This window comes from Lygodium microphyllum, chromosome 27 (genome assembly GCF_053477565.2).
Source record: "Lygodium microphyllum isolate KBCC chromosome 27, Lygodium_microphyllum_v1.1.10, whole genome shotgun sequence".
Classification (NCBI taxonomy): domain Eukaryota; kingdom Viridiplantae; phylum Streptophyta; class Polypodiopsida; order Schizaeales; family Lygodiaceae; genus Lygodium; species Lygodium microphyllum.
In genome coordinates, this window is record NC_141161.1 from 126,928,242 (window position 1) to 127,072,420 (window position 144,179).

The 144,179-nt window shown below is 42.2% G+C and overlaps 1 protein-coding gene and 2 pseudogenes across 5 annotated transcripts; 1 reads left to right on the forward strand and 2 right to left on the reverse strand.

Annotated features, from left to right (window-relative positions):
• Positions 1–4,975: 4,975 nt before the first annotated feature.
• Positions 4,976–104,220, forward strand: LOC148012812 (Peptidyl-tRNA hydrolase II (PTH2) family protein). 5 transcript variants are annotated; one of them, XM_087668964.1, is made up of 9 exons: positions 4,976–5,126; positions 5,248–5,499; positions 28,532–28,592; positions 29,231–29,267; positions 76,725–76,802; positions 76,895–76,967; positions 77,106–77,145; positions 102,061–102,260; positions 102,685–104,213. In XM_087668964.1, exons 1-8 carry the CDS (start codon positions 5,103–5,105, stop codon positions 102,108–102,110), a joined length of 615 nt encoding a protein of 204 aa, XP_087525090.1. In that variant the 5' UTR covers positions 4,976–5,102; the 3' UTR covers positions 102,111–102,260; positions 102,685–104,213. The 5 variants fall into 5 exon arrangements, with proteins under 5 accessions (XP_087525090.1, XP_087525091.1, XP_087525089.1 ...); XM_087668965.1 differs by lacking the exon at positions 4,976–5,126 and adding an exon at positions 101,559–101,720 and having other exon boundaries at positions 5,133–5,499; positions 102,685–104,220; XM_087668963.1 differs by lacking the exon at positions 4,976–5,126 and adding an exon at positions 102,410–102,541 and having other exon boundaries at positions 5,133–5,499; positions 102,685–104,217.
• LOC148012813 (uncharacterized) lies at positions 65,135–65,784 on the reverse strand (annotated as a pseudogene).
• Positions 87,581–88,440, reverse strand: LOC148012814 (25S ribosomal RNA; annotated as a pseudogene; the record flags this gene model as incomplete).
• Positions 104,221–144,179: the final 39,959 nt, after the last annotated feature.

Below are 144,179 nucleotides of genomic sequence, written 5' to 3' on the forward strand. Positions count from 1 at the left end.
CATAATAATGACAACAGTTTTAATTAGTCCCAATTTAAAATTCACCACTTTAAGGCAGCTCCTAGGTAGAAACTTAAAAAAACTAGGTCCCTTATAGCCAAGGTTTGGAAAATGCCACTTATTAGCAACTCCCGGCAAACGAACAACCTGTTGGGACCTAAAACGGGGCCGACACTAGCTCTGATGGCTCTAGTTGGGGCTCCTAAACATGCCAAATGATCCCACATGACCTCATACTATAAATGATTCTTCTAACTAATTACCCCTCCCAACTCCAAGCAAAAGAGTTTCCCACACATGGGTGGCTATCTCACCTTGAATCACATACATAAAGGGCATGCCCTGCCGATTGCTAATGTGGCCCCTATGGCTCTCCTACACCCCAGGGATTGGCCTCGGGATGCGTCATTTGAAACACATAAAACATTGTAACATACTCTCCTCTTGATATTTATCATTCTAGGAGACTTTTCATAACCTTGCATAATCTTTCTCCCAAGAATAAATGCACTAACAGCTAGGGATCCTCTTCCACTCCACATGGGTCAACGGGTTTTTTCAAGCAATTGCTACACATTTACTAGGAAATTTGTTCCGATGCCATGCTTTTATGCTCTTTTCATGCAAGGTAGAATGCTCCAAAGTGCATAAACAAAAGAAAAACAATATCGTGTTCCATGTGCACAATCATATCTTTTCATGCTTTTCACCATACATATTACGACAATGTTAAAGATAGCACGAAGAAAACTCCTGCTACTATCTTCCTTATACTAAAAATTTGACCTATATACATATGAGAAGATAAAAATATCAGCACATTTAATCTCATTTTTCCCTTCTCACGACCCTTTGTCAAGAAATTTTGCAAGTGTTGTCATATTCTTAGGTATGTGCAGTGAAATGAGAAAAACCACATAAAAACACACCTTAACACATAATATGAGGCCATGCTAAAGCAATCTCCATGCCGTGGAACCCATATAAACATTTCATAAATATATAATTTTAATTCCACAATATCAAGATCCATCTAATCATTCATTTTTTCTCAAAACTCCATTTTTCTCATATTTACTCATATAAACGCCTTTCAAAACCATTCATTATTATAAAAACATGTTGATCAAGCATAGAGATTTTTTTTTTTTGAATTTTACTTAGCAAAAATCCTTCATATGCACATATACCATTTATTTATTCCATTTTCAAATAAAATAAGACTTATTGTAAAATATTTGATAAAACTGCCTTATTTTTTATTATTTCAAGATCGCTTAGGTAGCCCACTAACTCTCCACACAGTCGCTAACGGCCACCTTCATGCTCATTCTCTCCATTGCTTGCATCATACCATGTTTCGACACCCCTTTCCCCTCTCCCTCTCAACCCGTATGAAGAACCACTATGGTAAGAGAGAAAGAGGAGAGACAGAGAGATTGATTTTTGATCTTTTGAAAGAATGCATTGTTTTCAGCGCTTCCTACGACAATGGAGAGCGAAGAAATTCAAAAACACACGGCAGAGAACATTCCTGATGATTCCAATAGTTGCAGATTCATGATTTCATGCAAATCAAGAGGCATTGAAAAAAATGTGCCACACCCCCTGCACACCCTTACATGTAAAGTATTTTGGGCTTTAGGGCTATTTAATCACATAATTACCAAGTTACTAGTTCACTCCCTTTGCATTTGCATTGCCACCAAGTGGCTTCGTTAAAATCGGAGGGGCAAATGAGCTTGTATTTGAGATATGAAAACACAATCATATTCCTAACGTTGTTCTCTACTGACTTGGACTCTTGGATGCTATTTCCAGCCTCTAGATCAAAGCTTTGTAAAGTTAAAGTTATCCCTTTTTAAATGGGCCGTCTATAACGAACTCCAATTGACAAAGAGATGCTTCCAACACATTTTGGGCCACCCGTTTTGCAGCGTTTTAACCACCAATGCTTCATTTTTTGCTTCAATTTTGGTGCCTAATCGCACCTCTCAACATCAAATTAATATTGTGTTAAGGAAATACTCTCTATATGAGAAATCAACTTTGCTTTTATGCTAAATAGTACAACCTTGTAGATCTTTCCATAAAGGCTTTGCCTCATGAGAAGTTTGAAGCTTTTGGTATAGCTTTGGGCTTACTTCCCTTTGTGGTTTGGTCATAACCCAACGTGCTCTCGGTGCTTTCCTATGCGTGAGTAGCACTAGTTCTTGCTCACTGCATCACTCTCAATGACGATTTGTTATAATATTTTTATAGTGATGTATTTGAATAGGCTTAAGATTGTATAGTGTTTGAGATTTTTTTTCCCTCATTATTATGTATATGCATTCACTCTAGGGATAATAATGTTTATATAAATATTCTATATTAATACTTTTCAATAGATTTTGTCGTGTGCTCTCAAGCTTCTTCTTCTCCGAGCTATGTGTGGGTGGATTATTGTGACCTAAATGCAACAAATATTTTATGATCTATGAAAATGCTTACTTTTATTAGAGCAAGTTTGAGGGTCTTGACCATTAGTTATGAAAATAATTTACAAACTAGTATCCTAAAAGTTCAACTTGTAATACTGTATAAAAATGTTTTCTATTTGTAGTAATCATAATAGGCCACATTGCAATTTGATGGTTGACTCTTCATTGGGTAGCTTGATGAGGATAGTTCTATATATGTGCCTAAGAGGGCCCATAAATGTTGGCCATTGTGATCAAGAATAGGTCAAATCCTTAATTTTAAAAAACCTTGTAAACACATTTGAAAAAGGAATGCGTGTGCACTAGCATGCATTGGAGCATTGTCCTTTTGTTTCCCAATAACTCCCAACACTACTTAACTCATAAAGGCAAGGGCTATTTCCTCTCTCTCTCTCTCTCTCTCTCTCTCTCTCTGTGGAAGCAAGGGCTACCTTTTCTTGATCCAAGAATTATGTTTTGATAATAATTCACCATATCATTGTACCACTATAAAAGCATATGCCCTAATTGGGAATGCTAACAAAATCATCATGAATCTTGCATGTTAATGGGTCTAAGCAAGTTGCTTTTGACAAGATCCACCCATATAATAGCCATTTGCTGTGTTGTTGGTGAAAATGTAGAAGAGATATAAAGTACGATCATATGTTCCTATATACATAGAAGAAGCAACAATATATTCTTTTGTAGTTGTGGTCACAATTGGAGAAACCCCCATCGGTGGAGTCCCAAACATAAATGAATATAGTGTTTTGAACCTTTTAATTCCTAACACCTTTAAAGGATTGAATTGTAACATGATTGGAATTCAAAATAATGTAGAAACTTTATCCTCACAAAATGTGTCTCTCTTATTGAGTCCTTTTTTTGTGCCTAGGTATTTTTCCCATCATGGAGTTCTTGCTTTACTCAAGATTTCCAATAGGTTCTACATGGTCTTAATATGTGTCTCAACAACTTTGCAAGCTTTGTTAATCTTGTCTTGCACAAACCACAAGTAGAAATTGATGTAGATGCCTCATGTGGGCAAAATGCCCTTATTATCCATTCACTTAGCACGAAAGATCACCGCTATACCTAAGCTAGTTATAAGATATGTAACAAAACAACTTATCGAAGATGAACCACTAGCATGTCTCTACCATGATCCCAACAACTATGTTAATTGCCATAAGTATATGGAGAACTATCATCCAACTAGATCATGAGTATTTGCATTTATTGGAGTTGAATTCTTGACATTATACTATGGTTTGACTCATCAATATTCTAGTTTCATGTGTCAAGATGGTAACAAACAAAGCACATGGGGCACAAAAGAATTGCGAACACAAGTTGAATATAGCATGTAAATGTGTAAGAAGACAAAATCTTGGTGAAATAATGTGGTATAGATTGAGCTAGCACTCACAAAATGACAAACTAAGTTTGTAGAGGTAAAAATGGAATGCCATATAAGAAGTTCCCAAAAAGATTATGCCACCAAATATGACCAATTTGCATAAAGAACAAAATTAGATGGATGTGCCATCAAAGCCCACCAAAAGGTCTAAATAATAAAACAAAATGAATGAAAAGAGAAAAGCTCACCATTCACTCAATGATAGGGATGATAAGCAAAATATGTCCACAATGCTAAAACCCCCTCTATAATCCTAAATGGGCATGAATTCCCAAAGACAAAGTAGAACAATGGTTTACTCCTTACTCCACCAAGTAGCCCTAAAACTATGAATTGTTGCACTTCCATACATTGATGCTAGCAAGAATGACCTTGGATCTAGTTACCTACCATGTTGTTAACATTCTGCATGGCACATTGTCTAATCCATTCATAGGCAATGCTATGTTGTTTGTTATTTCAAAATCTCGTGCAATTGCATTTGATGTGCAACCAATCACATGCATGTGCACAACATGCTGAAATCCAAAATCTTCCTACCCAACTTAATAGCTTTAGGCTAAACAATCACTAGCACTATCACTCCTTAGCACATGTGAAGAACACCCACCAAGCTGCCAATTCATATAACACTTTTGTGCAACAACCTATTAATTGGTTGGGTGCATGGCTTTTGGATGAAAGATGGATGTTATTCCCATCAATAATTGCACTATAAAAGCAACATTTCTATCACAGATAACTAAACATCAAATACCAAAGACAATAACTTTGACTTATACTTCACTAAATATAAACAAGTAGGTTCAATAGTTACTGGATAATAAACATACACACTGATTTTGCAATGCTCACAAACTCTCCACTTTCAGAACTCCTCTAAGAAAAGGAACAAAATGCACGCAATGCTGACCACACGAGATTAGTGATAATGAATCCTTCATCTCTCCCCCAGTTTCCATGCCTTAGAAAATATGTCTATTATGTCAAAGTAGCTATTTGCATGCAAGTGAATGGTGTGATGACCATGTTTGCATTACAAAATACTTCAATCATGTTAAATTGGCATAGACTTTATTTATCTGCATGTTATTGCTCTCATGACCGTGTGTGCATTACAAAAATACTTCTATTAAGATGGCAAAGTAGCTACTGATTGGCATATCTATACCATCTATTTTTACTCTATTTACCTGCAGGTGCATGTCGTCGTGACCATGTTTGCAATCTCATTGTCGAAGGTTGGTACCTGGTTTGCCAGGCTGATATGTTAAATCGATAGCTCAGCGTCCCTTTGATTGCCGGCTATGGTATCCTTGCTATTTACTCATGGTTGTGACTGTTGCTGCTGCTGCTGCGAAGGGGAGAGACTTAGAAGGAAGGGAGAAGAAGAAGCAAGTGTCCTCAGGCTGGCTGCAGTCGGGGCTAAGTGCGAGCCACTTCCTGCCTGGACTGGTGGCTGGCTTCCTTCTGGGCTTGCTGGTGGAGCTGCCTAAGCGCAGGTACGCAGCAGGAGGCGCCTCTCAAAGCAACAGTAGAAGAAACATCAAGAGGCATGGGGCACCATCCTCCTCTCAGCTTGCTCCACCTGCAACAGGCGAAGAGCTCAAAACGGTGCACCCCTTTGTTTTGCCTGATTTTTGAAGGGATTACAGTGTTAGTGGTCGTACAAAATGGTGAAGTTGTTTTGTTTGCCCGATTTTTCAAGGGGTTGTAGTACAAACGGTCGTACAAAACGGTGAAGCTCCTTTGTTTGCCTGGTTTTTGAAGGGTTTACCTTATTAATGGTCGTACTTCTGTCGAAGCAGTTTCATCAAATCCAACACTAACCAGCTTGTTTCAGTCCATTAGCCATTTCTGCTCAGTTTCAAGTGATTGGCATTTCAATCCAGGGGTTAAAACAAATTTTATCATTTGATGCTAATATGCTAGCATCCTTTGATATTTCCCTGGACCAGTGGGAAAGACTAGTTTCTGACATTGTAGAAGTTACCCGGAACTGCTTTCCATTTCAGAGACCAGAATAAGAACTGATTAGATTAACATGGTTGTGCTCTTGGAATCTCCTCCAAGGTTCCTTGCAGCCTTGACGTTGAGAATATCAGTAAAACTCACCTTAATCCTTTCACAATGGGTTTGCTTCTTGCGTCTAACCAAACATTGGAAGATTTGATGTGACTCACTGGGTGTGAGCTGTCCAGTCATTATAGCTCTGTGGAGTTGTGCTTGCATGGTACAACGTCCTCACTGAACGAGCTATTCCATGGCACAATCTGTCATGTTGGTTTCGATAGTACTAGCTGACTCCATAAGCCAAAATGGCAGCTTGATATTATGAGAAAATATGAACATAACAATTTGATTGCTATGGATGCCAATTTTTGGCACAAATCAATATAAAGTTTGTTTATAAGTTATGTTCTCCATACCTGCAACCAATTTATTTGGCACAAATCAATATAAAGTTTGTTTATAAATTATGTTCTCCATACCTGCAACCAATTTATAGTTACAATTCACTGCATTTCTTTATTAGATTCTCCTTTCCGGTGCTTATCTTTGATGCTTTCAAAATGGAATACTAATAGCACAGGTCATACCTCCTTCTAGCACAAGAATCAGCATAATGACATGGCAAAACACAATAAGAGATGGAGTCTTTAACTAACAAGCCATGGAACTAGGGGGATCAACCATACGTCTGGGAAGGGCGGGGCATCTTGCAAGGTGGGAAAGTACATTTTATGAGGTATGGTCTCTATGTAGTATGTATGCGAGTGATGTTCTCATTTTCCCCTACATACCTCATGGTTGGGGTGTGGAGATGTGCTAGGATTTGCAAAAGAAAACATGAGTATACTACTGTAGCTGAAACACAGTGAATACAAACACTAATGCAAAACACAAAACTGAAGAATGAAGAGAACCTGAATTGATGAAAAATGCCGAATAATGAATGAATGCATACACAATGGTCTAGGTCAAAGTTTGTGAGAGTGCACAATGGAAGAAGGAACACAAACATGAAGAGAGAAAGAGACCGTAGGAAATAGAAGAAAGGAAGAAATCTGCATTGACTGAATGATGATTGCTGAATACAAAGGGAGGATTGATTAGTCTCTGCATGGCAGCCCGAGGTGTTAGTGAGGGCACCAGATCAGGCTGGAAATGATGATGGCAGCAGCAGCACCGGAGATGGAGGAGTATACCAGAAACGGAGGAGCCAAACAACAACCTGCAGAAGATGACTAAATCTGCCCGGCCAGCCAGCTATAAATAGCTGAATAATGCCAAAACTGGCCGACTTGATACTGGTCGACCGGCTGCCACATGGCCAGCTGCATTTAATACAGTCGATAGCATATAAAATGCTGAAAAATGCAGCTGACATGGTAGAAAAATCTTGGGAGGCAAGACAATGTTTGACATGGTGGCACATGCTTAGAAATGCAGAAAATGCTCATGAAACTTGGGAAATGCACACTAAAATGCCAGAACTCCCATGTCTCTGTCACATTTTGACAATAGCTCACAACTGGGAGATGATTGATTGACAACCTTAAAAAAGGCAAGCTAACATTCCCTCTAAGATCATGGGAGCGTTCGAAGACCCAACAATCTCATGTGATGAAGCATAGAAGCCTTGGGAAAAGGCTTTGTGAAGAGATTTGTTGCTTTCTTCTCTCATGTCTTCAATTTCTTGATGTGGTCCCTCATGGAAGGAGAATCATTGACATTGAGTGTTCGAAGTTTCTTCTCAAGGGATTTGTGGTGAGCAAATGTCTTTTGATGGTAGAAAGACACGCCTCTTCCAAACCTTCACAGTAGTCTTCAATCTGCAAACATGCACTAGGACAAAATCTTGTAAGCTCATTAAAAGAAAGGATCTAGCTCGAGAGTTGAGTCGATCCCATAAGGTAGCACAATTCATTGTTGATCCGATGGCGGGATCCTCCACAGAATGGGGTAAGGGATGAGAAACAAACTCCCAAAGGTTGAAGGTGTCGAGAATACACTTCATCTTACATGACCACTAAGAATAATTGGAACTATCTAAGCAGTCCTCCTTGGGCAAAGAAGGAAGTATGGGCACCTATACAAAGGGTGCCATCGGGGGCATATTAAGGCCATGGTGTCGAGTCTTGTGGGAAAGATCAAGGGAGGGAAGAGGAGAAGGCTGCTCTACAAATGGACTTGGTGACATCCGTTCTTCTCAATCTTTGCAAAGATTGGTGCGATAATCTCTCCGCCTCTTAGAGGAACGATGAGAGAGCTCATCTTATGAGTCATCAAAGCCTTCAAATTGGTGATAAGACATCTTTAATTACCTGCAAAAGAATTGGAAAATGTGTATTTGCACTAGAAAGCTCCTCAAGAGGTGGAAACAACTATAGATTTGCAGAAGAAATGATGTAGATGGTCCGCTGGGAGCAATACACTTCTCATCTGCACCAAATTGCCATGTGGACAGCAAAAACGCTGAAAGGAACAGGTCGTAAGCACCAGAAGGCTCCTTTTGCAGCAAAACACAAGGTGTGGGCTGTTGCTTGGCCTTAAAAGGGCTGCATTTCAATAGGGCGGGCATGGGAAAGGCTGCAGCAAGAGTCCATCAGTTCCATGTTCTCTCATTTGGTGATGATCCTATGTGAGAGTGCGCAATGGAAGAAGGAACATGAACACAGAGAGAGAAAGAGATAGTAGGAAGAAGAAGAAATGAAGAAATTTGCATTGACTGAATAATGAATGCTGAATACAAGGGGAGGGCTGATTAGTCCCTACATGCAGCCCGAGGCATTAGTGAAGGTACCGGATCAGGCTGGAAATGATGATGGCAGCAGCAACACCGGAGAGGGAGGAGCCAAACAGAAACCTGTAGAAGATGACTGAATCTGCCCAGCCAGCCAGCTATAAATAGCTGAATAATGCCAAAACTGGCCGACCAGATGTTGGTTGACTAGTTGCCACTTGCCTTTGGCAATATTTAATGCAATCGGTAGTATTTAAAATGCCGAAAAGTGGAGCTAATGTGGTAGAGAAATCCTGGGAGGTAGGACAATATCCAATAGGGTGGCATATGCTGGGAAATGCAGAAAATGCTCACAAAACTCAAGAAATGCACACTAAAATGCTAGAGCTCCCATGTCTGTTAGATTTTGACAAGAGCTCACAACTGGGAGATTACAGATTGACAGCACTAAAAAAAGGTAGGCTATTAGAGTTGTGTTGAGCTAAAACACGCTTTACAACGAATTAGCATTTTTTAATAGCCCTAAAACACATTTAATTAATGAAAAGCACAAATTTGGTGCGTTGTTTGAAAGAGTTTTAGTGGTTCCCCAAAAGCCTAATTTTTTGGGGCACCCTTCAACATCTATAAATAGATAGATTGCCCACCATTCAGCCTTATTCTTTTGTGTAGGTTTCTCACTCTACCGTGCAGATTTTAGCCATCAGCCACCTACCATCTGCTGCCCAGCCATTATCGATTACAGCCAATCACTATCCAGCCCTAGGTGGCCTATTTTGAACCATCACTCTGTTGTTTGGAGGTCTCCATCTATTGCGTCATCGTAGCAGTTGATCAGCTTGCGTTTTCAGCATTTGGTACTAGGTGACAGGTTGCTGCCATCTCTTCCATCGGGTGACTGTTGCAATACTTGCGTTTTTGCTGTCCAGCAAGCCGTCTACATCAATAAACACCTCTTCTATTGTTACCTGATTGTTCTCTGACTCGGTACTCTCTCATCTTCGACTGGTTGTTACTACACTTGAATACAATGGGATTCCTTCAATCCCCTTTGCAATCCAAAAGTCCCTTGCTCTCAATAATGACCAACAAGTCTTCAAATTGATTTGCTCGTTGATTCGATTGGGCAATCGGTCTTTACCGAATCCTTGGGAAATGAAAATTGCCCCAAATTGAAATGTTGGCTGGTCCCTCCCATGAATCTTGCTGAGAATTAATTCTCAGCTCCAAAAATTCAAGTCTTGAGGCTTCAACCTCTTGGCACACTTCTCGAGGTTGCTGTCAAATCCTAATTTTTGTTGCAAATTAGGGTTTACAGCAAAGAAAAAGACAATTTCTTAGTCTCAAGGGATTAGAATGTTGAGATCTTTGAAGCAAGGCTGGAAAATGGCTGGAGAATGAGAGAGAATCCCGAATAGAGAGAAAATTCAGACTTCCATTGTGAGAAAATGGAAGAAATCAGCTGTTGCCTTGTCTAGACATCCATGAAAGTTGTCTTCCATTGATGGAGCACATTGAATATGATGTTTGTTTGGCTGAAACAACCCTCAAATTGTTGTCACCGATTGTTGTAGTGTGTTGGTGACTTGCTTTACTGCTACGTTTGTGATATGTGGCTGTTGTATGGACTGCCACATCGTCATACTTGCATTTTTACTGCCATCAGCCTACCACGTCATCATACTTGCGTTTTTGCTGCCATCAGCATGTTGCGTTTGTAGTTTTCTCTCTCCTTTGCTTGTCCGTGACATTGATTAGGCATCACCCTTGCTATGTTTGTTGCTGTCAGACATCTTTGAGGTTGCCTTGCTGCATTTTGGGATGTGTCAAGAGGCAGCTTATAAATAGGCAAGAGACTATCTAGGGTGGCGCCTGGAGGGAGGGCACCGGCTGTCTAGGGTGGCGCCCCCTGTGGGCGCCCAACCCCTTTTTGTGGTTGTTCACTGTGAAACCCTAAACACAAAACACAAAACCCTAAATGCAAAATGTAGAATGCAAAATTATGGGTGAAGGGTCTCTCAACTCCCCCTTGTAGGACCAAAAAGAGGAACAAGAGAAGAGTGAGGTGGAGATGGAATGCTGCATGTTGAAGAATACTCATGCAGTAGGTGCCACTTGGATAGTGTTCCTTGTTGGGAAATTGTTCACTTGCCCAAGCGCCCTAGTACAAAGATGATGAAAACATGCAATGCATATGAGGAATGTCGGGCTTTATGTGGTGCCGAGAACCATAAGGATATGCCCATACTCGATCATGGGAGTTGGCTTCATGCTGACCAAGTGACCAAGGCAAGAAGAAGAGGAGGAAGAAGATGTAGAGGATCCTTAAGATCCAAGATTTCTACATGAAAGCTAACATGTAGTAAAGAACAGTAGATAGAGTGAACTGGAGAACCCGAATCTCAACCTTGGGAGAGAAGCCACTAGCTTCATGCATCCATGCAAGAAGGAATACAAAGGCCTCGTCACCAAGTCGCCAGCTGAACCTCCAAGGCCCTGATCTAGGTAAATCCTCGAGATCCTGGGTATCAATAGGTGAGATGACTACTGGAAGGAAGCCACCCCATCCAAGGGTAGAAGAAGAAGGTAAAAGGCCTCCGCAAGGGTGTGCAAAGGATTGAGCGGTGGGTGGGGAGTCCCTTTGAAAGTGGAGGAATGGAAGCCCCCTCTGAAGTCGCAGTAGATGTAGATGCCTCTTCGGAGGGCAAAGAAAGATCATCCCCCTCTGAATCCCCCTTTGAGGTAGATAGGAAATTCAAAAACTCATGAATTATGGACGGCAAGCCGTGGTAGCCACTGTACCTGAAAATAGGTGGAAGAAGACTGCTGCTGGCATGTCGATGATCTCCAGGAGGTTGTAGTGCCAATCGATCCTCCATGTGCTCGAAAGGACTTAGTGCGCATCAAACACGTCTTATTGCCTTGAGCATAGTACTCAGATAGCCGATGCAGAACGATCTCTGTGGCCTAGAAAGGAGAGGTAGCAAAGGTAGTGCCGGTGGGACACGCATATACTCTAGGGAGGTGAGGAGAAAAGGTCAAAGTCGGCAAGCTTGGTGATGCCACAGTAGGTGCACCCAATAGTTTGGTTGTGTGTTGGTAAAGAAGCCATGGGTATCAGTGTGCCTTGCTGAAGAAGGAAGAGGTCAGCTCCGAACTATAAACTGCAATGTCCACCTCAAGGGGTGGGAGGGTAGTGGAAGGGCTAGAAGTGAACTACTAGTGGGAGGAGGATACTTCCAGCAGTAAGAGGTTGCAACAAGTAGAAAAACACAGGGTACAACAGTATGGTGGAGCTATCGGGTTGTAGAGAATAGCCGCCAGCAAACTAGCTGAGTCGCCAGGTTGGAGAGAACAGCCGCTAGCAATCTGGCTGAGCCACCGGGCTGCAAAGAACAGCCATTGGTAGCAGGGAGGAGCCGCCAACAGCAGCAAAGAATAGCTGCTAGCAAGAGGGAGGAGCCGTGAGCAGTCTAGCTGAGCCGCCAACAACAAAGAATAGGTGCTGGAATACAATGAGATGCAGGAGAAGAGTTGCCAATAGTAAACGCAACAAAGGGGAAGTGGAGGCGACAACAACCACCCTAAATGCAAGCTGAAAAACAACAAACGCAAGAGGGAGCAGCCACTAGTTAGGGTGTTGATGCAGCGGAAGAAGAAGAGAAGTGGATACCAAACCTGCCATTGATCTTTGCCTTTACTGGAGTTGAGGATCTTTGCCTTTGTTTGAGCAGATTCACCTCTGATACCATGTCAAAAGATGATGTACCAGCAAGATAGTAGGGTTTGCGGGGGAGGAACACAGAGTGAACTTGAAAAACACTGAGAAGAGAGAAGAAACTATGATGAATGGAATGATGAAGATCTGAATCATGGAGTGAATGTGATACAAGGGTGCCGTAGCACAAGGGAAGATGATGAAGACAGCTACGAACCATAAACTGCAATGTCCTCCTGAAGGGGTGTGAGGGTAGTGGAGAGGCTGGAGAGAAGAGGTGACAGACTAAATGAATCAGCCGTAAAGAATGAGTGACAGAGGCAGCCTATAAATAGGCAAGAGACTGTGGCTGTCTAGGGTGGCGCCCCACTGTGGATGCCCAGCCCCTGTTTTGGGGGTTGTCCATTGTGAAACCCTAAATGCAAAACGCGAAACCCTTAATGCAAAACGCAGAACGCAAAACTGTGGGTGAAGGGTTTCTCAACACGACATACTCTCCTGCTCATTACCTCTACCTCGATCCTTGAGACACCAGAGTTTGGAGTATAGTTTTCATTCCCTGCACAGTTTGTTTGCTGCATGAGCACTGTATATTTAGTATTCATTCATTCATTCAGATCTTCATTGTGTTCATTGTCTCTGAGTTACCCTGACTCTAATTCTATTTTGTCGAGTTTATACTTTATTGTACGCTTTCATTTATGTTTTTGCAATAGGGTATTTCTTCACAATTGGGTGAAGAGGGTGGCCCAGAAAGCTACATCAATTGTCATGTTCTTCACGGTAATGGTAAAGGTGCTTGCGATGTATCGTGAGCTTAGTACACTTGGCTTTCAACTTGTTTTGCTTACATGTGGGTGTACTTTCTCAAGCATATGGTTGATGCCTTCACATATCTTTTTGCGTGGATATTGTTGGTGCATAACCAGATCGATCGTCGTGTAGGATGCATGAGGAGTGATAGTGGGGGCGAGTTCACCTCCCAGGAGTTTTTGAGTTTCTACAGGAGCATGGCATCTCACACCAACTACCACTACCAACTTTCCTTCATAGAATGGAGTTGTAGAGTGTAGGAACCGAAGCATCATGAATATGGCACGCTCTATATGCTATTTGCAATAGAGCTCCCTGAGCGCCTTTGGGTAGAGGCTATTAACACTTTGGTATATATCCTCAACCGGTGCCTCTAACTGCGGCTATCGCTTAGAGGACTTTGCATGAGGCATTTTTTGGCTCTCAGCTTGTAGTTTTCCACTTTAGAGTCTTTGGAAGTTGTGCGTATACGCATAACCTTGATGATAAGATAGACAAGCTCACTCTTCGAGTTGATCTCTTGATTTTTGTAGAATACTCCTCTAAAGCAAAAGCCTATCATCTGCTCGATCCTTGGACACACAAGATGATTGTTAGGAGAGATGTATTGTTTCATGAGAGGGATATTGTACAATTCTCTGCAGCTGACTATGAGCCCTTTCCTCACAATATCTTTATGGACTAAAGCAAGTACCTGTTAGAGGTAGAGTCATCCCTTGGATAGGCTGTGTTAGGGTTTCTGTACAGCGCAATAGTATACAACATACGGCAGAGGACATGTTAGCAACATGATGCTACGTCAGCACAGTACGGACGCCACGTCAGCAGCTGGAGTCAGACAGTTTTTTATTGTTTTTTACTGCAGCATGCCGACCTAGTACTGATATTTCCTATTTTCCGGCTATAAATAGCCAGTTGGTGGCACACTCAGTCATTCATTCATTTCAAATTCTGGTCTTGAGATTTGTTGGCTGAGATCGGGCTGACGGAGATTGAGGTCATCAAGTCGGAGACACACACAGATATTTCCTCTGCCCTCGTGTATATTTTTGCACTCTTATACAACATATTACACTGCAGATTTTCTGCATTTACACTCTCCTTTTCTCTCTCTCTCTTTTCTCTGTGTTCACTCTCTCTAAAAGTCTATGTCCTACGCTTTCGCATTGCTGCACTCTGACATGGTATTAGAGTGGTGAAGATGGATTGACTGAGGGCTGAACCTATCTGAAGAGGAGATTTCAGCGTGACACAAGGCTGCGTTTCCAGGATTGAAAGGTGACCGGGAGGACTGCGCATCGGATCAGGGCTGAAGCCATCGTGGGCGTGCGGGAAAGGAGTCTAATCGGTGAATTTGCTGCAGGTTATTGCTGTTTGAAGGGAAGGAAGGCTGCCTTTGAGGCCTTCCATTGCAGATTTTACTTTTTCATTGCCTCCTGCGAGTGAAGAAGGTTTGGGCAGTGGAGGAACCACCCCTAGAAGGCTGCGTTTACACAGTTAGAGGGGGGCTGATTTTGTGTTTGTGCAGGTATTGTAGGTTAACATATCTACAGAGACTAATTTGGAGTTCTAGGCGATCATGGACAGGAAGGTGCCTGCCCTACCGGCTCTTGCATCAGATCAAAAGCTTGATGGTAACAATTACCGCATCTGGCGGGTGATGATGTTGGCCATTTTGGAGTCTTATGATTTGGCGGAACTGGTGATGGAGGAGATTAACAGGCCCTTGGTGAGGGATGAGTCCAAACTCTCTTCCAATGCTCGTGCGGAGTTGACCAAGGCCTAGTCTCATTGGGACAAAGTGAATGCCAGGATTTAATCTTTTCTGTTTTTGTCTTGCATTACAGTCGTGATAGCTCACATCGAGCACTTGATGGTGGCTTGAGAGATATGACTAGAGCTTGATCAGACGTATAACCAGATGACCCTGATGAAGAGGGTTTCTTTGGAGGTGCAAATGTGGACCTTGTCCGTGAATAAGTCTTCTTCGCTTTGGGAACACATCAACAAGCTTCAGCAGCTTCAGATGCAGGTTCAAAATGCGGGGAAGCCTATTTTCTGCGAAGACATGGCGATCACTTTACTGTCTTAGTTACCGCCACAATTCAGTACCTTTTATTCCCCTCTTATTGCTTCAGGGCGGGAGTCGACTCTTTGGTGGGAAGAGTTGGTTCCTATGGTCTTGGACAAGGAGGAACAATTGAAGGGACATAATGCTTCCAAATTAGAGGCTTTGGTTGGTCAAGCCTCTCAGAAGAAGGGGAAGGACCAAAAGAAGAAGGAGGAGGATAACAAATCCAAGAAGGACAAGGAGGAGGAATCGACTTGCCATATTTGTGGAAAGACCGGTCATTGGAAGAAGGATTGCCCCGACAAAGACAAGAAGGACACCAAGAAGAAGGACACGAAGGATTCTAGAGCGGTGGTTGCACTCTCATTAGCTACTTTTCTACACTTAACAGCCATTGAGGACTCTACACCGAAGACTTCTGATGCTGCGATGGCAGCTCCCCAGGCTCGTGAGTGGACTGTGGACAGTGGTGCCTCCTGATACATGATTCCTTCTCCCGTTCATGTTGCCCATTTGCGACCTTTGCGTGGGCAGATTCTCATTAGAGACAGCTCTTTTGTGTCTATTGTTGCGCGGGGTGAGATGCAGCTTATTCCAGATGGACGTGGTGGTACCCACACTTCTGAGGTGTTGCATGTGCCAGGTTTGGGGTATCATTTACTTTCGGTCCATCAGATTTGTGCTCTTGGCCTCTTGGTGGAGTTTGACGGTGATACTGTTCGAGTCCTTGATTGTGGATCGAGGAAGGTTCTCTCTGCAGGATATGAGGAGAATGGCGTCTACAAATTGAAGTCTTCTTCAACTCTTACTTCTCTTCTTCTTACTTCTCAGACACAGTCCGAGCTATGGCATGCTCGGTTTGGACACCTGAACTACGAGTACCTTTGGAAGGCGTTGTGAGGGTCGTTTGTCCGAGGATTGCCGGACATAGTGGTGAGCCATCAGCCATGTGTCTCTTGCATTCGTGGAAAACTGCATCGGGATGCGATTCCCAACAAAGCTTCTAGGCAGTCTACTTCCCCTATGGAGCTTGTATCTACAGATCTTTGTGGCCCGATGAGGACCAAGTCCCTAAAGGGGAGCTTGTACTTCATGTTGATCGTAGATGACTACAGTAGGATGACTTGGGCCTATTTCTTGACTTTGAAGTCGGAGGCTTTCTCTCACTTCAAGGATTGGCTTCTCTTTGAAGAGAACCATTTTGGCCGGCGATTGAAGACCTTGCATTCAAACAAGGGAGGTGAATTTATGTCTAATGAGTTTGCTCGTTTTTGTGCAGATAGGGGCATTCACCAGGAGTTTGCTAACACCAACACTCCCCAAGAGAATGACATTTTGGAGCGGAAGAAGCGAAGTGTGATCGAGATGGCGCGCACCATGATGGAGCATCGACAGACACCTCTGTTTCTGTGGGCCAACGCAGTGGCTACCGCAGTTCACATTCTCAATCGATCTCCCACTTCGGCCGTTGATGACAGGATGACACCTTTTGAGGCTTACTTCGGGACTAAGCCTGATGTCTCTTATTTCAGGATCTTTGGGGGTGGCGCTTATGTGCACATTCCGAAGACGCAGCATGATAAGTTCGAGGTGGCTTCTTGACGACATGTTTTTGTTGGCTATAGCTCCCAGTCCCAAGGTTATCGTCTGTTTGATCTTGTCAAGCGGGATGTCTACACGAGCCGAGATGTGCGGTTCGTGGAAGTTTCAGCTACAGAGGGGGGTGAGGAGCACCCCGTCCTTAGAGATCCAGGGGAGAGTTGGGCTCCTGAGACAGTTCCTTTGGAGCCAGAGCCTCTTGATGGAGATTCTTCTTCTGATTCCAAGTCTTCACTTTCACCAGCCATCCCTGAGGAGATTTTGCTGGTGGATGTTCCCGAGTCTTCAGTAGATGGAGAGCGATGGGGAGAGGTTCGTCCTCCTACTCGTTGGGCCCATGACACACTTCAAGATTCAGGGATCGAGGGGGTCCCTGAGGAGTGGGAACCGCATGATGGACCACGGAGGTCATAGAGGAACCATGCACATTCTTCGGAGCTTGTTTGCTCCAACTATGGTTTGCTGACCCATGTTATGCAGGATCGAGAGTCCACTTTAGTGAAGGAGGCTTTGCAGTCTGATCATTGGCGGAAGGCCATGGAAGCCGAGTTGGAGGCTATGGAGAGGAATGGCACTTGGTCTCTTGTGCCTCGTCCCTCTCACAAGAAGGTGATTGGTGTCAAGTGGGTCTTCAAGACCAAGAACCTTAGCGATGGTTCTTTGGATAAGCACAAGGCTCGCCTTGTTGCTAAAGGTTTTACTTAGCGCCGAGGCATTGATTTCCATGATACTTTTGCCTCCACTGCTCGTATGGCGACTATTCAAGCTGTTCTTGCCTTGGCTGGTCATAGGAGATGGCCTGTCTATCAGTTGGATGTGAAGTTGGCCTTTTTGAATGGTGACTTGCAGGAGGAGATCTATGCTGAGCAGCCTCCCGGCTTTGGATCCTCGGATGGGAAAGTTTACAGGTTGAAGAAGGCCTTGTATGGCCTCAAGCAGGCTCCGCATGCATGGAACGAGAATATTGACTCATTTTTTTAGTCGAAGTTGGGATATCGGTGCTCCAAGGCTGATCCGTAGCTTTATGTGCACACTTTTGAGGTTGGTTGTGTGTTGTTTGTGTTGTATCTATTGAGGTGGAGTATCGGGCCGCGTCTTCCACCACATGTGAGGTTGTGTGGCTTCGGAGATTGTTGGAGAAGCTTGGCTGCCCCCAGAGTCGTCCTACTCTTCTGCGGTGCGATAATGAGAGTTGCATTGCCTTGGTGCGGAATCCTGTATTCCATGTCGAACGAAGCACATTGAGATCCAGTATCACTTCATTCGGGAGAAGCTTCTGGATGGGACCATTGATGTGGAGTATTGCAAGACGGAGGATAATCTTGCAGATTTGTTCACGAAGGTGCTTCCCCAGGCTTTACTTCGTCAGCATACCAAATCCCTTAGTCTGATGCCTCGTCCAGGATTTGAGAGGGGGTGTTAGAGGTAGAGTCATCCCCTGGACAGGCTGTGTTAGGGTTTCTGTACAGTATAACAGCATACAACATACGACAGAGGACACGTCAGCAGTAGGATGCCACGTCAACATAGTACGGACGCCATGTCAGCAGCTGCAGTTAGACTGTCTGCAGTCGGACAGTTCTTTATTGTTTTTTACTGCAGTCGGCTGCATTTAATGTAGCCGACCTGGTGCTGATATTCTATTTTCTGGCTATAAATAGCCAGTTGGTGGCACACTTAGTCATCCATTCATTTCAGATTCTGGTCTTGAGATCTGTTGGCTGAGACAGATTGTGCTCAGCTGACGGAAATCGAGGTCATCAAGTCGGAGACACACACAGATATTTCCTCTGCCCCTGTGTATATTTTTGCACTCTTATACAACATATTACACTGCAGATTTTCTGCGTTTACACTGTCTCCTTTTCTCTCTCTCTCTTTTCTTTGTGTTCACTCTCTCTTAGTCTATGTCCTATGCTTCCGCATCGCTGCACTCTAACAGTACCATGGTCTTGGTTTGAGAGGATGGATCAATTCCTTGGAATTTACAGATATCATTCTATCCCTTATGACCCAAATTTATATATCCATATCACTTTAGAGTGGGTTAGCTATATCTTGCTATACGTAGATGGTTTACTTATCATTGACTCATATTTTGCTACCATAGCAGAAATTTTTGGCTCAACTTTGTTCTATTTTTAAGATGACAGACCTTGGTTTATTGTCTTATTTTATGGGGATTGAGATAGTTCGATCTAGGGGAAGTATTTTTGTATCACAATAGAAGTATGCTCCGCAGTTAGTGGATCAGTATTGCACAGATCAGACATCACCTATAGCCATGCCTCTTAATCCACTGTCAATCTTTCTAAGGATATTCTAGGTCAGCCCTTCAACAACCACACCTATAGATATGTGGTAGGAAAACTCGTTTAGTTGATTCATACTAGGCTAGATTTAGCTAGCTTAGTTTGTTTACTTAGTTAGTATTTCACTGCACCCAAGATGGGACATTCGATTACATGTTTTCGTGTTTTGAGATATCTGTGGTGTATCTATTCTTATGGCTTGACTTATGGTTTTGATTTATATCCGCAAGGATACATTGACTCCAAGTGGATAGAAGATCTTGACATCCGATGTTCCCATGGTGGCTATTTCTTTACCTTGGGTATGACACCTATCACTTGGGCCAGCCGTAAGCAGGAGATAGTGGTGGCTTCCACACCAAGGCTGAATATAGGCCTCTTTTTTATGGTACCATTGAGGCTATCTACTTGAGGAGCTTACTGACAGTACTTCGGTTTCCATGCAACTCTCCCACCATTGTACTCTGTGACAACTAGAGTGCCATTGCCCTTGTGGATAATTGATCAATACATCACAGACACGGCATGTGACAATCCACTTCCACTTTTACAAAGAGCTAGTTGAGCTAGGCACCATTCACCTAGAGTTTGTGCCTTCATTAGACAATTTTATAGATATATTGACCAAGGTGGTCAATTGGCTGTGCTTCAGTCTTTGCTACCTAGGATTGGCTTGGGTACATACTCCCCTACTCGTTCAGATTGATGGGAAAAAGGTGATTCCCTTGAGATTTTTCTTTTACTTTGAGAGGAGGTGGCCTTTTTCTCTTGGTGGTAACATGATGTTTTTGTGAGAGTGCGCAAGGGAAGAAGAACACGAACACAGAGGAGGAGAGAGAGACAGCAGAAAATGAAGGAAGAAAATCTGCACTGATTGTAATGAATGCTGAATACAAAACTGTGGACTGATCAGTCCCTGCACGCAGCCCCAAGCGTCAGTGAGGGCACCAGATTAGGCTGATGATGACGGCAGCACCGAAGACGGAGGAAGATGACGGAGTTGGAGTATGCACCTGCCAAAGAAGGAGGGAAGATGATAATACAACTGACTGCCAAGTGGGAAATGGCTATAAATAGCCAAAAAACCCAAAAACTGGCCGACCTGAAATTTGAGGCCATAAATATGTCCGACCAGCATTTAATGCTGGTAAAAATGCCAGGAATGCTCAGAAAAATCCCCGAAAGGGTGGACAATGTCCGGTAGGTGAGGCAGGCTGAAGAATGCAGAAACTGCCCCGGGAAATGCACATAAAATCCCGACTGGAGGAGAAAATGCATTGAAATGCAATAAACTGAGTGCTCTAGAATGAGCTATCTCCTCCGTCAAAACAAGTGATAGACAAGTCAGAGCTCCTAAAGTCCTCATCTGACTCAGACTGAGGCTCACAGGCAGGAGATGACAAGGCATGACAAACATACTGCTAACACCCCCTCTCAGATCCTGGATGTGGCAGAAGGCCAAGGGAGAAACGGATCCTGGGGTGGCAAGAGGAATGCCAAGGTCGATGAAGTCCGTCGATGTAGACTGCTGCCGAAGGAGCTCCTCACAATCTTGGGAATCCCCCTCTAAAACACTAGGGGCCAGGGAATCCACAGCCACATCACCGAGATCGTCCCCCTCTGAAAGGGATGGGAGGTACGAGGGAACCACCGGAGGAGAGGGTGGGGGATGGGAAGGAACCTGTGGAATAGAAGGTGCACAAGTGGGAACGGGTGTAGCAATAGACTGCCTCGGAGGACCCTGCATCAAAGAAGGGGAATGGAGCCTATAAAGCCCGCTCTCCTGCCAACTTGTAGATAAGACAGCTCCTGTAAAAGAATCCTCAATAACAACGCATGCTCGGTGAAGATCACTCGTGTGCCAAGCCTCGTAAGGCCATAAACTGAGAGGAGGGGAAGGCCCAAATCCGGAACATGTAGGGCCTTGGAAAAGGAGCTCGAAGGTCGGTCGGTAAACAAAGGCAATGTGCCAACACCACTAATAGGCACTGATAAAATGTCACCAACAGTGACTGAATCCTCGGATGAACGGAGATCCTGTAACAAATCACCTCGGGGAGTTATATGACTCGTAGCACCACTGTCCACTAACCAAGGCTGCGCAGAAGACACTATAGCCACGGAAGAAGGATCCTCCTCCAAAGCATGGATATGAAGGAACACTGACTCATGGGTAACAGCTGGTGTAGAGGTAGAAGAAGGTTCCGATGTAGATCCATCCTTCGCTCCTGGACGAAGGTGAGGGTACTTCTTTCAGCATTTCTCCTCGAGATGTGTCCCTTTCCCACAGTGTGGGCACTTCCGTCTCTCTAAATCTGAGTCAGAGCCTGAAGAACTGTCCTTCTGCTTAGCCTTTGACTTCGTCTTCTTCTTCTTCTGTCCTCCCGAACCTGCAACAAAGGCTCTAGTGGAGTCGGATCCACTAGCACTGACCTCTCTGAGTCGCTCGTCATGCTCCAAGACAAGCGGGGATAGCTCCTCCCATAGAAGCTTCTCACGGGTCCTCGATGTAAGAAGGCTGGTGTAGAAGACATCAAACCGAGGCGATGGCAGCTGAGTCAAAAGAATCATAACCATGTCTTCAGAAGATATCGTCCGACCGAGGGATGCAAGCTCATCCCTCATATCTTGTAATCTGTTGATGTGGTCCTTCATGGAAGGACTATCATCAATAGCGAGCATCCGCAACTTCTTTTCAAGAGATATCCGGTGGGCAAACGTCTTCTGTTGATAGAGAGACGCGAGCTTTCTCTACACATCTGCTGCAGTCTTCAACCTGTGAACATGAACAAGGACAGAATCCTGCAAACTCAGAAAGAGGAAAGATCTGGCTCTAGAATTAAGCCGATCCCATAAGGCTGCACGATCCATAGATGTCCCATCTGCGGGATCCACCTTAGGCCGGGGAATAGGAACAGAAACAAGCTCCCAAAGATCGAAGGAGTCCAAGATACACTCCACCTTGCAGGACCATAGAGAAAAGTTGGAGCCATCCAACCGGTCCTCTTTGGGCAGCTGAGGAAGTATGGGTACCTGTACAGGGGGTACCAAAGGCTGCATCGTCGGCCCACTGGAAGGGGATCGCCGAGATACATGAATAGAAGGGGGACGGGAAAGAGGAATAGACTCCGGACGACGGTCCTCGTGATAGAAATCACGCCTCCATTCAGAGGAATGATGAGAAAGAAGTTCATCCTCTGAGTCATCAAAGCCCGAAAACTGGTAAGACATCTTCCAATCTGCAAAATACCAAAGAAAGTTGTGCCGATGTCGAAATATGACCAGCAGTGTGGTCACCAACCACCATGACGCAGGCTGAGAATGCCTACAGACACCTGGATGTGCAAAACGCAAAGATAACTGATGACGATCACCAGAAAAGAGACCACCAGCACCAGGAAACAGCTAGGAAATGAGTCGCCAGCAGGAAATGTGCCGCCTGGAGTGGAAGCGACCAGCAGAACAGCAAAACGCAGGCTGTAGATGAGTCGTCCAGCAGAAGGAGGGACAACCTGGTGGAAAACGCAGGGTTGTGGTGTCGCTGGATGACGTGACAGCCTCTGTAGTCAGCGTGTACAGAAAACGCAGGCTGAAAAGCCTCCAGAAGATGTCGCCTGGGCAGTTGCTGATCATATGACAGCAGCAGTGAGGTATCTCTCTCCAGAGGGTATGTCCTCCGTGCTCTCAATCAGGCTCTGATACCATGTGAGAGTGCGCAACGGAAGAAGAACACGAACACAGAGGAGGAGAGAGAGACAGCAGAAAATGAAGGAAGAAAATCTGCACTGACTGTAATGAATGCTGAATACAAAACTGTGGACTGATCAGTCCTTGCACGCAGCCCGAAGCGTCAGTGAGGGCACCAGATCAGGCTGATGATGACGGCAGCACCGAAGACGGAGGAAGATGACGGAGTCGGAGTATGCACCTGCCAAAGAAGGAGGGAAGATGATAATACAACTGACTGCCAAGTGGGAAATGGCTATAAATAGCCAAAAAACCCAAAAACTGGCCGACCTGAAATTTGAGGCCATAAATATGTCCGACCAGCATTTAATGCTGGTAAAAATGCCAGGAATGCTCAGAAAAATCCCGGAAAGGGTGGACAATGTCCGGCAGGTGAGGCAGGTTGAAGAATGCAGAAACTGCCCCGGGAAATGCACATAAAATCCCTACTGGAGGAGAAAATGCATTGAAATGCAATAAACTGAGTGCTCTAGAATGAGCTACCTCCTCCGTCAAAACAAGTGATAGACAAGTCAGAGCTCCTAAAGTCCTCATCTGACTCAGACTGAGGCTCACAGGCAGGAGATGACAAGGCATGACAAACATGACTGCTAACAGTTTTTTATAGTTTATTTTCAAACACTATGTATACTGTACTTTGTATCTTCATCTGCATTATTAGGATGCCATGATTGTAAAAGGGTGCTTGGTATGTGAACAATTCCCCTGTGAGGGCATTGTCCAAGTGGCACCCTTGCATAGTATTTTGCATGAGCATGATTACACTTGCACGACCTCTTGCATAACTCCTATGCATTAGCATTTTGTTTTATAAACATGCATTTGTGTGCATTTATTCCTTATTTGGTCTTTTGGAGTGGTCAACTCTGGATCCACCATATTCATGGCATTGCACATGGCAGTCTCCCTTGCTTGCTTAGCTTCACTAGCTTGCTTTTTGCCCACTTATTTGCCTCTCCACATACCCACCATATTTGCTTCATACACCTTTGGTTTATTCTTTTAACATTGATACCTAGTAGTGGTAGGGATAGCTTGCTTATTTTGTGGAAGGCTTTGGGTTTGACTACTAGTCTCCTGTCCGCTATTGAATCGATCACTATGAGAGTGCACAACGGAATGGAAGAAGGAACTCAAACACAGAGAAAGAGAGAGAGAGAATTTGTACGAGAAGAAGAAAAGAAACCTACACTGAACAAGGAACAAATGCTGAACACAGGACTGATCAGTCCCTGTACGCAACCCACAACGTCGGTGAGGGCATTGGAGCAGGCTGATGATGACGGCAATAGTGAAGTTGGAGGAAGATGATGGAGTCAGAGAGTGCATCTGTCAAGAAAGGAGAGAATTTGATAATATATATGATTGCCAAGTGGAAAATGACTATAAATAATATTCCAAAAACTGGCCGACTTGAAATTTGGGGCAAAAATATGGCCGATCAACACTTAAATGTTGGTTTGACCGGCACTTAAATGCTCGTCGGACCAGCATTTAATGCTGGTAAAAAGGCTAGAAATGCTAAGAAAAATCCCGGAAAAGATGAATAATGTATGTCCGGTAGGTGAGGTAGGTTGAAGAATGCAAAAACTGCGTGCCTCGAGAAATGCATATAAAATCTCGATTGGAGGAGAAAATGCACTGAAATGCAATAAATTGAGTACTCTAGAATGAGTTGCCTCCTTCGTCAAAACAAGTAATAGACAAATTAGAGCTCCTAAAGTACTCATCTGACTCAGATTGAGGATCACATGCAAGAGATGACAAGGCATGATAAACATGACTGCTAACACCTCCTCTCCGGTCGTGGATGTGGCAAAAGGTCAAGGGAGAAATGGATCCTGGGGTGGCAAGAGAAATGCCAATGTCGATGAAGAAGCTTCTCACGATCGTGGAAAATCCCCTCTGAAACACTAGGGGCCAGGGAATCCATAGCAGCATCACCAAGATTGTCCCCCTCTGAAAGGGATGGGGGGTACGAGGCAACCATCGGAGGAGAGGGTGGGGGATGGAAAGGAACCTATGGAAAAGATGGTGCACTAGTGAGAACAGATGTAGCAATAGACAACTGCCTTGGAGGACGTTGCATAAGAGAAGGGGAATGGAGCCTATAAAGCCTGCTCTCTTGCCAACCTATCGCGATAACAATCCTTGTAGTAGAATCCTCAATACAAACAATTTGCTCAATGAAGACAACCTAGGTACCAAGCTTAGTAAGGCCATAAACTTAGAGGAGTGGAAAGCCCAAGTCCAGAACATAAAGGGCTTGTGAAAGGGAGCTCGATGCACAGTCGGGAAATAAAGCCAAAGTGCCAACACCACAAATAGGCATTGAAACAATGTTAGCTCCATCCTTCACTCCCGGATGAAGGTGAGGGTATTTCTTCCAACATTTCTCCTCTGGATGTGTCCCCTTCCCACAAGTAGGAGCATTTAGGCTCCTCCAAGTCGGAGTCAGAGCTTGAAGAACTCTCCTGTCTTTTAGTCGTTGACTTTCCTTTCTTCTTCTGCCCCTCTTCTGAACCTACAACAAAAGCTTTGGTGGAGGTGGATCCACTGGCTACCTCTTTGGCACACTCGTCATGCTCCAAAACAAGCGGGGCAAGCTCCTCCCATAGAAGCTTCTTATGGGTCCTCGATGTTAGAAGGTTGGTATAGAAGACATCAAATCGGGGAGATGGCAACTGAGTCAAAAGAACCATAGCCATATCCTTTGAAGAGATCATCCTGCCAAGGGATGCAAGCTCATCCCTTATATCCTTCAACCTGTTGATATGATCCTTCGCGGAAGGAGAGTTATCAACAACGAGCATCCGTAACTTCTTCTTGAGAGTAATCTGGTGGGCAAATGTCTTCTTATGGTACAAAGAAGCAAGCTTTGTCCACATTTGTGCTGCTTTGTGTAACTTGTGCGCATACACTAGGACAAAATCTTATAAGCTCATAAAGAGGAAAGATTAGGCTCTAGAGTTGAGCCGATCCTGTAAGGCTGCACTATCCATCGATGATCCAATGGTGGGATCCTCCACTGGATGGGGAATAGGGTGGGTAACAAACTCCCAAAGATTGAAGGTATCAAGGATACACTCCACCTGACACCACCAAAGCGAGTACTTGGAACCATCAAGCTGGTCTTCTTTGGGTAAAGAAGAGAGTATGGACACTTGTATAGAGGGTGCCATGAATAGCATATGAAGGCCAGTAGAACAGGCCTTCTATGAAACATGGAGAGAACGGGGAGTAGAGGGATCCCGTTCAAACAGGCTAGGTGATCTTTAGTCGTTGCGTGAACTAGCACGAAAATCTCTCCATCTCTCAAAGGAAGGAACAGAGACCTCATCCTCTGAGTCAACAAAGCATTGCTGATAAGACATCTTCGATATCTCGCAAGACACCCACAATAAATCTGCATTTTGGTGGTAGATAGCCCTGAAATAGGAGGAAACGGCTATAGGATCACAAGAAAGTCGATGTATAGGGTCTGCATGGGGGAAATAGATTGTCGCTTGTACAAGGACTATGTGCGTTTGCTGAGGAGAGGTGTCGCTTGACCAAGGAACATTGCGTTTGCAGAGCAGAAGACTATTACCTGATTGAGGAAACCTATCGCCTCTAGTAGGAGAGGAAGTGGGCAGCAAAATGGATACTTGGCACAAGAAAAGTGGACACCTCTAATCAGAAAGCTGTGTTTTCAGCAAAACGCTGATGTGACAAGGCCTCTTGGTAGTCTGGGGTGGTCTTCTCCGTGAGAAGTGAGCTCTGTGTCTCTCTTAGAATGATACCATGCTTTGATACTATGTGAGAGTGCGCAATGGAAGAAGGAACTCGAATAGAGAGGAAGAAAGAGAGACAATCTACAAGAGAAGAAGAAAAGAAAACTGCACTGAACAAGGAACAAATGTTGAATATAAAATGAGGACTAATCAATCCTTGCATGCAGCCCACAATGTCAGTGAGGGCACTAGATCAGGCTGATGATGACGGTAGCACTAAAGATGGAGGAGTCAGAGAGTGCACTTGCCAAGGAAGTAGGGAAGATGATAATATATATGATTGCCAAGTGGGAAATAGCTATAAATAGCCAAATATCCCAAAAATTGGCCGACATAAAATCCAAGGCAAAAAATATGACCGATTAGCACTTAAATGCTGGTTCGACCAGTATTTAACACTGATAAAAATGCCAGAAATGCTTAGACAATCTCGGAAAGGATGGACAATGTCTTGCAGATGAGGCATGCTGAAGAATGTAGAAACTGCCTTGGGAAACGCACATAAAATCCCGACTGGAGGAGAAAATACACTAAAATGCAATAAATTGAGTGCTCTAGAATGAGCTACCTCCTGTGTCAAAACAAGTGATAGATTAAAGCTCCTAAAGTCCTCGTCTAACTCAGACTAAGGCTCATAGGCAGGGGATGACAAGTCATGACAAACACGATTGCTAACAACCGAAACCCACAATTTTTGAAATAAATACTCATTTATTAAAAAATAAAACCAGTTCACTGTGGTTCCATCCGCCTTTTGTAGGACTTGGTAGGCTACTAGGCAGCCGATGTGCACCCTTTTTCCGATGCCTTGGCCTTTTTGGGGTGACCACTTGGACTCCTTTGGTAAGATAACCATTGCCTTTGTAGTTTTTGTAGGCCATTGGGCAGCCATCGTGTACCCTTTGTCCAATGCCTTGGTTGCTTTGGGGTGGGACGCCTTGGGGTAAAAACAAAAACCCTATAGAGAGCTTATAGTAGTAGACACTTGTGATACTTGCAGTCAATGTGCTTGTGGGTAAGGAGTTTCAGTAGGTGGTAGTAGGGGAGTGGTCATTTGGTGCCCTTCGACATTGAGGGGTGGTTTGAGTGGCTTGCATACATATATGAGGTGGGACTCTAGTAGCTCTCATCCCTTGCCTCATGATGACATCCTTCCCTTGCCTACAAAGCCATTGCCTAGAGAGCCATTGTTTGATGATAATGGTAACCTCATCAGTGAGGGTGAGTATGAGAGTGTCTCACCATCCAATGTTGAGGAGTCATCTTCGGACTCTCTTGATGAGCACTTAGATGATGATGATGATGATGATGATAGTGATGCCTCATCATAGGCCTCTAGGCTCTCTCTTTTTGTATCATTGCATCCATTATAATCCATATATGTACTATGATGTATGCTGTATGGCGATTCACATGTGCATGCGATCGTTGTGAGGGCCTAATATATGCCAAATTTGGCTTTTAACCTCATGTATTCATCTAAATTTGTAATGGCATTGCTATTTTCACTTAAACATGTGTTCTATCATTTGTAGCTTAAAAAAAAATCAAGTTAAATTTTTTTTCAAGTTATATATTTTTTCATATTAATATCATACTGTACTTCATAAAATCTTAAGGTACCATTTAGTACCGTATTTTATTGTACCATACCATATCATACCTTTCGTACTTGACAACTATGGTTTCGACTTTTGAAGTTTATGGTAAGCGAGTTAGTATTATTTTGAGCTTTGTGACATCAGCAACTTAGGTTACAGCTGACTCTCGGGTTTCGGTTTCATTAATGTTGCACCAATCTGACTTTTTTGTTCGAGTAAAACACAAATTGGTTTCTGCTGAGATGTGTGTGCATACACTCTGCAGGTTTTTGTTGTGCGCCAAGACCTCAAGATGGGTGGTGGAAAAATAGCATCACAATGTGCACGTAAGTGAGTTTTTTTGATGTGATGATTAGTGTGTTATAGGAAAAAAGAGTCAGCAGAGTTGGGCCTTTTTCTGTACCTTGTCAACTAGCTGCCCTCTTTGCCTTTAGTTTCCCTTAACATATAACAGAACTGCATGTTTAAGGCCTTATTGTGGCAAAGACTATAGAGAATTTGATGCCTATCCTCAAGCGTGCTTGCCATTGACTAGGTACTTTTGCATCTGTCTATTCTGCATGTGAGTTTGGTCCTTGACTAGTTTCGTCACAGTAGCAGCCTTATCAATGTGCTTCTTCAAAAACGTACTTTTCTGTATGCTTAATAAAGACAATGAGAGTGAAAGGGAGTTGTTGAGACTGAAGGATTGGGAATTCTCCTGCATTATCACTTGGAAACCTTGTGTTCAGTTTGCAGTTTGTCTTTTAACCTTGGCTGAGGTTACAGTGAGAGCCCAATTAGAGGTATTGCAAGGATGGAAAGGAAGTTTATAGTTGAAACTGAATGAGTACAGCCAGTCTGATATTTCAATGCCACTAAGTAGTGTTCTGTTGCCAGTTTTTACTGAAAACATGGCTGAGGGGATGTGATCATTTATTTTTTAATGACGTTGAAGAAAGAGGGACACGTTTTTGTTTTGCAGATGCAGCTGTTGGCTTGTATAGTGAACTTCTGAGAAGGTGCTGCTTTTTTTCCTTCTCCCATTTTATGGATTTAACATCGAAAAAAGCATTGAACTGAAAGCATCGCGTCTACATTGGTTGAATAAGTAAATTTATCTTTTCCATAGAGACCCTCTGCGTATGTTCAATCACATTCTTATAGTAGAGTTTCCATCAGTGGACCCCATTATCTTCCCCTCCAGAGATGGAAGCTTATGGCCAGAGTCAACTGCCTAGCATATATGGACAGCTTGATATCCGGCTGATCATCGCCCATACTACCAGCAACATAGTGAAACATATCTGGCTTGATCTATCCATATTTTCAAGGGAGCTGGGAAGAGATTACAGGGACCTTCTGATGTAGTAATGAGCCACAGATATGCTTTCATGAATACTAGTCATCTGGTCCTTTTTCTCATAGGACCATAGTAAGATAGATGGCACTAGAGTTTCTAAAGCCCCTTTGATATCAAGCGGTGAGTGTTGAGAAACCACTTCTTCAGTTTCCCCACTTCAGTCAGGGATTCACACTGACAACCCCAAAGAGGGCTGGTGTCCACATTCTTGTCATTTTGTCAGTGGGCACCCACATAGTGGTGCACCACACCAGACAACTGGCCGTCACTTCATTCATTCTTCACCCCTCTTCTTTTGTCACTCCAACTTTCTTCCCTTCTCTCTCCAGCCCTTCCATTGCCCTCACACCCCTTCCGGTGGACATTGCGGTTCGTGGTTCATGGCTGCCTACTCCGTCTTCACCCTCCTCTATTAGGCGCTAGTCTTCACCATCTCTTGGGCTGCATTTTGGTGGCAGTCACCTTGCTCTTTAGTTGGTGTATCTTCCCTACAGTGGCAACATCACTCCTACCTTTGCGTTAGTCCTTCATAGCTAGTGAGCTCATCCACTCCCTTTAGGCTTCATTAGATTTGCATTTGGTTGCTTGGAGACCTCCTCCACATCTGGCGTCACCTTCCCTAGCTAGGCGTTAGCATCTTCGTGCTTGGCGTCACTCCACATCCGGCATCGGTTTTTGTATCCCTAGGTACTTGCGTTTTTGGGTTGGTAGGCCTTTACAGGTTGCATTTACCCTCTTGGCAGCTTCCCCTTCACCTGGTGACCTCTTTTCATTAGGTGTCAGCTCACACATGCCTTGGGGGATCAATGTTTACAATCTGGGCCATCTTCTTGGCATCCAAGGATTGCGCTTTACTTCCTCGATAGCTGGTGATCATCCTCCTCATCTCCAATGGCATTAGAGGACTACAGTTCGCTTCCTCGATAGCTGTCCTTGACCTTCCAGTGCTTACTTCGATAGCCCATTGCTCAGAGGATTGCATCTCTCTTCCTTCATTGTGCAGATTCCCATAGGTGCTGCCACTTGAGTCAGACAAGACAGTGCAATTATCTTTTGAGATTCTGCTCTGCCGTATCGGCTTTTCTTCTCATAGCTTGTTTCAATGCATCATCACCATGTTCTTCTTGTGTTTTTGAGCTTCTCTTCTCTTTCAGTGTTTGCTGTACATACTCTGTGTTTCTCCCTACAAACCTTGCTGTCTCTTTGCATCGTCACATATCTTGACATGGTATTAGAGCATATCTGTTATCTTGACAATGAGTTCAACGATGTTATGTAGAGAAGGTAGGTGTGCATCTCATAGCACCGTGATGGATTTGGATGTGGAATATCATAATGGAGCATCCATGGTAGTGTTGATGTCAATCTTGAAGACTAGGTAGCACTAGAGATTCAAGGAAGCCTTTGTGAATATCACGTGGTGGATGTGAATCTCATAGCAGCATGCGGATTTTGGTGCATACCATCATAGTGGAGCATCCATGGTAGTGTTGATGTTGATCGTCTAGTTAGAGAAGAGAAAACTAGATGCACGAGATGGAGTAGAAAATCCAATCAATGAAAATATTGTTTAAAAACATTCTCCAAATGCTAGATATATCATATGTGCCTCTATGTAAGTCATAAGAACTTGGATCTGAGGTGCATTCCCAAATAGATGTACCAAATGAAGAAGAAATGGATGAGTGAATGCTGGAAACTCAATGAATAAACTGATGCTGGATGTGATACATGTGAGAGTGCGCTGTGGAAGAGGGAATACGAACACGGAGGGAGAGAGAGAGAGAAAGCAGAAAATAAGGAAGAGAAATCTGCACTGACTGAAATGAATGCTGAATACACATAAAATAATTAGGGCGGCCAGCCAAACTAGCCAGCAGCTGACTGGCTGCAATAAATGCCTAATGATGGCAATCTGCTAGCGTACTGCCATGTGGCACTACCCCTACCCGGTAAAAGGTGTTTGCTCCTGGTGATCATTCAAAAATGCCCAAAAATTGACAGGAAATGCGTAACTGCGCTGAGAGAAGTGACTGAACCAAATGTAGCTTGAGAATGCTAGTCCAGGGGATGGCTAAATGATAGATCTCTAACACCCCCTCTCAGATCCTGGACACGGCATAATACTCAAGGATCTAGAGTGCTATTGTAGAACAACCCGAGGAAGCGCTTACCTTTGTAAACAAATTTGCTAAATTGTCCTCTCTCATTTAGTATACCACATCAATGGTCTCATCGAATATCTTCTCTTGAATGAAATGATACTATATCTCAATGTGCTTCGACCTAGCATGAAACATGAGGTTTTGAGCCAAAGCAATGGAACTCTCATTGTTGCAATGAAGGGTTGTAGGACTTGTTTGCGGGCAATCAAGCTCTCCTAGTAACCTTTGAAGCCACATTGTCTCACATGTGGTAGAAGATGCCACTCTATACTCCACCTCTGTAGAAGAAAGGGCAACTGTGAGTTGCTTCTTGCCACTCCATGAGCTAACACATGCACCTAAAGTAAAGCGATATCTTGTCATTGACCTTTGTTGGTCAACATCTCCAGCCCAATTTGAATCCATCCAACTTCTAAGAATCAAAGCCGAATCTCTAGTACTTGCTAGATAATGAATACCAAGATTGGGGCTCCCCCTCAAGAACATCAAAATTCCCATAGTAGCCTTTCAAATAACGAGCTTGGGTTCACTCATGAATGTTGTAAACAAACCTATAGGAAAGCAATAATCCGAGTGTTAAGGAGCCATATCAATGACCCAATCAATTGTTGGTAGTGGGTAGCATCCGCTATCAGTAAATCTGCATAGGCTGTAGCAATCCTTTTTAGATCCATAGGAGTAGAAGTGGCCTTGCATCCTTCCATTTCAAATGTAGTCAAAAGCTCTTGCACATACCGTTGTTAAGAGATGAAAATCCCCCCCAAAGTCTACCAAATCTGATGATCTAAAAAGAAATGAAGAAGGCCCATATCCATCATCTCGAATACCTCATGTAGTGCCTCCTTTGTTTGCTTGATCTTTTGGGCATGGTCACTTGTCAAGATGAGATCATCCACATAAAGCATGAACAATGTGTTCCCCTAGTTGAGGTGTGGACATACAACTGGGGATCGGAAGAGGAACGCTGATACCCTAACTTCCTGTGGAGGAATGAGTCTATCTTCTCGTTCCAAGCACGTGGAGCCTGTTTGAGGCCATAAAGGGCCTTCTTCAACCTGTACACAGATTCGTTGGATGTGGAAAAACCTGGAGGCTGCTCAACATACATCTCCTCCTTCAAATCACCATTAAGGAAGGTAGATTTTGTAGGCCATCTCATGGCTATGCGTCGATGCCCTTTGATCCATGATCCGGGCCCTCTAGACATTTAAACTGTCATTAAATGCAGTCGTTGCTCCTAGTGTCCTAAGCATTAGTGACACTAGGGTTAGGGTTTCTTTTAGGGTTTCCTATGATGGTTAAGCCGTTAGGGTTTTATTTTATTATAAAAAGACACTTTGTGCCTCATTAGCACATAAGTGTGGCATTATTCATTTTGTTCACTTTGGCGTTGTATTCTCTATCACTCATTAATACATCGCCTCTCATTTTGTGATTGAGTTATTGTGCATCAGTTAATTCATTCTTTATCTTTCATTCTCTATCAATTAATCGTGCAATTACTTCATGCTTGGGCTAATAGTGGTATTAGAGCAACTTTCCTTCATTGCCATCGCCATTGCTCGCGATCATTTCCTCACAGCCATTACCATTGAGCCCCACACCTTAGGCGTTTGCCACCCGAAGCCATTGCCATTGTGCCGGCTTCGATAAACACTGATGAGTGGTGATTGACAGTCACACATCACTGTTTCGGCCATTGTCACCACCATTCGGTCTTTTGGTTATTGCCCTCAAAGCAGCAGCGCTGCCTCATCCTGTTTGCAGTAGACTAAACTTGCTGCTTGTGGTTAGCTGTCTTCATCAAGCACCTTCATGTGGTTCCAGTCTAAACTGCTGAATCGTCATGCGACTGCAGTCTAAACTTCTGTTGACCAATTGCTACAGTGGGATCGTCTTGCCATGGTGGTCTTGCCAATCTGTCATAATGCTGCCCGTCTCCTGGCAGGACTACCAGTCGCTGTGTCGTCATCGACTCACCAACAATGTGACACCCCTACTCCAGGTCATCTGTTGTTGTGCCACCCCATCGTGATCAGTTTGTGATGCTGGTTCAATTGCATGTTCCTTGACTAGTCTCTAGCGTCGGTGCTATTGACCAACGTGTCTCATTAATGTATCCAATTTCTTCAATCTCTTCAATCTCTTCAATTTTTAGGTCAAGTTTGGGGCTTTTGCCCAATTCCACCTCCAAGCCGCTCGAAATTTGGGGCTTTTGCCTCAATTCATTTTCTTTGGCCTTGACGTGCTTTAAAAATCATAGTATTTGGCTGATGGCCTTGTTTTTCCCGACATTGAAGATAAATTTTATTATTTTGGTGCATTTATTGGGAAAATTTTCATCAAAATCTGCTGCTGTTCACATTATTGGAGCACTTTCTGCCACTAGTTTCTGATTTCAGCGTATTGCTGATTGCCGCCTTGATCGGGTAATATTTTATTTCTGAAAATAATTATTTTCTGCATATTTTTCTCTCTCCTCAGTAGGAAAACAGCAATAAAAAATTATTATTCTTCATATTGTCCAAATTCATTCAGGTGGGAAGCATCTCTTCTATCAGTGATTTATTATTATTAGGGCATTTATTTTCTCTTTTCACTTGGAAATTATTATTTTATTGCTGATCATCACTCATGATTGGCAATAATAATAATTTCTTGGGCATGCATGGCGTTGACATGCTCGATGGCACAAATTATCCAATGTGGGCTTACATGATGCGACACATACTTGTTGCAAAGAATTTATGGCATGTTGTGAATGGCATCGAGCAAAGGTTGGCTTCTCCAACACTGGCACCACCTCCCGCCTCCACATCGCCAGGTGGCTCTCATGATGCGAAATTATCTTCCTCTTCCACATCACTTCCCACTCAAGACCAGATTTGATGGGATGGTTGTGACACTATTTCTGTTTATGCCTTTCTTATCCCTTTAGTTATTGGAAACTCCCCATAACTCCAAAATTTTGCCGTTTCCATTTCCATTTCCATTTCTCTTTCCGTTTCTTCATTTCCCATAACTATGCCATGAAGAGAGCCATCATTCCACACATCGGATCATGCAAAACAGCCAAGCAAGCATGGGATAAGCTTGCATTATTTTATCAAGTGCGCAATGAAGCGCATGTTGCTTTTACCTATGTGAGCAACTAGAAGAAGTTCACATGGAAGAAGGAGGTAATACGGATGCCTATCTCACCGGCATCAAAGATCTTATTGAACAATTATTAAATATTGATGAAGGGATCTTTGATATTCAACTTCTTTCCATCACTTTTAATGGCCTACCAGAGTCATATCAAGGTTTTGCTACCACCTTGTGGTTGGTAATTATGAGCAACAAAGTTACCTACAGTTTTGATCAGCTTGTGTCTGTTTTAATGTAGGAAGAACACAACCATCTCGACTACAATGCTACCATGGTGACTGAACAAGCCTTTTCTACCCACCATTATGGAAAAGGTCAAAATCAAGTGAAGTACAAGTATGCTGGTCAAAAACCAGCAAATATCCATGCTGGTCATTCATCTCCTTCATCAAATAATTCCTCAAGGTCATCTTCCAATGTCGGTCCATTCTCTTTCCATCCCTCCAAAGGTACATCCAACAAACCAAAGAGGTGCAATCACTATTGAAAGATGGGGCACAACATCACTGAATATCATAAGCACATTGCATCGGAGAAGAAGAAGAAAGAGATTGGTCTTGCTCTTACACACAAGACTGCGAACTATTCTTAGTTTTAAGGATTATACTTTTTTCATTTAGTGTTAGTATAATCCCTCTATTATTAGGCTTGTTTTTCTATAATTGATGCGGCTTCTACTTGGTATTTCGATAGTGGTGCATCTAAGTACATCACCTCTTGCCAAGCATTATTTTTCTCTCTCTTTGATGTACCTTGGGGAGTTATAGTCATGTGTGCTAACAATGCCTTTTATCCAGTTAAAGGCATTGGTCATGTGCAGGTTGTGTCTATTTTGGGCACTCCTTTGACATTACATGATGTTCTCTATGTACCCGGCATCAAGAAGAATCTTATTTCCATTTCAGTCATTGCAACTTCAGGGATTTGCATCATTTTTGATGGCCCTTGATGTGCGGTATATGGAGATCAAGTTTCTTATTCCATTATCTTGACATGCACCCTCACTAAAGTCCTCCATCATCTTGATACTTATGATCAGCAACTTGCTGAATATCCTACTGACAGTGCCTTATTAACGAAGGAATCTTTTCATGATACACATTTATGGCATTAGCTGCTTGGCCACATTAGCTATTGAGCATAGATGAAGCTCCAGGCAGAGGATATGGTTAGAGATCTTCCAAAAATTCACTTGCTATCGAATGACATTTGTGAAGGTTATTTACTTGGTAAGATGCATTGATTCTACTTTCCTAAGGATTCTCTTGTTCATTCACTATCTATTTTGCATCTTCTTCACAGTGATGCTTGTGGTTCTATGTGGACCAAATCTATTGGTGGATTCCTATATTTTGTTCCATTTATAGATGACAATTCTCAATTTACTTGGGTTTATGGGCTGAAGTTTAAGTTTGAAGTTTTCTCTTGCATCAAGTCTTTTATTGCCGTGGTGGAAAACCAAAGCGGCTTTTGCATTTGGACCCTTTGCACCGACCCGAGGGGGGGGGGGGTGAATATCTTTCCAAACAATTTTCAAACTATCTTGCATCTCGAGGCATTGATCATCATTGTACCATCCCTTACTCCCCACAACAGAACGAAGTAGCGGAATAGAAGAATAAGTCACTCATGGAGATGGCAAGATGCATGCTGAAGAGTAAGAATTTACCTAAATCTTTTTGGTTCGATGCTATTTTATGTCCTGAAACCAGCCTTCCTTTTGGAGAGGGTGGTAATTCCTTGATCAAGCACTTAATCACAACAATCAACAATCAACAAATAAACATAATTGAAATGCACAATTTACCTTAATAATCTTGGACATTAGACACCCTATTGCCCCCAAAATCGCTGCCCCTTTCGGTATTTCTTTAACTTCAATTGCCAATGGATTGATTACAAGCCGAGATTCCACAATCTCCTTGGCTAATCCAAAAGTCTTTTGCTGTTCCAACAATCAACAAACAAATTGGGCAATTTGCCCCTTGATTTTCACCTAGGACTTGCTCTAATTGGACCCCAACTGGCCAAGTGTTGCCCCACATTTACAATGGATGGTTGGACACGTGAGATCCCTGATAATACAACGATTTGTTGGTGCTGATTTTAGTGTACGATACTGAGATGGTTGCGAAACCCTAATTTCTGCAAGAATTTAGGGTTTACAGCAGAATTCCCTCTATTGGCCACCAAGTATATCTTAGATCTGCTCCAAATGACTGAGAAATTCTAAGATCTCTTTAGAATTGACTGGAGAAGGTGAGAGAATGCCATAGAAGAGAGAAATTCCTAATTTCCACTCGAGAAACGGTTGAAATTGACTACTACATGCTTTGATCAGCCCAGATTACTATTGCCTAATGTAAGGGGAAGTGCCGAGTTGCTGTCACCTACATCTATAGACATCATAAATGTTAAACATTTTCTCAATTTGCACGGGCATTTTTGCCAAGTGGCAGGCTTCTAAACCCATTCTTCAACATTATTCAGTCATTAATTAATTTTTAAGATTAAATAATTCTAAAAGTTAATTTTAGTCCTCCTAACCCATTAAATGTGTCCATCCATAATTAAATTGACTAGGCCATTTGCAACATGGACTGGTCCCCAACGTCTCTTGACCCTTAGATTGCTAGTCCCTAGTGTCACCACTGACACTTATTAGCCAAACAACTGTGCTAGGTTCAAAACTGATACCAATTGACCACTGAAACCATGTTGGCATAACTTATCACAACTTTTGCCTTTGATACCCATTGCATTCTCGCGTTTCTTGTCCTGTTACTATGAAATAACTGCCATGTGCAACACGTGCTTAACAACCTTGCACATTTGATTAATAACTTAATCAAATGTTATTGGCAAGATTAAAGCATCTCAAAATTTCATGTTCTCGTGACATGTGCCGTTTATGTTTTGACAGGTGTCCCACAAGAGCTTTACGTAGCATCACTCCTTATAAGGCATGGATTGCCTCCAAGCCTTCTCTCTCCTATATGAGGATTTTCGGATCATTGGCATATGCCCATGTGCCTTCTTAGAAAAGGCATAAGCTGGATGATAAGGCTGTTCGCTGCACATTTATTGGATATAGTGCTGAAAGTAAAGGGTATTGCCTTTATCAACCCTCTACAAGCAAGGTTATTGTCAGCCAAGTTGTTATCTTTGCTGAAAATGCTTCTCGCTCCTGTCAAAAACAACCTATTGTTGATGCTTCAGATATCCTCGATAGCCTATTGCCACTTTTCCATAATGGTTCCATAGTTGATTCTTCTTCTTAGCCTTCATTTCCACCACTTATAGATACATTACAATAGGCTGCAGCCTATTCAACTCAATTTATAGCCACAACAACATCATGATACCTTGTTGGAAGAGCCGCCCCCTATTCATGATCACTTGGAGCACACAAGGGCTGGAATTCACTAGCCTGAAATAGTCCCTCAGTGGCTGCCAGGCTCTCTTCCAGATAGCAAGCAGCCTCTTCCTTTGGCTGTCCGCACACAAGCCTCTGCTCGTAAGGAACAAGGTAATCTTCTTGCATGTGCATTGGTGGCTACAACATGCAATGAAGAATCTCTATGTTATAAAGATGCTTTTTCAGATGATTGTTGGATGGAAGCAATGAAGGCAAAAATCGATTTCATTGATCATAATGACACTTGGGAGTATGTGACTTGCCTCATGTCAAGAATAGGTACCAAATGGGTTTATAAAATTAACAGAAAGTCAAATGGTTCTATTGATAGGTACACCTTGTTGCCAAGGGCTATGCCCAACAACAAGGAATTGAATTTAAGGAGACTTTTTCCCTTGCCTCTCGCATTACTACCATTAGGAGTATTATTGCCTTTATTGCCACTTCATTGGGAGGTGCGTCAACTGGACATCAAGATGGCATTTCTCCATGGATATCTCATCGAAGAGGTATATGTTTCTTAGTCTCTAGGATTTGCAGTCAAAGGCTTTAAGCACAAAGTTTGTCCTCTCAAGAAGGCTTTGTATGGTTTAAAGCAAGCTCCACGGCTTGGTACGCCCGCATATGTTCTCATCTATTGCATCTTGAATTTTAGAATAGCCCTACCAAGGCTATTCTTTACATTCGACATTAGGGATGTCATTTAATTATTCTTGTGCTTATTGTTGATGACATGCTTGTCACTAGGACCTATGCTGGTCAAATTGCATCATTTAAGGCTGATTTATAGCAAACCATTGCCATGACAGATCTTGGTCTACTTCACTATTATTTGGTTATCCAATTTGCCACCATGAAGAGGGGTATCATTTGAAATAGTCCAAGTATATTGGATAGCTTCTTCAACGCTTTCAATTTGAGACCATGTCGAAAGTAGGAGGAGCAAGATGTGAGGACCACTTTGTCTCGTGTCTCGATGTGCTAGGCTCGGGAGCATTATGTAATGTGCCCGCCTATCGGTTGTCTAGGCACATTTTTAGTGGTCTATCAAGAGACAAATCTAAGCGACACCGCCCAGCACTCCCATGGAATGTGACGGGGTTTTGTTGTCTAGGGTTTCTCGAGTCTCCCTTGCAACGGAACGTTCGCGGCCGAACCCACTAGGATCGACCTGAAATCTGGGTTCCTAGTGGTCAAGGTCTCCCTACAGCATTTTAGCGTCGGGTCGTAGACATCCTACTTTACACAGAGATACCCAAGCTGAAGCAGATCCATGTCGCACTTGGTTCAAAGAGAATGGGAAACGAGAGGGATGCGTCACTCAACCTCTCTACCCGTACGGCATAGTCCCATTCCGGTCCCCTAAAACGACACGAATTGGGTTCTAACTTAACAATACCTAAAGGTCGAACGACGGTAGAATCTTGTGAGAAGCCTCCTAGTTCTCTAGGACCACCCTGCTGTAGCACAGACCTATCGGGGGTTCTGCCCACCTGCTTCCCTTGATAGCTTTAGTTTTCTAATTAGGCCCTATAACAATTATGTGTGACATTCAAAATCGGCTTCCTTAATTAAGCCTTTTAGGGAATAGGGTTCGTTCGCATAACTTATAGCATTGACACGAAAACAGAGCAAACAATCCTTTTGACAAACAAGTTCCTTAACTTATCTTCAAGTTAATCTTTGTCTCCTGCCCATACAAGAGAAATTATATATCCCTTTTGCCCTGCAGAAGTAATTGGTCCAGATCACATGGCACCACAATTTCCATTCTTTATCTAGAATAGGATCTTCCAATGCCATAGATGTTGGGCTCACGGTAGTCTTCAACTCCGTTTCGGACTAGGCAAGGGGTATCTAGAGCTCCACCTGACCCCAAGCGGCCTAGGAGTGAGACACAATTTCCGTGGTTGGCCTTTTCGCCACTCGACCTTCGGCTCGTGAATCGAGCAGTGTCTTCTCAGGTTGAAGCATGGTGTGACCTTGGAGATGAGTGTGACCTTGGAGATGATCCACCCGCGCAAAATATTATTTTCTTAATTAATCTAGTTAAGAAATAAGCATAATCAAGGCAATTAGCCTAATATCATATTTCAAGAAAACATTCCTTTATCCCCATGGCAACTTGTTATCACAGACCCCTGCCATGAATTTACCATCAATCACAAGCACTTGGAATAATCATCCAAACCACAAATCAACAATCAGTTGAATGTAAAAGGTTCGATCAACCAACAAAAACAATAGTATTCTTTTCAACATTGCAATAGTAGACGCGATAACATTTCCATCCGCATATTCACTCTTTCCCTTGGGATCAAGAGCGATACCATGCAGAGTTTTAACTTGACTTTATCCTCCTTTCAATGAGTGCGAGACAAATTTGTAATGGTGCAAGACTATCTTCCAATGTAAAATAATCCCCAAATTATTGTGCGAGTTGTAATCAACTCATGGTTTGATAGCATAAGTTAAACTCCTTGACTGTTATTTTATGCGAAACCTTCATATAGGATGGATGTAAGACTTTAATGCAAGATCAATCTGTGTACCATCGATGTATATTTCGTATGATCCTTTCCATGCATGTACCATCTATGTGCATAACCCTCAAGGTAACCTTATATGCTCTTCATGCTACGTATGATCTTGTCGCGTAGCACTGGGATGCACTGATTGTATTTGGGTACAAGGGTTTGTGCCAATCTCAATGTGCCATATGCATAAATCTATGCAAGGTCATCTTTGGTTGCGGAAAGAATCACCTTATAATCCCCTATGAGTTCATTAACTATTGAAAAATAAATTTAGGTTACTTATTAAAATAAACTCATGCGTATACCGAAGTGATATAACCTATGTCTCAATGAATAGCGGAGATGGCAATTAGTACCTAGATATTCGGATATGAATTATCCATATTCGATGTTGTATTTGTATTAGCAGAAACACCCTTGCTGGTGGCCTTATTGTTGGATGCGGGATTACCGTGGGTGTGTGTCTCCCTCCGTTTGGGGGCCATACTTTCGGCTTATAAATCTCTCTCTCTCTCTCTCTCTCTCTCTCTCTCTCTCTTGTTGGAGAGAGCGCGTGATGAGGTGACTTTCCTCGATTGCGATGGGGGTTAAATTTGTGGGAAAAGAGGAGAAGAACAACGTGTGTGGTCACCCTCTAAGGAGGGGAAAAGGAGGAAGAACCTTGGAATATTCCTCCCCTCTCTCTCACCCTCCCTCTCTCTCTCTTCCTCCCCCTCTCTCTCTTCCTTTAGTGTGCGTGGGCATCGAGGCCTCTCCCCTTTGCTTACGATAGGGGGGGGGGGGAATTATATAGGGCGAGTGGTGGGAATTATTGGGGGGGGGGGAAAGCGATTAGGGGGGGGGGGGGGGGGAAAGAGGTGGCACACGTGTGCCCCTCCCCCCCATCGACTTCATCGACATCATTCTGATCTTCCTCATCATCGTCTTCGTCAGTTCCGCCGTCGTCACCTGCTTCCTCGTTGTCGTCGTTACTACGCCGTCTTCCTCTTCTTCCCCCCGCCACCTGTTCAGCGACGGCGGGGGGAAATTAAAAAAATTTTGATTATTATTTTTTATAAAAGGGGGGGGGGGAAATTCCTATGCGGGACGAGACAGGATATTACACCTTTTTGTTGTTCTTGCTTCTTGCGAAGGGCTTTCAAATCAAAGGCTAAGGTTTCATGAAAAAGAATCTTGCTTTGATACCATATGAAGAAATACCCTAATGCAAAATAAATAAAGGTGTACGACAAAGCATAAACTCAATAGAATACAGTTAGGGTTAGGATAACTGAGAAACAATGAACACAGTGAAATATATAAATAAATGAATGAATATTGAATATACAATGCTCATCCAGTAAACGAACCTTGCAGGGAATTAAAATTGCACCCCAAACTCTTGTGTCTTGAGAACCGAGGTAGAGGTAATGAGCTAGAAAGTGTGTCACACTCCTGATAGATCCTAAATCGTAGCGAAGCAGCCTCCAAGATGTTTGACAACAACAAACATAACAAGGATGATGCTAGATTAGTGTCCAACATGCAGAGGAGAGAGAAAACTGCAAACACAGTAAGGTGATGATGATGTGGCTGGTTAATAGCAGCAAAGACATAGGTATGATGAAGTGGCAAGCAAACATCAATAAAAACGTAGGTATAATGACATGGCAGTATGTATAGCAGCCATAGATTACAAATCAATTAGTAGAACAGGTCGCCAGCTATAGATGATGTAGCAGATTTAGTAAAGGCAACAAAAACAATGTAGACACTAGAGGCTGAAAATAGGTGTCGGATGAATGTAGACAATGTTGGGTAGCTTCGGCTGAGATGTCCTCCACGAATGGGGTGTGGGCAGTAAAGCTAGATCACTTGAAACTTGCAAAAACGAGATTGGATTGAATGGAGAGCAGCCTACCTATTTATAGAAAGTTTCAAGACCTTGTACCATGCACCATTTTAGGGTTTTCATTAATTAAGTATTTTTGGGGCTGTTCAAGAGGCTTATTCAGCATGTAATGCTTATTTTAGCTCAACATCCCTTCCAAGGCCCAAAAATTGAGTTGGAAAGAAAGGCCAACTCAAAGTTTTATGTGTTTTTGTTTTATCCCAAGGTGTCCCACCCGAAAGTAGTTGGGGTATAGGACAAAGGATGCATGGTGGCTGCCTAGTGGCCTACCAAGACTACAAAGGCGATGGTTATCTTACGAAGGGAGTCCAAGTGGCTACCCTAGAGAGGCTAGGTGAAACCAGCCTTCCTTCCGTGGATGGGTGGTAAATCCTTGATTACAACTTAATTACAGCAGCAAACAATAAATTGAAATCTGAAAATACAAATTTACCTATTGATCTTGGACAATGCACACTCGATTGGCTCCAATATTGGCTTCCGTTTCGGTATTTCTTTAGCTTTATTGAAGAAGAAGTTGATTTACAATGGGATTCTTCCGATTTCCTTCGCAATCCAAACTCCCCTTGCTGTCCAAAGTGACTAGCAAGTTTTCAATTTGTTTTGCCCCTTGATTTGCACATTTAATTGGTCTTCACCCACTTCATAGACGATGGAAATGTCCCAAATTTAATGGCTGGCTAGTCCTCCACCTGAATTTAGCTGAAATTCACCTTCAGTCTTGAAAAATCCAAGTCTTGGAGTTTCCAATTTTTGACATGCTTCTCGAGGCTGCCGCTAAACCCTAATTTCTACTGTAAATTAGGGTTTATAGCAGAGAAATTTGCAATTTCTTAGCCTTCGAGGGTCCAAATGCTGAGATCTTCGGAGCAAGGCTGTGAAATGGTTGGGAGATGATACAAAAAAGCTGTAGAGAGAGAAAATTCAGAGTTTTGTGGTGAAGAATGACTGAAAATCGATCAAATGCAGCTACTGCCCTACCACAACAACATTAAATATTGTCGCCTATAGCTGAGACATCCAAATCAGCTATCACCTTGTACCTGGATGCAATTGCAGAGGGTCCGAATCTGGAATCGCCTCCTCAAAACTCACTCGTAATTGGCTGCAATGGTTGAAAATATGTTGGCCATGGCTGCTCACAGCTCTCCCACCTTTGCTATAGCAAGAATGATCTCGTTTTTCCTCTTCTTCAGCCCTTTACTAGCCTATATGGGCAAGTTTGCCTAGTGGCATCCTTCCCAAATGGTTTTTCCAACATTATCCATCATTAAATATTAATTTTCAGCCTTTAATTATTGAAAATTAATCTAATGATTATTTTGGTGCCCAAAAAAAAAACTGACTGGCCAATAATTAAATTGGCTTGGCATCTTCCACTCTCAAGTCTCTCTGTGCCATCTTTGATTATTAGATTGGCGTTAGGTACCATTAAACACATCTCTAGTGTCACGGATTGACACTTTTGACCAAATGAATGAGCTAGGCCAACAATTGACATCAGATACCACCAAGTACCTGCGCAACATAACTTATAGTAACTTTTGCCTTTGACATCCTGTGATTTTCTTGGGTCTCAGGCTCATAAATTTACTCTAACCCCAGTTGCACTTCACATGTGCAATATTTACTTAATCATATGGTTAAAAATTAATCCACATGTTAAGTCAGGTTTCAAAAATACATGTCCTCATGACACTAGGATATTGGACAAAGGGTGCACGTTGGTTGTCCAATGGCCTACGAAGTCTTGTAAAGGTAGATGGAACCATAGTGAACTTTTATTTTTGGGGGTGTGTTTGAGTGTTTATTTCAAAAAATGTGGATTGTAGTGAATTATGTAAAGAATGGGAGACTAAGGGGAAGACCCAAAGGCTTTCATAAAATAAGCAAGCTATCCCTACCACCAGTAGGTGTCAATGACAAAGGAAGAGGCTAATAGTGTGTGAAGTAAATATGAAAGATATGTGGAGAGGCAAAAGGGTGTGTGGAAAGCAAGCTAGCGAAGCTAAGCAAGCAAAGAAGACTGCATTGGAGACTTCCATATGCAATGCTACAAATATGGTGGATCTAGAGTTGATCACTCCAAAAGATCGAAAAGGGATGAATGTACATTGGTGCATGTTTACAAGAAAAGAATGCCAATGCATTGGAGTTATGCAAGAGGCAATGTAGTTGTGATCATGCTCATGCAAAATGCTATACAATGGTGCCACTTGCACAGTGCCCTCGCAAGGGAATTGTTCACTTGCCCAAGCGCCCTTTGACCTGATGATGCGGGTGAGGATACAAAGTACAATATACATAATGTTTAAAAAGGGAATTGTAAACAACATCTTGTCACCACTAAGAGAAGAAATCCGCTCCTCTCAAATTGGAAGAAAAAGGTGGAGGAATCACATTTTTCCTGTCAATTTGAAGTAGACGAGGGTGTATCCAAGCTGATCATGGATAGAATGTATTGCAACATAAGTCGATTGACTGTCTTGGTCAGTGTGTTTGCAAAATTGTCTAATGAAGGCACAAAGTCAAGGCAAATAGTGTCTAGCTCAACCTGTTGTTTAATGAAGTGAGAGTAAACTTCCACATGCCGCGCGTGTGATGTAATGATCGGATTGCTGGCAAGGGCAACGACACTTTGGTTGTCGTAGTAGACAATGGTGGGAGTCACATGTAAACGGAAGTACCGCCAATAAGCTCCTTAAGTAGATAGCCTTTGTGGTACTATAAAAAATAGCTCTATACTTGGCCTCGGCCGTGGAAGCCACCATCGTCTCTTTTACTTATGGCTGGCCCAAGAGATTGGTGCCTTGCCCAAGGTAAAGAGATAGCTACCATGGGAACACCGAGTGCTAGGATCTTCTGCCTATGAAGAAATGCTCTAAATGTAAAAAGCATGAAACCAATCATACGACAAAGCACATACTGATAAACTCAGAATAAAGTTAGGATAACACAGAGATAGTGAACACAATGAATAATAAAGTGAATGAATAATGAATATAAAATACTTATGTAGCAAACACTATGCAGTGAATACTGAACCTCGAACACCTGTATCTCTGGGATTGGAGCAGAGGTTATGAGCTCTAGAGTGTGTCGTACTCCGAATGGATCCTGAATTGCAGCAAAGGCGGCCTTGGAGTGTCGAACACTAGCAAATGTAGCCAAGGAAGACTGGATCTGATGCAGACGACAATGCAGGAGAGAGAAAGACTAAAAACACAGGTACTTGAGGAGAGAGAAAATTTGCACAACATCAATTAGGTGCAAATGCAGCAGATAGAGGTGAGAGAATGTCAGAGCGGCAACCTGAAAACCAAAACGCACCATTCAGAGGAGAAAGAAGATGATGGAGACAACTTTTAGTTGATGGCGACAGTTGCCGACTATAGGCGACAGCACCCAACTACATGCAACAGCTCTTGGAACCTAGTGACAACTACAAACATGTGAGGAAGATTGGAATCAGGCACCAGATGGTAGCAGATGGCTAGTGGAAGCTTTGACTACGATGTCCTCAGTGTATGGGGTGTGGATAGCAGAGTTACGGCTCCTGAAATTTGCAAAAATGAGATTGAAGGAGAGTGGTGGGCTGCATGCCTATTTATAGAAAGTTTGGGGTATCCAAATTAGGGTTTTGCATGTGGGACACAGTAACTCTCTAGGATCTCATTTCTTTTTTTAAAATAAGAGGTTTTTTCATTAACTAAGCATGTTTTGGGGCTGTTTAAGTCAGGCTAATGCAATTTTAGCTCAACACCCCCTCTTAGGCCCAAAACTGAGCCATGAGAAATAAGCCCTTGATAAGGGTGGATGGAATTAGCAATGGACTTTGTGATATATATATATATATATATATATATATATATATATATATATATTTTTTTTTTTGGGGTTTTTTTTGAAAGGGCTTTTGGTGTGATTTGTTTAAAAATATCTAGCATTAATTGATGGTTTCAAATCAGTTTTTGTCCCATTCAGTCACTGTGCCCTGAAGTACGAGAATAATAAGGATGGATTGCTCCATGACCTTTATACAACAAGCAACATAATCCCATATACTACTAGGATAATTGCCTAGGGATTCTTAAGTGTGTATGTATATGCCAATAATATGGAGAATATGTGGAGAGAAAGGCAAAACGGGGAAGCAAGCATGACAAGCAAAGCTAGCATGCAAGCAGAAGAAAAGAAGTGCCTTCGGAGACTGCCATGTGCAATGCCACGATTATGGTGGATCTAGAGTGAACTACTCTAAGGGTGACCGAAAAGGGATAAATGTGCACAAATGTATGCTTAGATGAACAAAATGCCAATGCATGGGATAATGCAAAGGAGGATGCAAATATTCATGCCCTTGTAGGGGAATTGTTCACTTGTCCAAGTGCCCTTTTACAATCATGTCATCCTGATAGTCTGGATGAAGTTACAAATGCCCAGAATATACAATATATAATAAATAAATGTTTGAAAGTAAAAACTTGTAAACATCATCACTGTCACTATCAAGAGAAGAAAACTGCCCCTCTCAAACTAGAAGGAGAAGTAAGAGGAAAGTGTTAGCAGATTAGTCAGTTCATGGTTGAGTCTGTACTTGTGATACAGCAGGCTGGGCATAGAGACATTTTAGGCATTTTATTTTCCATTGTTTATTATGGTTTAGGCATTATTTACAGCCAGTCGGCTAGCATTTAATGCTGGCCGACTAGTCATATTTTGGGCATTTATTTATCCTATATATTGTCTGGCTCCCTCCTCCACTTATTCATTCATCATTGGATAGTTCTTGGAGAGAGGGAGTAGGTGCCAGTGCCTCCACAGCCGGTGACTCACATTGTATGTGTACTGTCTCATGTCTTGGTATATGGATTCCATTTCCCGAGCATACATCTAAGCTCTCATCTGTATTGTGTTATCTCTTTCTTTTCTGTTGTCTTGTGTTTAGAAGTTTATTTCAGCACATGCTTATGCTTCCATTGCTGCACCACTTCTGACATGGTATCAGAGCTCAGGATTTGTGTTTCTGCTGTGTTTTATTGCTGATTTCAGGACTGTTTTCCCTCTTGCTGATCAGGCAGCAAGTGCTCCCATCAGGCGACCAGTTTTGCCTGCGTTTTTTGCTGATGTTAGCATCCATACAGCCTGTGCATTTGTTTCAGGCTGTGTTTTCATCATTAGGCTGCTGGCGACAGTTTCCTACACCTGTTTATGCAGTGTGCAGCCTGCGTTTTGCTGTTTTCAGCACTCTTTTGGGCTGGGCGATTGGCAGAATAGGCTGCTTTTGCTGTTTCTGGCAGTTTTGAACCAATTTTTTGACTTCTAACAACAGCTTTTGTCTTATTTTGATCAGATTTTGGGTTATACTGTATGTAAACTCTTGTTTTTTTGTAGTCTGCTTTGGCTGTGTTCCCTCTCCCAATCCCTTCTTTTCTCTACTTCTTTTCTTAATCCTCTCCAGATGGCTGCTCCATGCACATCCACTGATACTACGCTATATGGAGGATTAGGTGAGGCTCTTGCAACTTCAGAGAGAGGTTCGAAGATGAAGAAGTTGAAGGACCAATGTTACCACTGTGGCAAGCAAGGTCATTTAAGGAAGGACTGCAAAGAGTTAGCAGCTTCCAGGAAGAATCAGGCGCAGAAGACAAAGCAGGATGCGGACTCCTCCGACGAGTCATCATCCACCTCAGATTTTGATCCCGATCATCTTGCCAAGGCAAAGTCCAAGGCGCGGCAAGGATCCTCTTCTTTGGATTGTGGGAAGGGCTTAGTGGCCCTTTCCTCAGGTGCTTTCTAGTGGTGGTGATGCGGTCATCCCTCACGACTCTCCAATGCCAGAGAGGGAGTGTGAGAGGGTGGTGAGATGGGGCAGCTGTGCCTCATCTATATTTTTATACAAATGCACAGGAGCCAGAGAGGGACTTCCCTAATGCATCGCCCGAAGTTTGGTAGGTACAAATTCTGGAGCTAGGATTGACATCGAGGTTCATGATGGGTTGGTTATTTGATAGAGAGTAGGTGGCTTTCGTTTGGAGCTCACATGTGGGGACACTTTGGCGATCTGGCCAAAGACGTAGAATCCATGGTCATTTATACACTGCGGCATTGGTGACAGGATGGGCATGTAGGCTACATCAGAGGCATTGTTGACAGACATTGAGAGCTACTATGATTTTCTCTATCTTCAGGAGTTGGTACGATCGACATCAACATCAGATTCTCTCCGAGGTACCTTGGTGGTGGCTTGGGAGAGAGGGTGCTAGTAGATTAGTTAGTTCATGGTTGAGTCTGTACTTGTGGTACAACAGGCTGGGCACAGAGACATTTTAGGCATTTTATTTTCCATTGTTTATTATGGTTTAGGCATTATTTGCAGCCAGTCGGCCAGCATTTAATGCTGGCTGACCAGTCATATTTTGGGCATGTATTTGTCCTGTATATTGTCTGGCTCCCTTCTCAACTTATTCATTCATCACTGGACAGTTCTTGGAGAGAGGGAGCAGGTGCCAATGCCTCCACAGCCGCTGACTCACATTGTATGTGTACTGTTTCATGTCTTGGTATATGGATTTCATTTCCTGAGCATACATCTGAGTTCTCATTTGTATTGTATTATCTCTTTCTTTTCTTTTGTCTTGTGTTCAGTAGTTTATTTCAATACATGTTTATGCTTTCATTGCTACACCACTTCTGACAGAAAGTACTCTCTCGTCATCAATTGGAAGCAGTAGAGAAGGGTGTACCTAAGCCGATTTGTGGTAGAAGATACGGGAGAACTGGTTGCCACCTTGGTCAAAATATGTGTAAAATTGTCGCTTTACAGCACAAACTCTAGGCAAATGGTGCTTAGCTCAACCTGCTCTCTCGTGAAATGGTAGTGAATTGCTGCATGCCATATCCGAAGGGAGATGATAGGATTGTTCGCAAAGGCAATGACACTTTGGTTGTCGCAGTAGACAGCTGTAGGCGACTCGCAAGGGAATTGAAGTGTAGCAAGCAAGTTTCTTAGATAGATGGACTTTGTAGTGCCATCGAAAAGGGCCCGATACTCTACCTTGGTTGTGGAAGCCGTTATTGTCTCTTGCTTACGATTGGCCCAAGAGATGGGTGTCGTGCCTAAGGTGTAGAGATATCCTCCATGAGAACACTGGGTATCAGGATCAAATCAGTGTACTTCTACAAGCATAAACCATGACTATAAGTTAGTTCAAAATTATAGGCACACCTTAAATATCTTAACACACAAAGCTAAGCAATGCAATGAGACATTCTAGGCACATTAAATACTGACCAAGCAAACTAGCTGAGAACGCATGTTTTGGCCTAGTATGAATGAACCAAAGTAATTTCCCTACAACAGAATGATAGTTGTGAGTATCAAAAAGGTGACTTGAGGTATCCTTGTGTAGATGGACATTGGGATCTAGAGAATAGACCACAAAAATCAAGAGATCTGCTGGAGAGGTAAGCTTTCCTATCTTGTCATCAGGAGTGTGTGACTATCGAAAACTCTAATGTGAGAAATAACAGGTTGAGAGCCAAAGAATGCCTTGTATGGAGTCTTTTTAGGGACTACCATAGTCAGGCATCAGTTGAGGATGTACATTGAAGTGTTAATAGCCTCGACCCAAAGGCGCTCAAGGAACTTTGTTGCGAATAGCATAGAGTGTGCCATATTTGGAACAACCCGGTTCTTATTTTCTACGACTCCATTCTGTGCAGGGGAGTTGGTAGAGGTGAGTTGGTGTGCTATTTCCTACTCATGTAGAAACTTTGAAAACTCGTGGGAGGTAAACTTGCCACCAGAATCAGTCCTCATAGTACCCACACGACGACCAATTTGGTTATGAATCAGCAACACCCAAGCACTGAATTAAGTTAAAGCATTAGACTTGTGCTCGAGGAAGTATATCCACATGTATCTGGAGAAATCATCCACTATCAAAAAGAAGTATAGTGCGCCATTTAAGGCGGCAGTGGATGTGGGACCACAAAGATCTACATGAATGAGCCTAAGATGTTCAACAATACGAGTGAGAGACTGTTGAGGAAAGGGTATACGATGTTGCTTACCTAGCTGATATGCTTACAACCCTCTCGAAATAGTTTTAGACGTGGAAGGCCCTTAACCATCCCCTGATGCGAGAGCTCATAAAGAGAGTTGTAGCCAAGATGTCCTAAGCAAAAATGCCAAAGTTGCTCAGAGTTCGTGGGCTCTTGTTTAGGTGCCAAAGCCTGAAAGCGATGAAACTCCGAATCATCGGCAATTGGCTCGGTAAAAAAGTGGGTCATGTGGTAAAGGCCATTAGGTTGTGCCTTGCCGCGAGTAATGAGTAAATCAATTTGAGAGTCTAGGACCTCGACTATGGTCGTTGTGACGAAAACTGCTCGCCCCAACTGGCAAAGTTAGTGAATGGACAAGAAGTTCACCCCAAGCTGGGGGACATGATAGACATCATCCAGCGAAGCGAGATTTGGACCTAGGTCAGTGGAAAAACTGATGCGACCCTGGGCCTGAATCGTGACCGAGGAGTTATTTTCTACGGGGACACTCTTGGTTGTAGGGCCTTGGGAAATAAAAATGTTGTCTCTAGGAGTCATGTGATAGGTAGCTCCATTGTCCACAAGCCAAACATGTATTGACGTGCTCCGTTGTGATGAGTGGGCCTCTGTAGGCACCTCGTCAGGAGACAACTCGCAGATGTGAATGAGACTCGCATTCGATGTCTCTAAGAAAACAATGTAGGTCCCTGCAGACCAATCAGACAAACCCTTTGGAGTTGAGTAGTTTGGATGGCAGTGTGGGTCTAGCCTCATCACCGCTGCCCCCGCTGAGGGTTGCCACTAGGGTGCGGGGGTTGATTCTTGGATTTTGGCTTTGTGCCTCTCGCCTTAGATCGACACTCCTCATCATAATGGCCAGCCTTTTGACAATGTCGACAATACCTATTCTTTTTAGGTACATTTTGCCATCTAGGTTTAAGAGAAGATTGATTGGTTCCCTCGGATTCACTTGCCCTATTTTGATAACTAGAGCCCCCTCTATCGAGGACGTGTTATGAAATTGATTGAATAACCGTGCGTAACGTAACAGTTGTTACCCAAACTCATAAAATGTGAGCATCTAAGGTTGTAAAATCACCTGTTGCACAAAATGGAAATATTTTTGTGGCAGCTTGTTAAGGAATAAGGTAACCTGATTGTCAAAGGACTTAGGAGCCCCAGTGGTTGAGAACTCAGCGAGGCGATGTCGATACTCTGCCAACTTGACTTTCAAGTTATCCTTGTCTATGATTTTGAAATTTTGGAGCTTATGATTCAAATTGATGCGACGGGTCCTATCCCAAGCCGCATAATGGTCAGTCAAGTGTGCCCAACACTTGGATGGTAAGTCGAAATGTTGAAGCTGAGAGCGAAACTCAGGTAACAAGCCTTGCATAAGCTCGACAATATCGGAGGTGTTACAAGCCTTCCATGAGCGGACAATCTCGTATGGGACAAGGGCACAATCAAGTTGGGGTTCTAACCCTTGGACTAAATCCCATAGGTTATGAGAATCTAAGACGTGCCTCATCAAATTTGACCAAGTGGTATAGTTTGACCCGTTGAAACGAGTCTTGTCATTAAATGCATGCTTGGTGGATGAGGGACTAGAACCATGAGGTGTTTGGGAGATGGATAGATGGGATAAGATGGTGGTGGATAAGCAGAAGGGGTCAAAGATGGATAGGCAGAAATAGACCATTGATGTTCATTGAGTGTTGATTGCTGCGGAGGTACCAAAACGGACATAGGTCCATATGATACCGTAGGTGTAGGTGGAGGCACTAGGACATGATAGCCTTGTCCAAATGTCGAATGGGGCACTACTGAATGATCGGATTGTTCACCAGGTAATGCGTTGAGCCTTCGTTATATGTACACTACGTGGAAATGGGTATGTAGAGGTCCTAAAGGTTGTGCCTAAATGTGTAGAACCCCCCAGTGTGGTGTGTGGTGGTGGATAATGTGGTGCACTCAATGGAGGCAAAAAGGAAGGTACAGTGGAAGATGACAGAGGGATGGGTGAGAGCCCAAATGGATTTGTGATGGATGTTTTTGTGGGAAACATCGTAGGTTCCTTTTGTCCATTAAATGCACTGGATGGAGATGCACCTACTCCATATTGACCATGAGAAATAAAATCATTTGAAGGAAAAGGAAGGGTAGGAATACTTACAAGTTCTTCTTCTAGCTTCTTACCTAGTTTTGAGTTCATGAAGAAATGCCTGTCTTCCTCATTACTCACAAACCAAAGCTTTTTTTGAAGAGTCTCTTCTTGACAAGCATCTCCTTGAGCATCTCCCAATCCAACAAAAAATACAGAATCAGTTGGCATAGAATCTGAAATTTTAGGGTTTGTATCTAGCATTGGAGAAAAGAAGTACTGTGGAAGTGCTATGTAATTGGAGTCAGGTTCCACTTGCGGATGGCTGGTCGGTCCATAGTGGAGATTCCAAAGGACTTGCTAGATCATTAGTTCTGTGCACTGAATCTCAAGGAGAAAACTCAAGCTTACCTTCAATCTCCTACTGAGCCCTATGCATAAGGATGAGATCATACTCAATGGCAGAAATCTGATATGGTCTGTGGACTCCATGGTAGTCCAATGGCTATGGAGATTGGAGTGGTGTTGTGAATGTATTCGAAATCATCTAACTCTTTTGTTGTTCTTGCTTTCGCGAATGAGATTTCTGATCAAAGGCCAAGGTTTCTCAGAGGGTACCTAGCTCTGATACCATGTGAAGAAATATTCTAAACGGAAAAAGCATTAAACCAATGATACAACAAAGCATAGACTGATAAACTCAGAACACAGTTAGGGTTAGGGTTAGGGTAACAAAGAGACAGTGAACACAATGAATAATAAATATACAATGCTCATGTAGCAAACACCCTATGCAGTGAATATTGAACCTCAAACTCTTGTATCTCTAGGATGAAGGTAGATGTTATGAGCTGTAGAGTGTGTCGAACACTAGCAAATGCAGCCAAGGAAGGTTGGATTTGATGCAGATAGTAGTATAGGAGAGAGAAATACTAAAAACGTAGGTACCTGAGGAGAGAGAAAATTTCCACATCAGCTGTTAAGTGCAAATGAAGCAGATAGAGGTGAGAGAATGTTGGAGTGGCAAGCAGAAAACCAAAGCGCAGTATTCAGAGGAGAGAGAAGATGATGGCGACAACCAGAGAACCATTTATGTAACAACTCATAAGAAGAGTTGTATCTTGGATGTTCTAAGTGAAAATGCCAAAGATGCTCAGTGCTCATAGGCTCATGTGCAATGGCTAAAGCTTAAAGTGGTGGAACTCAGAGCCCTCGGTTGTTGGCTCGGATAGAAACTTTGTCATGTGGTACATGTCACTAGGTTGTGCCTCACTGCAAGTAGTCACTAAGCCAATCCAAGAGTCAAGAACCTCAATTGTGGTCACTATGAAGAAGACTGCTTGATACAATTGGCAAAGCTATTGAACGGATAATAAGTTCACCCCAAGCTAGGGGACATAGTGTACATAAACTAGCATAGCTCGAGCGATCCAGGCCCAATCAATGGCAAAACTGACGTGACCGTGAGCCTGAATCTTGACTGTTCCCAACTTAGACTTGCTTGGCCATAGAGGTTTGGGAAATGAAAATGTCCTTGATGGGAATCATATGATGAGTAGCTCCATTGTTCACAATCCAAGGAGTAGTTGAAGTACTTGGCTATGACAAGTGGACCTTTGGAGTCACCTCGTTAGGAGGCAACTTGTAGATGTGGACGAGACTCATATTCTCAAATGTCCAGTGCTTAGCCGAGCATTGCCACCACCTTGCCTCCCCTGCTAGGGATTGCCCGATTGAGGGGCTGGGGTCCAAGTCTTAGCTTTTGGTGCTGTGCCTCTTGCCTTTGATTGACACTCGTCGTCAAAGTGGCTAGCCTTTTGACAATGTTGACAACACCAATTTTTCTTTGGCACATTTTTCCACCTTGGTTTTAGAGATGACCAAGAGTTTCCTTGAGTCTCATTAGATTGTTTTTGATTTTGATTCTGAGCTTATTTTGATTTTGATTGGAGTTTTGATTTTGTTTACCCTTCTCTTGTTGCCCCTTTTGAGAAGCAGCGACGAGAGTCTCCTCCGTAGAGGTCAAATTATGAAATTGATTGATCAACGGAGCGTAATGCAATAGCTGATACTCAAATTCATAGAATGTGGACATAGTGGACTGTGAGATCATGTGTTGCACGAAATGGAGTATTTCCTTGGCAGCTTGTTAAGAAACAATGTGACTTGATTGTTCGAGGACTTAGGATTCCTTGTGGTAGAGAACTCAGCAAGAAGGCACCGATACTCAATCAACTTGACTTTCAAGTCATCTCAGTTAGGGATTTTAAAGTTTTGGAGCTCATGATCCAAATTGATGCGATCAGGAGCTGCATAGTGGTTAATCAAGTGTGTCCAATGCTCGAATGCTAAGTCAAATGCGAAAGCTCTGAATGAAATTAAGATAATAGACCTTGTATCAGCTCGACAATAGCGGAGTTACTCCTAGCCTTCCATGAGTAGACAACCTTATATGGAACAAGTGTGGGATTAGGTTGGGATCCCAACCCTTGTATAAGATCCCATAGGTTCTGTGAGTCAAGGACATGTCTCATTAGGTTTGACCAAATAGTGAAGTTCTACCTGTTAAAAATGAGTCTTGCCATAAAAGGCATGTTTGGCTAATGAGGAGGAAGAATGGGTAAGTGGAATAAGATGGATAACAGAGAGGTGGTGGAGTGGGATTAGTAGGAGGTGGTGTTGGCAGGATTGTCAACTCATGTGTGGGTTTGTGCAGGCTTGATGGGCTGAACACTTTTCTATGTATTTTTGGCACTTTATTGGCTTGGCATTTCATGCTAGATTGGCATTTTATGCTAGATGGCAAGCATTTAATGCTGACCAAGTAGCTACTAGTTATGACCTGTTTTGTGCTTATTTAATGGGCTCCTCCTCCTCCACATACATAGTCATTAGCATTCTTCAAGTGAACTTTCGTTGGAGAGAGGAGCTGGTGCTAGTGCTCACGTAGCTAGTGACTCACTATTGTACGCGAATGTCTTCTGTTTGGTATATGGATTTTATTTCCCGAGCACATCTTTGAGTTCTCTTTCTTCGTAGTGTTCTTTTGTTTTCTCTCTCTTCTGTCTTGTTTTCAGCAGTTTATTTCAGCACTTGTCTATGCTTCCATTGTTGCACCACTTCTGACATGGTATCAGATTGCAGGATCTAGGTTCCTGCTGTGATTTTTTTGCTGATCACGGGTCTTTCTTCCCCCTGTTGATCAGGCGACCTGCTGGTGGTTTTCAGCCTGCGTATAGTTTGCTGCTGCCTGCGTTTTCAGACCAACAACCTACATTTTCAACCTGTGCATGGATTCTAGTGTGCAATTGTCAGTTTGCTGCATTAAATGCTCAATCAGCTTGTGTTTTTCATTTTCTGCCCCTAACCATGGTTGGGCAAATGTTTTACAGGCCATCTTTGCTGGTTTTGGCAGTTTTGGACCGGTTTTTCTTCATTTTACAGTAGTTGTCCTTTGTTTCTCATCAGATTTTTGGTTACAGTACATGTGAACTCTCAGATTTTTGATTGGTTTTCTTCATTTTACTGTAGTTGTCCTTCGTTTCTCACCAGATTTTTGGTTACACTACATGTGAACTCTCATTTTGTGACGTCTTTACTGTTGGTCTGGCTGTATTCTCTCTCTATATACCTTCTATTCTCTATCTTCTCCTCATCCTCTCTAGATGGCTCCTCTGTGCACTTCTATATATGATAAGTTACATGGACTTGACTATCTTACATGGAGTGCTCTGATGAAAGCTTGGTTTTTGTAGAAGTGGATTTGGTACATTGTTTATGGAGCTATTTCCTGTCCTCAACGTCCTTTTCCACTTTCCGAAGATTTTGATGAGGACAACCATGAGAAAGTCGTGCTTACATGGGATTCGGATGATGTGCGTACCTATTTTGCTATTCTTTGATGTATTTCTAAAGAAGTTTTACGTGTAGCTATCTCCTGTATGACATCCCTAGAAACATGGTCAAAGCTTTAGATGTTATAGGAGGCACCTTCCACCATGTGTGCAATGACTCTCTATGGATAGCTTCAGTAGATGAAGTTTGAGTCTAAGGACACGCCAATGCTTTGCGGGTGCAGATATCCTCTACATTGGTGAGCTTTACACATATGTCCTTGATACTGCTTGAGCATGAGGCTTCTTTGCGTCTACAAGGGAGGCTTTTGTCTCATTATGGAGGTTCCAATGAGACCTTTAGACATTTAGAGAGGGGTGACAGGAAGAAGAAGTCGAAGGCCTAGTGTTATCATTGTGGTAAGAAGAGACATCCGTCTTGCAGTACTCCCCACAGCTCGTACTGGATCTCTATGTGCTTCGTGCGGGCATGAAAAACAGGGTTCCGTGCCAAGGCAATGCAACTCTCATTGTCACATTGCAACAAAGTAGGACGAGTCTGGGGGCACCCAAGCTCCTCTAATAATCTCCGAAGCCACACAGCCTCACATGTGGTGGAAGACGCGGCCCGATACTCCGCCTGAGTAGACGAAAGGGCTACCGTGGGCTGCTTCTTGCTACTCCATGAGATAACACCTGCACCCAAGGTAAAACAGTAACCTGTAGTAGACCGCTTGTGGTCCACATCACCGGCCCAATCCGAGTCGCTCCAACCTGCAAGTACAAGATCTGAACCATCTGTCCCTGCGGGGTAATGAATCCCTAAATCAGACGTCCCTCTCAAATACCGAAGTATCCTCTAAGCAGCCTGCCAATGCACCGTCTTAGGTTCACTCATGAACCCTGCCAAGAGCCCAACAACAAAACAAAGATCAACCCTAGTGTTGAGAAGCCAAATCAAGGATCCAATCAACTGACGATAGCGGGAAGCATCCGCCATAGGAGAAGCTGAATGGGAAGTGGACTTCCAGTTCGGATCCATAGGAGTAGAAAGGGCCCGACAATCCTCCATCTCAAAAGACACCAAGAGCTCCTGTACATATCTCTGTTGAGAGATGAAGATCCCCCTCTGAGACTGATAAATCTCATGGCCCAAAAAGAAATGGAGTAGACCCAAGTCCGTCATCTCGAACGTCTGATGTAAAGCTGACTTCGTCTCTTGGACCTGTTGTGCATCATCACTTGTGACAATCAAATCATCAACATATAAGACAAAAAGCACACAACCATCCTCGGAAGTGTGAACATAAAGCTGCGGATCGGCCTTGGAACGCCGATATCCCAACTGAGACTGGAGGAACGAATCAATCTTCTCGTTCCATGCACGCGGAGCCTGCTTGAGGCCATACAAGGCCTTCTTCAACCTGTAGACTTTCCCATCTGAAGATCCAAAGCCAGGAGGCTACTCAACATAGATCTCCTCCTTCAAATCACCATTGAGGAAGGCCGACTTCACATCCAACTGGTAAACAGGCCATCTCCTATGGCCAGCCAAGGCAAGAACAACTCTAATGGTCGCCATACGAGCTGTGGAGGCAAAAGTATCATGACAATCAATCCCTGGGCGCTGTGCAAAACCTTTAGCAACAAGGCGAGCCTTGTGCTTATCCAAAGAACCATTGCTAAGGTATTTGGTCTTAAAGACCCACTTGACGCCAATCACCTTCTTATGCGGGGGGCGGGACATGAGTGACCAAGTGCCATTCCTCTCAATAGCCTCTAACTTGGCTTTCATAGCTTTCTTCCATGGTGCGGACTGTAAAGCCTCCTTCACGGAGGTGGGCTCTCGATCCTGCATAACATGGGTCATCAAACAATAGTTAGAGCATACAAGCTCCGTTGAATGTGCCTGGTGCCGTCGTGACCGTCGCGGACCATCCTGCGGTCCCCACTCCTCAGGAACCCCCTCGATCCCTGAATCACGGAGTGTGCCACGGGCCCATCGAGGAGGAGGCCGAACCTCCCCTCGTCTCTCTCCATCAGCAGAAGACTCTGGAATATCCACCGGTGGTAACTCCACAGGGGTGTCCGGTGGAACAGTAGACTCTGTGTCAGAAACAGAATCATAATCAAAAGGTACGGGCTCCAGTGGAAGTGTAGAAGGAGCCCAACTCTCCCCTGGATCTCCAAGAACGGGATGCTCCTCACCCGTTGATATAGCCGGAACCTCCACAAACCGCACATCTCGACTAGTGTACACATCCCGCTTGACGGGATCATACAATCGATAGCCTTGGGACTGGGAGCTGTAGCCAACAAATACCTGTCTTTGGGAAGCTGCGTCAAATTTATCACGGTGAGCCTTGGGAATGTGAACATAGGAAACACACCCAAAGACCCTAAAGTAAGAAACATCTGGCTTCGTCCCAAAGTAAGCCTCAAACGGGGTCATCCCTTCCACGGCCGAAGTAGGGGATCGATTAAGGATGTGGACTGCAGTAGCCACAGCCTCGGCCCACAGAACCTGAGGGGTCTGTCGGTGCTTCATCATGGTGCGCGCCATCTCGATCACACTGCGGTTCTTCCGTTCAAGAATGCCATTTTCTTGAGGAGTGTTGGTATTGGCAAACTCTTGGTGAATTCCTTTATCTGCACAAAACTGAGCAAACTTATTAGAAACAAATTCACCGCCCTTGTCGGATCACAAGGTCTTCAACTTCCGGCCCGATCGGTTCTCCTCAAAGAGAAGCCAATCCTTGAAGCGTGAGAAAGCTTCTGACTTTAATGCCAAAAAATAGGCCCATGTCATCCTGCTGTAGTCATCTACGATCAGCATGAAGTACGAGCTCCCGCGCAAGAACTCATTCCTCATAGGGCCACATAGATCCGTAGATACAAGCTCCATCGGTGAAGTAGACCGCCGCGAAGCTGTGTGGGGAATGGCATCCCTATGCTGCTTCCCACGAATGCAGGAGACACATGGCTGCTGGCTCACCACTATATCCGGCAACCCTCGAACAAGCTGTCCACGTGACGCTCTCCGAAGATAATCATAGTTGAGGTGACCAAACCGAGCATGCCATAACTCTGACTGTGACTGAGAGGTAAGAAGAAGAGTAGAGAGGGCGGTGGAAGACTTTAATTTATAAATGCCGTTCTCCTCATATCCGGATGATAGAACCTTCCTCGATCCACGATCAAGGACTCGCACCGTAGTACTGTCAAACTCCACCAAAAGGCCAAGGGAACAAATCTTTTGAACTGACAGGAGATGGTACCCTAAGCCTGGTACATGCAAAACCTCTGAGGTATGGGTACCACCTCGTCTATCTGGAATGAGGTGCATCTTACCCCGACCTGCAATAGATACTGAAGAGCTATCTCCAATGAGAATCTGCCCACGCGAGGGTCGCAACTGGGTAACACCATCTGATGAAGGAGTCGTGTGCCGGGAGGCACCACTATCAACGATCCACTCTCGAGCATGGGGAGCCGTCATCGCAGCATCAGAAGCATTCGGTGAAGCGTCCTCAATGACAGCTAGATGAAGAAATGCAGCTGATGAGGGTGCAACCACTGCTCCAGAATCCTTGGTGTCCTTCTTGTTGGTGTCCTTCTTGTCATTGTCAGGGCAATCCTTCTTCCAATGGCCAGTCTTTTCACACATGTGACATGTGGAGTCTTTGTCCTTGTCCTTCTCCTTGTCTTTCTTGGACTTGTTATCCCCCTTCTTCTTCTTTTGGTCCTTCCCCTTCTTCTGAGAGGCTTGACCTGTCAACGCCTCTGACTTGGAAGCATTCTGTCCCTTTAACTGTTCCTCTTGGTCCAAGACCATAGGAACCAACTCTTCCCACCGAAGAGTAGACTCTCGCCCCGAAGCAATAAGGGCAGAGTAGAATGTACTGAATCGTGGCGGCAACTGGGACAAAAGTGTGATCGCCATGTCTTCGGAGGAAATCGGCTTCCCCGCATTCTGAACCTGCATCTGAAGCTGCCTGAGCTTGTTAATCTGCTCCCGCAGCGAAGAAGACTTGTTTACGGACAAGGTCCGCATCTGTACCTCCAAAGAAACCCGCTTCATAAGGGTCTTCCGATTGTACATCTGATGAAGCACCAGCCATATCTCCCGAGCCACCGTCAAGTGCTTGATGTGAGTGATTACGGCTGTAGTACATGATAGAAAGAGAAAGGAACGAATCTTGGCATTCAGTTTGTCCCAATGAGACTGAGCCTTGGCTAACTCCGCACGAGCATCGGAAGAGAGTTTGGACTCATCTCTTACCGAGGGCCGGTCGATCTCCTCCTGTACAAGCTCCGCCAAATCATAGGACTCAAGGATGGCCAACATCATGACACGCCAAATGCGGTAGTTGTCGCCGTCGAGCTTCTGATCTGCAGGAAGAGCCGGTAAGACAGGCACCTTCCGGTCCATAATCGACTGGAACTCCAAGTCAATCTCTGTAGACATCTTCACCTGTAATGCCTTCACAAACGCAAAAGCAGCCCCCTCTGACTGTGAAAACTCAGCCTGCTAAGGCTTTTCCGCGTCCTGAAACTTCTTCACCTGTTGGAGGCGATGAAAAAGCAAAACCTGCACTTGTAGGCTGAAAACTCAAACTTCCTCCGCGTCAAACAGCAGTAAACAGCAGCAAATCCACCACCTGGACTCCTTTCCCGTGCGCCCACACTCGCTTCAGCCTTGTTCCAAGGCGCAGCCCTCCTGTCTGCCCTTAAACGCAAAAAACGCAAATTTGTGTCGCGATAGAAACTCCTCTTCAGGTTGATTCTGCGCTCAGTCAGCCCTCTAACAATGCTCTGATACCATGTCAGAGTGCAGTGGTGCGGAAGCGTAGGACTGAGAGAGAGAGAACGCAGAGAGAGAAGAGAGAGAAAGAGACAGTGGAAGATGAAGATCTGCTGTATAAAGTGTGCTAAATACAAAGATATGCAGATATATACACGGGCGCAGTGCGCTGGACTGCGTGTCTCCACCTCGACGATGCAACCTGCTGTTCACCTCGAAGTCCGCTGCAGTCTGCACTGTCTCCTATCTGAAATCTGCGAACAGAGACGGAATCTGCGCGTGTCACCGGTCTGTAATCTGCGAGCAGAGAAGTGTAGGAGACTGCTGGAGATGTCGGCTATTTATAGCCAGAATCTGGACAAAAACAGGGCACAGAAAATATCCTGTCGGCTGCATTAAATGCAGCCGACTGCCTGCATAGGTCGGACTGCCACGTGGCAGTCCGAGTGTGCAGTCCGCTGCCTGTCCGACTGCATTGCTGCCAGTGTACTGGCTGTGATCTCTAACAAGGAGTTGGTGCCAGGGCCCACGCAGCGAGTGACTCACTGTTGTACACGATTGTCTTGTCTTGTGCTCGGGAACTCAGAGATGTACACATCTGTCTCGTGTTCAATAGTTTATTTCAGCACTTGTCTATGCTTCCTTTGCTGCACCACTTTTGACAGGTGGAGGAGCTGGGTAGGCAGAAATAGGCTGAAAATGTTCAATGGGTACGGATTGATGTGGTCACTAGTGGCATTGGAATATAAATGTTTCCATCAAGTGCCGGTGGAGGTGGAGGCACCGGGACATGCGAATCCTGTCCAATGGTTGGCTAGGGCACATCATAATGACCAGAAGGTCCACTACGTAATGCCATGGAGGTAAACTGTGGTACCAATTGATCCACACTCCGTGATGGACGGGTGGCATTTCCAAGTTGTCAAAAACCTGAAAGTGCATGGATGGGAGGATGAACCACGATCATGGAGGCACCACTCGGTTGAGGAAAATACGAGGTCCTAATGGGCATGCCTAAGGTTGAAGGACCCCCCGGTGTGATCTGTGAAGACATGAAAGGTGCACCTCTAATGGAGGTTGAAAGGAAGGTGCAGTAGAACTAGTGGGTGGGAGATTAAATGGATTTGGCATTTGTCTAGCAGTGGAAAATGAGTTAGGTTCCTTTTGTTTATTAAATGCAAATGAAGAAAAAGATGATTAATGCAAATGAAAAAAAAAGACGATTCACCAAAATCAATTTGACCACGAGATGTAAAAGTTGAAGGAAAAGATAAAGGAGCACTCACCAATGAATCTTGCAACTTTTGGCTTTTTTTTGAGTTCAAATGAAAAAATCTATCCTCTTTAGGGCTTATGAACCAATACTTCATATGAAGAGTTCCTTCATTGTGAGTATTACCAATATCTTGTGAAAAAGAGGAAGTAAATTTAAAAGTTTACGCATACTTGACATAGGAGTGAATGAAGGTGGAGAAGTGTATGAAAAAGATGAAAGAGGTAGACATGGAGATGATTGTGGTAGAGAGGAAAATGGTTTGTGCTCCATGCTAATTTCCATGTCAAGGTGATCACGCCTTTGTGGAGTTTCCATCCTTCTTGCAAAATCATTAGACCACTGCACTGAATCTAAAAGGGAAAAATTTACCTTCAATTTGCTATTGAGCTCGATATGTGAGGATGAGATTGTATTTGGCTCATAAGATCTCGCATGGTCTTTGGACTCCATGGTAGTCCAAAGACTCTCCAGCCATGTTTGAAGTAGGAGGAGTAAGCTGTGAGGCCCACTCCGTCTCGTGTCTCGATGTGCTAGGCTCGGGAGCATCATGATGATGCAGTGAAGATGTGTTCGAAGTCATCTTTCCCTCCTGTAGTTTCCACTTCTTTTGAAGGGCTTTCAGATCAAAGAGAACCTTGCTTTGATACCATGTGAAGAAATACCCTAATGGAGAAACATAAACAAAAGCATTTGACAAGGCATAAACTCAATAGAACACAATTAGGGTTAGGGTAACTCAGAGGCAATGAACGCAGTGAAAGATCTAAATAAATTAATGAATATTGAATATACAATGCTCATGCTTTTAAGAAACGGTGCAGGGAATGAAAATTGTACCCTAAACTCTCATGTCTTGAGAACGGAAGTAGAGGTAATGAGTTGGAGAGTGTGTTACTCCTGATGGGTCTCGAATCACTGCAAGGCAGCCTTCAACATGTCAAACAACAGCAAATGCAGCAAGGGTGATGTTGGATGAGTGTCGTACAAGCGGAGGAGAGAGAAAACTGCAAATGGAGCAGGCTGATGATGATGTGGTAGGCTAACGATAGTAAAAATGTAGGTATGATGACATGGTAGGTTGATGGTGGTAAAAATGCATGTATAATGACATGGCAGTAATGACGTGGTAGTCCGTACAGCAGTCGCAGATCACAAATGCGGCAGTAGAACAAGTTGCCAGCTGTAGATGATGCAGAAAAAACAGTGTAGATTGTGCGATGAAGGCTCAAAAGAGACATTGGATGGATGTAGACATGGTCGGGCAGCCTCGGTTGTGATGTCCTCCATGAATGGGATGTGGGCAGCGAAGCTAGGTCACTTGAAACCTGCAAAAATGAAATTGGATTGAATGGAGGGCAGCCTACCTATTTATAGAAAGTTTCGGGATGTTGTATGGCGCACCATTTTAAACTCTCTTGATCTGCACACCATTTTAGGGTTTTCATTAATTAAGCATTTTTGGGGCTATTTAAGAGACTAATTCAGCATGTAATGCTTATTTTAGCTTAACACTTGGTTTACAACTACAATGAGCCTGTACTTGCCATTCTAGAGATACCTTCCAAAGAGCATCCACTTTTGGCGCATGTGAAGCATATGTTCTCTAGTGATCTAACGGGTCTTGCTAGTAGGTGGTGATTAGCTATTGACTTGAGCTTTTGTAGGCAAGAAGTTACCTTGTATACAAAAGTTATTTTGAGATATGGCAGCTTGTTTAAATATTCAAAGGTGAGCTTTAGATCCAAAGAGAGAGAGGTCTTCTGAGGCCAAAATTGGCCTATGAGACAAAATCATATACAATGTTGATCGTCACTAGACATCAAAATGTGATCTGTTGGAGTATGGTCAGTGATATTTTGTAAAGGAAGCCGAGGTGGTGTACAAGACAAAATAGTGCTCATATAGCGATACAATGGGACGATGAGATAGCACATGTCTAGTTGTGTGGCTGAATGATACTCGTATATCTAGTTCCACCTAGTTAGGATCAGTGGGCAGAGTATGTCATATATCCCCAATTGGGCCCTCAACTCTTTCAGCTGCTGCTTGTGTCAATGGCGGATCTCCCTCATCTCTTTGTGATATAGTATCTATGTCTGGTACCCTTGTATCTATGGACGTGTGTTGCTTTGATCTCCTCTGCTCTTTGGATTGCCACCCCTCTCTGTGTAGGTGCCATGTTTATGGTCACTATTTGGAAGAAATCAGTAAGCTATGATTAGCGCCCCCCTCTATGTGTAGTGCCAGCCTATAGTAGTGGTGTGCAGAGCCTTTGAATCTCAACTAGAAATTGGTCCAAGTGTCACTGGTGTGGGGACTCCATAACTAGTCTGAGCGAGGTGTCTCCTCTAAATAGTGTGGGGTATCTAGCTCGGACTGTGTTATAGGATCTGCATTTGCAGATGTAGTGCTCCTCTTTCTCTATCTACTCTTGGCATAATCTGCAGATCCTTTGAGCTCTAGGGATGTGGGCTGCTCTCCCGGTCTCAATCTTGAGCTGGTGAGAGGATACCCTAAGCTGGCTAATAGCTACTTGCCTCTCATGTGGCATGTATACATCTAGGTATCTACGTCTCTCAATGAAGCCATCCATGGTAGTCTTCATGAAGTTGTCATTGTAGTAAGACATCTTCAGGGGAAGGGGCTGCCTGGGTAATAGCCATGTATGCTATATGTACAACTCGTAGAGATCCTGTTGCATGACCAAGTTCTTCTCTGTGTGGCAGAGATGTATGAAGGGGAGTTAGGATCATACTGAAATGGGGGGAGATGGTCCATGTCGATCCCATATCCTATAAGCCACCACTTGACGTGCACATACCATGAAGTCTCTTGTCCTGCTTGAGTGAGCCGCTTAGAGGCCTTGAAGGCCCTTCTAGATAGTCTATTTGGGTGCAAGTTGCATTCTCTGTGCACAAAGCTGATGGTTTGAAAGAGAGCCTTCATCATCATGGGGGGTTGCAGCAAACTCGGCTCTAATAATCTCATGTGGTACTGATGGTTTGGTGTGGATCATCCATGAGAGTATAATGATATGTGGTCTCTCAATGTGTGTCCGTAGGTATGTTGCCAAACCATGGTTCCAAATAGGTTTACCATACATAATGGTTGGTGTGAGTAGTGTGTCAAATATCCATCTCTGTGTGCAAGGCTCTTGGAAGTATACTTGGTGGCGCTCTCTGTCCATCATGGCCAATGCACCATACCCTCGTGTGAGTCAAACTTTGGCTTCCTGTGCCATGGGGAATCTTCCAGCAGATGTAGTGAAAGTGATCCCTAAGTACATATGAGTCGACAACCTACCTGTCTGGCTCCTAGAGTGAAGATTGATCTCCTTCTTAGTGGGGCTAATGTGTGGAAGATTAAGATCTTGGTTTTTCCAAGATTAACCGTCAATCCACGTTGTGTATGAAAGTAATGAAGGGTGTGGAGATATTGCTATAGACCCTCATGTGATTCAGAAACCAGAACAATATTGTCAGCATAAGGCATAATGGAGACAAGTATACTTGCTATCTTCACCCCATGGCCTTCTGCTTGTGGGATGTGATCTTCTATCTTGTCAAAGTAGAGACCAAAGAGTGTGGGGGAGAGAGGACATCCTTGTTTCACTTCGATGGTGCTAGAGACAATGTCTAAAAGTCCTCTTGGGAATCTCACTCAGCCTATCACCCTCTCATACGGTGCATAGATGCCCCAAATCATGTTTGATGGAATTCCTAGTGTCTGTAGCCTCTGTAATAGTCTATCTCATGGAACTTTATCGAAGGCTTTTGGAAAATCCACAAAGTAGGAATAAAATATATTCTTTCTCATTTTCGCTTGCTCAATCATGCTCCTCAATGTGAAGATGTGGTCGAATGTGGAGAACCTGTGTTGGAAACCAACTTGTCCTACTGCTCCTAATCTCCCTCTCTCTACATATGCACCGAGCTTTGCCTCTATCACTGCTCCATATATCTTTGCCAATGTATGGGCCAGCATGATGGTTCAATAGTTACTTGGATCTAGTGGGTCTCTAGACTTGTGGATGGGCACGATTGTATGATGGTCCATTCATTTGGGAAGCCCTTTGCTAGAGCCTTATTGAACATAAAAGCAAGGAGACGAGGCAAAATGTCCATTGTGTAAATGAAGTGCTCACCTTGTATGCTTGTGTGATCCATTGATCGTCCATACTATAGACGCTTAATCGCTCTCCTCACCATATCATGTGTGAAGAAGATGAGGTGGTAGGGTGGGGCTCTAGTGGGTGGGGAATCGATGGTCGGTGTGGTAGATCATATAGTCCCTCTGCATAGCAGTGCCATATCTTTGGGTCAGTGATGGGTGTGAGGTGATGAAGCTCCCACAATTTGCACCATGTTGTAGCTACATCTCTGCTCATGTGAATAATTGGTATAGATCCCAATATTGTGCATCCTCATATGCTCATCATTTACTATGAGTCATGGTCTACATCTGCCTGTGGACTTCTCTTTGTGTAATGGGCCCTAATCTTGTTTGAATCTGGAGATGTCTATATGGCTCTTTGCACTCGTCACTGTACCATGTGTTTTGAGGCATGATGTCCGATTGGGTGGATCTCCTAGTGTATGTGGAGTGTGGAAAGCTTTGTAGAGTAGCTGAGTGGAGGATGGAGGTGAGCTAGGAGATGAGTGTCCCTAGGGGGACATTATACTGAAACTGTGTGAGCCCATCATATATGTGATGGCTATATATGTCCACTAGCTCATGTCTGAAATAGAAAGTGGTGGGTGGGGTTTGGGCGGTGGTTGTAATATGTTGGTGTGGTGGTGAGGATATGATGAGAGATAGGTAGGTATGATTTGCTTCGATCAAACAAGGGGGGATGGTGAATGATTTAACTTGTTTCATGATCCTGATGGAGCCTAGTACATAGTGTACTATGGTGGAGTCGGTGGGCTGGAATCAAGTTAGTGCTTTGGATCAATGCCATTTCTTTGTCTTGTTGTAAATGACGAGATGGTGTTGTGACCCTAGCTCTAGTAGATACTGGTTGTAGTGAGTACTATCTTCTCCAATATCGGCAAATATCCTACATATGCGTGCCTCCTTTATATCCATCACCTGTAGTCTTTGTGGATCCACCACTCCAAAAGACCGAAAATGGATAAATGCGCACAGATGTATGTTTACATGAATAGAATGCCAATGCATGGGGTAATGCAAAGGGAATGTAAGATGTTATGCTCACGCAAAATGCAATGCAACGGTGCCACTTGGACAGTGCCTTCGTAGGAGAATTGTTCACTTGCCCAAGCGTCCTTTTACAATCATATCATCTTGAGAGTGCGGATGAAGTCACAAATGTCTATAATACAATATAAAAGAATAAAGGAATGCCTTAAAAACTGTAAGCTTCATCACTGTCACTATCAAGAGAAGAAGCCACCTCCTCTCAAACTGGAAAGGAAAGCAAGAGGGAAGAACCCTCTCTCTGTCAATTGAAAGAAGTAGAGGAGGGTGTACCCAAACGGATCCTGGGTAGCAGGTACCGAAGAACCGGCCGGTTGACTGCTTTGGTCAAGATATTTGCAAAATTATTTGATGAAGGCACAAACTCTAGGGGGATAGTGCCTAGCTCAACTTGCTCTTTGGAAAAGTGGAAGTGGACTCCCGCATGCCACATCTGTGGTGTGATGATCGGATTGCTTGCAAGGGCAATAGCACTCTGGTTGTCGCAGTAGACTATGATGGGAGAGTCACAAGGAAAATGAAGTGCTGCCAGTAAGCTCCTCAAGTAGATGGCTTCAGTGGTGCCATCGAAGAGAGCCCTGTACTCAGCCTCGGCTGTGGATGCCGCTACCATCTCTTGCTTACGACTGGACCACGAAATGGGAGCCGTGTCCAAGGTAAAGAGGTAGCCGCATAGAACCATATGTCAGGCCATAAAAATAAGTACACCGTAAATAACGCAACACACGAAGACATGCAATCCAATGTGACATCCTAGGTGTTGTGAAATATTGAGTGAGTATGCGAATTGAGTAAGCTAAATTTGGCCTAGTGTGAATTAACCAAATACGTTTCCCTACAATAGATCAATAGATATGTGCAACAAAGGGCTGACCGAGGGTATCCTTCAACAAGTGGATAGTAGAATCAAGAGGCGTGGCCACTGGCCCTGTTTGATCCGAAGTGTGTTGTTCCACGAGCTGAAGTGCGTACTTCTGCTGTGATACAAAAATACAGCCCCCAAATTGAACTAACTCCATCCCCATGAAATAAAACAACAAACCAAGGCCTGTCATCTCGAAGGTAGCACTAAGCTTGGCCTTAGTTGTTGCTGTGACAGCAGAATCTGAGCGTGTGATAAGTAGGTCATCAACGTGCAATAGGATATAGCTGACCCCCTCTGCAGTAGATCAAACATATAAGTTCGGATCATAAGGGGTAGAATGGTATCCGTGAGTCTGTAAGAACTCGTCCATCTTGTGGAACCAAGACCGCGGTGCTTGCTTTAGTCCATAAAGAGCTTTTTGCAAGCAGAATACCTTATCCCTCGGGTTCCTCGAAGGAAAACCTGGGTTGCTCCACATAGACTTCCTCCTTCAAATAACCATTGAGAAAGGCACTCTTGACATCCATTTGATGTATTGGCCAACGGCGGTGAGCAGCTAGCTCGAGAAGTAACCGAAAAGATGTCAACCATGTAGTAGGGGTAAAAGTCTCTTCATAATCAATGCCATGCTTTTGTTGAAACCCTTGCACTACAAGGCGAGCCTTGTACTTGTCCAAAGTTCTATTAACTTTTAGTTTGGTCCTAAAAATCCACTTTGTCCCGATGACTTTCTTGTGGCTCAGACGACCAATGTCCAAGTCTCATTTCGGTCAATACTCTCTAGCTCCTTTTCCATGGCCTCTCGCCATTGCGGGTGCTCAAGAGGCTCCTGCCATGTATTCGAACCAGAATGCGCTATGTAATCAACTGTAAACAACGATGCAAATGATGCCTAAGGAGCATGCCAAGAAAATCTTCTAGGTCCCTCTGGAGTGGAATCCGGTGGTAGGATTCTTGAATTCCGCATGGTCTGTTGGTATCAGCGAGGTAACGAGTCTCGCGAAGGGGCCTAGGAGCTGAAGAATCTATAGGAATGTTAGGAGCGGAAAGTGGACCAGGCTCAATAGGCACGATCTTTGATGATGTGCAAGGAGGAATCGGATCGGAATCCGGTACAGAGGATTGCACGATATCCCTCTCGTAAAAAACGACGTCCCTCTGAACGATCAACTTATTTGTCCGAAGATCGAACAAACGATAGGCTTTCGCTTCAGAGGAATATCCAACAAAGATAAGGAGATCAGCTCGGGGAGTGAGCTTTCCTATCTTATCATCAGGTGTGTGTGTGTGTAGGTACGACACCCGAAGACTTTGAAGTGAAAAATGACAGGCCGAGAGCTAAAGAATGCCTCATACAAGCTCTTTTGAGAAAGAGACGCAGTCAGGCATCTGTTGAGGATGTACACCAAAGTATTAACAGCCTCGACCCAAAGGCGCGCAGGGAGCTCTGCTGCAAACATCATAGAGCGTGCCATTTCCATGACTGTCCGGTTCCTATGCTCTACAACTCCATTTTGAGAGGGGGAGTTGGCAGAGGTGAGTTGGCGAGAGATGTCATGCTTCTATAGAAGCTCGGAAAACATGGGGAGATAAACTTACCACCGCTATCACTCCTCATGCAACCAACACGACGACCAATGTGGCTATGAACGAGCAGCATCCAAGCAAAAAAATATGTGAAAGCATTTGACTTATGCTTGAGAAAGTACACCCACATGTATTTAGAATGATCATCTACTATCAAAATGTACACTGCGCCAATCAAGGCGATAGTGGATGTTGGCCCACAAAGATCAACATGAATCAATCTAAGAGACGCCTTAGCACGATGTGTGGACTGCTGAGGGAAAGGGATACGATGTTGCTTCCTGAGCTAACATGCTTTATAGACATCTCGAGCTAGCTTCAGACGTGGAAGGCCCTCAACTAACGCACGACATGACAACTCATAAAGAGAGTCGTAACCAAGATGCCGTAAGCGAAAATGCCAAAGATGTTCACTGTTTATAGGCTCCCGAGATGTGGCTAATGCTTGGAAGCTATGGAACACGGAGCCCTCGACGATTGGCTCGGTTAGAAAGTGTGTCATGTGGTATAGGCCATTAGGCTGTGCCTCACCACGAGCAATCACTAAACCAATTTGAGAGTCAAGGACCTCAACTGTGGTCGCTATAAAGAAAACTACTTGCCTCAATCTGCAAAGCTACCGAATAGATAACAAGTTCACCCCAAGCTAAGGGACATGGTATACATTGTCCAATGAAGCCAGATCCGGACAATGGCAAAATTGATGCAACCTTGAGCGTGAAGTTTGACCGAGGAGTTGTTTCTTACGCGGACCCGCCTGGCTGTAGAGGCTCGGGTACGGGAGATGTTCTCTATAGGAGTCATGTGATGTGTAGCTTCACTGTCCACAATCCAAACATGAGCTAGAAGAGCCCGGTTGTGACGAGTGGGCCTCTGCGGTAACTTCGTCAGGAGGCAACTCACAGATATGAACGAGACTTGCATTTGATGTCTCTATGGAGAAAATGTGGGCCTTGGTAGACCAGTCAGACAAGCCCTTTGGAGTTGAGAACGTTGTCGACTAAGATGGCTGAGTGGTGGCAGTATGAGTTTGACCTTTAAACTGCCCCTTACGATCACCCCACCTCCCCTATTGGAGGTTGCCCGTCGACTGAGGGGCGGGGGTTTGAGATTTACGTTTTGGTGCTATGCCTCTTGCCTTTGATTGACACTCGTCATCAAAATGGACAACCTTTTGACAATGTTGACAATATCTATTCTTTTTAGGTACATTCTGCCACCCGGGTTTGAGTTGTGACTGGGAATTTCCTTGTGAATCCCTAGACTGATTTTATTTTTGAGTGGAAGCTTAATTTTGTTTACCCTTCCCTTGTTGCCCCTTCTAAGAATGAGCAACAAGAGCCCCCTTTGAGGTAGTATTTATATGAAATTGATCGAACAATCATGCATAACGCAACAACTGACATTCAAATTCATAGAAAGTAGGCATGGTAGGCTTGGAAACTATACTTTTCACAAAATTGAAGAATTTCCTGGGCAGTTTGTTTAGAAACAGTGTGACCTGATCGTTAGAGGATTTGGGAGTCCCCGTAGTGGAGAATTCGGCAACAAGATGGTGATACTCAGCCAACTTGACTTTCAAGCCATCCCGATCAGAGATTTTTAAATTTTGAAGCTCATGGTCAAGATTTATACGACAAGTCCTATCTCGAGCCGCATAGCAGTCAGTCAAGTGTGTCCATTGCTCTGACAATCGGTCAAAATGTTGAAGCTAAGAATGAAACTCAGGCAATAAACCCTGCATTAGCTTGATAATAGCGGAGATATTCCTAGCTTTCCATGAGTGGAAGACCTTGTATGGAACAAGTGCGAGATCGGGTTGGGGTTCCAACCCCTGCACAAGATTCCATAGGTTATGTGAGTCAAGGATATGTCTCATTAGATTCGACCAAGTGGTAAAGTTTAACCCGTTTAAATGAGTCTTGTCATTGAATGCATGCTTGGTTGAAGATGAGGTAGAACCACGAGGTGTCGAGAAAGTGGGGTAAGATGAATGGGGAGAGTAAGAGGGTGGTAGTGGAGTTGGTTGATATGAAGGAGGAAGGGGAAGAGGTGGGTAAGCAGAATTAGGTTGTGAATGTCCAGTGAGTGTCGATTGTGGCGGAGGCACTGGAACATGAATATTTCCATAAGGTGTCGATGGAGGTGGAGGCACTGGGACATGGAAGCCCTGTCCAAAGTTCTCGGCTGGGGCACTACAGAATGACGAGAAGGTCCACTAGATAATGCCATGGAAGCAAGCTGTGGTATCAACTGATCCACACTTAGGAGAGACTGACAAGGATATCCAGGCTGCAATGATCCCGAAAGTATGTGAGAAGAAGGTGGAACACCACTCGGCTGAGGCAAGGATGAGGTCGTGAAAAGTGTGCCTATGTTTCCATAACCCCCCGGTGTGATGTGCGGTACAATATGAGATGTGTGAAATGGGAATGTGAATGAAAGTGGAGAAGCAGCGGAAGAAGATGGTGAGATGGGTGGGTTTTGAATTTGTGGAGTGAAATGTGAAGATGCATTTTGTTCAGTTTTTCCATTTAATGATTGAAAATGAAAAGATGATCATGAAGATGCATCATGTAATGAAGGAATAGGAACACCAAATTCATTCTGATTTTGAGAACTAAATTGAAAAGAAGGAAGGGTAGAAGAAAAAGTACCTGGCTTTTTCTTATAATCCCCACAATGTGTGTTAACATACAAGAACTGGTCCTCAAGAGAATCTTTTCCGTAGTCAATAGACTGTACTCTTTCTTCCTCATGATTTCTACTAGTATATTGCAAAGCAGAAGAGGTAAAAGACGAAGGAACAAAGGATGGATCTAAAGTACCTTGCACTGGAGTGGACGGAAGAGGATGAAAGAATGGAACATACTCCGGATCTCTTTCTCCAAAAGGGGGACCCATCCCTAATGGAGGTCTTGACGGTCCCACAATATCATTAGATTTATTCGCAACACGTGAAGAGAGAAATTCATGCATACCTTCATCGAGTAGCTTCTCTTGAAGAGCAATCCTTCGATCGAGCTCCTCAATCTACTTTCATCTATAAGCCATGATCACATGATATTCTTCAGTGGACAGCTTGTATACCTTTTCTTCTGTGTGGTCAAAAGTGTCTTCCACCATGTTGGAACTTTGTGGTGCAAGCTGATTTGCCCACACTTGCTTGGTTCTCGGCATAGTTGGTTCTGGAGATTGAATTTGTGTTGTTGTGTTTGAAGTCATTTGAACCTACTGTTGTTTTTACTTCTGCAAAGAGCTTTCAGATCAAAAACCTAGGTTTCTCAGAGAGTACCAAGCTTTGATACCATGTAAAGAAATACCCTAACACAGAAACACAAATAACAATTCTACGACAAAGCACAGACTGATAAAAGAACACAGTTAGGGTTAGGGTGACTTAGAGACAATGAACACAGTGAATAAATGAAATGATATGACTATTGAATATACAATGCTCATGCAGTGAACACACTATGCAATGAATGAATATTGAACCTCGAACTCCTGTATCTCAAGGATCAGGGTAGGGATAATGAGTTGGAGAGTGTGTCGTACTCTGAACGGACCCCGAATCGCAGCAAGGCAGCCTCTGGATGTCGAACACCAGCAAACGCAGCCAAGGAAGGCTGGATCTGATGCAGATGGCAGTGCAAGAGAGAGAAAGACTAAAAACGCAGGAAAAACCAGCAGCAGCAATCAGTATGCTGAAATCAGCTCGGAACAGTGTGTGGTAGGTTGGAAACAGGCACCAGATTGTTATAGACAGCAATGGCCAGCTTGGACCGTGATGTCCTCCGCATTCGGGGTGTGGGCAGCAGGCTGAAATACTTGAAATCTGCAAAAACGAGATTATTTTCTGAATGGAGAGTGATCAGCAATAGTCGCTCTACTGTAAACAGCTGTAAACTGCGGGTGGAAGGCCTGGAAACAGGCGTCAGACTATAGATGACAGCAAGGGACAGTTGAGATTGTGATGTCCTCCGTGAAAGGGGTGTGGGCAGCAAGTTGAAAACACCTGAAACTTGCCAAAACGAGATGAGGGCTGAATGGAAGGCAGCATACTTATTTGTAGAAATTTTGAGCCCTCCCAAGTGGGTTTGTGCTTATGGGATACAGACACTCTCTAGGAATGCATTTCTTTTAAATAAACAAGGTTTCTTCATTAATTAAGCATGTTTTGGGGCTGTTTTAGTAAGGCTAATGCATTTTTAGCTCAACAGGATGACTAGGGCTTCCCATGATGATTGGCAGAGGTTGCAAACAATGGGCTAGGGGGGCAGGGTGAGGGCGAAGGCAGACAGAGGGCACAAGCCTGTCAAGTTGGGGGCGGGGGCGATGAATCAAGTTGAGGGTGGCATGAAGTGGGGGCAGGTCAAGAGTATTGTTAAAAGCGGAGGTGGAGTAGACTGGTGGAAGGATTGAGGGCAAGGGTGGGTGGCCTAGGGGCGGGGCGAACTGGTACTGTGTGGGTACTTGGCAGGGCAGGTACTGGGAAGGGCGGGAGTGCAGAGGGCGGGGTAGGTGGATAGGGACAGGGTGGATCAAGCGCAAGTGGGCAGGGACAGGGCGGGGTAGGGGCGAGGGAGAGGTGGACAGGGCAAGGTGAAAGCAATGCAAGAACAATCAGAAGCGGGGCTGGGGACAGTCAGGAGCGGGGCAGGGTGAGGCGGATGCATTGAGGGTGAGGGTGGAACAAGACAGCAGGATGGGGGCAGGAGTTAGGACACACAGAGAGAGAGAGAGAGAGAGAGAGAGAGAGAGAGAGAGTGTGTGTGTGTGTGTGTGTGTTTGTATGTGTGTTCGCGTGCATGTGCGCACTGCAGTGAGGCATCGTTTGCTCTCTGCAGCACCATCTGCATATTCCTTGCCCTGCCCTGTGCACCTGCCTTCGAGTAGGCAGGAGAGGTTGAATGATGGACAGCAGCTGAATACCTAGGTATCACACCATGCCAGAGCTGAACATGGCCTTCACAGACCAGGTGCTGGATGCCTGAGGGCCTGATTCGGATGATGAAGAGTGGGAAGAAATGGTTCAAACAGAGTCCATAGTAACTGCAAATGTTGCTCTATGCTCAGCTTCACAACTGAAGTAGCAAAAACAGTTTGCTTCTTAGGGAACCAAGAAATAAGAGAAGTTTCCAAAGTAAAACAATTGCCGTTGTGGGAAACACGGTTGTCTGAGAAACTGGCCCTCAGTGTCTATATATCTTTGCATGTGAGATTAAGCTGAATGTGAGTCATAGTGATAGACACTCCTAGCTTGGCAATGGGTGACATTCGTGGAAGTTGACTTATTTCTATTGGAACAGTTAAGTTGTGCACATTTGAGTCTTGAGATCAAGTTGAATGTCAGTGATGGTGAGAGACAATCCTAGCTTGGGTAGTGGGGGACATTGGCAGTTCTGGTGATAGGTGCACGTGGGATACCTAGGACAAATCTTGGTCAAAGACAACAAATAGCCCTTTGTAAATGGACTTTGGTGTTATGAGGGTTAGAGAATTACATCATCTAACGTCTTAGACTAAGATATGGAAAATTTCAACACTTTTAGGTTCAAAGAGGTTAGGAACTTAAAATTGGGCCGGGGAGTGGCCAAAGTTTGGGAAAGGCTTTGAAATTGCGTGTAATTGAATTAATATTGGCTGGAAATTCAGTTTAGAGGCTGAGAATGCATGGGCAGGTTTGCCACTTAGCACATAGGGAGAGAAAAGCAGTATGTATGAAATGTATCTTGTAACCTTATGAAACAGGTTTTCTTGGTATCTCACTTGTGATATGCTCATGGAGCTGCTTAGACATGTTTTTCTTCACCCTTGAGGCTACCATAGCTCGTTCTTTAGGATACAGAATGGCACCCCCCGGAAAGAGTTACTCCCCCATCTTGCCTTCTTTTGCCCATACCAAATAGACCCCCTGAGAGGCCTCATATCTATGTATGCTCCAGCCATGCTATTGATCCCATGTGTTTGTTTGTTCAACTTAGAGTAGCATACTTAGTCACACTTTGCTTTACAAACAAACTAAAACATATATGCCAAAACACAATTGTTTCATATTTTGTACTAAGAAACTTTTTTTTCACTTTGTCAAAAGCAGGTTGTTATTATGTAAAACATATCGATCCATTATTGCTTAAGCTAAGATGTATCTACTATGGGGGATAATTATTTTCCCTGTTTCTCCTTTTTTTTTGGGGGGGTGTTCTATGTGTGACAGCCAACGACTTCTCTTACAAAAATGGGAGCAATGTGGGCAACCAAAAATTGTAACCATCTGCAAAAACCAGCAAGAGATGTAAGCTATCATTCATATCATCCTGCCTAAGCCATCTTTTAAATTGCACCAACCTAAATCTTTTGGTGTATGTGGATCTTTCATACTTTTAGGAATGATTTAAGAGCAAAGGCAGAAAGAGCTGGCCTTCCAACTTTCACTGTTTCAGATGCGGGACGCACACAGGTCTACAGTACAGATCCATGGAAGGCTCATGTCTAGAAATCTTAGCATCTGTAGTGTATCTTAATGTTAGTTTACAACCATTTTGAATACATTTTGACATGAGGCTAATTAATTGATTGCTTTTGCTGGAATCACCAGGTTGCAGCAGGTTCAAAAACTGTGCTTGTTATAGGGCCAGGTAATTTTCTGTTCACACCCACTTAGATCGTATGTGTTGTCTTCTACATTGAGATTCACTCATCTGTCAAGCTAGCTAATTTCAATGTGTATGCTAGTATCATCATCTTCTGTGGTAAAGAACAGAAGGAAAGCAAAGAGAGCATTAAAAAGGATGTGTGCTAAATATATGAAGCCATTGAAGAACCAAGCTCATGAGCATCATTTAAATTTGGGGGTGATAATGTGACTTAGTTCTTGGATTTCCGAGGGTCTTGGTGTAGAAACTTGGTCACAAGTGGTAGATTTGGTAGTTATGTGAGCAATTATATGCTCTGTTAGCCCTCAGACGAACAAGGTGAAAAATCTAGATTTATCTAAAGAGGAAGACAGGGCCAAGGTAAAGTGAAATAGAAGACGAAGGCGCGTCAAGAAGAATCTGGAAACACAAGAAGTGCAGAAAAGTCGTGAATCAAGGAGAAAGGTGCATAAGAAAAAGCGTATGTCAATATATCTGTAAAAGAGCGCAGGACGCACCATGATTTATTTTAAGAGCGCTGGGCTCTCACCCGTGCAATTTGTAAAGGTAGATGGGCGGTCGAAAGGAAGCTAGGAAGATAGGAGGACAATGGGAAAAATGACCTAGTTCACGGCCGATCATGAAAAAAAGGAGATAAGGGGATAACCGTCGAAAAGGGATTTAGGGTTTTGTATATAAAGTTGAAAAGTGAATGAGAAGCTCATTCTTGTGTGTGGCTAAAAGCATCTCTCCACAATAGGATTTCTGCTGTTGTATAACAGGCTGAAACAGGGAAAAGAAGGGCAACAAAATGAAATTTTGGATTAAATGTTGGTAAGAGGAGTAAGACTAAGGTGAGTGCAGATTTGGGCAGGGCAATAAGAGGCCAAGAGTGGCAAGGAAGGTCTTATTTTGCATTTGAAAGGTTAAGGAGAGCTTTGAGAGAGAGAGAGAGAGCGAGCTTGCAGGTCCAGGTCTACATTAGATCGATCGGAGTGTATCGGGATTTTCAGTGACATTCAAGTATGGAATTCCCTTGGCCCACACCCCTTTTTGATTCTTGGAAGTTCTGGTAGTCACTAGCGATATCTATTTTAGATTTTTTAAGCAAATAAGTTATCAACACGCGTTTCAGCTGGCGAAATCGGACGCCCCCCACAGTGTCGGAGTCCTAGAATCGGACCAAGCGACCTGTTCGATTCCCAGAGTCGGACCAAGCGACTTGTCCGATTTCTAGAATCAGACCACTCAGACAGATCTACCCGGTCCTATCGGACATCTTGTCCGATTTTGAAAATCGGATAACCCATAATTGGACACACAACCCGTCCGATCGGATGCTCGACCCATCTGATCGTGACACTCGGACCATCCAGAATCGAACACTTCAAATCGGACACCTGTCAAATCGGATGTCCAATTACCAGAATCAGACGCACGAAAATCGAACACAGAAAATTGGACCAATTGTCCAATCGGACATCCAACCGTCCAATCGGACAACCTTCCCCAACTGAACCGCCCATCCAGTCGGACCCCATTTGTCCAGTTGGACGCGCACAACAATTGGATCTCTCTATAGTCAGACCGATGATAGGACTTGGACCCAACTACTAATCGCACCACTCTTCGGAATGGGATCCAATCCAATCGGACTGTCCGACTCTGAAAGTCGGACCACCCAGAATCGAATAGTCTGATTTTGGGAATTGGACCAACAAACCAGAACAAGAAAATACAGACTCAGAGACTGTATAGAGCCAAAAGCACATCATAGATCTATTATTGAGCTGAAATCTAGAGCAAGTAGTTCAAAACATGGCTATGAATGGTTCTTCAAATCGCACATGGTGTTTAGTGTAATGGCCTTGCGAGCCGGGGGGGATTGCCCTCCTCGGACCCCCGCAAAGGGAGCTTTGCCCCTTCGCACTCCTCCGAGTGGGCTGAAGAGAAAACACGTGCATCGACATGTCCTTCAAATTAGATCCTAGTGTAGTAAGGGCTGTGCACAAGTATAGATCCTGACTTGCAAAACAGCAACCAAAAGCCCATATCTGAACAAAGACAAATAGAGATCCTAGAACCTCAACGGGACAATCTTGCCAACAAGGGCAAAAAGGCCATACCACAAATACATGTATAGGTTGCGTCCGGTTTGCATCTAGTCAAAACAGAATGCAACAACATCAAGCTACTGTGAAGATGGCTAGACATGACAGTCCTAACGATAGATGCACCTTGAACAACACTGCACAGACGACCCAAGATATCAGTAGAGAATTCAAATCTAGCTGTGTAGTTGGGGACTCAGAGGCATGTATCAGAAGGCTTGAATTTATGAGCCAAGACCCGGAAGATAAAGACGTAGTACTACTTGCTTATCTTAGGGTCAAACTTACCACAAAAAGAGAGTACACTATTGATGCTCTCATTGATGAAGGAGCTGAGTTTAATATCAGACCTATGAAGCATGGACCCTACTAGGCCAACCAGAGCTCACACTGACTAATATAACTCTTAGTCTTTACGGGGGACACTCACAAACACTTATAGGGAAGTACGAAATCCTTGTAACTATTGAAATGGAAAGCTTGCCTATCCTATTTCATATTTCTCCAAATAGTACTAATTGTGGAAAGAAAACCCTCCCAGGAAGACCCTTTAAAAGAGTGACAAAGTACCTCATCGAACCTCGAGGGAAAGACAAGAAATGTGTTGACATACGAGGCAAGCCTACTAATGAGAGCAAGAACTTACTGGAAGAGTTGATAAAAGTATAGGTTGAACAGAGAGAACCAGTGAGTGAGGCTATGCTTGAAATAAGAAAGTCAAGAGACAATGCCAAGGATAGGCTTTGGACTTATAAATATCATAGAAGACCACAAAAGAAGCCCAAGCCTTATAGACGAAGGTATAGATGGAGAGCCAACACAACGCCGCGATGGATATCCAAAGCATTGTTACATGCTCAAGGGTATTACACAAGTAACCGATGGATTTGGGTGCCAAAACCCCTTGCTAAACCACCTCTGTCAACTGGAGGCTAGAACGTATCAAGAGTGAAGAAGCGCATGAGAAAATCTAAATGAAAAAACAAGTCTCGAGTCAAAAACATTGGAGTGACTGAGCCCCTCACGATTGAAATCAAGAAACCAAACGGGACTATTCGAAGGGTAGATCCTCAACCTAGCGTGCCTAACAAGTGGATGTTAGGTGTAATCGTCGAGTGTGCACAAAGGCCACTAGTGCCCAAGGAGCCTTTGACTTTCCAAGAGGATAATGAGCACCACAGGCACAATGTTGCTCATGAAAAGGCCAATTGCTCAGTAAAGCAAATGGTGGAATTGTCTGATAGCCACGAGCAAATCTTTCGACCAGTGCCAAGTCCACCTAGGAGTCCCAAATCTCCTACATCCTCTTTCTCTAAATGGACACAAGAAGCATAACAGCAGTTGTCAAGTACACTTGCTCAGTCCCAATCTCTATCTCCATCTGAGCTTCCAATGTCAAAGATGCGGGACATGACACCACCCTTAGCTCTAAGCGTAAGGATATGCTTGTGCAATCCACTGACTAGCTCAACTGATGCTCGATCTGCACAAGTGAATGCTCAAAGGGCAACAGAAGACACGATCACTTCCGATGTGCCTAAAGACTTGACACCGCAATCCACCAACAGTAGCTAGTCCATTGAACAAGCCGCTACTACTTCCAATCAGGAATCACAGCAGTCATAGCCTCTGGCCGTGATGACGCCCCTTGCGGAATGTGTCCTTAGAGATTCACCTATGCAAGAGATGTCGCAACCAACATCCTTGACACCTCTAGTACTTCTGAAGCACCTAAAACTTAGGATCGAGGAGAAATCTCTTGAAGATTTGGCCAAGGAGATGACGCACCTGACCAATGAACTAGAGATGAAGTGCCCGATGAAGCTTGATCACAAGCTGAGAGCCATCATGCGTGCATACATCCATGTGGACATTGGAAGGCCAACATCACAGCATGCAAAGCTCATAGCTGAACCCCTGACTTGGGATGAGCAATAACATGTTTGGTCCCGCTATGTAGCTGTCGTTGAAAAAGTCATAAAGGACATTCCAAAGGCCATAACTAGGGAATTGCGCTTGATACCCTCACTCTATATTGCCCAATGTGAGACAAATAAAAAAAAGCTCGAAGCAATCAAATGAAAAGGAAAAGGACAAGGCAACTTTGTGCAGAAATGGTACTTTAACCATAGTTTGGCAACCAAAATTGGCCACTGACTAATGACACTCACTGAGAAAATGAAAGCCCTTTGGACATCAAGACATAATCCCACGTACGTTGCCCTGACCTCGTTAAGAGTGTTGGCAATGGTCCATGAGGTCCAGCTTTCTACCACTGTCAAAAAACATTCCTTGTACGATAAACTGCTTCTAGAAGAAGATCTATATGTGGCTAGCAGGCTAGGAGTAGGGAGCATGATACTTGATGTTAGCGCATATGTCTTTTGCCTCACTCAAGATCCTGCAATCCTAGATCTCTATGCTTCCCATCAATACAACCCTGACTTCTTCAGCCGGTTTCGTCCAAGCTTACATGACAGGAATCCTAAACAGTCCCTTGGTTCTTTACTAGAGTCAACCAAACCTCCTGAGCAAGAGAAAAACAACTCTAAACGTAACACTTGCACTGATAAGAAGCAATGGAGGCATGTTCCAACAATGGGTAAGGACAAGAGCCTAGAGCAAACGCCCTGTGACCCGGAGCAACTGCCAATGCAATCAGATGAGGGGCTAAACGTAGGAGAATTAGTTGAACATCTAGACTTTCCAAAAAGAGAGGGAGTTGTACCCTCATAACCTAGCGAGGTTGTCCAGCAGGCTACAGCCATGTCCCATGAGGATACACCAGAAAAAGAGAATACTGAGGCCCAACCAAGCACATCAACGATTGACCTAGTTCAGGCTCCTAAGTCTTTAAAGGATACCTCAATTGCCCAAGAAAAAGAGGAGAAAATAACAAAAACAACGGCAGTTGCAAGTGGCTGTAGACACCAAGAAGACTGAGACCAAGAGTGCTGAAGTGCTGAGAAATAAAGCATCGAGTCCACCCATGAATGAACCCATTGCTATCTCTCCTAATAACAGTGAAACCTCAGACACACCCGTATGTTTTGATAAGTCAAAGCAACCATTACCATCGACGGTTGCTTGCGATGCTCAATCCAGTAAGCGATTGCAAAACTTACATTAACTAATAAAGAGTGGATATAACACTGCCATAATAGGTTGACGAAACTATACTAGTCACATCCGAGGAGAACCATGACACAATAGGAGCAAAGCCTTAAGAGAAATAGAAAAATCCCGAGGATAAAAGCTATCCTAGCATTGACCAATCTTGCTCATCTAGGCCTGAGCCCCTAGCTATGCTAAAGCCTAGGGAAACTCACAGAACCTTGCATGAGATAGCAATTGAGCAAGCCTTCATAGAACATAGAAGTGTCACAGAGTGCTTGACTAAGTTGGATGCTAAACTCAAATTATTCGCACTTGTCTAAGTCCTTGCAAACATGGGCACATTTCCTAGGGAGCAGCTTGAGGAATACTTACTATATCCTCTATCTTGGAAAGAGCAAGAACATCTTAACGAGCACTATGACAAGCTCCTATATGAATGCATGCAACTCATTCTGACGAGGAAGTCGCCGAACTACCCTTAACTGTGACATTCAACGAAGTGCTTTGTCAACCGAATCTCTTTGAGATAGAGTAGCTAAAGCGACAATCAGAGGGTCGAAGTCAATTTGAAAACCATTGGTTTAAAAACCACGCTACAATGACTAAACTTGGAGCCTTGATTATGAGAGTCTCAGAGGAGCGATTGGCAAGATGGCAGTCTCAAAGAGACCCAACCTATTTGGTGCCAACTTCCTTTCGAGTACTGACTACCATTTGGGGTATGGACTTAGCCGGTACTAGCCAAGAGAACTCTCTGGTTGATAAGATTCTCACTGAGAAGGGACTACATGTTGCGAGTAGACTCGGACAAGGTACCATGCTGCTCGATATTGCAAAATATCTGTTGTTATTGAGTAGGCTGCCACGAGTACTGGATGCGTGTTTTAATCCTCATGAACTGACATGGATTCATAAACGTGTACATAAATAAACAATGAGTTTTGTAACTGTGTATAGATAATACTAGCACACACAAGCAATGATAGTCAAGTATAGGAAGAAAATTTTAGGCTTGACAAGCTGAGCTCCTCAGGTCCATTTCTCACACGCATCTAGAAGTCATGTGACCGTCCCCGCCTCCAGGTGGTGGGCATGCAGCCCTCGTTGCCGCCATTGGAAGCCCTTGCCAACACCTCTGAGAGTGTGGACGGGGCGTTGTCCCCTTCTATAGGCTTTTCCCCTTTTCGGTCTATCCTTCTGGGGACGAGCCCTGCTCCATTTAATCACAGCCAGTCCACACAACTTGGCTTGAGCGAATATCTGCTACCGGTTGGAATCTGTTCCACACTTGAGGCACGACGGGTATCATCATAGGGGCCGTCCCCTCTACAGCAAATACTGCATTCCTTGCCTCACCCTTTCTCGTCATATGCGCATGTTAATCCGCTATTTAATCCCTCTCATACGAGCAGCTCTGTCCTGCCTCAGAATCTAACCCTTGGTTCACATTTTGTAGGTTCCTCAACAGCCACCAGTCATGGAGCACCCCATGCCATTGGCCTGCAAGGAAGCTCTCCTCCGCAGAAGGGAGCACATGGCACAAGCTCCGTTGCTGGAACGCTACGTGCCCACCTTGAAGAGGTATTTGTCGAGACGAGACCCCAAGCGGAAACGCTCGGGACGTAGGCTGAATGTAAGAACTTCTCCCCAAACCAAGAAGAGGAAGGTTCAAAGAAATGCGCGGAGGGTAGCGACCCATGACGTGCCGACCTTCCACACAGACGCTCGGGAACCAAATGCTCGAAAGAGGAAAAATAAGCAAAAATCAAGAATGAAATTGGTGAACTGTTTCAGAGCATTTTTAATACGGCAGTAGCCAGGGACTACACCATTTGGATCCCGGCCAACGCCTCCATTGTCCTTAGTCCGAATCAAGATGTGCAACTCTCCCCGACTACTCATCTGGCCCCTCACATAATGGATTAGGACGAGGATTCGCATGCAGTACCTCAATCGTCTGGTTACCCGGACCCACCCCGCCTCATACAAATAGAACAGTCTCTATTTTATATAAGATGCTTACCAAGTGCTATCTTGCCGTGACTTTTAGTCTTTAGGTGGTTAAAAGGGGCAGATTCCCCAACTGTACAAACATTCCGTACCTACTTCTAATACATTTAACGTCTTTAATAAAAAAAAGAGAGATAATCAAGCACAAGTGATATGCATTGAAGTCAACACCATAGGATTTAGATAAGTGATGTCTTTTTGCGTTGCACTTGCTCATTATAGTTGAAACATGTGATTTGCATGTACTCTCATGAGTTGCCAAGTGGATATAGGACGACACAGGTCTCAGTACAAAAGCATTCAAATGTCCAAGTTACCACAAGACCACCAACCCCACAGAGAGCTATTACAGAAAAAGCAACATAAATATCAAGAACAAAGAGCCATGACGGAAGCCTCATTGCTGGAACAGAAAATCACCCTTGTAGAACGCCTACATTGCATTTGAGCATGGCCCAAAGCATAGTTATTGGCTACTTTCTCTTTCTTGGCCAAACTCTATATTTGGCTCATTGCAGTTGCTACCTCAATTGTACCGATATCTCACATGTTACAAAGAGGTTTGCAAAATCTCAAGTGTGTCTCTCCATCTCAACAACTGTTCCTCTAGCATTGAGGCTAGTAATACAATCATCGTTGTAATATCCATTTTCACAGCCTTTGGATCTTGACATTTCCCAATCCAAATGAAAGGCTGATAGCCTCAACGTATTGCAATGGTTGTATTCATGTTTAAAAAAAAAACACAACAAAAAAAAGGAAGAAAAAGAGAAGGCAAAAGAAAAAGGAAAAAGAGAGAGAAAACAAAAAGAAAAGAAAAGAATCTAAAATAAAATAAAAGAAAGGTACCCACGATCACAATACAACACCTAGGGGTCCTCAAATTAGGTATATCCAGTGACTTTGGTCGGCTTGCTCTGTCTCTAGTCCCCTAGCCCCTTACATATCTCCCACAATTGTTCAAGGCATATCAAGGGCGGGACATACCTAGGAAGCTTCTCGCCTATGGTTAGACCTGTCACCCTGAACTATTTGCACAATTTTCTTTCGCACTTCATCTCAGTAGTACCATTGCAATCAAGAGTGGTAAGCAAGGCACGAAGGACCATGGAAAGTACACCGTACTCTTTGAGTAATATAAGTAACCACTAGCTACCAAAAGCTAAGACGTCAATGAGCGCAATTATGCTACATTGTATTGTTAAAATCGCAAATGATATCTCAAGAAGCCTTCGTGTGTACTTCTTCTCAACCTCAACGACTTTTTCCACCCTCTTAAACCCTTGCTTCATCCACACATTGCTATGAGAAACCAGACCACCAATCTTCTAACTATGCAATATCTGAGTATGCAGGGGCACTCACATACTATCTGAACCACAATCTATACACAGTTTGGGTCCTCAAGTGCAGGACATTACTCTCAGCTTTCATTAAGCTTGACATGTCTCCCAAAATAATCATACTACGTCTTGTGCACACAATAAAAAGACTAGCACTAACCCCTAGGGAGAGACCATATGAGAGGTTCTCAATTGTAGGCATCGACCACTCCAACGAAAGTACCGTCAGCTCTTCATTAACACTCAACTCTAAACTCTTGTCTTTTCTTATCATGCAAGCCTACCAAAGAATCGTCATGTGCAGAATCCCCACAAACCAACACCTGTGCCAGCCATCAGTGGAATTTCCAACAACGAACAACCCTATCCCTAACTCCAACAACCCTACCCCCCGCTACCCAGACCACCAACGTGCCCCCAATGGCCTTTATCCGCACTACCACCAAAACTCTTCCAAGGCAACCATCGATGTCCCTTCCACCCACATCTTCAGTGCATGCCAAAGCTTGCTACGTACGACGGTGAGTGCTATGGGACTGGCACTCGTCTAAGATGGCATAATGTTGACCCTTAGACGAACAAGGTGGAAAATCTAGGTTTATCTAAAGAGGAAGATAGGGCCAGGGTAGAGTGAAACGGAAAACGAAGGTGCGCCAACAAGAATCTAGAAACACAAGAAGTGTAGAAAAGTCCTAAATCAAGAAGAAAGGTGCACAAGAAAAAGCGCATGTCAACACTTCTGTAAAAGAGCGCAAGGCGTACCATGATTTATTTTAAGAGCGCCGAGCTCTCACCCGTGCAATTTGTAAAGGTAGACGGGCGGCATGAAGGAAGCTAGGGAGATAGGAGGACAATGGGAAAACGGGCCTAGGCCACGGTTAGTCATGTAAAAAAGGGGATAAGGGGATGATCGCCCAAAGAGAGTTTAGGGTTTTGTATATAAAGTTGAAAAGTAAATGAGAAGCTCATTCTTGTGTGTGGCCAAAAGTAGCTCTCGTCTTCTTCTTCTTCTTGTTCTTGCTTGCTTGAGCTTGTGCTTGAGAGGGGGAGTGAGTATGTGATGGTGAGGGACCGTGGTGGAGAAGCTCTCCATTTTCTCCTCTCTTCTTCTCTTCTCTTCTCTTCTCTTCTCTTGTCTTGTCTTGGTTGCGGCAATGGAGCTTGGAGCGTGGAGCTTTAGGATGGAGCTCGCTTGAAGCTTGCACTTGGATCGTGGATCTATCGGAGTGCTCGGGAGAGGAGGCAACTCGATCGGGTATGGAGGTAAGCTCACTACACTACCCGTGGGTCTTGGCGGTTGAGCTTGAGCTCGCCTCTACATGCTCTTAAACTTTTATTTGTATGTTTGGTCTTGAATTAATGACATTTAATGGAACCAAAAACTTAACCCAATCTTTGAATGTATTCATTATATAGGTATGGGATTTATCCTTTCTAGATGCTGAAAGTAATAAATCGTATCAACCTTCTCAAGCTGACCCATTGAATTGATAAGCTGTTGTACTCTTAAAGTAAGGTTAGGGCTTTCCAGCTGAAATTTAACAAGCTACCCTTCAAGCTGGTGACTTTGGAGATTATCTGTTCCAACATATATACATTGAACATCCTCAGAAAATGAGAGATATAATGGTTTCCAAAGATTGTGGATTAGCTGCAAAAAACTTACACATAGCCTCATGATCATCCTAGGCTGGGAGAAGAGAGGTGCCTTTGATAAACGAATAATATGAGTGCACCTTCAGGATCAGTTTGAGTGATTGCTCTCATAACTTGAAATTTTCACCACTAAATGCAGATGTAGTGTATGGCTTAGTTACAAACTGTTCTAATAGTATTTTGACCTTGATTTAGCATACAACTCAGCATCAGAGGCTTGGAATGTACTAAGGAGTTAGTAGGAATTTTGACACCTCTAGCTTCAAATTCCGAAACACTAAAGGATCGATAGGCCATGCTTTCACAATTTGTATTTGTATGGAAAATCAAAATCAAATGAGCTTTTACCCTTTTGTTACACATGAGATTTGTGTTCTCGTTGAGCTGATCTTAGGACACCTGCGTTATCTTTTAATAGATGTGTTGCTCCAACCAAACTCCCCACCCAACAATGTCTTCCGCCTGGATTGACACGCAAGCGCGCCTTAAGACCAGAAGTAGGGACCGATCCCTGCCTCTATCTCACGGAGTAAATAAAATAATGTTAAAAGTAGTGCAAGTTATTTCATAAAGTCGGACTAGAGTGACTAGAGTCAAGCTTAACAGGGTCTTCTTTCCCTGCTGATTCTTCCAAGCCTATTCCCTTGGCTGTAGTTTTGTTAGATAGTAGATAGGGACAATGGAAATCTCATTAATCCATTCATGCGCATCACTAATTAGATGACGAGGCATTTGGCTATCTTAAGAGATTCATAGTTACTCCTATCGTTGACCTGTGCTTGTTGAATTTCTTCACTTTGACATTCAGAGCACTGGGTAGAAATCACATTGCGTCAACATCCGCAGGGACCATCACAATGCTTTGTTTTAATTAGACAATTGGATTTCACTTGTCCATATTTCTAAGATGGTTGTTCATTCTCCTTGTTGGGGCAACTCGGACAGACCCTCGACAGCCTCCGAGGTTAAGAAGCAGACCCTTAGACCCAGCCCTCAGAGCCAATCCTTTTCTCAAAGCTATGGATCTGTTTTGCCGACTTTCCTTACCTACATTGTTCTATTGATCAGAGACTGTTCACCTTGGAGAGTTGATGTGGTTATGAGTATGACTGAGCGTGATTGGCATTCGCTCCTCCAGATTTTCACGGGTCGTTGGGGGTGCATTGGACACTGCGAGATATGGGGTACTTTACTAGCCACTGGATCCTATCTCTGGGTGATCCGATTTCAAGGTGGACGGACTGTTAAAAAAGAAAAAGAGAACTCTTTTTGGGGCCCTTGCTAGTGTCTTCGGATTTGGTCATGTTGTTGTCCACAGCCACATCCTGGTTTGAGAATATTAGTCTGATTCCCTTTCGATGAGCGGTGCGCATTGTGTCCTTGACATAGGACTGCCCCATCTTTTAGGATCGACTAACCTATGTCTAATTGCTGTTCACATGGAACCTTTTTCACTTCGGTCTGCAAAGTTCTCATTTGACTATTTACTACTACCACCAAGATCTACATTGGGGGCCGTTTCACTCCGGCTTGCGCTCAACACTGTGCCACGACCCCCATGCCCTCCTACTCAACGAAGCGTCGCACTCGCCCCGATGGCTGGGTATAGGTCACGTGCTTTAGCGCCATTCATTTTCGAGGCTAGTTGATTCCGCATCTGAGTTGTTACACACTTCTTAGTGGATTTCAACTTTCATGACCATCGTCCTGTTGTCTTAATCAATCAATATCCTTTGTGGGATCTAGGTTAGCACGTAGTTCGGCATCGTAACCTAGCTTTTGGTTCGTCCTGGATCGCTAGTTCTGCTTACTAAAAATGGCCCACTTGAAGCTCGCATTCGGCATCGCGGTTCAAGAGAGTTATCTTCAAATTTGTCCATCGAATTTTGATGGACTAGTAATTGCCTTAAACACTAAGGTGGTGCCCCAAGCTTTGATGGTTGAGGAATTTTGTGCACTACTGATAGAGGAGGAGTTGTAGTCGAGTAGCAACAATGGAGATGTTCCATTCTCCGATAATGTGAAAGGCAAAGGTGGTTTATTCTCCAATGGTGACAAAAAGAAGAAGGGTGGTAAGAAAAGGTCTAAAGGAGAGTGCATTTATTGCAAGAAGAAAGGATATGCAATTGCAGATTGTTGTATCAAGAAGGTAGATAAAAGGAATGGCACTCTGAAAAGTAAAGGAAAGGAGACAAGTGATATGGCTGAAGCAAAGTTGGAGTTATTCATGGTGACCATTGAGAAAGCGTGTTCCTTAGCGCAAGATATACCATTGACTCATGGGTATTAGATAGTGCCGACACTTGTCACATGACCAACAAGAAAGGTTTATACAGTTCTATATAGCCTCTAAAAGAATCTCTCACTATGGTAGTTGGGAACAATGCAAAATGCCCTGTTGAGGGCACATGTACTATTTCTTTTGTTGTTGCAAATGGTGAAGTAAAAAAGCTTTCAAATGTGTTGTATGTTCTAGAGATTAAGAGAAATGTGCTATCGGTTGTCTCTATAACTGATCTTGGCCATGAATTGAGGCTCGTCAAGAAAGATGGAGAAATTCTCGTCAATGCTGACAAAGTTGTTGGCAAGGGAGAAAGGAGCAATTTGTATGAGGTAAGTGCTCTTATAGCCACTATTGGAGTGGGCATAAGGACCACCAATGTTCGACATGCTAGGCGTGAAACATGCTTTAAACTAGAGGTGGCAATGCCATGTTGCAGGGTAGAACTAGGTAGGCAGAAGGCTTGGAGACCCAAACATAGTAGTGGCAGCAGAGGAGATGAGTTGGACAGGAGTGATGACTAATCTGAGTGAGGATTGAATGGGGGAGATTGGGAGGAGAGTAAAGAATGCAAACAACATGCCCTACTTATAGTAGATTTGGGAGCATAATGAGATGTTAATGCATCTAATGACTTTGGTCGCTCAAGTCCCCCTCTCAAGCTCAAAAAGGTGCCCTAAGAGGGGGGAGATATTTTCCACCCTTGTACTCAATAGGATACCCAAGTAAGGACAACTATGTGGCGAGGTAGTTTATGAGGAGTGAAACACTTGTAATCCAAGAACTCCACCTGAGAGGAAACTTGTGATGAGGAATGACAATAGACAAGGTGATAGCTGAGGGTGGCTTAATAACTCAATCTTGTAAGAGAAACCACTAGTTCCATATCCATTGTAGCGAGAATGCCAAGGCATGGTCATGTGGATGAAAGTCCAGTAATTGAAAACTCCAAGAAAGATCATCAGTGATAGTATTCGAGCTGAATACCTATGAGACCAGACTTGCCTGTGTATATGCTGAATGTATACATCCAGTGTTCATCTGTCATGAAGATTAAGTCTGTTTTACTCTCAGTTGGAAAGATGTGCCATGAATCTCTAGAGGACATTAGAGTGGACTGTTTTGGGAAGCTTGGACAAGATTTGGAGCATGAGCAAAGTGTGCGTGTAGATTTGAAGCATGAGCAAAGGGCGCCTATGGGACTGGGAACAGCAAGTGAAAAAGCACTCTGTTTGCATGGTTTAGTAAGGGTTTTATGGTGAAAAAACAAGGAATCAACAGGGAGAGAGGCCAGCCTTGATAATAGTGGTCTGATGCATGAAGAATACTACTTCTGTGGACTGAATTGAACAGGGTTTTTATGCAGGCCACTGCTGTTCATAGAGATCTCTCTCTGTTCTATGCCTGAAGATTGTTCTTGGCTGTCCTGAATCAAAGGTTTTTAGGACTGTTTTGATGTATCTTGCTCTATTGCTGCAATAGGATGCAAGATTGATATTTTGGGCTAAAAGAAAAGTATTTTGAGAACCCAAAACAGGGATTTTTATGTTTGTATGGGCTGCATAGGATCTGGACTGTTCTTATGAACGCATGGGCCTATTTTTGAGCTATGGATGCATTGTTTCTTGTCGAAACTCATGTATGGTTATTCAAATGCATATGGGGTGAATATATTTGGGTTTATACTAAGCCATAGCCTCAGATCTTGGTCTACATGCTGTGTATGTGTTTCGCACAAACGTTTATGCCATACTTATAATCTGCAGTTGGGATTCAGCAGATGTTGGTTTCTAATTGTTTCTTATCATCTTCTTCTACAAAATTTCATTTCTCTGAGCTACAAACTCTTCTTATTTAACTCTTTGCGGCTTTCGGCCATCACGCTAAATCCCCTGACAGCGTGCTGATCCATAGCACCACCATTCTAGTGGAATGCCAAGGCATGCTGATTTGTAGCACTAGTGTGAGCAAACCTGATGGGAGGGTGGGAGGGAGAAGAAGGCAATGGTATCTCCTTGACGACTAGTAGAATAAAGAATCTGGATTCTAAGAAAATGTTGCCGCTTCCCACAACGTTTGTTTGTCTTCACGGAGCCTATAAAGAATTCTATTTCTCCTTAAAAAGAAATATTAAGAAGAAAATGTTTTAGAAACATGTGATCAACACAAGGTAGTAGTTGAAAAAAAATAGAAAGGGTAAAAGAATAGCTAAAAAGTGTATATTCCTATGTCTACCATTGGGCCCATTTTTGCAAGAAAATGATAAATTTTAGTACTCCTAGTCAAAACCATCTTTTAAAAAAAACTATCATACTAAAATTCCACGAAAAATACCTTGCTATATATAATATGTATTTTTAAAAGATAATTGTAATCAAATAAAAATTGTTAACATTTTCAAGAGCTCCAAATAGTATTGCTAAGTACTGCTTTGACCAATTTTCATGTCCTTTTGAAAATCCAATTTCACTACACAATGAAATTTCACTTGGAATTGATTTGAAATCCTTTCTTCTAGTATCTAAAAATATTTAGCTCTTGGGGCACCTTAAGTGATACCATGTGGAGAAAGCACAAAAAGACCCTAGCGATGTCCTCAAGTTGCAGAACTTCCTCAATCAGAGAATCAGTTCACTTTGCCCTAGTTATTTTAAAAAAATGAATCATGTAAAATACAGGATGAACTCAGATCTCTAGAGGTAAATCAAGCTCGTAGGATACGCTACTTATCTTTTTGGTAATCTTGAAAGGATTGCAATACCTCGAGGATAACTTATAGCACTTGTTGGTAGTCATTGAATTGGAGTCCTTGGAACTTTAAGGTAAAACCACATGCCCTCCTGGAGCTCTCGAGGATAACGATGTTGGTTAGCATAAAATGTAGCATGATCTTGGGTTTTTTAATGCTTTCCCTTGCAATCGTTAACATATCTTGCATATTGTGTAGAAAGATAACCATGGAGTGCATTTTCAAACCCTTGAGCTTGACGGCAATTAGTGATTTCAGCTCATAACCATATATCAGAGTTACACTAGTACCACCTATGAAAGGGTTCATACTATACGACTTTAGGTATCGTACCTTACGTATTAGCAGCATAAGGTTCCAACTTAATGGATACTTCTTTTCCCGCTCGAACCACACTTTGGGATAAGCTAAATGGTTCTTACACTAATATGATTCTCCCACGAGACTAGGTTATTTGAGATTCAAACAATTTCTCTACCTTATTTTGTCAAAAAGAATTGCAAGATAGATGGTGACACCAGCAAGTGGAGACTATTGCCAAGATGTGAGAAGGCCGAAAACACAAGCAGATTGATGCCACCTGGTGGAGAAGATCAGTCGCTAGCTATCAGATGATGACGCGAGCAAGGTGAAGCCTCCATACGTAGCTTGAAAGGTAACAGGAATAGGGTGCCTAAAGGAGAGGGGAAAGGGTGACCACGAATTGCGGTGCTCCCGTAGGGGTATAGGCAAGAGTGGAGAGAAGAGGGAAGAGTGTCAGAGTGATGGAGGAAGAGGAGTGAAGAATAATTGAAGTGTTAGTAGAATGAATGAAGTGCTTGTCTATTTATAAGCATGAGTTGTCTAGGGTGGTGCACCACTGAGTGGGCCCCACTGACGAGATGACCAAAATGTGGACATCAACCCTTTTTGGGGATGTCCATGCGAAACCCTAAATGAAGTGTGTAAACTAAAGAAGTGATTTTTCCACAGAGGCTTCATCCTCTAACTCATTTTGTCCAAGCTTATAGGGCTCATCTCCTTGGGTTCAAAGGTGTAGCCAATGACTTCATTGCTGAAGTGCACTTGGTTCCTACTTTGGTCATTAGGTTGGGATAGGGTGTGGCCTTGGATCGAAACCAGGGGTTGCTTCATCCTTAGCCACAAGTTTAGCTTGGGGGTTTTTGGAGGCATCCTCATTCTCATCTCTCATCTTGGCTATAGCAGCTTGTCTCCGTTTCTTGGCATTTGGTTTTGCCACCTTGTTCTTCTCCTCTTGTTCTTCCTTCTTTTTCTCTATCTTTTCTTCACCTCCTCGGCCTTGTTTGCCTAGATCTATCTTTTGTTTCTCTTTTTCCTTCTTAAGTCTAGCTTATCTTTTATCTTGTCTTCTTTGGCCTTCATGCCTAGATCTATCTTTTCTTGCTCTTCTTGTCCTAACCTATCTTCTTGCTTCTCATTTTCTGGGCTCTCTAGCTCTCCACACTCTTTGTTCTAAGTTGGCTCCTCTGCCTGTGTTCATTCTTCTTCTGAATTTTTATTCTTCTTGTTTTCCTCTACTAGTTTCTTCTCTTCTTGCTCTATCTTTTCTTTCTTACTCATCTTCTTCCTAGCTAACTCTACTTGCTCTTCTATTTCCTTTTTTTCTTCTTCTCTTTTCTTCTATCTTCTCTATGGCTCCATTGAACAAGTCTTTTTCCTCTTCTTAGTATTATGAACCTTTATGGGACATCAAGTCATAACTTGTCATGAGGCATAAAAATGGCACAATGGAAAGGCATACAAAATGAGGAATCCTTCGCATTCATGATATAGAAAGATACAACATTAAGGCACATTTTAGAACTACACTTGCATAATGCCGCATATATGAGGGTTCACCATTGAGCTTAGGGAATCACATGTAGAAGCACAACCCAAGCAGAGCTTGAGTGACTACTATTCCTTATATAGGTGCATTTGTAGGCATCCTCACAAATGGAATCTTTAAATCTTTTATGAATTGGATGAGAAACGATGACTAAGGCACATCTTGGTTTTAGTTTCTTAACCCCCTTGTCAAATTGTGGAAGGACATTGAGGAAGCCTTTCAAGCTACACGTAAAGAGGACTGTTATACCTAAGAGGCTTGGCATCCTCCTACCCCCATCATGTTTGCACCCTTATATCTCCCTCGAACTTGACTAAGATTGGCTTTTTGAACAATGCAAACACACTCTCACCACCCCATCCTGTCCCCCATGGGTCCATAAGTTCCCTGGAGATTGGCACCTTGCACCACAAGTAGACTGTAGCATTTCCTGGACTGGCCCTCTAATAGCAAGGAGGGGATGTTAGCCACAAACACATGGCTACAAGGAAAAGAGTGCTATCTTAATGTATTAACCATAACCATGAATGGCCTTGTAAACCACTAATCTCGACCTCAAAGGCCTTGTGAATAACAAGCAATAATTGGGTATGAACCACCTTTGAGCAAGGGAGAAGTTGTAACGGGGATGTGTATTTTTTATGGTTAGCTTTGGAATTATTAAGTTGTACACATGTGAGGTGCACATGTGGGCGCAAGAGGATGCCACATCACAATCCGATTCAGCCACCATAATGCCCACTCTCTCTTGGTTCGTCTCACAGCAGAGATTTGAGAACCAGCTCCCCCCCCAAACTGTTGAGAAAAACAAACCCCCTCTCTCTCTCTTCCTATTTTCTTTCTGCCCCCAAGTGGCACCTAACACACAGCTGTAGCAGAGAATCATTTCTATTCCGTTGCAATAACAACTACAGCAGTGAATCGGTCTTCAATTCTCACATGGCACCTAAGACTCAAGCTGCAGCTGTGAGAGTGCGCAATGGAAGAAGGAACACAAACACAAAGAGAAGAAGACAGTAGGAAGATGAAGGAAGAAATAAATATGCACTGACTGAAATAAATACTGAATAACAACAGGACTGATCAGTCCCTGCACACAGCCCGAGGCATCAGTGAGGGCACTAGATTTGGTTGGAAATGATGATGACAGCAGCAGCACTGGAGATAGAGGAGTATGCACATAGTCAGAGGAGCAGCCTGCAAGAGATGATGGCCAAAGTGTGGAGGGATCAACTATAAATAGCTGCAGTTCCCCCAAATCTGGCCAACCTGCAAAAAGGTCGATACCAAGCCCTAGGAGCTTGCTTCAAGCCATAGAAGAACTTCCGTAACTTGTAAACATGGTCCTCTTTCCCCTGCATAAATGGGCCAATGGTGTTGGGCAGCCAAAGCCAAGTTAGCTCGAATAGTGGACATCTGAGTTGTTGGTGTGAAAGTCTCAAAATAATCCAAACTTGCTCACCGAGAGAATTCCTTGGCAACAAGCAGTGCCTTATGCTTGTCCAAGGTTCCATCTGCAAGATAATTGGTCTTGAAGATCCACTTCACACCAATCAACTTCCGCTTCTTCGAACGAGGAACCAACTCCCAAGTTTGGTTCCATTTGATAGAATCAAGCTTAGCCTATATAGCAGTGCGTCAAAGATCTTGTGCACGAGCCTCATCAACTATAGTCGACTCACGGTCCTAGAAATTTTGAGACATAAGGGCATAGTTCCATAGACTAAACTATCTTGTTGGGCCTATAACCTAGATGACTTGCTTGGGCCCAGAAGCGTCTTAGAAAACTAGGTAATCCTTGAATCTTGCATGAGCCGTTAATACCACCGAGCAATGGGGATAGGCTTATCCTGTTGTGAAGGAGACCGAGAAGCCTCTGGTACTTGTAAAGCACGTGTCTTTGGAAGGGACTCCCCCTCACTAAGGGAAGGTGGATTCTCCTCATTCGATGAGGAAGACTCTCCTTCTGACGGCTCAATCCCCCTAGAGGAAACCTAAGGAGACGAGGAAGGGGTAATAATACTCAATGATGTAGTAGATGAAGGAGCCATCAAGGGTGGAAGGGGAGAAGGTGAGGGGGAAAGTGAAGGAGGGAGAGGTGTCGTGGATGAGAAAGGGGTGCCAAGGTATAACTTGGAAGAAAGGGAAGGGGTTGATGGTTTGGGGGGGGGGGAGGGAATTAGTCGAAGACGAAGAATCTTTTGTAACAGAAAAACCATCAATCAAATCTTCGGAGGCCACAACCTCATTGAAGATCACATCCCTACTCACCTCGATCTTTCGAGTTGTCAGGTCCTAGAGCCGATAGCCCTTTGTGGTCGTACAATAACCAATGAAGATAAGCTTCTTTGACTTGGAATCGAGTTTCCTCCGTCTTTTCTTATTGTCCACATGGACATGTACCTCACATCCAAAGATTTGAAAGTGGGAAACTGAAGGCTTCTTCCCAAAGAAGGCCTGGGAGAAAGTCATATCTTGCAATGCTGAAGTAGGTGATCTATTGCGGATATAGACCGCAATAGCCACAGCCTCACCCCATAAGGAATGGAAAAGTCTCTTGTGTGGAATATCGATCAGGTCATCTCAAGGATGGTTTGATTGGCACGGTCCACCACACCATTTTCGGATGGTATGTTTGGATTGGAATATTCCACCTGAATACCTTGATCCATGCAAAACTTCGAAAATAGGTTAGAACAAAACTCGCTGCCATGATTAGCTTGAACACATTCCACCTGCAGAAGCAAGAGTACACTTCGCTTTTGTACTCCAATAAATACGGCCACACGTAATGACAAGAATGTCTTCGTACGATTTAGTACAAAAAAATAGGCACTTTTTGGCCACTCTTCTTCAAGTCTACATTTTTCTTTTTTTCTTTCTTATTTCTCTCTTCCCCAAGCCTCTCTCTCCCTCTCTAGCTTCTCACACCCTCTTTCTCTCAAGCCTCTCATCTCTCTCTCTCTCTCACACACACAATCCTCTCTCTCTCTAGCCTCTCTTTCTCAACCTTCTCTCTCTCAAGTCACTTCTCTTATCTATATGATCATTCATGCATGATGTATCCACTTCCATCTATGTAGTTGTAAGTTGTAGGTAGCAATAACGCATATTGCGCATGCATCATTAGTTTTTGGCATGTTATCCTCAAGTATTTATCTTATATACTCTAATAGCATTGCTATATAGACTTGAAACATCTATTCTATTATCTTTAGTCCAAAATAATGGAGTTAATTTTTTTTTTGTACTAATATCATACCGTACCTTACAAAATCTTAAGGTACCATGTAGTACCGTATTTTATCGCACCATACCGTATCATACCTTTCGTACCTGACAACTATGCATAATGACTAAAGTCATCAATAATCAACATAAGGTACTTGGCCTTCCTAATGTTGAGAAACCACTCTTTCAATCTAGTCACTTCAATTAGGGTTTCATCATGATCAGCCCCAAAAGGGGCTAGGCACCCACATTCTAGGGCGCCATCCTAGAGTGATTAGTGGGTTGCCATCCTAGAGTGATCAGTGGGGCACCACCCTAGATAGACTGGAGCCTATATATAGGCTATTCCTCACTCAGTTCATTTTATATCTTGGTCACTTTTTCTCTTTTGAGCTTTAGGTGCCATCACCCTTTGTGTTTGGAGCATCTTCTACTTGGCGTTACCATCCCTTTGCTTAGCATTAGCACCCTTCTCCTTCAGGATTCACCTTCACTTGCGATTTTCAGCCTAGAGATCTCCTCCATATGTGGCATCACCTTCCCTAGCCAGGCATCAACATCTTTGTGCTTGGCAACACCCCACCTATGGCGTCAATTTTTGCAGCCCTAGGTACTTGCGTTTTTGGGTTGACAGGTCTTCACATATTGCATTTACCCTCCAAGTGGTTGCCCCTTCACCCCGCGATCTCCATCTCATTACGTGTGAGCTCACACAAGCTGTTGGCATCCATGTTTGTAGCCCTGGCCTCATCTCTTGGTGTACGAGGATTGCTCTTGGCTCCCTCAACAACTGGTGATCATCTTCTTTCTCCTTGATGGCATCAGAGGATTGCGCTTCGCTCCTTCAACAATTGTTCTTCACCTACCAGTGAATACCTTGATAGCCCACTACTTGGAGGATTGCGTTTTGCTCCCTTCATTGTGTAAATTTCCCATAGGTGCTAATGCCCGAGTCAGATAGGACAATACAATCATCTATTGAGCTACCGCTCCGCTGTACTAGCTTTTCTTCTCATAGCATGATTCAGTGCATCATCACCATGTTCTTCTTGTGTTTTTGAGTTTGTTTTCTCTCTCAGTGTTTGCCGTATACACTCTGTGTTTCTCCTCGCAAATCCTACTGTCTCTCTGCATTGTCGCATATCAAGGGAGGCTGTGCCCATAGGTCTGCAAAGGTTGGTATGAACCAACTCAAGTGTTGGGATGTAAAGGTCCTTTTTTCACCTCCATGTATTTTACACGTGTATTGTTATGTTGTACATGTGAATGCACCCTTACGGGCCCTAAGTATAAATACATTTTATTCTTTGTGTACCAACACATTGTTGGTACACCCAAATCAGCTCGTACTCTCTCTGACACTCACTCTCGCTTACCTGCTCACTTCTCTGCTGCAAATCTTCACGCTTCCGCTACCCACGCATGCCAACAACTGGTATCAGAGCTTCGGCTAAGGTGCTCGCGCTCCTTGGAGTTCGTGCGAGACATCTCCAGTGTTCGCTCGTGCGAAATCGACAGGTCGTTTTGGACTTGGCAGGCGAAGACAGGTCGTGTCTGACCAGGCGACTGCAGGCGACAGCTCACACAGGTCGTGCCTGACCAGGCGACTGCAGGCGACAGCTCACACAGGTCGTGTCTGACCAGCGACAGCTCACACAGGTTGTGCCTGACCAGGCGACTGCAGGCGACAGTTTCCTTGCAGGCGGCAGGTCACGAAAGTGAAGCGACAGCTGAGGCGACAGTTTTCTTGCAGGCAGCAGGTCAAAATCGTCAGGCGATAGCTCACGCAAACAGGCGGCAGTTAGATTTGACCTGCAAAATCAGGTCACCGCAGTTTATTTGATCCTTTGTGTGATTTTTCACACTAACACAAGCCCCGGTTCATGCGCGCAGGCACAGTTTGCAGATTTGTGCAATTTTGAGCCTGGAAATTTGGGGCTTTTCCCAGATTTGATGTTGTTTATGCTTGACAGTGGCATCTGTGTCAGAAATTGCAGACATTGTGCGCATTGACCTCAATTAAATTGGGGATTTTGCCAAATTTGTTGGAATTTTGCTCATCCGAGTAAAATTTCTTGGCATTGGACCAATAAAAATTGGGGCTTTTCATGTATTGGTTTAAATTTTGGGGTAGCAGAAGCTGCATTTTGCAGCTGCCTGGCTTGAACAGCAGCATATTTTTTTTTGGAGAAAAGAAAGATTGTATCAATGACAGCTCAAATCCCCCTTAGGTAAAAACAAAGTACAATGAAGGCTGTGTAAAGAGCAATTGAGTACATCATAAATACAATGGCTGAGTCATAAATACAATGGTACCAATCTGGTGGGCTATAGTGCTGTACCATGTGAGGGGCTATGTGAAAGAAGGTGCTAGAATCCCATGTCTGCAAGAAAGCATCTCTCCTCATTCTCTCAGAACCACCTTGCAGCCTCTCCCATCTTCCAGGGAGAGTATGGATGACATCTGTCCAAATCCTAGAAATAGTCTCTACAGAGGAAACATCTTGGGGGTCTAGAGGATGGCTATACCTCACAGTTGAAGGGTACCAAGTGATGATAATCAACTCCCATTTGTGATGGTTTCAATGAGTTGAGTGTGCTTGTGATAATTTGAAGTGGGGATCCTATTCAAATGTGACTAACAATATGGAAATAGTTGCTTCCTTGAACATCCTCCAATTCGCATGCTGAGCCTGTGTCTGTGACCCAAGCTATTACCCCTTAAGTTGCAACTATTGACTCTTGTGTGCCATGAAATGCCATTGTGAGGCCTCTCCTCCAACCTCTTGAGCTCCAGGACAATCACATAGACAATGCCAAACTCTCTGCTAGCTCAACACATCTGGCAAATGTGGCTGAGGTCTTGCCATGACTAAGCCATGTGCCAACTATACTTTGTCTTTGGCAATGAGAAGTGGCTATTGGTATTGTTTTGATCTTGCTCATTTGAGTCCTCCCTAGCTCATTGGGGTAGCTGTAGAGAGCTATGTAACATGTTATGTGAAGGAATGAGTCTTTCCAAACCCACTCTCTTAGATCCCACTATAATCTTTGAAGAGGCCTCCTTTGATAAGCCTAGTCTCTCAATCCATCAATCAAGCAAGTGGTTGGATTTGGGTCATTATATGGTCTCCTCTCATAGTGTGCCACTACTGATCCTCTGTCTAGAGCAGCTTGTAAACTTTGCCTGATCCTCTCTGAAGGCAATCATCATTCTCCGATATGGAAGTGAAGATTTTGTCTTTGCTAGCTGTAATGACCCTAATAAGGATGTCCCCTTTAGAGAAGAGACCTACCTAGGTTTGAGAATCAGTTACATTTGACCTGCACTTCAGGGGGACTCTCTTTGATATTATTTCTACTATAACTCATCCACCTCTAAGACCATGTAGTCTCTACCTCTATATTTCCTGTGGTAGCTTTTGACAAGCAAACCAGTCTCCCATTGAGAAAGCAACTTGCATTGAGAATCTCCCCATCCAAGTGTGTGACCAAACTCTGCTATGGCAACTATGAATCTGACCTCAAAGTTTCTCCCTAGTTGTCTGTTCATACCTTGAAAAATCTAGTGAATGTTGGGTTGCCATGGTCCTCCAAGCGTAGGTGTATAAACAATAGCCTCCATAGCAAAAGTTTCTTCCAAGGCTCCTCACCCAGAAGAAGACCCTTGAAAATGTGGAATAAGCTGCCTTTGCCCTGGCCAGGCTTCTGTCTCTTACTGACCAAATATAGTTTTAATGAGGGGTTTCATTTGTTGGGAGCTTGGTGGTTGCCTCATGGGGCCCAATAGGAGGTTCAGTCTGATGCTCAAGTGAAGAGCTGCCAACTGTTGCTCTGAAGTATAGTCAATCCCCACATGGTACCCAAGATATCTCACTAGAGTCCCTTGGGGAACCTAGGTGAAGTCCTCACAAGGTCTCCAGTTTGGCTGTTTAATGTCACATACTAAAAAGCCGTATGACTTATGTCAATTAAATAAAGCACTTAATGCTATGCAGAAGATCTCCACAGGTGCAACAAAGGCCTTAAAGTTGCTCTCATCCTTGTCTTGTTGTGTGTCCTCTACAAGCTCTGCATCAAGGAGCTTCTTGAGTTCAAGGATGGACAACATGAAGCTTGCAGAAGCAGAATCTTGGACTCGCACGAGCAAATTATGATTTTCTGCTTCCACAGTTGAAAGGGGATTATCTGCCAGGCCAATCACTCGTATTCCCAATAAGAGATCCGGCAGGTATTCTGGTAAATTTGGCCTTTGGGTGGTTTATGATTCTGTGTGTTAGACACATGGGGTGAACCTATAAACACGGGTTTTTCTTTCTCGTACTTTGTTGTAGCCAGAGTCCCAGCTATTTGCTGATCAGAAGGCCATAGATGTGGTGGTCTTTTTCTCATAAGAAGGAAGTTTGGCTTTTACCAATCTTTTGTTTATTTGACTTAAAGAAAGAAATTAGAATAATGCTGCATGATGTTGGAGTGTGAGTAATCTCTGTCAAATTTGGGCAATACATGAGTATAAATATTCCCTTTTTATCCTTCAACTTGCTTATGGGAAAACCATGTTGATGTGACAGGTGCCAAGAGCACAGTTGATTCTGTTACTCGCCATCTTCGACTTCTGTAAAGTTCGAAGTCTGATATGCTATATATGTAAAAGAGTCTTGCCTTATCAACTTAGAATGATTTTTGCAATGATGTGCTAGAATGACTACAAAATATGAAGCAGGATTAGCAACGCAGAGCAAGGAGTCCCCCCACCATCAAGCACTTATTGGTGAGAAAAAATTTAGTGAATTGGATGTGACTTTACCTGTAAATGACATTTTCAAATCGTTCCTTGTCCATCTCTAAACATAATCAAAGTTATGATCCCTTGGTCCTCTATGAAATTGTTTTCATCTAACAATGCTATAATTAGTTCAGGGTATGCCTATGGTGCCAATTGGTTGCATCTCCTGTCATGCGTTCAGAAGTCCCCCTTCATATTGCGCTGTCTTTATTGGAAGCCATTCAATGTGGAAGTTTTTAAAACAAAACCACCATAATTACCAGCAAGTATGTGGTGGGTGGGTGTTATAGAGGGAAAGCCCTTCATTCTTTCAGCATGCGGTCACTGCCTGAACTGCATTTCTACAATTTGTTTGTTTGTGTTAGATCGAATCTTTCACTTAGGGTTTGGTCATTTCCGTGTTGGACAGGGGTGTGCAAGTTTCCTACAATGGATCTTTTGGTTGTTAGACAATACAAGGGCAAGGTATGCTGTGTGTCTGGAACCAACAGGTTGGAAGCTCCAGCTTTCCTTGTGGACAAGTCCTTAGTGTACAGTCATTGCTTGAGTAAAGTTATGTTTGATGCCATGAGGATTGCTGTTGTGGATTAATATGACTCTTCACATTACATGAGGATTGAAGCAGATCGGATCATCATTGATGGAAGCTCCAGTTTTCCTTGTGGACAAGTACTTAGTGTACAGTCATTGCTTGAGTAAAGTTATGTTTGATGTAATGAGGATTGCTGTTGTGGACAAATATGACTCTTCACATTACACGAGGATTGAAGCAGATCACAAGGAAAGTCCTTAGTGTACAGTCATTGCTTGAGTAAAGTTACGTTTGATGCCATGAGGATTGCTGTTTTGGACAAATATGACTCTTCACATTACACGAGGATTGAAGCAGGTCGGATCATCATTGATGGAAGCTCCAGCTTTCCTTGTGTACAAGTCCTTAGTGTACAGTCATTGCTTGAGTAAAGTTATGTTTGATGCCATGAGGATTGCTGTTGTGGATAAATATGACTCTTCACATTGCACGAGGATTGAAGCAGATCGGATCATCATTGATGGAGTGCTTAGAGAGACCCTGAGAAGAGGGAATGTGATCCTTATGCTATATGGAGGTTTGAGATGGAAGAACATTGAATCTGGCAGATCTACAACAGTAATATAAGGATACTCTCTCAGGTGAGGGATTTGGCTAATAAGTGTATTATAATCAGCATTTTCTTCCAGGCATGTTGGAGAGTTAGCTTAACAACTTTGAGATTTAGGGTTAAGAATACGAGTGAGCTTGTATGTGCACTGGAGTGTTGTCCCAGACATCTAATGAAGCTTTTCTTTTTAAACCATAACAAGTGGCAACTTCCCACTTATTGATGTGGTGAGGAAAATATCAGTGGACACAGACTCACATAGTGGACAAAATCTCACATAAATGAGCATAAATATTCAAGAGTGTCAACAAGATACACCCCCTATTGACCATAATGGAAAAAGTGTTGGCTCAAGGAAACTTCAAGCGGATGGTGAGAATCTACAGCTTCATTAGACACCGTAATATGCACTCAAAAAACTGCATTGATGCAGGAAGAGCAGAATAGAATTAGACAATGATATGGGGCAAAAAGAAGTACAAACCATCCTTAGAACTGATGGTAGTACCTTAACAAATAACCATTGTGGTATGTACTTAAGCACTTAGTGAAGTCAAGGGGATTGGATTATACCTTCATTTTAGTCATTGGTGATCCAAACAAGTGAACTACTAGCAAAGTCTTATGAACCTAACAAGGACATGCTTGATTGAACCAATGAGTAAACACGTTAAACAAGTGATATTTGATGTATCCCAATTGTGTTAGTGTTTTCAGGGTAGAGCTACAAAAACTCTTCAAAGGTGTTATCATCATTTGCTAGTTGTGACTATTACCAATCAGCCTCCCCAAGAATTCATACAAAACTGCACAAGTGTGCGTGAGCATTGCCCTTTCAAGGATTGTCCTTTCTCATTGAAAATTTTCTATTATTTTTGCTTGATTGAGGATCTTAGGCTTTGTTGCTTGTTGGTTAGGCTTAATTATTGCTTGTTGGGTAGCCTTTGTTGTTTGTTGTCTTGTATTCCATGGGTACTTGAAACACGCTTGCTTGTTGTCGTGCACAATAGATGAGCTTTGATAGAAAAGTTGTGCGTGTGCTTGTATGGACATATAACTTAGTAATGCTTTTTACAAAGTTTGAATGTGCATGACATATGTAATGGATTCATCTAATACTTGGCATGGGTTGCTAAGATTGAAACTTGCATTAGTATAACTTTTCATCACAATGTTGGCTTCTTGCTCACTTAAAGCATCATAAGAAACAATAGTATGGGTAGAATCTTGTGAACGAAAGGTGATACAATTTTTTTAAATTATAGTGATATTGGGTCTTTTAATACATTGGATTGAAGCTAAGAGAATATTTAGTATTTTTCAAGCAACTTAAGTGAATCATATAATCCACATAAAGAGCTTATTATGGTTCTTGATGCCTCACAAAACACTAAGCTAAGACAATAGTCACTATGTTTGCAAGTTATAAAAATGAATCTTACAATCCATTTGCAAAGCTTTTTAAGGTTGTTCTTTGACACCTTTCTAGAAGTTGGCAAACAAACGATGTAGTTCGAAGGGAAAGAAAATCCACTCTAAGATGGATGGGATGTAACTTAAGGGGTCCAAATACTATCTCCCCTCTCAATAGGATAGTGCATTTCATTGTTAAAGAGACGTTTGATCTAGGATGGAGGGGCCAATTGTAAAATGGGTGTGAAAAAGGAAACACCTTGGGGCCATTTTTGTGACAAAAAGGGGAATGTCAAGAATCTTGCTTGGTGATTTGCTAAAAAGTGTCAAATTACTTGCTCACAAGTGAATTTCTTTCTTGAGAAAGTTCCTAATACTTTCAATTTTTTAATTAGAAAAACCAATACTAGGTTGATTCAATGTTGATGTCACCTATACATTCATGTTCATATCTATAAAAAAAAAGGAAGGGAAAATGTAAAATCCTCCCAACAATACATCCTTTGCATTAGGTATACCATCACTAGCCCCCTTACGTTAGTACATCTTAGTGGCCTCATCAACTTTGCATGCATTGGTTGGGATGACTCCTTATTTTGGCTTGATAATTGACTTTGCTATCAATACTAGACCGGCACTCTTGAATACCATCAATTTGTAGCACCAAACAGAATTATGAAATTATGGTTGTACAAGTGTTCTCATATACTTTTTAAGTATGTTTTTTTTCGCATTCTTTAACGATTTGAAAATGGACTATGTATTGTATCTCCTTATTTCAAATACTAAAGTTTATTTCATCAAGGAGATAACTATTCAACCTCAACTATATCATCATTATCATACCTTGCTTGATGTCCAGTGGCATTGACATAGTAGTGCATAAGCTCCTGGCCAAAGGTAGCTCTTGGCCTACTAACAGTGGATTGGATTTCATGCATATTCTCTCCCTATCAAATATTGTTCTCAATGAGAAAGTATTGCATAGACAAGCTAATTAATCTTAGATGTCATTGGAGTTTGACCAATAGTAGATGGTGCCCCCATGGGATGGAAGAAGTTAGTGAGGATTCTTTGTGTGGATCCCTTATGTCACCCCAAATGTTGTTGCAATAGTTGAGAATCACTATGTCTGTGAATTTCAAGTAGGTAGAACTTGACCTATGCTTGGTTTATCATCCTCATTTTTGTGAGAAAGAAGTCCTTATAATGGAGAGGCTACCATAACTCTGTTTAATCTCTTAATATGCCAAGTAGGAACAAGTGTGAAGGTCCTTTGATTCTATTTCCCCTATTAAGCTTGGATAGGTTGTGAGCTAGAGTGTATTTTCTAGAGGTATCTAGTCCCAATATGGAACTAGTATGATGTGTCAACCTAGCCAATCACATGGTGGTTGCCATTAGACAAATGTGCATCCTCGTATCTTGTCCATATGAAGAAGATGCTAGGTATTAGAGAGTAAGTCTTGATAGGAGGCCATCTTTGTGCCTAGTTGTGCAAGTTTTGCCAAAAGTCTTGACCCTATGGCAATTTGATAGGTGATGCATGATCATCGAGTTTCACTCATGGCAATAAGTGCATAGGATGACACCTCCAAGTTATACTAGAAAGATGACAATGCTTAGGGACGAGGAATGTGTAGCCCAACTAGCCCATCAACCTAGAGATGCTAGCATTCTATATCCCTCCTTAGCTACTATCAACTATTTCGAGGACTCAAAAGTTAGTCTATAGTATTTGTCATTCGGGGTGTCCCAATTTGATGTAGAAGTGATTTGAACAAGCCTTCAGTGTTAGAAGAAGTGTGGCTCTTAACTCTATGTGCAAAAACACAAGGAATTGAGGACTCACTTTAGATCATACAGGAGATCACTATACCAAAGTCTGCTCCCATGGTTGCAATCCTTCAATATACTCCTTAATTCTTGTGTAGGCTCTACCCTTGTATTAGCCTCCACTACATCTTTCCCCCCTAATACATCTAGTATGCCCTCCTATGCCATATCTACTCACCTCCTCCATCAATGGCTCAAGCTAGACCCCCATAGAGGAACATCATAGATAAGGGTGGTGGTCACCAATGTGTACAATAGTCAAAACTTTGTTCTCATCTCCTAGAACACATCTAGAGTCTAAGGTACTTAAGGCTACATACCTTGTATGTGAACACATCTAGACTCCAATGTCCTCAAGGATACATACCCTTAAGTCAACTGGTCATCACTTGTTGATTCCAAATTCTTGCCTAACAATATTGAAAATCATGACCGCTAGGACTTCATTAGTTTTTCTATGAGGTCCCAGTTTGTTTAGAACCCTTGCAATGCATCAAGGTGACATTGTTGGGCCTTGTTGAATCTACTATGCACATAATATCACCTCCATAAAGGAGAGTTGAGATCAAGGCACAATGTAGGGATGCACAACTCCATCTCCTATTGCCAATCTATTGGAGGCCAAGGCCTATCATGCAATGTATGGATATGATGCCTCCAAGCATCTCATATGGTCAAGGGTAGAGAAGCATCATCAAAAATCTATTTGCACCCTTGCTCTCTCCTTGTCTCTTAGCCCGAATGCTAAGCTTGTGCTCTAAACTAGAACCATAGAGTTTTATAGAAATGTGTCTAACAATAATGGCCTCGTAGTTCCTTGGTTGCATGGGGTCTCGACCTGCAGGATAGCCATAATAGTATAGTTGGACCAACAAGTAGGAAAGCCTTGAGAGCTAATAGAGCTAGCTATAGAGGCATAGGGTAGTATTGCATCCTATTCTATTATAGATATGGATTGTTGTTGAAAGGGATTGCATAGGGTAAGCATCTATGTGCTTGGTAGTAGTTTGTTTTGTGTCGAATACGTCCACATTTTGTACAAATTTGAGGAGGTCTAGAACACTCTGATGGGAGGTGGTCACCCCCATAATGCAAACTTAGAATGTTCTGTTGAAATGTCCATGGGTGCTTTAAAGTTCTTGGCCACCAAACCATCATAATCTAGTGATCTCCTAGCCTTAAGACTATCAATCCCATCCTGAACTTTGCTAGTGACAAGAGCATCGTGCAAGGTGGGGTTCTTGTGAGAATTGTAGAGAGGGATGGTGTAAAGTGCGTGGGATGCAAAAGAATATCCTCAATGTGCACTGACTCATAATTTTTGTATTATCCTCAATGTTTGGCTATAGAAAAGAATATAGATATTCAATGGATGAATAAATATCTTAGGTTGTCACATAAAATAGTTGCTATTATTAGATAAAATGGTTGGTGTCTCACATTACATGGTTGCCATTTAGAACTTTATTCTTGCATTTTATTGTATGAGATGCCACTTTGTCATTAGAAATTGTGTGCTGAAGAGTTAGCAATGGATATTCAAAATCCTCCCCTGATACTAGAGGTATGCCCATAAAGTGAGCTCTTGACATTACTCAATGTGAGTTTTGGTATCTCCTTGTGTCTAGTTAGAGTAGATCTAGAAAATGAGGACTTTGATATTTGCAAATCACACATCTCAGTGCAATAGAGTTAAAACTTAACTATCAAGTTCTATACTTGCTTTTAAGTTACAATTTGGTTTATGGCTTCAATGTTCCAATTTTGTTTATCGTGCACGCACACACGCACGCACACACACAGAGGAAAACCATATATTCTCTAGACTTGTATTTCTCTCTACCCTTGTATTTGCATATGTAGTACCCTCATCATAATCTAAAATCTCCATAATAAGCACACATTGGGGGTTGAATCTCTTGGTAGTGGGTATGTTGGTGCCACATATACATCTTTGTTACACTAGGAGGATACATCGATACATTCTCCATTAGTCATTCAATGGACCTCTCTCGAAAGAGTAGCAAATCCAAGTTGCTATACCTTGTTAGCTGCAATCTTTGCACATTCCAACAAAAAAGACTCATGAAATATTAATATAGATGACATAGAAGTAACATGATTAATGAAGCACAATACATTAAAAAATGAAATACCGACATGTATTATTGACTCGGATTTTCAAAATGATATTTTATGTTTAAACACACCCTACAACCATAACTATTGCCATGGCACTATTGCATGAACATGTCTCAAGGTTATTAAATAAATATTCAAGTTTGTAAGAAGTGAATGAAGGTGTCTTATGTGACAACATTGTAAAATTACATGAACTTTCTGTCTCACTAGTCCATGAAACCAAAATGTTGAAAAATAGAGTTGCCATGATCTCACCAAAAACAACACTAAGCTCCAAGTGTTCACTATAATATTGAAAATATAAAAATGAATAGTAGCTTAAGAAAGAAAGATAGAACATGCAATCACAATACAAAAAACTTACACTTCATTATATGGCAAAGTAACATATTTCAATGTGTCAAAGATTATACACTTCAACCACCTCAAGTCTCACTCACGAGGATAATGCATGGTTCTATATCCAATACAAATATTTCCTATAGTGCTTTGGGTGTGGTAGTCCCAACAAAACAAGACTATAAAAGAAAATCTTATATGTTAATAAAACCTAGGATTCATTATTATAATACCAAAAATTAGGGCTCAATATACTTCAACCCTACCAATGTCACTTTGTTGTCTATCTTCATATGCACATTGCATAAGATGTCGACTTTATCAACCAAAAAGGAAAGTACAGTAGAGTATCCCTCTTGTAAGCTCTCATATTCACTCCACTTTCAAAATCGATTTATGCTCATGATATCAGTGCTTCCTCTTACTAATTGTGGATTGGTCATGTTTTCCGTCTTGAGGAGGCATGGCCTTGTAGTTTGCCATGTGGTTTGGAGTGGGAGTTGTAATTAGATGCTTTCTCTTGCATCATTGTACTAGAGGAAGTCACTTGACTTGTAATAGGGTGAATCCAACTCAAAGGATTTTGAAAACTTTTGCAAGTGCAAAGGGATTGAGTGTCAATTGAGATGCCTCACACACCTCAATTAATGGCGTTGTTGAATGTTGAAATCACACCATTGTAGAAGTGATAAGGTGTATGGTTAACGGCAAGGGATTGCCTAATTGGTTTTAGGCTAAAGTTATGAATAATGCATTCTATAGTCTCAATCGGAGTTATATAAAGGCTCTCAAAAGAAAAACTCCTCATGAGGCCTATGCTGTATGAAACCATCTATCTCGTACTTTAGAACTTTTGGATATGAATGTTATGCACATGTTCACAAGGATAAGAGGAATAAATTAAAAATAAAAAGCACAATATGTATCTTCTTGGGTTATAGTGATGAGAAAAAGGCTTACAAACTATATGAGAAAGATGCAAAGAAGATCATTATTAGCAATCAATGATGTGGTTTTCAAGGAGTGGTCATATATAGCGGAGGAGAAAAATGTAAGTTCTTTCACTTTATCATCAAGCAGAGTAGTCCACTATGAACCTATCCTAGAGCTAACCTTATTCTCAACGAGGAGGAGGAAGCATTTTCTTCGGATGATAAGAAAGTTCATCAATCTATAATCATGTCATTGGACAAGTCATTATTGGAATATGGGTGAAGAAGCTCTATGATCACAATAATACTATGCCTACAATTGTTGAGGAAAAGGAAGATGAACTAAGAAGGTATTAGAGTATAGAGGAGCAAAGAAACACTTCTTCTCACATAGTCAATATGGCCTTGAGTATGATAGTAGTATAATAATGAATGACACTTGGATGCTCGTGGTTTGGCCAAAAAAGAGGAAGATTATTGGCACCAAGTGGGTTTGGAAGGTAAAGCACAAGGCTAATGGCAATTTAGAAAGTAAAATATACATTAGTTCTGTAGTAATTTTCATAGGTTGAAGTATTTTATTTTTAAGAATCATTCACTTTGACTACTGGAATGACCACTATTCACATAGTACTTGTAGCATCCACTCACAAGAAGTGGCAAGTTTAGTAAACACATGTTAAATCAACATTCTTGAATGATGACCTTAAGAAGATGTACGTGGCTTAGCCAAAAAGGTTTGAGGCCCCTCATTTTGAGAACAACGTTTATAAGCTAAAAAAGGCATTGTATGGATGAAACAATTGCCTTGAGCATGGTATCACTGGATAGATAAAATTTTTAAAAGCTTAAACTTCAATAGATGTGCCACAGATACTAACCTCCATGTTTAGAGGGATGTTGAAAAGATTATAGTGATTGTTCTATATATAGATGACACAGACCGATTGCAAAATGAAGTCCCCTTGTGCTATTGGGGTACTTCCACCCAAAATTGACAAATTTTATGCCTATGTTTGGCTACTTTGCTACTTAAGACAAGTTTTAAAATTTTGTACATGCTTTAATATGTCATACTAAAGTTTTTTTCCATCATTTTACTTTTCCTTTTCGGTGGAAACAAAAACATCGTATTGAGAAACTAGAAGGGGTAATATCTACATATGTTTTTTGTCATGAAGCCTAATCTAAACCTTAATCAAATGACAAAGCCATGGAGACTACAAATATTTATTATCTACCATTTTGCTTAAGATTGGGCAAGGTGATTGGCATTTTGACTCATCCTAGGACTAAATTAGGCCCCTTAGTGCATGTTGCTTAATCTAATTGCCTAACACTAGTTTGTTTGCAATTAGGAGCTTGTGGGAGGCAGAGAATCCATAGTCCTGCTGAAGATGTTGTCCATAGATTTTCTTTTCTTTCTTGGTGGAAACAAAAAAAATTATTGAGGAAAGAGAATAGTTAATAGTTACGTGTTTTTTCTCAAAACTCCTAATCTTGTCATGGATCAAATAGTAAATCAAGAAGGTTAGAGTTCTTTACTATCTATCATTTTGGTTGAGATTGAGCAAGGGGCTTGAGATTTTGGCTTGTCTTAGAACTATTGGGCCCCTTCTTGCTTGCTACTTAATCTAGTTTCCTGATATCCACCACTAGTTTGTTTGCAATTTGGAGCATGTGGGAGGCTAAGAGTCCATAGTCCCTCTCAACTTGAGCAAATAACTTTACACTACCAAGCTTGGCCAAAGAAGAACTTCTGCTTGTAGGCTAAAGGTCCAAAGCTAGAATATATTTGCATCAACGTATACTTTTTAAAAATTTGCTTTCCCGGCTAATTTTTTAGAATCTTCCTTCATAAGTCATGACATTACAAAACTTGTATAAGTCTCGATGCATTGGCTTTCATGATTTCTTGTGAGACAATAGTCTCCTTTCTAATAAGATTTTATGTCTTGTACACCTTTTGATTGTATCTCTTAAGAATCTCCATGAACACACATACCCATGAAACCTCCATGGCCCAAAACTTGAAGAATTTTACCCTCTTCACACCTATAATCATTTCTGTTGGAGGTAAAATGCTATATGTACCTAGAAGTGTATATTTACTTGTATATAATACCCTCACACCCGTACATTGCAAGTGGCGGGCACCCATCACTGTCACTTTATTCTTCATTATTTAGTGGTAATAGAATAAAGGAAGATAGGTCACACATTGTGGCTATTGGAGTTCCCACACATTGATATCTCTGTTCTTGCTTGAACTTCCATAGCTCTTGCTCTCTTCTTGCTTCTGCTTATGCTTCCATTTTTGTTCCACCTTTCAACTAGTATTAGAGTGGCATTTGAGGAGCTTCATCATCACTTGTTTCAATCTAGAAAGAAGAGCTTCACTTTAAACTTTCATGGCAACCATTGATTCATTCATCCAAGGTACATATTGAGTCTCAACTTGCTCTAGGGCTATCAAGGCTTGATTTCAGACTTCAAGAAGATTGTTGAAGCTCCATTGTGGTCAATAGCTATTGCCATAGCCCCCAGGCTTGCTCTAGGACTTCAAGGAGATTGTTTGAGCATTGGTTGAAATCCCTAGACTGCTCTAGGACTTAAGGGAGATTGTTTGGGCATTGGTTGAAGCCCCATTATGGTTAGTAATGGTTGCCATAGCCCCCAAGTTGATCAGTGTGATTTGTACCTATTGGACATCCCTCTATCCTAACTTATTATTGATGTTTTCCCTCTATCATTGGCTCCTAGGAGTTGCTCTACCTATTGGACATTGTTCAAGATTTCATTTAATTTAGCTTAAGCACCATTTGAGGTAGGAGATCTCAGCTATTGCTTCACTATTTTGAAATAGTTTCCTATATACCATGTGGGATAGTATCCATTGATCTCCATAATACCAATGTAATGCTTCTAGGATACTATTCTGATGCTTGGATGTTATGGGGATGCGTTGAGATGATATTTGAATTAGATAGATACCATTTAGCTCATTTTTAGTAGGGTTTATTGTTGTAATAGTAGTTTGGATAATAAGCACATGATAGTGAAGCTTTATGCTTTGAATGCCTGCAAGTGCTTCAGGGATCCTATATGCTTATACGGATGCTTGAAATAAATGTATGTGCCTAGATATGCTTATGACACACTGTGAGCTTTGTTAGATCTATTTGAAATTTAAACATTTGCTTTAGCGATCCTTCACTTGTAGGTTGACATATGTGCTCCCGAATGTGCATATCATATAGCTTGGTTGCTCGGATGTTATGAACATTATGTATTGAGATTTTCTTGGCTTTGGACATCCTAGATTCACTTTTAGTGGTAGACAATTGTACTTTTTTTCTTGCAGATCTTGGTTCTTTAGAGACAATGGGAGTCTGTTACCTATGTACATGCTTACTTGATCGTTGCATACATTATTTTTATGAATATTGAATTTTGTGAGCTGGTTTTCTTTTGAGCATTTGGATGCCTTGTACCTATCATTGTTAGTGGGTTGTGAGTACTAGCTGCTTGACATGCATTGTTTGCATGCATCTATACATGTGACACTCGATTACATTATGATAATTCTTGGTACTTGGTTGCTACAATGCTAGTTGCATTCTATATATCTTGGATTGCTACCTAGATATTCCTAGCCATGGGAGCTTACTATATTGGTAATTTTCCTACTTATGTATGATCATTTACTACAATTTTGTGGATAGTAATGTTGAATAGTATTTTTATGAGTAGTTTCTTTGAGAGCAAGCACCTTGTTTTAGCACTCTATTGCCTATTATTTTTGGATAGTTATACACTCTTTTATTCCTGACCTCTTGCCCTCCCTTTTGGCTTAGTTTTGGGGTTGTTTTGATGTAATTATAGCAGCCCATAATCTTGTACTTTGTAGTCATTTCTAGACATAATGGTAGGTACTTTCAATGCATAGCTGATAGTGCCATTTTCAACTTTGAAAAGTTAGATGGTAACAACATCCAATATTGGAAGACACAAATATAGTAGGTATTGGTGCATAAGAAGTAGATAAGGCCATTGAAAACAAAGGGTATAAAGCTGGAAAATTGGGATAGAGATGATTGGGATGAACTAAATGAGTTATACAATTCTCTTATCATACTCTTTTTTTTCTAAGCAGGCGTATTTCAATGTCATTTCAACCGTTGGTGGTGAATATGATTTATGGAAGAAGATATGTGATCTTTATGACAAGCAAAGTCCTACATACCATTTGTATTCATTAAGAAGATTATGGACCTTTGCATGAAGGAGGGAACCCCTTTGTCTACTCATTTGCATAAGTTTTACTCTATTTTCAATCAGCTTATCTCACAAGACATCATGTTTGAGAATAAGAAAAAGTCTTTTTTCTTACTTATCACACTACTAGAGTCATGGGATACATTTCATACTGTTATGAGTGCTAATCATCCTAAAGATGATTTTAAATACATTGATGTAGAGAGTATTTTACTTATAGAAGAAGTAAATAATATGAATAATATTGATGTAGTGATGTAGAGAGTGCTTTACTTATGGAAGAAGTAAACATGAAGATTATTGATGTGCCCTGCACTTCTCATGCACTTACAATTAGAGGCATAAATGGTGGAAATGTAACAATAACTGTGGTGAGACTCACAACCCAATAGGGATAAGTCTCAACCTCATGAACAATCTCGTAGAGTAAGTCCTACACTTGTAAGTCCTCTTTGACATGTCATTATTGTGCTGGGCAGTAGGGTCACATTAGGTCGTAGTGCCATACAATGCGCAATTATAGGCACAATGAGAAAGTCAAGGAGAGAGAAAGTCAAGGAGAAAGTACATGAAAATGAAAAATCCATTGAGGTGGAGTACCCCATGCACAAGTTGAGTAGTACCCTGGTCACCCTAAGCTAGTATATAAGACCAAATTGGTTGCTAAGGGCTTCAAGTAGGAAAAGGGAGTTGATTTTGATGAGATATTCTCTCCTCTGGTTAAGATGACTACCTTATTCTCGGTCTTGGCTTTGGTTTCTCAGTTGGATTTAGATATTTATCTTATGGATTCTAAGATAGTTTTTCTACATGGGGATTTGCATGAGGATATTTATATGTAGTAGCCTAAGGGATTTGTGAAAAAAGGCAGGGAACACCTAGTGTGAAAATTGAACAAGAGTCTTTATGGGCTTGAGTAGGCACTTAGGGAATTGTACCATAAGTTTGGTGCTTTCATGCATTCACAATGGTATTCCTAGAGTGATATGGATTCGTGTTGTCTATATAGGAAAAATACTTATGATGATAGCCTTATTATCCTTGTACTTTATGTTAATGATATGCTCATTAGTAGGAGTGATCATGCTAAGTCAAATGCTTTAAAGACTCATCTTAAGAAGAGATTTGGGATGAAGGACATAGGATAGGCCTCACACATACTTGGTATGCGCATTATACACAATTTCTTTAAGGGATTTCTCTACTTATCCTAGGAGTACATTCACAAAGTTCATGAGAGATTCCAAATGCAGGATGATAAGCCTATGGGCTATCCTTTACCTTCTTATGTGAAGGTTAGTTCGGAAGATTATCCACATCCAAATGATGAGAGGGACAAGATGGCCAAGTTTCCATATGCATTTATAGTGGCAAGTTTGATGTATGCCATGATAGCCATTCAACTTGATAGAGTATTTGCAGTGTGAGTTGCGGCACGTTATATGGCTACATCTAGTAGGAAAAATTGGGATGCTGTGAAGGGTATCATGAGATACCTTAAAGGCAATGTAGATATATGCATTTTCTATGGTATCTAGGTGTTGGGAGCTTATGCTCGACTGCCAAGATCCACAAACCGCTTATTCTTTCAAGCGTTTCAAGCTGAGGCTAATGGCTACCTCTCACATAGCTGACATGCTATCCCTCTCTACGAGCATAGTGAGCTTACCTCAATGCTCGATTGAGTACCCTCCTCCCTTTTGCACATCGGTAGGCCCAGGATTCATGATGAAAGCTCAAGAAGCCTCAATCCCTCTCGTTCAAGCTCCATCCTCCATAGCCGTGCGAGAGAAGAGAAAAGAAGAGAAGAGAAAAGAAGAGAAGAGAAGAGAAGAGAAGAAGAAGAGAGGGGATAGTGGGAGCTTCTCCACCCTAGTTCCTCATCCTCACACACTCACTCCCTCACTCACTCACTCACACTCCCTCACTCCCTCACTCAAGCACAAGAGAGAAGGCAAGAAGAAGAAGAGCTTTTGCCACACACCAAAGAGAATGAGCTTTTCATACTACAACCATTGGAGAGTTAGATGCAATTCCCAAAAGCACATTGCTATACAAGTATTAATCATGTGCAATGAAATAGCATACCTCGCAAGACTAAGCTTGGACTTTGCAAGAATATAAAGTTTTTACTTCGTTATTGGCACCACACTCTTCTTCATCCAAGCATATGAGGAGAGCAATTGGAAGAACCCCTCTCCATTCGCTAGGTTTGCAAAAATAAACATCTTGTATGCTATGTCTCGAATTGTGACTATGTTTTTAATGATCTTGTTATGCTTAGTGTGATACTCTACGTCATTGAGCTACATCCTACCCACATATGGAGTTGCTATTTGCACAACATGTGCAAACTAACCCTACAATTTCGAGCCATGTTCATATAGTAAACACAAGTATTCCAAGTGCTTTAGAGTTACTTGAAAATAGTGTCAATCAACCAAAGATTAGCAAGACACAATGAGATACCTTCCATACAAGCTGTCCCAGTAGCATGACTGGAGGATTGTACCATGGAGCACCTATTCACTTTTCTATGGTCATAATAGATTCTACCAATCTACAAACATCAATGCCCAACTTGCTCATCACAAAACTCTTGTTAGCTAGCCCAAAATTTTGAAAATAGAGTATCTCTTATGCGAGTCTTGGGGTAACATTGGTTTGTGCTATCCTACAATAATTGATTAAATTATGAACACATGACCATACAAGAGATAAATGAGAAAAATATAAAACCATGAGGAGAGTACTCTAAAAGGGTGCTATCAGACTTACTCATTTTGTGACTTTAGTGCCATTGACACCTCATCCTCTCTCTCATGTGTAATCTCCAAGAATTGACATTGCACTCTCATATGACAGGTTGCCATATGGGACCACGCTGTGAGAAAAGCAAGATAATGATGATCAACATTATGTGACTACAAATGATAGAGAATCCTAGTGTGAGAAACATACCTTCACGAATGCAATTGTACCATGCCTTAAATTTCTAGTTCCCATCCCAAATAGTGAATTTCTTATTGTTGAGATCCTCCCAAGGGCCGCATGACAAACACGAGAAAAGGAGTACTAGTAGTCCTATAGGTATATCTATCAAAGAAATCCTTGAAATTCTCAACCTATGTGTCTATCTTGGAAGTGCAAGTTTAGCATTGTGTGACATTTCTTTCGATTGTTCTATGATTTCGTCTCTATCTTCTTCCAATTCCCCCACACCTAGTTTTCCAACAACCCCTAACCCTGCAGCTCAAAAAAAATGTAAAAAGGTCATGTTATGTGACATTCTTGGATGCATCTTCAAAAGTCGAATCCTCGAGACAAGAAGTAATTCATCCCCAACCCAAACCCGAAACCTTAATGATACCCTTTCAGCCTCCCAAAGAGCAAGCTAAGCCTCCGTTAAAAGACAACAGTAGTTCCAGTGCATCATTAGAAGATGAGACCAGTCCCTTGAAGGAGTTGCAGATCTTTATCCAGAAGCAATCCATGGGACATTTATCCATGAAGTGGAAGGTAAAAGGCAATTGACGTTCGTGGATGCTGATGATACTAAACATCACCTAAAGGTGGGTCTAAATCTTCTAGAAGAGGAATTACTGGTCCTAGTGAGACCTAATAAAGGAGAACTTAGAAGTGTTTGCATGGTCGTACAAAGATCTAAAGGGGATTGATCCCACAGTATGCAAACACCACATTGACTTAGAGCCTGATGCCAAACCTGTGAGGCAAAGATAGAGGCGAATGAATCCTAATTATTTTGCTCTGGTGAAGGCCAAATTATTGAAGCTCCTTTAAGCTGAGTTCATTTATCCAGTGGCTAACAGTGAATGGGTCTCAACTATTGTGGTCGTATCCAAAAAGAATGGGAAACTTCAAATATGTGTAGAGTTTCGAAAGCTGAATTCCAAGACAAAGAAGGATCATTTCCCTATCCCATTCACAAGCCAATTGTTGGACATAGTGATAGGCCATGAGCTCTATTCCCTCTTGGATGGATTCAATGGATATAACCAAGTCCAAATCACAGAAGACGACCAATCCAAAACAACCTTCACAATAGAATGGGGAACCTATGCTTAGAGAGTGATGTTGTTTGGCTCTGTAATGCTCTTGCTACTTTCCAATGAGTGATGATGGCTGCCTTCTAGAACTATCTACATGATTTCATTGAGGTGTATCTCGATGACCTCTGTGTCTATAGTCTCATCCGTGAACATTGGGGACACTTAGAGCAGTGTTTGATGTTGAGAGTATGGGAGTGTCTATAGTCTCATCCGTGAACATTGGGGACACTTAGAGCAGTGTTTGTTGAGAGTATGGGATTTCTCTCAATCCTGACAAATGTGTCTTTGGCATCTCATCAGGAGTTCCTATGGGCCACATTGTCTCTGCACAAGGGATAGCAATAGATCCTGCTAAGATTGAGAAAATTGCCGCCTTGACAGCCCCAGCTAACCTCAAACAATTGAGGGGATTTCTTGGCCATGTGGGCTATTACAAAAGACTCATTGCACACTTTGTGACGAAGGCAGTCCCTTTGCATAAAATCCTGAGAAAAGATGTTGATTTTACATGGACCACTAATTATGATGAGGCATTCAACACCCTGAAGTAGTGTTTGATTAAATCACCCATCCTGCATCCTCTTGATTGGATGAAGGAGTTCCATGTGCACACTGATGGGTCTGTTGAAGGCCTAGGTAGGGTCCCTCTAAGTTAGATCAACCAATCTATTATGCAAGCCAAAAAGTAATCGATAGAGAGCGAAACTACACATTGACGGAGCTGAAGTGTCTAGAAATGGTGTTTGCTCTGGAGAAGTTCCGACATTATCTGTTGTCGATGCATTTCAAATTCTGTGTGGACCATGAAGCCTTGTCTTTCCTAATGAACAAGGCCGATGTGAAGGGAAGAATGATGAGATGGCTCCTTTTGTTTCAAGAGTGCAACTTTGAAGTGGTCACCAAACCCGGTCTCTCTCATACCCTACCTAATCATATGTCACGAATCCCTCAAAGTGATAATGAAAAAGAGCAAGATGATTTAGACCTTCATGATGCTTCCTTGTTTCTAGTCAAAATAGTTACCCCATGGCACGTAGACATAGCCAACCTCTTGGCAACCCAACATGATCCCCCTAGCATCTCAAGCCGTGAGAAGAAGAAGCTTCTGTTAGAATCAACCCCCTCCACCTTGTTAGAGGTGCTCTATACAAGAAAGGCAAGGATGAGGTCTTGCGAAGATGTGTTGCAAGAGAAGAAATCGGCATAGTATTGAAAGCGTGCCATGACGAGCCCTATGGTGGACACTTTGCAGGAGAAGCGATAGCCAAAAAGGCCTTACTTGTAGGATATTGGTGACTGACCCTCTATAAAGATGCCTATGATTACTGCAAGCAGTGTCATGCTTGTCAGCGAATGGGAAAGCCTACCAAATCCAGTGCTATGCCCCGACAACCCATTCATCCCCTAAAACCATTTGAGAAGTGGGGAATTGATTTTGTGGGTCCCATTGATCCACCAACCAGAAGGAAGCAAAATAGATACAACTTGGTCTGCAGAGGCTATGTAACAAAGTGTTGTGAAGCTAAAGCTCTGAAGAGGGATGATGGTAATAGTGTGGCCTTGTTCCTATATGAGAATATCATCACCCATTTTGGTAGTTCCCTAGAGCTCGTCAGTGAGATCGAGGTACCCACTTCCTAAATAAGATCATGGAAGAGTTGACAGAATTGTACAAAATCCGTCATCGTAAGTCCACACCCTATTACCCTAGAGCCAATGGCCAATTCAAAGTTACCAATTGCATCATCTGCTCAATTCTGATGAGAACAATAGCCACACATCGTTGTGATTGGGATGATCTACTTATAGAGGCCCTCTGGGCTTAAGAACCTCCTATAAGGTAGCTTTAGAACAAACTCCTTTCGAGTTGGTGTATGGAACAGAAGCTGTCTTTCTTGTTGAACTCAAGCTACCTTCTTTGTGCATGGCCATCAATGAATGCTTGGGAGATGCCGAGTCCCTACAACATCGTCTCTTGGACTTAGAGTGTCTTGATAAGATTTGCAGGATGGCCCTACAGTGCATGGAAGCCACACAAGCTCGCAAAAAGGTCTATCATGACAACTTCATCAAGCAGAAAGAGTTCAAAGAAGGTGACTTAGTCCTCACTTATGATTCTCGATTTGGCAAGTTTCCAGGCAAGCTTCAACAATGTTGGATGGGTCCTTATAAGGTACTTGCCGTCAATCTGAATGGCTCACCAGTCCAAGTCCAGACAGTTGATGCTTCAGATGATCCCTTTCTTATTAATGGCTATTGCCTCAAGAAGTATTACCCCTTGGGGATCCTGATAGTCACTATCAATAGATTCCTCATTCTTTGTACAATGGTCGAGAAGGCTTTACCTAATGCTCCTGATAATCCTCTTGTTGATTCTGATGATATGGTTTCACCTTGATAGCCCCTCACATCCAACTTTCCCTCCCCATTGGCTTCCCTTCCGACTGATGTAATAGAGGTGGCGAGGATGGTTCTGATATATGGCATCCCTACCATTCGACGCTTCAAAGACAATAAGAAAAAGAAAAAAATAAAAATAAAAATATATCGATCATGGGAGAAAAGGACTTCGGTCCCTGTCATGCTGACCTATTCTTCAAGAAAAGGTGAAAACACCCTCAAGAGTACGAACCAAAAAAAAAAAACCAAAATAAACTATTATGAGAGAAAAGGTGGAAACACCCTTGGACGGGAAATTAGTTGTGGAAAAGGTGGTAACACCTCACAGTCTAGGATAGCTAAATCATCAACAGAAACTTTTCTAGAAGAAATTCCAAAGCCACCTCCCTTGGTGTGTTGTCTTTGTACTCCCCGCAGAACATGTGATTCCGTAACACAGACGATATGATCTCTAGAAAATCTACAGTATCAGATATATGGGCTACCTCCCTAGGTACGCCTCATCATCAACTCCCTGATGCTAGCAACTGACTAAGCGATCTTCATCGACAAACAATTGAGTGATGTGAGATTTCATCCTAACAAGATGGGCTGTGATGAGTATGGGCTGCCCTCTGTATTTAATAGAGCATGAGAGAGAGGGTGGGATGAGTGACCAATCCTTTCCCTTCAATTCAAATGAGAGGCGAGCTGTGTGAAATGGAGGGTTGCACGCACGGATTGGGCCTCTCAATGCACAATTCACGATCTGTTCCTGTGCACTACACTATAAGGCTCCATGGCCTTCCTTCTCGCACTGTATGCTAGCACATGGTGGGATACATTGCTGCACCATCAAATACGCACAAGGTATACAACCTTTGCACAAGCGATTGTGAGGATAACAATAATGGGTGTAAGGATCGTGTTGCCCTCTTGTATTCTCAAACAAAGTGTTAATCAGAGGGGGTTCGAGTGTGACTGGTATGTCCTCAAAACAATCATCGAGAGGTGAGATTGAGGGACATTACAACACTTGGCACAAGTTATGTTTTCATTTTCTTATGCACCCACGGGATGGGTCTCTGCTGTCACCACACGACACATCACCCTGTTCTGTACATTGCACCACCATAAGGCTCCCTAGCCTTACTGCTTGCACATATGCTAGACGGGGTTAGACACACTTATACACCATCAACGATGCACCCTAGCATACTCATTCTGTCCCATTTTCCTTGTCAATTTCTAAACCGGGTGTATGTTATGGGGTTCTCTACGAGATTCATCGAGTGATGCTCCTTTGTTATTTTGGAACGCCCAATCTGATGTGACATCCCCGTCCTATACCTTCCATATGACATTTTTCCTTTTTACACCGTCATTCCGACGTACGATTTGTCCGTTATTAATATTTGCAGATTTTCGTGTCTTTTTTGTACGTATTTTCATCTTTTTTTTCCATGTGAACCTACCCTATTCTCCTCATAATTCAATTCTGAGTAGATAGCCTTGATTGGCTCCCCTTCATGCCCATTTCTCCTTTTTTCACTGCCCTATTTCGACCTATAAATTGTTTGTTATCAATTTTTATAAGTGTTTTCAAGCTTTATTTTATTACTTTTTCCATGTGAATGCCTCCTAACCCCATTAGAACTAAGCTCTAATGGGTTAGCCTTGAAGATAATCTATGTCCTGACATTTCTCCTTTTGATTGCCCTCCATTTTGGTGGACGGATCATTCACCATTAATTTTCGAATCCCTTATTAGGTATGATTGTTGGGTTTTTCCCATGTTAATGCATCTAATCTTGATTAAAATTGTGTTCTGATATGATAGGATTGTCGGGAACATTCTTTGGTACCTTTTTCATTCTTCATGCAATTCATTTTGATGATTGGATTCTCTGATATTAATTCTTGTATGCATTTTCGGGCTCAATTTTTGCCTTTTTCCCATGTGAATGCCCTTCGTTCTCCCTGGACCCCTTGTTACATTTTTCCACGGTCTTCCCTCTGCCTTCCAACACATTTTCTATTTTTACGACCTTTTCATTCCGATGCACAGTTTGGGTTTTATGAAATTTTTTTCCCATGTTTATATGTGTATACACCTCTTGCATTGTGCGTGAACATCTACCTTTTGCATTTGCACGTCTTTTGATGCGTCTGTCGCACCATTCGCCCTCGTGACCAAGTGTGATGAACCTGCTATGGATATGTCTGGGGGTAGGTGAGACCCACCCCGTGAAGCCCGCGTCATGGGGTATCACCCTCCAATCGGCGTGCTCACAAGCATGCAGAAGCGTATCATGACATGGCACGAAAATACAAGTGATAAGGGGCTAAAAACGAAGGGCCCAACTTGAGGGTCCGAAAGTATATTGCAAGGCGACACGAAGGCACAAGAGCATACAAGAGCGTGAAAACGTGCAAGGCACAAGGTTCACGGGCAAGCGGTTGGCACTATCAATGTGCATTCCAACTCAACAAGACACTGTGGGTGAGGGACCCCATCTATGGGTCCTGCCACTGCAAATTTTTTTACCCCCACCCTGCACCTATGCGCAAGATGAGGGGGGGGACTACCTTTGCTTTTTCTTTTTCTTTTTTACACACAAATCAAATCATAATTGTTTTTTTAACTTTTATTTTTCTTTAAATTAAAAAAATACTACTACCCTCCCCCCTCCTCGACGATTCCCTCCTCCCCCCTCCTTCCCTCCTCTCTCTTCCTTCTTTCTTTCTTTCTTTCTTTCTTTCTCTCTCCTCCCCCTCCTTCTCTCTCCTCAACACCCCCTTCTCTGCTCCTTCCCTCTCCCTCTCACTTCCTCTCTCTCCTCTTCTTCCTCTTCTTCATCTCCTCCTCCTTCTTTCTCTTCTTCTTCTCCCTACTCTCCCTCTCCCTCCCGCCTCCTACTGTCCCCATTCCCCCCATTACCCTCTCCCTCTCCCTCTCGCCTCCTGTCATCCCCATTCCCCCCATTACCTTCTTCCTCTCCCACTCTTGTTGCGCCCCCCATTCCCCCCTTATTTCCCACCCCTCCCTAAGCCCCCCATTCTCCCCTGTCCCCCCCACCCCTCCCTTAGCCCCCTTTTTCCCCCACCTCCCCCTTAGTCCCCCCTTCCCACCCACCACTCAACCCCCCTTTCCCACCCTTCCCCCGTAACGCCGTAGAAAACCCCCCTCTTTGCTGCCCCCTTTCCCACCATTCCCCCAACCTGTGATACCCCATAGTCGGCAGTCCCTTCTTTACACCCACCACTTACGCTTCCACAAAATGAGCTTGATATGGTGATTGCAGGTGTTCATCCGCATTTGCAGGAGTCTTCGTGCCACCTCCAAGGACAATTTAGCGGTTGTTCACGCGCGCAAATGCGCATGTCCCCTTGTTCGTGCGGTGGTGCGAACGTTAGCAACAGTTCACGCAATATAGCCATTCCTATGCAGTTCATATATGCTAGCAGTTGTTCACATGTAATTTTCAAACACAAACCCATTAAAAACACCAAAAACCACAAAATATTTTTTAATGCATAAAAATCTATAAAATTTAAAAAACATCACAAAAAATAGCTGAAATTTTCTTAATCAATTGCTGATTTTTGGAATCATTTTTCTTTGTTGAACACACATGAATAAATGATAAAAAATACTATAAAAATTTCAAAATCCTTTCAAAATTCATAAAAAATCCCAAAAATCATTTAAAAAATCAATAAATATGTGAATTTTTTCCAAAAAATCCCCAAAAAAATTCACACATTCTTTCATATGTTTTTTAATATTTCATGAGCTTACATTGCCTATATAAATGCCAAACTCATTTAAAGAAGAAAAAACAAACCAACAAAACACCACACAAACAAACAAACAAACAAAGAACCCCGAATCCGATACCTAATTCATTCACACTCATTTTGAAATTTCATATATCACTTGAAAAACAAAATGATCCAAACACAAACCCTCTACTGCCTCCACACATTAACTTTTTTTTGAAAAAAAGAACAAGCAAACAAACAAACGAACAATACCCCCAAACACACAACCTAAAAACCAATCTTATCTCCATTTTTTACCCTTTCACCATCCATCTCCACAATTTTTTTAATAAAAAAGACATAAAAACCAAAGTAAAACAAAACCAAACACACAACTTTGATGTTAAATGAAACATCCCACCCAAATTCCTATTAAATGGCCGATAAATCTTAAAATAGACCCATAAAATTTTTCCAATCCCCCTTTCCTAACGATGTGATCATCCACATTGCACAAGTCCCCCATCTTTTCTTTGGTGCATCATGGTATTCATCTTTTGGTTTATATTTGATACGAGAGGTAGATTGTTCCCTAACCGCCTTGTTGTTACCACTTGTGGATTTTTTTTCTCTTTTGTGCGCATTCTTTGAACATGCTGAGTATGTTTTAGACCTTGTAGGTGTCCATCCACCGCCAGGTTCTTTTCCTTTTTCCCTCTCCCATGTGCACCATAACACACCATTAATTGTAATTTAAAATCTACGGACCATTGCACCCACCAAATGAACACATTGCACATCGTAAATTGTAATTAAAATGAACCCAACCATTAATTATAAAAGGAACCCTGTCGTTGCACGTGCACTTTTGCACCATAACCCATGTAATTTGTAAATTAAAATCCATTCACAATGCACATGTACACATGTTACAGACACATTTAAATTTTAATTCAAATAAACCCCCCAAAGTCACACATGCATGCGCTTTGCACCAAACATCATATAATTTTAAAATGAACTACATTTTTAGAGACCCCCAGTCTAGTCAATTAGTTATTTTGTCAGAGTGGGGTTGGGTTATGAAATTGATCCACCATGCATTAAGGGTTTAATAAAAAATGAATTGCAAATTGATTTTTCATTGATTAAAATGATTGCAATAGTGACCACCCTCTCACTTCATCGCACTTTAGGTGTACGCTCAACGATTACTGGGATTGGGATTCCTTAGTCCAAAGGTCGATCGTATTTATCCATGATGGTCTGAGTCAGTCATTCTGTTTTTGTAATATTCCCAGGCAATAAAAGTTAGTTGGTTAGTTCAAAAGTTAGTTAGTTGATTAATAAGTTAGTAAGGTTACTAACTAAAGAAAAAAAATAACTAACATTAATAACTAACTAAAAATAAATAAATAAATAAAATCGAGAGTCGTAACCCGATATTTCTTATGAATTAACAAGAACCATAGCCACCCTTCATGGAAGTTATAACATGAATAAGAGATATGAGCTATATTAATTGCTAATGTTAATGTGTGTAATAAGGATAGTCTAAGAATATTAGACTTTTGGACAAGTCTAGAATATTTTAGATATTTTAGAGATTATCTTAAACAGAAAAAAACAAGTGATGTGTTAGTTAGTTTGAAGATTTTATAAATAGAAAAATAAAGAAAAGTGACTTGCAAAATCTCGCGCGCCAGATCGTAGTCTACAGACACAGTAGATAGCACTTCGAACAGAGAAAAGAAGGAGTGAATTGAGAGCTTTCTAACCAAGTGTCTTAGGGTTTTACCCCCCTTTCGGAGCCAATGGAACTATCATAATTATGATCTGAGCATCAAATCACTGATCTTTCCAAGATCCCTCCTCCACAAAGAGCTCCTCCTCTCAGCCACAACCCTTCTTCTCCAATTCACTATAAATAAGAGGCATGGGGGGCACTTAGGGAGACATAAGGAGACCCCGAGAGGCTGCGAGAGAGAAGAAGAGAGAAAGAAGAATACTCCTTCAAGAGGATGTGAGAAGAAGCTAGAGAGAGAGAGAGAGAGAGAGAGAGAGAGAGAGAGAGAGAGAGGAAGAGAGTTAGCTCAAATCCCTTGTCTCGATCTTTAACTAAGCCATATTCTCTTACGCTCTCTCATCTCAAATCTATTCCACCTTCCCTATCTCTCGAACCACTCATGGACGATGGCTCCAAATTGACAAAATGGAAAAACCATGGGGACCAACGCAACTGGTCAAGCAACGGGTATTGCCAATGATACGGGAGTGCCCGAGGTTGCAGGAGTTGCCACTACCAATGGAACATCAGGTGTGGCTAATGGGAGCGCGAGTAAAGACGAAGTTCCTAATGTCGTCATGCTACCAAACCAGGTTATTCATTATTGGATTATTATTTTGCTATATAAGTTAATTACATAAGATATTAGCCTCCATATTTTTCATTTACACAAATTGATAACTCATCTAGAAAACATATTAGTACAAGCATAAAACGATTCATCACTATGATTTGTAGCTAGAATAATTGAGATTCTAAGGCACAGAATCACGATAGAATTAATTTCCAAAGGTTATTGTACATATGTCTTTATGTGCATTCAATATAGTTATGGTCAAATGCGACGAGGTTAAGAGTTGATTAGTGATGGTTATAGAAACGGATTGTCTATTTAGGAATCCTATAGGTCATCTCCTTGAGTTATTGACACAATATATTTCCTTAAGGGATTTTTCTTATGTTGGATAAGTGAACCCAAATGGAAAATTCATGCCTTGCTTAACATGTTATAAGAGGTGTACTCAACACTTCTTTATGGGGAGGAGAATCCTCATTAGAATGTAAGGTTACCTTAGGATAAGGTCTACCTTGGCTATGTGAATCTGTGAATTACATGTTGGGATGATTGTCATTGCATCATTTGATACACATTTGAAAGGACTGTTTGTGTTTGCTAGAATCTAGATTTTTGATTGAAATTATTGTCAAACAGAATAAAAGGAAGGATCGCGCTAGGCTACCCCAAGCTAGCGGTGAGACCCTACTCCAAGGGGGTCATGATTATCGCTACGAGAGGCTTGTACTGGCTTTGTAGGCAAAAGGTCTGTCAGTAGGGATAGTCTCGGACAATAGGAATTGTAGGTGCCAGAGGGGGCTCTGGCTGTAAATCCTCATTGTTCCAAGAATCTGACGAGCCCCTTCGTGACCCAGGATGGGATCCTGGAACCCTAAATACTAGTTATGAGGGTGGAGTCTTGGTAAACAGAATATCCTTATGGAATTTTGTGTATCTTCCGCTGGGACGGAATGATGGAAATTGTAATAAACTTCCAATATAATGAAGAAGTTTGCTTTACTGTTCGAATTGTATGCGTGTGGGTGAGATAAATTATGTGAAGGAACATGTGACTTAATGGACTAATTAAGGAAGATGGTTGTATATGTTCCAATAAATGTGTTGTAGGTAATTAAAAAACTAAAGATGACCCATCATCAGAGGAAAGCAGGTGGGCGTAACCCCCGACGGGTCCGTCCAATGGTAGGGTGGTCCCGGTTAGCTACGAGCTTTTCTAAATCGGAAATAGAAATAGGAAGACGGTGAATTGACCAACTAGTCATTAGGTAGAACCGACTTGCATTGTTTTAGGGGGCCGGAATGGGATTTTGCCTTATGGGTAGGAGGGTTGACATATTGCACTCCCCTCCGTCTCCCATTCTCTTTGAACCAAGTGCAATGTCAAGTTCGCTTCAGATCGAGTAATCCTCTAAAAAGTGGGACTTGAAATTATTGACGCTAGCTGGGTCTAGGAGACCCATCCGATTTTAGGAACCCAAATCTTCAGGTCGATCCTAGTAGGTTTGGCCAGAACTCTCCCATTGCGAAGTATACTCGGTAGGGTCTTAGTGACAAACCGCGTGATGTTCCAAGGGAGCACCGGGCGACATCATTTACAGGAAAACCTACTGATGGACTACTAAAAGGTGTGCCGTGGATTGAGACTAGCGGACACCTGACAGTTGGTATCATAGCGCACGTTAGTATAGATTACGACGTAAGCTTAAGAAAAATATTTTTTTCTAAGCATAGCCTAGGACATGTTTTCATCTCTTTATTAATGTATGTTTTTGAATTATGGCAGGGTAACAAATCTTGGAAGCGATTCTTGATCTTTCAAGTAATGTTTTTGTCAGCTATGCATTCATCCAGTTTTGCCTGGAGAATTCAGATGATGCGGGTACTAGATCAGTTGTACAACCCCTCGCCTCTATATCGTGAAAGACGGTGGATGATTAGTGGAGGATATTGCTATATCGATGTAAGCCGCCTAGCTGATCTTCAAAATAATCTGAAAATGGTAAAATGGATGGAAGATCTTAAAGTTGTTAAGATTTATCTATTTCATGAGGCCAATGTAAACTCAACCCTGTATACTAGAGGCAAGAAGATCAAACTAAACCAATATATCTATGGGGAAGTTACGAAGATCCTCCCGGCTGACAGAATAAAAGTCATAGGTCGCTCTAGCCACCACAACTACAAAAAAGATGGATTTCCTGAACTCCCTAAAAAATATAGATTCCTAGATATTTACTCTCCGAATCCAAGTTACTTCATAAAGGATGTATCAGAGTGTCATACTTAGATTGTAGTAGGGAATCTTTTCCTGAGAGAAAATAAGATGAGCCTGCGAGCCATCTGAATAATGTATTTCCTTCCATCTGATTACCTTGTACATCCAATGCAATATTAGTGAGTTTGGGACTCTCCCAATTCCCATTTTTTGAATACTAAAAAGGTGGCACCCGGATAACATGCCCATAATTTTCTCAAAACCATATGATGTCACCTATCATTGGAAAGCACTTGAAAAATGGAATCTATTGAGCTATAGAGTGCTTGATTTGGAGTTATAGTGTTCAAGTTATGACAAATCCAAAGATTTGACCACGTGTCCCAAACTTATGGAAAATTCCCATATTCCCCAATATGGTGTTATCCGTTGTAATAAAAGATTTCTTGATACTTTATCAATCAGAGAAATAATGCAACCTTATTTTTTTTCTTGAAACCTCTCAAATTGCAATTTAACTTTAGCATGGGAAGAGTGTTTATTTGAGAGATGTTCCAATAAACTAAGCGAGAGATAATTTGAGTACTGAACTCTATTATTGATGCTATATAGATTTGTAAAATTTAACTTATGAATTGCTAAAAATTTCTCAGAATCTCGCACCCACAACGAAGCTCAAGAGAAAATGAATCTTTTGAAGTAAGTCAAACCTCTAGAGTTTGACGGGAAAGGACAAAATGTGGAAGCTGATGCAGATATTTGGATCGAAGTAGCCAAGATGCAAGAGTCATAGGGTACACTGACTCTAATTATGCAGGACATGCAGATACTAGGAAGTCCACTTCTGGCTATTTTATGCTGGAGGGGCTATCTCTTGGATCTCCAAGGTGCAGAAGTGTACGACCCTTTCTACTACAAAGGCCGAGTATATTGCAGCCACATAGGCTTGCAAGGAGGCTATCTGGTTAGGCCGTTTGATTGCTAGCCTTGATATGACAGATGCTATGCCTACACTGCATTCGGATTCTATGAGTGCCATTCAGTTGGCCAAGAATCCGGTTTTCCATATGAAGACAAAAAAATTGAGGTGAGGTATCAGTTCATTTGCGAGGTCGTTGAGGACAGGTCTGTTGACATTGTCAAGATTCTGACTGAGCAGAATCCTGCAGACTTGCTCATGAAGAGCCTCACTACCGAGCACTTTTCCTTCCTCAGGAGATTGATGGGCATTGGATGAGATGACGTCTTTTTCCTCATCCTGATGTACATGTGTACATGCTATATTGTCTTTTCTTTTCTCTCTTTCACTGGGGCAGATTCACCTTTAAGTGGGATGTTAATGGGGGTAAAGGTGCCTCCGCCTAGCCGCCCGTGTATTACTACACTGACAGTTGCTGCCACTACACACTGCAGGTGGTGGGCGCCCATCACACTCACGTATTCTTTATTCTTTTAGTGACAGTTTGAATAAATGAAGGCCCAACCACACATTGTAGTTGTTGGAGTTCCCACTTTTAAGTCTCTCTCTCTCTTGGCTCTTGCTCTCCATCTGCCATAGCTCTCACCGCCAAGCTTCTTTCTCCTGGGTTCTACTTCCCTTTCACGGTCTTTGTCCTTTTGTGGCCCTAAATTTTTCACCAGCGGGGCAAGCTTGCTTCTGCTTATCTACAGCCCTAAAATCACTCATAATAACTGATGCTTCTGCTTATCTACAGCCAACATCAGTGATGCATTTTGTTTGCCTTTTTTAGCTTCTTTTGTCCCTAGTAGAAACCAATTATTGACAACAAAGATCCTTTCCCTTCTTCAGAAGGAGACATCTACCCCTTTGGTGTCCAACAAGGTTATTACTAGTTCAGGGTATGTTGCTCCTATTCCAGAGCTCAAGAAAGTGGAAGAAGCAACTATTGAAGACTCAAGAGAAGACTAGAGTGAAGTGACAGTGATGAGCTATGAAGAGTCATTGTAGTGGCTCTAGTGATCTTTCATATCAGACACACCTTTTGGAAGAGGCATCCATGACCAAAGAAGGATTTTTATGAGTGATTATTTAAATTTTTAGTAAGGAGATGATGGACTATTGATTCAGAGAGAAAGAGAGAGTCAGAGATAGCCAATTCTATGCCAAGCAATGTATTTTTCTATAAGAGACTGTGAGAGAAAACTATGAAGACAATGAAGATAAATACTATGTGATATTTTTCCATTCAAAGTGGTGTTTCTTTTTTGTTCTCTTTGTTGATTGACTAATTCTATGAAGAATATGAAAAAAATGATGGATTTTGTTGAAGTTAAAGCCATGGGATTTTTTCTATGATATTGCATGAAGATTTCTTGCTAGTGATGTTCTTTTCTTTGTTGTGGTTCTCTAAAGAATTAAAAAAAAACTTGTTGATGTTACAAGATAGATTTTCTTAGAGTAGAAACCCTTTTTCCTTGGTGTCTCTCTTGGGGCTCCAAAGATGGGCCTTGAGAAGAATCCTTTCAACTGTTTAGGGTTTGAAATTATTTCAACTTCCTAGGAACCCTATGTATTCTATCACAAGTTCAATCTATGTTTTGTGAGATGTAATATGATTTCCTATTATTTCAACCAAGCAAACATATGAAGATGCATAAAATCTATCTGGATTAGTTGCAATTTAATGCGTATTCTTGAAACTTCTCATATATATATATATATATTAGCATGCAATTTTGATGTCATTTATGTGTAATTTAACGGCTTCTAAGTGCAATTTCAATTAATCACCTAAGATGAATGCGATGAATACAATTTTCCTAGTACGCTCATTATCTCGAAACATGCTCAATTAAGTTGTGATAATTAATGTAAACGTTCTTTTCTCCCGATTTCTTTTCCCTAATACAATGAGATGCACTTGATTCATAAGAGATGTGTTTCTTGTAGCTGCCATCCCTTGATTTGCGGTCCTATTGGTTGTAATGGGAGTTTTAGCGTTTGGAGAGATCTTTTGCTTGGGGGTCATCATCCGCAAGTGAAATCGAGAGATAAAGAAGGAGGAATGGATTTGAGATGGGAGAGCCTAAGAGAAGATGGCTTAGTCAAAGACCAAGATAGCAGGAATTGAGCTAACTCTCTCCCTCGTAGCCTCTCGGGGTAACCTCTCTCTCTCTCTCTCTCTCTCTCTCTCTCTCTCTCTCTCTCTCTCTCTCTCTCTCTCTCTCTCTCTCTCTCTCTCTCTCTCTCTCTCTCCCCCCTTCTTGCAATGTCTTGGAGGGGTATCCTTCTACCTTCCTCTCTCTACCTCTCTCTCGCAGCCTCTTGGGGTCTGCTTTTGTTTCTCTAATTGCTCCCCATGCCTTATATTTATAGCTAAACAAGAGAAGATGGGTTGTGGCGGCTGAGAAGAAGAGCTCTTTGTGGAGAGGATCTTGGAAAAATCAGTAATCTGATGCTCAAATCACAATTTTGATAGTTCTATTAGCTCCGAAAGGGGGGTAAAACCCCAAGACACTTGCTTAGAAATATTCTAGATCACTCATTCTTCTTCTCCCTGTTCGAAGTGATGTTTACTACTTGTAAATTGAAATCACTATGCATGTGATTTCGCCAATCCTTTTTTTTGTATTAAATCTCTAAAACAAGCTTTAAAAACCACTTACTTTTTTTATATGATATCCTGTTCTAGAAATCCCCATAGCTTTTTAGGATATTTACAATAAGTAATATCTAAAATATGTTAGTTTTGCCTAAAAATCTAATATTTTTGGACCATCCATACTATACACATTAACACTATGATTAATATGGCTCATAACTCTCATTCACATTGTAACTTCCATGAAGGGTGGCTATAGTCCTTGTCAATCTGAGAAAAATGTAGGATTACAACTCTCAATTTTTTCAATATTCTTAATTAAATAAAAAATATTAGTTATTAATATTATTTAGTTTTTACTTTAGTTAGTAACCTTACTAACTTATTAATTGACTAACTAACTTTGGAACTAACCAACTAATTTTTAATTGCATGGAAGTATTGCACATTCCAAGCAAGTATTTCTATATTAGTGAGTTGATGTTGTAAGGGCAAGACCAATTGTGCTAATAGATGAATAAATCGACTTAGGTACCTAACCTTCTGGATGAAAAAAGTTAGCTCCTTAATTGAGGTAGAAGCTCATAGTATCAAGAGAGCATGAACCTTCTTTGGGTCAGCTTCAATTTCATTTTCTAACACCACATGGCCTAGCAAGACTATCTTTCTTTCCCTAATGTGACCTTTATCTATGTTCAATTTTCCACCCATTTGTGCTAATCTACCTAGCCCTTCATCCACTTTAGCCAAGTGGAGATCACGAGAATTGTAGATACAAAAGTCATTAATGGTGTTCCCTGATTGACTAACCAAAGAAAGGCTGGAAGATAAAGTTCATGAAACATTGAAAGGTAGCAGGAGCATTGGTTAGGCCAAAGGGCATGTTCCTATATGCAAAACATCCCCAAGGAGTAATGAATGTTGTATTTCTTTGATTTTCTTCAACAATTAAAATTTGGAAATTGAATGATTATCTATCACAAATGATGTATCTTTCATGAACAACTATCTCATTGAGAATCTCATCTTAAAATGAAAGAGAAAAATGATCCCTCTTTATCACTGCATTAAGTAGTTGGTAGTCCACACAAACCCTCCACTTTTCATTTTTCTTAGGTGTTACCATAACTGGTGAAACCCATTCAGAATCCTCCATTGGATAGATAAAACCCGCCTTTAAAGAGCCTTTTTACTTCAACTATGAGAGCATTTTGTTGTATGACCCCCAACTGCCGTAACTTTTGTATTACTTTGGCTTTAAGTTGATGTGGTGCTCCATAATGGTCACTTTTGCAATGTGATCATAATTAGAGATAAACAAAGTGGCCACTCCACTTATATTTTACTTCCTTGCCAATAGGATACTATTACTTAAAATTTCTTTCTACTAGTTGAGTTTCGACTTGTGCTCTTACCTAACCTGGCTGCTCCAGGTGGACAACTCACTCTTCATGCTAAAGCACCTATGTTCTACTACTGCTACTGCTCCCTGTTCATGGATGTTTCCAATCATCACTTACCATTGAACCCACATTCGAGGTCTAAGAGGCTAAAGCCTATGCTCAAAGTTGCTCAAATACTTGTGCTTTTTCCAAGCACAATGCTTCCTCAACATTACCATGTAATTTTTCTTCTCCTTTGTACTAAGATCCTTGCCCAACATCTTTTCTAGCTCCTCTTCACTTGGTCCCACCCAAGTGCATGACTCACCTCCATTAGCTAATTTCTTTAGGACAACTCCCATAAGTTCTAATAAACTACTATCTTCTTCTTTAGACATCTCTTCATTAGATGATGAGTATTCCTTTGAGCTCCACTCATCTTTGAAGTCTCTAACTCTATACTCTCTTGTCTCCCTTTCCTAAGATTGTATACAATGGCATGTCCTTCTCTTCTAGCCCTTCCTTGTAGCGTAACACAAGTATACCAAACTCACAATCTTGCCTTTCTTTCATAGCAATGAACCAAGGTCTTCCTAGTATAATTGGATAGCCCTCCCCTCTTTGGATGGCAACGCATACATATCCACTTCCATTTGAATACAACATATTGTAATCTTCACACATTTTTTCACAACAACATAGTTAATAGAAACATTATTTTCCATTTTTCTTTAAAACTAGAGGGTCCATTCACCTCTAGGCCCAAACGATGGATTAGTCTCATCACTCATTACGCACATTTATGCACCCATGCCAACATATACCTTGGATACTCTTTATCCTTTGATATAAGCCTCTACTATTGGTAACACATTCTCAATGCATTGGGCTTTAATTAAGCCCACCTTCTTTATTGCTCTCCTTATACTCACCACCCATATGGGCCCATTGTCATTTCACTTGTGGTGAAATATGCAATAGTTCTGGCCATGTGAGTCTTGATCCTTGTGAACTCACATCCTTGATCAAACTATAGGCTCATATTCCTCTCTTAATGGGTAACCTTTGATCCCTATCTTGCATAGAGGGTGATCTAACCTCTTCTTCCTCTTCTTTCTCTCTTTTGAATTGCCTTCCCCATCTCCAATCCCAGTCTTGTAATGGTGTAGATTTTAAGATTCATCTGTGATTGGCATGGTATCCACTTCCACTGTTTTTCATTTTTCTTATTCTATTTTCTCCAAAAAAATCATGTTCACAATATGATCTTCTAGCAAGGGAGGAATTGTAGCTTGTGGTGAGGTCCTAGAACTTGTGATTGTGGTAGAGTTTCTGAAAGGGATTGAGATCCGGAGTGGCACGCCTTGCCCTAGGAGGTATAACTTGTTGTTGGCATGGTCTAGGCTGGGCATCTCTTGTGGTTTTTCTTAGATAGGGGCAAAAATATATATCCTACCCCTCTTCACCACAATTGTAGCAAAAGTATTCTCTTGTTGGTTTCCCTGGGGATTGAGAATTTCCACCACCATCTAATTTTGGAGGTTGTTGTTGTGGAACCCTAACACCCTACACCAAATTGATTGAAGATTATCTAGTTGATTAGTTATCCTTTCTAGTAATTCTTGACTATGATCCCCCATGTGAGGATTCATGGGAATTGTAGGTAGTGGTGGTGGTTGTGGATAATGGGCAAGTATGGGTTGTGATTGCAAATACTCCACCTTTGACACTTGGGCTTGGAATCTCAATTTTTGATCCTTAGCTCTTGCCACTTCCATTGCCTCTTCAAATGCATCCAGAAATTTACTTTTGATCTTCTCTTGGAGAAGAGAGAAAAGAATCACCACAAATATTTCTTTCTTAAGGAAATCAAAGGCTCTCTCTCCATTGGGTAGGGTAGCAGACCATCTTGCCCAGATACTCACAAACTTAGATTCACAACTAGCATAATCTTTGAGAGAACATTGGTAGAGTTCTGAGAGGTATCTCCACAAATCTTCAAGAGCACCACCTCCTCCATCTTAAGGAATATATCCTTGAGAGGTTTCCATGCGGCTTTAGTTTCATCACCCATGCCATGATACCAAATCCTTGCTTCTTTTTTAAGAACCAATGGTAGACTATGAAGCTTTGTGGCCTCATCATCTCTTTTTAAGACAATGAAAGATATTTCCAAGCTATCCATGAAATCAATAGCATTCTCCCTTAGATGACCAAAGAAACTTGGAAATGACATGATTACAAGATTATTGTTGTTCAAAGTAGGAAAGGATATAGAGGTTAGATAAATATTATATTTTCACAAAGTGGTCTATTACAAGATGAAGATCATGACATCAAACGAATTTTGGTAGTTGATGATGGGAATGATAAACGACTTCATTGAAGTATTAATCTTAGCTAGTGTTTGTGGGCCATACATAAGAGCCATACATTGTTGAAAATGGATTTTTCTACTAAAGATAATGTGAATTGATTGAAAATGAGAAGGCACAGATGACATGTTCTCTCTAAATGGTTGATTTCTTATACTATCATTTTTTATTTTTGATAAAAACTTAGAAAGCCAAAATAAACTTTCAGCTCTCAAGAAGGTTTCTTGTAGAATTTCATCAATGGGGATACTAATTTAATGAGGGAGAAAATGAGCACTTGTTGGCTCTACAAAAACAAGATCAATCTCCTAACATTAAGGAATGTGAAAGGGGCACTACCTAGCCAAATCAGAAATGAGAATGTGTGGTGCAATACGAAACAAATAATTGAAGATGCTAATATTTAGAGTTTCAACTAATGCATCCCAAACCAAAATGGTGGGGCATAGGCACACATAATTGGAGGGAGAATGGTGGTGGCAATGTAGGAAGAGAAAGAGAAGGATGGGGTGGAGAGGATGATGGTGTGGAGGGGTTTGGGATAGTGGAATGGGGAGGATAGGGATAATGGAGGGATGGAGGATATGAGAGAAAGAGGGTGAGGGTATGATGAAGTGGGAGGCAAGGAGGGTGATGGAGTTGGGATATGGATGGGAGAGACTAAGAATCTAGTCCATATATGGGTGTAGCATGATGTTATCTTCTAATGGCTTATCACAAGGTAAGGACATGAAATGATGTTGGAGGGCATAAGTGGGACCATACTCATATGTTTTTATCTACATGATGTTGTTCTGCATTGGTCATGATTGGCAATTCGCTCATTACTATTGTGCATGTAAGGCAAACCACAACTATAAAAACAAATACTTGTTGTCACCATCGAGTTTCCAAGCTTAACTATTGTGGGTCTTGGAATATTTTTCTTCTCAATTTTGGTGGTCACTCTAGTTCTTAAGATTGAAGAATTGTTTCCATGTGCTTTGGTTCATTTACTTCCTCTTCCTTGGTTGGTGGGCTTGCCCTAGGGGGATTTGATTTTATGCCTTCCTACTAGTCCTTAATGCCACTGTACTTTGTACTTTTAGTTCTTGTCATGTCTACTCAAGATTGTGTTTATGAGTCCAAGTCAAGTAATCTTAGAACCTAAATCACTTGAGTAATAGTTAGTATGTCTAGTCTATATCAACATGCTTCTTGTCTCTAACTTCCAACCTCCGTAGTTAACCTTTCTCAAGATTCGTGTTTCTTAACATGGTATCAGACTCATGATGAGCATGGTTCAGCTCAACCCACTACTCCTCTAGCTCTCCACAATCTCTGGTAAGCTCAACTCTAGCTGATGACTTCCTCTCTTCACTCCATCTTCACTCTGCTCTTCTTGACCTCCATAGCTAGTAGCATCTTGCTCACTTGGAGTAGCTAGATCTCTTCAATCAAGGAATATCTCACTAAGCTTTCTTCTATGGACATCTTCTCCAAGTCAAGATGCTCCCTCTTGTCCAAAAAATCCCACTAGATTGATACACGCCATAACTAGCATTGGTGTTTTTTCTAGATCTAGCATTAATTTCATCAGCAACGTATTGTACTACATCGGCTACCTAAAGGGTCCACAATTGCTCCAGCTACCTTAGGGATTTTTAAGGTAATGATATATAGGCTCTCTCTTGACAAAATTTAAACTCAAATAGTCCACTATGAGAGCTACTACTTAAAAAAAACCAAGTTAGGCCTAAGAAATCCTAAAGGGCAGCCATATCTACTTTTCTTCAAGCTCATTTATCACTCCATTTTCCTATTCCATTCCGCTTTGGCAAGTCATTACCACTCTAATCTACTATTATACTCAGTATTTAGCAAGGGCAACCCTCCAAATTAGCAAGAGAAGACCCACCTTGAAAGATTCAAAATTAAGCATCAAAAGTTCAACATCAAGCTCAGTAAGCACAATATCTTTTTTATACTCATTTAGTGCTTTTTGACACTAGTATTTGTTGTGTCTCTTGACACATCCAATTTCAACTCACTTGTTAGTTATTTGCCGTTGCACAAACATCCAATATGGGCAAAGATTCACCGTCATGCCACTTTAAAGGAACGGGCTTCCGCACAACACGGCAATTAAGGATAAAGCTAATCCTTATGAAGAAAGGTCAGTGGTCAATAACTAGTGGAAAGGAGAAGAGACATAGAGATGCTTCTCTTGCAACAATACGGCAAAAGAATGATGATAAAGCCCAAACAATCAAGCTTGAGCTTGATGACAATTATCTCCACCATGTAGACACATGTGGTACATCTCATGCCACTTGGGAACAGTTGGACACACTATTTGGTACCCAATCTAAATCCTCAAAATATGAATTGACTGAGTTTTTCAGGTTGGATACGAAGACTAATACATCCCTTGCAACTCACCTTAATTTTATGGAAAGTCTGCTAACTCAACTTGCACAGATTAACTTAAAAAATGAAAGAAGGCATATACATTAGAGTCTTCCTCTGGAATTTGGTAATGTCTCCACCACACTAATTGATATGCCAAATCCAAAGCTAGTAGACATCAAAGAATCACTCCTTGAAGAAGAGAAAAAGATCAAAGGTAAAGAAGAAGCGAGCACTTCAAAAGAAAAAGAAGTGCTCTATGTTAACAATAAGTACAAAGGGAAAAAAGACATTGTTTGTGACTTTTGAAAAAGAACTGGGCACATTGAAAAAAAGTTTCATGCCACCACGAAAAGATCACGGAAGGCCTACCTTGCAACTATCAGAAAAATAAGACCATGAAGAAGAAGAAGACACTCAAGAGCAGAAGGACAAGCCTCATTAGTCCTTCTATTCCCACTATTCAGACTAACTTTTTTAGAGCATTATATGTACTTACCTTAATGTTCTTATCATAATCCTTGTACTCCTCATGTAACCTATGCACGACAACTTCTACACACTTATTAGTAAGTCCTTGTAACTGCCTCTAGATGTTTTGCCATGTTCATGGTATGCCCACACTTAGCAAGGTTCTACTCATAATACCCTTTGTATACTTAGTGCTTTTCACGGTTGTGATTGAAGAGGGGTGTTGAGAAATATGCAATCACACTCATATGTGCCTCTTCAAATGGAAGAGCAGCTAGGCAAGGAACGTGTAGCTCAATCTAGGAAGAGTTGCCTTTATCCCATAGTCATAGTGGAGGAAAGTGGTACCATCCTCCAACTATAAAAGAGTATACTTAACAATCATTTGAATGTAATGCCATTGTACTTTGTACTTTCAGTTCTTGTCATATCTACTCAAGATTGTATTTATGAGTCCAAGTCAATTAATCTTGGAATCTAATTCACTTGAGTAATAGTCAATGTACATTGAAGACAATTTTGATTATTTTGGCATATTATTGGGCAAATTTATGCTTCTTGTCTTTGACTTCCAACCTCCATAGAGAACCTTGCTCAAGATTTGTGTTTCTCAACAATTGGCTTGGGGGTCAATCTAGCATCATTGGGCTAGCTTGGTTGATAGGAGTAACTAGTTGAGTTTTATCAAGGGGTTGAGGTAAGGCAAGGATATTGTTATAGTCAAATGAGTATTATGTAACAACCTTTTGTGGATTGGTTTGAGGATTCATGTGGGATGCAACACTTGTAGCTATTTCTTTTACCTCATAGTTAGTGGCATATGATACAATAACACGGCAATTTGAACTTTCTAGGAGTGTAATCGGTGTCTCTTGCAATCCTCCTAATGGATTTTAGAGTGTGGATTCTTTGTGAAGTTAGTTGACAAATGTGCACCCTTCCTTCAATAGACTAGCTGAGGTGTAGAACCAAGCATTAGGTATTGTAGGGCTTGTCTTTTTGGCTCTTGGAATTGAGTCATACTTAGACTGCTTGACTCTCTCTCTCTCTCTCTCTCTCTCTCTCTCTCTCTCTCTCTCTCTCTCTCTCTCTCTCTCTCTCTCTCTCTCTCTCTCTCTCTCTCTCTCTCTCTCTCTCTCTCTCTCTCTCTCTCTCTCTCTCTCTCTCTCTCTATGAGTGGCATACCAATTTCCCTCCCACACAATGCTTCCCTCACTTTCCTTTTGTACATACACCACTCATGACATGTCCACATGATGTCATGCTTGTTGTAGCTCCTCATGCATGCTAGTAGCACCACATAAGTCCGTGCCATTAGGTAAGTTGTGAATCTAGTAAAGGTGAAGTCATGGGACTCTCTAGACTATGCAAGGCTCAACTATGTCTTTGTCATGTGTGGAGATCGCATGACCTAGTAGAGTCATGGAGCTAGTAAAGGTGAAGGCATAGGACTCTGTAGACTATGCAAGACTTGATTATATCTTCATGGTGTGTGAAGAATGTATGGCCTAATGACACTACCATCCTAATGCCCCTAAGCACTACCATGCTAGTCACCATGATTAGCTTACATCATTGACAGCATGCCAAAACCTCCATGTTGGAAACTAATCATTATCTCAACCTCCACCAAAATTAGATGGCTCCCAATATTGCACCTCAACTTGCCATTTTCGAAGAGCCCATTTCTTTTCAAAAGAAAAGCTAATGAAAGCTAAAGCTTAATTAAGTTGTAGTTCCCAAAAAATAAGAAAAAGGGAAACAATAAGTGCATCATTTTAAAATTTGGTTGTGGCATGTGATACTTTTGGCAACCAGATCACATGTTGTTAGCATACTAGTCTTATGCCTTTAGCAAGACCTTAGGGACCCCTCTACCTTGGTTGTGGTTGTGACGTTGGCATTGCCTTCTTGCTTGGCAAAGAGAAAAATTTTGTGAGCAGTTAGAATATGAGACTAAACCTCTCCTTTTTTGACATGGGTACCTTGGGAATCCATTTTCGGTGGGTTATATTTGGCTTAGATATCTAGCTTAGTAGCATGCTTTGGGCCTTGGGAGGTTCATGCATGTGAACCCTCTATATCAAGTACATTTAGGGCCTATAAAAAGGTACCCTATTCTGTGAACTTTTCCTAAATAAAACACATCCTTTTTCTACTCAATCTATGAATAACCCTTTTATATGGCACCCTTCTGTATGTTAAATAATGTGTAAAAAATGTATCTTAGAAATCCCTTATTATGAACCCATGTGATATACTTGCATATTTATGAGTTACCCCTGATCTTTGGGTTGATTGTGCTTTGAGCATCTCATTGAGGAGGATATCACCCCCTCCTTAGGAAGCTATATTGAATGAGGTTGAAGATATTGGTGTTGTTGTTTTTGTTGAGGAAGCAAGTGTACCCTTGCTAAAAGTTGTACTTATGTTTACATTGGGTTGCTCCAAGTGAATACATGAGACCAAGATTTTGAGCCAAAAAAAAGTCAAAATTGTGCCAAAATTTGTCATTTTAAAGCGAAAATGTGATCCCACTAGAAGTGGCCAAAGCACTTTCAAAGATGGACCTCACGGTAATTGCAAATTTTAAGAAAATTTTTTGAGTAGCAGAATTGAACATGGCAAATGCCAACTAGTGCAGGAGTCCCAAACATACAAGTAGAAATTTGCAGCTCGCAAAATGGAGGCCAAATGCGGAAATGGGGAGTGCCCAAGTGGAAGAGGAGAAAAGGAAGTGTAAAAGTGACTTTAATGGGGGGTGACCCTTGGGGGCTCCCTCCCCCAAAAACTAATGCAATAGGGGGGTGGGGCTTAGAGCTTCAATGTACCCCATAGTACTGATTGCATCATAAGGAGATGCCTTGAATTTTTCACTCTTTCTCCCTGCCTCCGCCTTCGCGAATGATGGCCTGCCAACCACAGAGAGGCCCAAATCTAGTATTTCTCTCTCTTCCCTCTCTCTCGTCTTGTGGGTTGTTCATGCACGGTAAATCAAGAGAAGATCGGGATGGAAGATGGTTGTTTGGCTTGAACTGGATGAAGATGAGATGATGTTGATGCCAAGAGGTGATGACCGACATTGATTAGAACTTGAATTTGGACACATTTGTTGGCTACTCATTCAAACATAGAAAAAATGAAACACGAGAAATCCTGGTAAGCTTCATTTAAATGGATTTTTTAAAAAATGTTTCATGGTGCAATCAATGTTCATGTGGTAAAAAATTTAAGATAACGGTAGAATACGATGTGCTTGAGGGCTGTGATAAAAATTAATATGAGGGTAGAATATGATATGCTTGAGGGCTGTGATAAAGAAAATGCAAAATCCACTTTTGTAATCATAAGGTATTAATTAATAAAAACCCAAAAAACCTGCAAAATAAGGTCATTTTGATAGTAAATGAGAGAAACAATAGTAAGGAAGGTTATACATGGATGAAATATTGTCATCTGATTGCCATGATTGGTCTTTGCTACTATGTGATCAAAAAATGTAAAATATTGAGTATTTTTAATAGAAATAATTAAAAAATTAGAGAAAAATAGTAGGAAATTATGAAAAAATATTTTTAATTCTAGAAAAAAAATAGTAGAATACATTTGGATGTATGGTAAGTTGTAGAGCATGAGGTTAGCCTCATTATACACCCATTTACATGTTAAAGTACCCGATTTAAGGGATGTTTCTATTATGGGGGGATTGCGTATAACATAAATAACACTCCACATGATGAATGAATGTCAAATGAGGACTGAAATGCTAAGTTTTGGCATAAAGAAGAATGAATGATTGTGCATTGAATTGTAGCATTTAGGTTTCACTAAATATATATAGGAATGAAAGCATGTGATAGATCGGTTCCATCTCCTCATCACAACATTGTGTTAGGGAAAATCATGAAAAGATTGTATTCACACAACACATGCTGGTCTAGGGTGCCCTCTATATGTGCAATCGAGGTGAGGTAGTTATTGATGTATGGGAAGCTCCCCATGCTTGGAATCGAGATGGGCAAACCATGGGACTACAATTTGAAACTTATGTCTACAAACACATTAGTTAGCTGATAAACCATTTCATATTATCCAATGTTCTTTGGCTACAAGGCCATCAGGGTTGTTTGGTGCGAGTAGCAACTCAACTAGAGCCTTAGAGCCAGTGTTGGGCCCATTTTTGGTCCTGACAATGTGTTATATTTCAAAATCACCCACACACATTTATTGAAAAACAAAAAATTTGGGACTATAGATTTCTATTGAAGATTTTAAGAATGTAGGAAATTAGGAGATACAACAAAAGATGAATCAGCTGCCAAGACTATAGGAAAGCAAGTTTATAATAAAGGACAAGTTGGATTATAAGGGGTTACAAGAGGAAGTGAGCCATCATGCTACTATTCAAGCTGAGCAACAGTATAACATACTATGATGCATCGATCTACACTATTTGAAGATGAAGTGCAAGAAGCCAATTTGAATACAGAGGATAATCCAAATCCTGTAAAGGTTAGTTTGCATGTGGATGCCACATTCAAGCAAAAGCTAGTAGAATTATGCAAATAATTTTAGGACATTTTTGCTTGGGAATACAAGGATATTAAGGGGTTTGACTCAACTATGTGCCAACATCAAATCAATCTGAAAAAGAATGCTAAGCCAATTATTTAGAGGAGATATCAGATGAACCCTAACTATTTTATGTATGTAAATGAGGAAATTGATAAGTGTTAAGAGTTGGCTTTATCAACCTAGTGAATGAGGTAACATGGCTTTCACAAATTGTTGTGGTCCCCAAAAAGAAAGAAAAGATCTAGGTGTGCATAGATTACAGAAACTGAATGTAGT

Coding starts and splice junctions, on each gene's coding strand:
- LOC148012812 (XM_087668963.1), top strand. CDS start 5,215: ATGGTTGTGACTGTTGCTGCTGCTGCTGCGAAGGGGAGAGACTTAGAA. Junction 28,593..29,230: donor AATAGCATCACAATGTGCAC/GTAAGTGAGTTT, acceptor TTTGTTTTGCAG/ATGCAGCTGTTGGCTTGTAT. Junction 77,146..102,060: donor TGTGCTTGTTATAGGGCCAG/GTAATTTTCTGT, acceptor TTGATGTGACAG/GTGCCAAGAGCACAGTTGAT.